Source organism: Octopus sinensis, unplaced genomic scaffold (genome assembly GCF_006345805.1).
Source record: "Octopus sinensis unplaced genomic scaffold, ASM634580v1 Contig10832, whole genome shotgun sequence".
In the NCBI taxonomy this organism is placed as follows: Eukaryota; Metazoa; Mollusca; class Cephalopoda; order Octopoda; family Octopodidae; genus Octopus; species Octopus sinensis.
In genome coordinates, this window is record NW_021832226.1 from 424038 (window position 1) to 568216 (window position 144179).

At 35.7% G+C, this 144179-nt stretch overlaps 5 protein-coding genes, 2 long non-coding RNA genes, 1 other non-coding gene and 1 pseudogene across 8 annotated transcripts; 6 read left to right on the forward strand and 3 right to left on the reverse strand.

Annotated features, from left to right (window-relative positions):
• Positions 1–22336: 22336 nt before the first annotated feature.
• Positions 22337–22903, forward strand: LOC115228609. Its single transcript, XM_029799166.1, has one exon. It carries the CDS (start codon positions 22337–22339, stop codon positions 22901–22903), a length of 567 nt encoding a protein of 188 aa, XP_029655026.1.
• Positions 22904–28101: 5198 nt separating this feature from the next.
• On the forward strand, positions 28102–29495 carry LOC115228610 (annotated as a pseudogene).
• Positions 29496–32861: 3366 nt separating this feature from the next.
• On the reverse strand, positions 32862–33309 carry LOC115228620. Its single transcript, XR_003883227.2, has 3 exons — positions 33236–33309; positions 33118–33204; positions 32862–33065 (listed from the first exon to the last, which is right to left on the reverse strand). It is a non-coding gene; the product is annotated as an uncharacterized LOC115228620 (long non-coding RNA).
• A 5264-nt stretch (positions 33310–38573) lies between these two features.
• LOC115228626 lies at positions 38574–38733 on the forward strand. The gene has a single exon (XR_003883232.1). It is a non-coding gene; the product is annotated as a U1 spliceosomal RNA (small nuclear RNA).
• Positions 38734–48113: 9380 nt separating this feature from the next.
• On the reverse strand, positions 48114–48492 carry LOC115228589. Its single transcript, XR_003883226.1, has 3 exons — positions 48404–48492; positions 48305–48373; positions 48114–48274 (listed from the first exon to the last, which is right to left on the reverse strand). It is a non-coding gene; the product is annotated as an uncharacterized LOC115228589 (long non-coding RNA).
• Positions 48493–60827: 12335 nt separating this feature from the next.
• On the forward strand, positions 60828–61877 carry LOC115228611 (PI-stichotoxin-She2b-like). The gene is made up of 3 exons (XM_029799167.1): positions 60828–60834; positions 60868–61022; positions 61729–61877. Exons 2-3 carry the CDS (start codon positions 60869–60871, stop codon positions 61875–61877), a joined length of 303 nt encoding a protein of 100 aa, XP_029655027.1. The 5' UTR covers positions 60828–60834; position 60868.
• Positions 61878–88021: 26144 nt separating this feature from the next.
• On the forward strand, positions 88022–88828 carry LOC115228612 (tetraspanin-1-like). The gene has a single exon (XM_029799169.1). The coding sequence runs from the start codon at positions 88022–88024 to the stop codon at positions 88826–88828; it is 807 nt and encodes a 268-aa protein (XP_029655029.1).
• Positions 88829–91309: 2481 nt separating this feature from the next.
• LOC115228613 (plant intracellular Ras-group-related LRR protein 9-like) lies at positions 91310–92204 on the reverse strand. The gene is made up of 2 exons (XM_029799170.1): positions 91953–92204; positions 91310–91465 (listed from the first exon to the last, which is right to left on the reverse strand). Exons 1-2 carry the CDS (start codon positions 92202–92204, stop codon positions 91310–91312), a joined length of 408 nt encoding a protein of 135 aa, XP_029655030.1.
• An 8790-nt stretch (positions 92205–100994) lies between these two features.
• LOC115228614 (arginine--tRNA ligase-like) lies at positions 100995–106217 on the forward strand. The gene is made up of 6 exons (XM_036498978.1): positions 100995–101189; positions 104386–104468; positions 104549–104730; positions 105604–105907; positions 106035–106092; positions 106131–106217. Exons 1-6 carry the CDS (start codon positions 100995–100997, stop codon positions 106215–106217), a joined length of 909 nt encoding a protein of 302 aa, XP_036354871.1.
• Positions 106218–144179: the final 37962 nt, after the last annotated feature.

The following is a 144179-nucleotide window of genomic DNA, read 5'->3' on the forward strand; positions in this document are numbered from 1 at the left end:
TATCACGCAAATAATAATTATTATTAATAAGCACACCGCAAAATAACGTTGGTAAAGTTATCTCGCTTGTGCCACCCTCTCCTGGATGCGAGGAACAGAGGGACTTGGAAGCGATTAACAAAACGCAAATAATCACCAAAATAATTAACTTCATTAAGAATCGAATTGAACAATTATATCATGAATTTATATTTTATCATTTTCAAACTATCCTATCACTAAATGCACGTTTAAAAATATAAAATACACTTCTAAAAGAGTTATAAACAGTCTGACCTCACTTTGGTCCAGACCCTGTAAACACCTTCGTTTCTTGACCAATTTTCTAAAATGAACGTTTTTCAATGGTAAAACAGATATTTTACAACTCTGACAGAATCATTTTAAAAATCTGTCCTTTCCAATCCGGGGTCTGACCTTATTGAAATTTATATTGATTTTCAATTTGACAGTGAGTTTCTTGATAAACATTACCATTCAACATGAGAGGCCAAAGTTTTGCAGGGTTTGGATTAAGAATTCGTGGTGTACTGAGCCAAATGCTTTCCTCACATCAATCCACATACAAGATAGCTTACTCGCATTTTGCTGGTTTTTGCTATACTCATCTTTTATTATTTTCCGTATCTCCTTGCATAGGGGTCCATGGACAGCAGTGAAGCTCTTTATAAAAAAAAGTTGTAAACTCCATCGCAGCCGCTTGCTTTCCAATTTAAGCAAAACTTTTCAAAAATGCCTTCCGAGTGGGCTACAGGTGGTACCGCCCAGAAAAACCTGACGGAAAGGCGTCCTTCACATGTGGAAATGCTATCGCACTCCCCCCTTGGCAAGCGTGTACTCTGGACAGCGTTAGTCCTGCGGTTGAGTTATATGTGCGCCTACTAAAACTCTGTAGGGAGACAAAGTGCAGTGTAAAGGATATGTCACTCTGCAACATGGCTGAGGCCAAGAAGATCCTTAGCTAGGAGCTGACATGATCTCAACATCATATCGGTGAACGCGCGCTCCTTGCCCGGTAAAAGAGACGCAGTTCCGAAAATGTTGGCCATCACGAGTGTGGACATTCTGTTGATCAACGAAACGAAAGTAAAGGCGGGTCTATAGGTAGTTGATGACTACAACTGCTGTCACATACCGTGGAAACCTGGGCAATATGTGGCACGGGAACTAAACTCTTTTATAAGCCGTACCTCCCTCTGCAAAGTTTAGGTTTATGTTTTTGTAGCCTATGTGAATTCCTTCAAGTGAGGATTCGCATATGTAACTTTACATTTTACCTAGGGGCAATGTATTCGAAAAACTTTACGGCGCGTTTCTGGCACGTACGGGAGTTCTTTGGAAAGCATCCGAAGGCGATGGTTGTTGGAGACCTGAATGCCAAGTACATAGAGCTTGATTTCAGAGTAACCAACGCGCATGGTTTGGCTCTGAAGACGCTGGTTGAAGACCTCGAGCTGGAAGTCAGATCTTCAAGTAAACCAAACCACATCGACTCGTAAGGAGGACGAGACGGGCTACGGCTTGCTCTCGTCAGCCCTGGAATGCTAAATTGGGTTAGTAAAACAATTTTATTGCCCGATATTGGGAGCGACCATCTGATATAATTCTTTATAAAGAAGTTAAAGAAGTTTGACACTTTTTGTACCTCATCTGTAGAGAAATTTGTAACATTACACGGTAAAGGAAAAAATTTAGGTGATGAGTGAAAATATCTCTTTTCAACAAAGTAAAGATATCCAGATTAGTCTTCTGATTTCATTTCTTTTTGCGTTAACGAAAGTACTGGCATATCTGGATTGTCAAGCCTAGCAATTTTTGTCAGATATTGCGCCGTGAATACTATTATGGAAGAATTATTGTGTTTGCCAGCATTAGCAACAACTAATAAAGGAGTCGATATTTTTAACACAGTTGTAAATTCGATCAGAGAGAAAGAGATAGATATTTCAAAAATAGTATCAATAACCACAAATGGTGCACCCAGTATGATTGGAAAGAATAATGGTTTTGTCAGCTTACTTACACAGCACGTCGGGCATCCAGTTCTTGGTCTTCATTGCATCATTCATCAACAGGTTATTCGTTTTTTTACAACCTTCAGGTTTTATGTGGAAAATCTGGATTCGAGTCATTCGGGTTTTTTGTAATATAACAACGTAGATGGTTGAGCCGTGGAAAAGTTCTTGAACTATTTTTCCAGTGTTTAGATGAAGAGCAAATATTTCTACAGAGTGAAAAAGTAATTGATAAGTATCCACAATTAATGGACCCTGGATGGATCCCTAAACTAGCATTTTTTGCAGATTTTACGTGCCATTTAAATGAATTGAACTTGAATTTGCAAGGTAGTAATAAATTATTATATGAAACGATTAATTCAATTCAGGCATTTGATGCCAAATTGGTTATTTTTAACCTTGACATACTTTCCAACAAATTTAAATATTTTAGAAATACTAAAAAATTCCGAAAATTAGATTTACTTGTTCATAAAAAATAGATTTACTTAAATAAGTTCTAGAATTTGTATCGTTAATTCAGTCAGTAATTCATGAATTTTCTTCGAGATTTGTTGAATTAAAACTATTTTCCTAAACATCCAAATTTATAATATATTCAGATTTAATTACATTCGATAAACTTAATTTGAAGATTCTAGAATGATAAATTTTAAAGATCTGGAAAAGCAGCTAATAGATCTACATTACAGTTCTATTTGGAAACAAAAATTTGTTAATCTAAGAAATACTTTAGAAATAATTGAAATGTTGATCACAGCAATAGTTGAACAAAAAATAAAGTAAAAGCAAGAGGAAAGTTTATCGAGCGTCGACCTTATTCAGAAAATTCACTACTTAATTAGCAAAGTTTATTTATTTAATAAAGGGTTAAAATGTCAATTAGTACTATTTCATTGTGTTTCAACAATATTTTTATCTTTAAATTTCCACATGTAACATGTGAAAAAAATTGCCAACAACTATTAGTAAAAATTAAAGCACTTACAATTAGAAAACCCATTGTTCCAGTTCCTATATAAATGTAGAGGGAAAGCTCATTTATATAATTTAATAAAACTGACGGACAAGTCTAAAATAAAATAAATACTAAAACCTTTGATATATCGGAATTATGGCTAGGACAACAAGTCTCTGGCAAAATTCGTATATCTTGTGAAGTCCCGTTATTATAACCACAACAGTTAAGCTAACGAATAAATATAAGATTTAATCACTTTTTTATGAAGATTGTCAATAAATTTAACGTTTTTATCGTAATCATCAATTAAAGCCTTGAAGAATAAACGAATTCCAATTTTTATTACAGGCTGAAAGCTCAACAACCCCGAAATAATTGCTAAGCAAAGAATCAGGACGGTTAAAAGACCGACAATAAACTAAAATTAGATAAAATCTATTAGAATACTAATATTTTAATGCATTTATTTTTTCTGGATATAGATATGAATCCACAAATTGAAATTAAAAAGATGAAAATTCCAGATAAGCAACCTATCCAAATAGGAAATGAATATAGAATGAGATTATTTTCAAAAGTGTTTAAAATTTTAAACTCTATTCCATATAGAGATGAAATTGCAATAAATCCAAATGAAAGTAACTATGAATAAAATAAGTTAGAAACATTTAAAACCAGCAATAATATAGATAAAAAAATTATAACTCCCTTCTTGAATGTCGCTGTTTCCATTATTTAATTGGTTATTTAAAATGAAAATCAGTATTATATTATTGTTTTCAAATAAAAATAAGATAGTTAATATAATTTAAAAATAAATAAAAATTATTTTTAATTGAAACTGCTCAGAAATGTGAAAAATTTGTAATTTTAAATTGTAATTGAAATAACTCGTTCAACAATAAGCCTTTTTCAAAACAAATTATGCATTTTTCAGATCAATGATAAAACTAATACGAGATATGAAAAACTCCAAGGTTAAACGTATAAATTGGCCAAAACAATCAAATATACGTTTTAATTCGTGGCCCATGGAAATTATCAATTCCGAGAGGGAGTTTCAAATCAAGCTTCACAGACTAGTTTTTTTTTAAGTTTTTTAATTAAAATAGCTGGAATTTAACCTGATTTAATTTTTGTTACTTAAATTAGGTTACTGCGAAATAAATCTTGTTGGTTGTACCTAAAAGAAGTGGGAGTATGTTCATTGAGCACAGACACAGAGTGAAGAATTACAACGAAACGACGCAGATTTAAATATGGACATCTGTAATTTCAACAAGTCATATTTGTGAAACTTTTCGACTTTTTTGAGGCAATCTTGCAAAGTGATCCTAACTTCCATACGACTAAATGTATTTCTCGATTTATCTTTAATAAAAATTTCAGAGTTGTTACAGGATTAGTTTTTTAATACAAAACAATGAATTTTCACTATAAAAATCAAAGAATATTAAAAACAGATATTTCGAGTTAATGATTTAAATCAAAAAATACACATTTCTATGATAAATTCAATCAAGATTCAATCAATCATTCTTGCCTTGAGTTAAGATTTGAGTTAACTTAGTCTTGTGTCAAGATTTGATTAAATCTTGACACAAATTTTCAAATATAGCAAATAAAGATTTAAGGCAAATTGGTTTAAACCCAAAATTTTGTTATCGTTTAGTTTCATGCTCAAATAATTACAAAAAATTGCAAGAATTGTTGTCAATTATCCAAATTTTTGACAATAATGTATTTTGAAACTGACAATCCTCATCCGTAGAGGAATTTGTAACTTTATACAGAAAATTGTGATAAACACAAAGCTGAGGTTGCGGAAGTTTTATTTCAAAAATCTATTCTATATGTCTTGGTGTTGTAAATATATAAAACTTTTATATACAAACATTCTCCTGGGTTACTGAAAATGTCTATTTATAACAGGGGTCGGCAAATCCTATTCTAACAAATTTTTCCAATTAAAAATTAAATAAATTTCTAAACGTATTAATAATTTTGTGTTGTAAATTTGAATGCCGAATTTTCCGAAAAGAATTAAACGTCTTCAAACCCGTAGGTTTAATCGAAATTGGATTCATTAATATTTCTTTATTAAAGATAATAGAAAATTTATATGCTTAATATGCTTCGAAAAAGTTGCTGTCCAAATACTTTATAACGTCAAGCGACATAATGAAACATGTCATTACAAAAAATTCTACAAGTTTACAAGAGAATCTACCTTTAAGAAAATTAAAAGTATGGAGCAAAAAAGATGACATCAAACCACAAATTACGAAATTTCAAAGATAATTGCAAAAAAATGAATTCATTTTCTGACGGAGAATTTATAAAAAAATGTTTAATGGGAGTGGCAGAAAATCTCTTCTCTACATAAAAACATTTTTGAATTTATCTGTTTATTTCAAAAACGGTGACAAAAGAAGTCGAAGAAATTTCATTCGATTCAAATCTTTTTTAAAAAACTTTTTTGGGAATTTCAAATATTTTTATATCGCATTGGATGCTAGTACTGACAGGGAATTCAAGGAATAATTAAAACATTCCAAATTTTTGAATAATTTGTCAAAGTAATTCCAATAACAGGTACTTAGAATGCATGTTTTACTCAAGATTGATTTTATTCTTCGCAAATGTACTTATTCCAATTCACTGTGGCAAACTGTTGACCATCTGGATACAAAATGTAGGCAAATGTAAAATTTGATTAACAAAAAATTGGTTACGTAAAACTTTGTTATAGGATCATACTAGGTGATTCATTATCTCCCTAAATGTTTGTTATGGTTATGGATTATCTAAGTCGAATCTTAAATGCAAAATTCTCCATACTGTTAATTAACAAAAGTGGCCCTTATTAACCAAAGAGCACTTACTCGACCAAAGTGGCCCTTAATAATTTGTTTTTTTGTAGATGATCGTAAACTCCTTACACATTTAGTGCTTAAGCAGATGTAATATGTCTATTTTATATATTAAAATATATTTAAAAATGATAAAATGTGAGTAGTCTACAAATACATGAGCATGAAATAAAGTTTTTTTTTTTTTTTGGTCAAAAAGTTAAATGTAATTAACAAATAGTTATTAACTAACTAAATTTCCGGCCTCGTAAATGGAAACACAGTTTCCACGTACTATGGCCAAGGAAATCCTTTCGAAAAGCCACTTGGACTCGCGTGGGTCTCCCCGTTTATGGGAGATCATGCGGCCAAGCTTTTTTAGAAAGGAAAGAGACTTTTCGCCGATGACGCCGGAAGTCTCGACGGCGATGGGAGTGAACAGATACCGTTCAGAGAGCTCCTTGTACTTTCCAATCTTCATCTTCTCGGTTTTGCGAGAGACTGAGCCAGGCTCGACAGCTGAAGAAGGAAGGTTGAGCTCCGAGAAAGTGTCTGAACACGTCGCATCCCATAACAGAGACTTGCCGAACTCAAACGGGAAAGTCGATAGGCCGTCGGGTCTTTTTCCGTCTCCCCTCGCAAGCCCGACGGGTTCGAGGATTGATGGAATCCCAGCGGCCGTGAGCCCCCTCTGAATAACGTCGTTAAGTGCTGCATGGCGTGGTGCGCGCCCTGCACTGCGACGACAGGAAAGGGGATGTAGACCAAAACGGTCAATGACAGCACCACAACGACATTTGTGTATTTCGCAGATTTCCAATCCAAGACGCAATGATAAACCAATTCGTAGGCAATCTTTGTCTAGTAAGTTACCGGTGGAAGGGACAGGGAGAGCATCCAGCCAGGCCCCACTCCCTGTGCAGCAGCCTGCGCGGAGACATGCAAGTCTGTGCTGATCGAAATTTTTGCGTAGATGTACGTCAAGAGCTTCACAAGAAATGGCATCCCATTGAGCTTGGATACACGGCGGGTCACTGGGTCTTTTGTTGTACAATGAATCCCACAGGTCCAAAGCGGCCACGTGATCAACTGACATTTTTCGTTCGGGTAGGTTTCTGAGAACAATGTCAGTGAGGACACGGGATGATGCCGTTGACGAAAGGAAAGCAGGAAGAGCGATAGACACGGGAGAACGGAGTCCAATCCCACCGCGGCTTACAGGCAGGGTGGATTGAATCCAACCCAGAGGGTCGAAACGTACGTTGCATAGCGACTCTGCTCCGGACTTCAGAATATTTTCAATAACGGAAAGGAGATTTTGTTCGTGAAAACACGGAGAGCTTCTTAATGTATATAGGAGCTTCGGAGTTGAAAAGTAATTACGGAGAAGAAAGAACCCGACATGAGCGTCGATGAGAGAGAGTCTTTGAATATGCATGACAGAACAGCTGCCTTGTCAATAAGAGTTTGAGACAAAGCCTCGCGACCAATTGGGGAGCCAAGGATGAGGAGGTTTTTTTTATCGGTGATCCGCACGCCTTTTAAAATATCTTCCAGAACGGCCATAGTTTCGACAAAAATTCCGTGTGGGATATTGAGATTTATAACTTCGGATTTGGCAGAGTTTATCTCAAGACCAATAGATGAAAGGGCAGGGATAATTACGCGAAGGTCCTCTAGGACAGAGCATGGTGGTCCACATATTGTGGCGTCATCAAGATACCAGATGTTTATAGGGAAAGGACAGAGTGGGCAATGGAGTTGACGCAGATTGCAAACAACAGAGGACCAAGAGGATCTCCCTGTTGTACACCGGTCGAAGATACGATAACGGAATCACCGAACAAGAGGAGACTTGGTTGAGAGTAAGATAGATGGACCAGACGATAAGCCGAGGGGGCAAGAGCATAGCAGGACTCCAACAGAAAATCTCTTCTGACTGAATTAAATGCGTTGGAGATGTCCAGTTTAACCAAAATAAATTCTTCTGGAGTCTCCATTAGTTCCCTTACAGCATGGGCGGCCGACTCACAACCTCCGCTGATTCCAACTCCCAATTGCGCGGGCAGGAATTTTTGGGCCAGCTCGGGGACTACTGCGTGGCAGACAAGCTTTCCGGCCAATCTGCGAAAAATATTGCCGACGGCGATCGGTCTAACACCATTATCTTTCTTCCCCAGGGCGGTGAGATTAGCAGAAAAGAAAATCGTCCGTGCAAAGTCAGGTAAATCACCCCCGATAAGGCGGTTGCATAGATCCGTAATAGAAGACAATAGTTGGCGACCAGCCTCAGCAGTTAGACTCTCCCTTTCTTGCGGTTGTTACTAACTTCGCAAGTAGAGCATTGAACAGAAGTGGGTTGGAAACAGAAAGACATAGAAAGAGAGCAAGATAGAAACAATTAAAAAATGGATGACAAAGAGAAATGGAAAAAGAGAGAGATTATTAGATAGATGACAATTACAAAAATGGATTATAGAATAAGAAATGAACAAATGAAAAGAAAGAAATGAACAAATGAAAAGAAAGAAATGAACAACAACAACAGCAACGTGCAACAATTTTAAATTATGAAATAAAGTAAGATTGAACATGATGTATGTCTGATTTTTCTGCAATACTAAAACACTTAAGAGACAGAATTTCTGTTTTGATCTATTAAAAAGATATTTCAAGAAACTGGTTTTCGAAGTTTACCTTAGTGTATTTTGCCTTAACTTTCTTACAATTTTCATTTATTTGAGATATTTTTTATATAAAAATAAAATATTTATTTCATAATAAATTTTGATTTTAGTATGGGCACTTCGCATTCTACACAGTGCAAAAATGCTGATTTGGCTGTTAATTCTTTTATCAATGAACTAAATGAATTAAATAATATCAGTAGACATCGACAATTATCGGTAAAGTATACAATTATATTTAAATGAATAGTTCAGACTCCGCCATAACGGAAAAGTTGATTCTGTGTTGGTTAAAGACAAGCTTGATCATTTGCTGCAGTTAGAAGAAAGTTATAAAAATATTTGCCATCGAAGATGTCCATTTATTCGGATCAAGACTTTATCTATGGAGGTTCCCCAACACAAATATTAAATTAAATTCATTTTTAATAACCAAAACTAGAAAATAAGAACTGAATATTCTGAATTTGTTCAAATCACAAAAAATTTTTTTAGTTCCTTAAAGCCAGAAATATTTGGTGATATGAAATTTTTTGTTGAATGCTTAGAGAAATGCTTACTTTGTAGAATAACAATTATCGAATGGTAATATTAATATCTGCATTGAAATAGCCTTCAAAAATTATCAAAATTTGAATTCATTAAAACCGATCCACTCAGTCAAATTTGTTCTATTTTGGAGAACAACATCAATGAAGAAGTATCCTACAAAATGCCTTTTCTACAAATTTTACACAAATCTGTCACGTTGTTCTAACAGTTATATTAAATTAGAGTTGATATGATCATTTTAAAGGACCTTATATATGGGCTGATTTACACGATGACTTTCAAACCTCTTGATGCCATTTTTTCCATCAATAGTGCTAGTGTTTTCCTTGAATATAATGAACAGTTGAATGGTTAAATTGTTTTTATATTTTCTAGAAAGTAAAATGTCATCTTTTTCACTTCGCTTGCATTCTATTAATAATTCTGATGCTTCTCCAAATCAACTAAAAGTCTTCTTTTTGGAATTCAGGGATTTAACACTTTCTAAAGTTTGTGAATTTATTAGCTTTAAGTTTGGGTTGTATTTTGAAGATATGGCTCATAATTTTGACATTGAATTCAAACATGTCGGCACATTTATCCCCCGGTTAAATGCTAATATCTTAAATTATTTTATTATTTAGAATATTAAATTTGGTCAAAAAACTAAAAATTGAGGCCCTCTATCTGGTGGCTGATACCAAAATGATTGGTGGATTCATCAACTCTGCATTTTATATTCCACAAGTTAATAATTCACATCTGTATATTTTATTTTCTTTCTTAAATGTTAGTTTTTATATTCCAATAATATTATAGAACAAATTTGCTCAAATTGATATAAACCTGGAGATTATAAGGGAAGCTTTAAATAATGATACTTCTTTAAATAATGAGGGAGTTCACAAAATTTTAGAAATTTGTTCTGAAAATGTTAAGTTTGTTTTTTTAGCTTAGAGCTATCTTATAATTTATGAAATTGAAGAAAACATTTATTTCGTGTGCAGAATTAAAAAAAATAAATCTTACCAAATCGATGGAAAACGTGATTTTTTTCATAAATATGTTATGGAAGTTGTAAAAACTGTTAATTTTACCAATTTTTTTATTGGAATTGCAGATTAATATTTATTTTTGTGTTGTTAAATGAATAAAGATTAAACGAACTTAAATTATTTCTGATGACAACTATTTTGAAACTATTGCATTGAAATAAATCTGAATGATTCACACATATACTTTAAACATACTTAATTTAAAAACTTTCATATTAATCCTAACCTTAGCGTGTATGAAATTTTTTATTGTGTACGGATGGTTAGTTTACAAAATGGAATAACCATATCTATGGACGCATCTACTCAAAATAATAGTGAAAATTGTAATGGAAGAGTGGATTTAAATGTTCATGGTCGTCCTTATTCCTCCGGAAATTCACTCACTGGACCTCCCCAGCAGATATCGACAAGTCTGCTACCTCTGAAAGCTTTGTGTGACTCTGTCAACTCTTCGAATCCTGGAGAATGGATGACTCAGCTCTTCGGGCTCGTCAAAGATCGGTTTAAGCGGATGCCTAGAGGAGGATGGCCTTTGACTGTGGATTACTTCAATCTGAAGTTTGGGAAGAAGAAATCAATATCTGAACTAAAGAGGCTTATTGCTTTATTTAGAAATAATGCTTCAGTAAGAGATAACGCTAGGAATGATGCCTCCAGCAACGATAAAGGTGGTACAAATTTAACCTTATATACTAAATGCTATGAAGAATTGTTGAGTCAGATAGAAGAAAATAGTTCACTACCTTTTGAAGAAAGAATGCCTACTCCGAAAGTCCCTGCTCAATATATTAATCATCTGGTTATCGATTTGATTAACAGGGCTTTGATCCAATATACATCAGATAATCCTCCAAAATCGATTAATGACATTTCTACTTTGATATATTCCTCACAATGTACTTATCATCGAATTACAATGAAAGAATTTTCACCATCAAACTGGGTGGACAATGTGAAAAGGAAGATTGAGTCTTTAACTGAAAATGAGTCTATCATTACAAAGTTTTTTACCTCAGCAGTAAGTGATGAGGAGAAGAAGAAAGCAACGGATATTCTTTGCTCTTTTAATTATAAAAAATTGAAAAGTGGTGAATTTGAAAGAATTTCGACAGCCATAAATGATAAAATTAAAAATCTCAATAAGAAAGTGAATATTTCTGATTCAAGAAGACAGTTCAGGAAGGATAACAGAAATTTTGAGTTGTATAGAAAATCCTTTTATAGAAGACTCAATTCTACCATCCAACATAATGTCTTGACACTGACCGTTGCTTGAAGTTTTGGACTAATGTATGGAAAAAAAGAGATATAAGTGAGTATCAATTGGGTGTGAATAGAAGAGTCACTGGTGCCGAATATCTCGAACCTGATGTTAATGACACCTCAATTTTAAAGATCATCGAATTTCTCTCCAACTGGAAAGCTCCTGGCTGCGATGGAGTTTACAACTTCTTCATCAAAAAATTGGACTCCCTGCATAAGTTTCTATTTGATGAGATCAGAAATATCATTATTGGAAGCAGTCAACCCCAGAGTTGGTTTTATACCGGAATAACTTATCTTATTCCGAAAAAGGATAATTCCACTGAAGCCAGTGATTTCAGACCAATTACCTGTATGCCGTGCCTTTATAAACTCGTCACAAAGTGTGTAAATGAGAAATTGCTGTACAGTCCGACCCCAAAATGGGCAGACCCCAGGGGTGGGGCACCCTCGGATTTTGGGGCACCCCCGCAATTTGGGGCACTTTATTCAAAAGTACATTTTGGCAGAAAAAAAATAAAAATCGATAAAAAATTATGGAATTTTTGGGGCACCATAAAATCATTTATAAGGAATTAAATAAAATTATAATAAATTAATTATTTTTTGTTTTATTTTCAATTTATTTTTATTGTTGTGGTTATGGATTACGAAACTAAATTGAAGATTGCTAAAGAAATTTTGAAGAAAAATTTATCTGAGAGGCAACTAATGAAAAAGTACAACACAAGTAAAGGAACAATATCAAGAATAAAACGAAATATTGTACTTTTCTTGCAACACGGCAATACTATTTCTGAGGAATATGACACATTTAAAGCCGATAAAGATAAATTTGATGATCAAGTCTTTGAAATATTTCAAAGACTACGCGTAGATAAAATTCCGATTTCAGGCCCTATTTTGAAAAAATTGCCTTAGTTACAGCTTCAAAATTGGATTTACTTCTTTTAAAGCTTCCAATGGGTGGCTTGATAGATTTAAATTGCGGCATGAACTTCAATTCAAGTCAATATGTGGTGAAAAAGCTTCATGTGATTTATCTTATGTGAAAAATTATTTTGAAAAATATGACCAGAAAGTATTAAAATATGGACCTGAGAATATATTTAATTGTGATGAACTGCGCTTTTTATAAAAAGAACTCCTCAAAAATCATTTGTGAACAAGGCGAACCGTGTTTTGGTTATAAACAAGGGAAAGAAAGACTCACTGTTCTTCTATGCTGCAGTTTAATCGGGGAAAAACTTAATCCATTGATTATTGGAAAATATAAAAAAACCTCGGTGTCTAAAAAATTTTGATGTTCAAGATTTGGTTAATGCGAAGACATGAACAATAATGTTTATGATACATATTCAGAAACCGAAAATAGTGAAAATGTCGTAGCAAAAACAAAAGATCTGCTTAACAATTTAGAAGAAAAAATTTCTAATGTTGCACCAAGTATGCTCCGAGATTTTTTTGATTTTCGGCTGAATTGACGAACAATATCAGACAAAACTCTACAAATAAAAGAAAATAACTGAATATTTTAGTAAAAATGTTTTTTGATGTTTATTAATGGTTTAATTTTTAAAAAAATAACAAACCCCTGTTTTTGGGGCACCCCGCATTTTGGGGCACTTGGTGCCCCATTTGGGGGTCGGACTGTATGTGGAAATATACAATCTAATCTCTGAGTGTCAACTTGGCACTAAGAGGCATTGTCAAGGTGCAAAGGAGCAAGCACTTATTAACTGTTGTGTGAACAGGTCACATGAGTATAAATTATTTTCTTCATGGGTAGACGTAAAAAAAGCCTTTGACTCAATCAATCACGAATTCCTTGCAGTGATTCTGAAAAACTCCGGGCTTCCTGAATGGATAACAAAGTTTGTAATGTCAATAATTCCAAATTGGAAGGTCTCCCTCAAATTAGGAAAGCAGCATCTAGGAATTGTTAAAATAGAACGTGGAATACTCCAAGGAGATTCCCTGTCTCCTCAGTTGTTTATTTTGACTTTGGATCCGTTGAGCAGATTGTTATCAGCTAAATACCCAAATTTATCAGTCAATACCGATCAAGAAAATTCAGTGTTTTTTTCTACGAACCATTTTTTGTTCATTGATGATTTGAAACTCCTCGCCAAAGATGAGGTCACACTCGGGTGTATGATGAAAGACGTGGATTTATTTTTTAAAGCTTCGGGTTTGGAAAAGAATTGTGAGAAGTCGGCAACAAATAGTTGTTTATTGAGAAATGATGCCAAATTGCTAGATGGACTGGATAGTTACCGTTATTTGGGTGTATTGGAAAATAAGTTTAGTCAGGTTGTTAAAGATGAAGTTTTGAAAAATTTACGGATTGAGGTTCAACAACGTATCGAAAGATTGTCGAATACGAAACTAAATTCGGTGAATTTGTTTAAGGCAATTAATGAACATGCTTTATCTTTGTACAATTATTGGTACTTTTGCATTTCATCCTGCACGAAAATAGTCACTAAATGAATTAATGAAAATGTTTGCAAATGTGAATTCACCTGAAAATAAAGAAAAAAGAATATATTATTTGGATTGCTTGTTTAAAGCAAGGTCTGCTGGAAGAACTTTAATTTGGATCGATGAATCCAATTTTAATTTATATTGTAAAAGAAAAGAAGGACGATCAAAAACTCGTTCTTTTGTCATTACTCCAAATTCGAGAGACTCTAACTTACATTGCATAAGTGCAATGTCTGCTCCAACATTGTTTAATTTTCAATGCAAAAGAGGTTCTTACAGAGGAGAAGATTGTAAAAAATGGATGAAAGAGTTAATTAATGAATGCAGGTCTTCAGGCGTACAAGATCCCACTTTTATAATTGACAATGCTCCTGTTCACAATCAATTGGAATCAGTTGTTGATCAAGAAGAAAATATTGAACTTTTACGATTGGCTCCATATTCCTACTTATTAAACCCAATTGAATTAGCCTGGAGTACTTTCAAAGCAGAAGTAAAAAAAATGCTAAGAGAAAAGATGCCAATAATTCTCAATTATAAAAAAACTTCGGATGGTTCTTCAATTTCTGAATATAGGCTAAAAATGTTGGAAGAAATCGCAGGAGAGGCAAAAAAGGTTTTAACACCACAAAAATTAATGGGATTTGTTAACCGGGTTGAAAGGTATTATCCCCGAGTTACTCGTGGTGAAGACCTTTTTGATTTTTAATTTAACAAATAAAATTTCAGCAAAGGAGAATTACAGATAGGATTTCAGCAATCCAAGTACAAATCGGCGGTAAAGGCAGGCCCAATGCAGTCGCAACGGTCATTAACGTATACGCCCCGCATAGTTGCAGAATCGTCAACGCTCCTGAAGAAATCGATGAATTCTATGAGGTACTGACCCGGACATACCTATCCTTACAATCGTCCACCTTCCTGCTCGTCGTCGGCGACTGGAACGCCAAGGCTGGTATCCGTCGAGGCACTGAAACTTTTATTGGACGGCACGGAAAGAGGATATAGAAACCTCCCAGGAGCCCTTGGCTAATTTCTGTAAACACTCGGGCTATTCCTATGCAACACGGCCTTTGATCACCCTGCTCGGCACAAGTCTACCTGGACTGGCAGGAGACGTGGTGAAGACGGGAACTATGTGCCGATCTACAACCAAATTGACTACATTGTGTGTCGCCAAAGAGACACATGGCTTCTACAAGACTCTCGTCTTATGGGCTCGGCTCGTCGTGACAGTGACCACAAGATAGTCATCGGCAGATTCAATCTGAAGAAATTATTTATGCCTTCAGCCGCTTGGAAGGTAATGTCAGCCAACATTCACTCGGCGGCAAATAAATATGTTGGAAAGCAGCCAAAAAATACGCACTCTATCGGGCTGTGTCACCCGGATGCTCTTGCCTTGTCAGTTGTGCAAAAGGAGCTTAAGCTGAGGACTGAGAACACCAAAGATATGGATACCAAACTCGCACTGAAAGGCCGGCGTGCTGCCATCCAAAAACAAATAAAGACCCTAAACCTCCAATATGGCGGGATATCCTGGCTTCCCGTCTTGGAGAACTGGAAACCCTCAAAGATAATGCACGCACGTTTATGGCTTTACGGTTGCTTAAGAGAAGAAAAACCGCCCCAAACTTCGACTCCAAACCGTAATGAGTTCAAATATCTGACCCGGGAGAACGGGGAGTCATTGCGGACTATTTTGAACAACGATTTAACGCTAACACCGAACAAATCTCGCCTTTCTCTGGCCCAGCACGACGACTGAAGAATACAATCTCCTTGAAGGAAGTTACAAAGGCTGTTAGCAGGCTCAAGAATAACCGAGCTGCGGGACCGGACAACATTAATGCGGAGCTGCTGAAATACGGGCCCGAATCTCTTCTATGCATCCTCAACGATATGTTTGCTACAAATGACTCACTCCCGCTGGGCTCTGGAGTTCTCATCCCTATTCAAAAGCCGAACAAACCTCTTGGTCCAGTAGAAAATCTCCGCCCAGTCATTTTGTTAAACTCCCTGAGGAAGGTCCTCTCGCTGATCGTGCTGGATCGTATTGGAGACAAAGTCAATGACTTTCTGTCACTGAGTCACAGTGGATTCAGAGAAGAACGTTCAACCGCAGATGTTCTTTGGGGCCACCGATGGCGGTGTGCAACCCACCAAAGATACAAAAGTGCCACGAGAATCCTGGGTATCGATATGTCAAGAGCTTTTGATTCCATCCATCGCGATCTCCTCATGAGGGTTCTACGGAGTTTCTTAGATGAAGATGCTATCAGAATGATACAGGTCTTATTGGCAAAAACGGACCTCACTGTTCGCCTTGGGACAACGTCGTCCAGATCCTTCCAACAAATGTGGGAACCCCCCAAGGAGACTCTCTCTCGCCTCTGTTATTTGTGATCTACCTTGAGGCTGCTTTACGAGAGCTGAGAGGTCTATATGACAAGTCAATAACTGAAGTGATTTACGCTGACGACGTCGACTTTGTGTCCACTGACAAATCCGCCATACTCAGACTATTGGAGATTGCACCGGATAAACTTGGAGAATGGTTCTTAATCATGAACACGGACAAGACTGACGTGGTCGATGTATCACGCTCGATACCCAAACCATGGAAAAATGGAGACTTTCGAAGAAGCTTGGCTCTCTGCTTGGAGACCGAGAAGACATCATGTGGAGAAAGCTACTGGCCGCTGTTGCTCTAAAATCTGTCATGAAAGATTGGCTACGATATTGTCCCGGGAACCCATCACTACGCTCTAGAATCTACAACGCTTTTGTCAAACCGGTACTACTGTACAACTCATCTACATGGGGCATCTCTGACACCGAACTAAAGAATCTTGACTCGTTTCACAGAAAATAGCTTCGCGTCCTAAATGGCCTGCATTGGCCGAAGAAAATTAACAACTCATCGCTCTACAAACTCAGTAACTCAGTGCCAGTCAGCCAGGACATCATAGATGGCCGCTGGAGGCTCTTCGGACACGTCCGAGAATGGACCCGTCCTCACCTGCTTACCAAGCCATGGAAGAGTACTTCCTCTCGGATAGCCCAAAGTTTCGCGGACGTCCCCGCACAACACTGCCGGTTGCGCTGGAACACGATCTGAAACACGTGGGCAAAACCTTGAAACAATGCGAGGACTTGGACGAACTGCGATGGCTTGCACAAAACCGCAGAGGATGCCAAACGATGGTTAAGAAGATTGTATCGTGTGTGGCACGTGTGGGGATATAACTCTTTCCTTTCCTTGTTTATGTTCCTAGGGGAAGTGCTAATAATAATAATATAGATCAGTCTATTGACAAAATCGAGTGATGCAAATTTTTGAGTGCAAGAAAAGTGGCAGTTTGGTATAGCATTTGTTGAAGATTTATGCGTGTTAATGGTTCCATAGCCTTTGATCTGTTTTCATTTATTTTCTGCCAGCAATTAATTATCGTTGTCTCTGACATCATTTTCCATGCCTCCCCGACAACTGTAATGACTTGTCTAAATTGACATTATTCAAATTCAAATCAGAAAGCTGTTCTTTTTCAAATAAGAGTAAAATCAATCAGTTTATTAAAATAGAGGGACTTGAAGGATTTTATTATTCCCATATCTAGGGGTTGAATTAAAGCGGTCGTATTTTGGGAAGAAAAAGTAAATAAACATTGGAATATTCTGATTTCTGTGACAGCTCGCATTATCCAGTATTAAGACAATTTTTCTCTTTTCATTGATCATATCTTGATTTACTTTCCATAACCATTTCCCAAAAATATCACTAGTCATCCACGAATTTTTTGATGCAGCATATAGTACTCCGTGATCCTCAGCGTTAAAATTTTTTAAACACCAGGAGATTTGAATTTTCCAATTAATAGAGGTTTTAACTTTTCACCAAGTGCATTACAACAAAGGAGAAGGGTAACTTTCTCTTTGCTCATTTTAATTCCATTGCATTTGTCATTAAATTGAACAAAAGATTTCGACGGCGTTCGCTTTATGTATAAAGCTGTTTCATCACAGTTAAAAATATTTTCACTTCCTACAGTTCCAAACAGTTGTCATAATCAGCAAAAAAATTGGAAACCGTAGAAAGGTCAGATGAATTCTTTTCTCCACTTATAGTTTTAAATAGCAACTCGTGTCTTTTCTTGAACCGGTCTAGCCATCCATTTGATGCCTTAAATGATTCATAATTTATCTTTTTAGAATAATTTTTTTGCAATCAGTTTAAGATAGTTCCAGAAATTGGAAGAAATTCATCTCTCAGACGTAGAAAAGTTTCAAAAACTAATCTATCTAATTCATTATTTGGATCATGTGATTCCTTGATTCTATCGGATTCAGTTAATCCCGCGTCAAAAAATAAACAAAATTGTTTAATGCGAGAAATAGTACCTGTAATTAATAATTAGTTAAAAAGATACCTTTGCTCGTTTTATACTTTTTAGCAAGATCTCTTTCTGAAAATTGACCATGTTTTATATCTTTAGCGATTTTATTTTTGTTTCATAATTAATCTTTGAATTCTTTTTACGAACCATACTAAAGTCAAAATAAACACGTGAAATAATAGTATTAATTAATAATTAATAATAAACTAACATTTTGTAATTAAATAAATTAAATAAGTGCCCCAAACCGGGGTCATCAAAAATAAATAATAGAATGAAAAATTTACTGTTTCAAAAACTGCCCCTAAAACGGGGGTGCCCCAGAACCCGAGGGTGCCCCCACCCATGGGGTCTGCCCCAAACCGGGGTCGTACTGTAATAATAAAATTTGTTCTGGTTCCCATAATATGATTACAATTAGTAATACACCCCTCGACATTAAAATCCGAACACTTAATTTTTAGCAAATTTTTAATCATTTTTAATAAAAGAATTTATTTGAGCTTCTTTATTTGTATTATTTTAATTATTTATATTTTAAATATATATTCGAAGATATAATTTTCAAATTAAAGCAGAAACGTGTTTTCTAGTGACAAAAAATTCCGAACGGATTTTGTTCAACTCTCAGAATACAATTTTTATTAGACAGAAATGAATATTTCAAAAAAGGACAAATTATATCTTTATATATAATCAAAATTTCTCCTATAAAATGATTTCGGACATCGTAAATATACCGAAGACAACTGTTTGGGACTTTGTTAAAAAATATCTAAAAACCGAGATTACGTGCAGAAAGGCTGGATCTGGAAGGCCACCCAAGTTCAGTCAAGATGAAATTAGGATTCTTTATTCGTTCGGTTTTTTTGTCATGAAATTTCCGTGTTTTTGCTTTATTCTTTAAAATTATATGTTTGAATATATATTTAAATATATAAATAGTTAAAATAATACAAATAAAGAAGCTCAAATAAATTCTTTTATTAAAAATGATTAAAAATTTGCTAAAAATTAAGTGTTCGGATTTTAATGTCGAGGGGTGTACAATATTTTGATAAAATGCAAACTTGAATTTCAAAATTGTAAATTTAAGTTTTGCAGATGACATTTGAAGTTTATAATTGACAAATTGAATTATTCAGATGACGTTTGAAGTTTATTATTGACAAATTGAATTATCCAGATGACATTTGAAATTTATAATTGACAAATTGATTTTTTCAGATGACATTTGAAATTATAATTGACAAATTGATTTTTTCAGATGACATTTGAAATTTTTTTTTGAATAAAAATAATATATACAACAACGAGGTTAGTATCAAAAATTTGATGGCTAACGTAATAGAGGCGACGACATTAACAGGTAAGTATAGAGGGAGGATGTTATATCCACGAATTCCGATAATTTCTGATGAATCACCATTTAGATTTAAAAGGCTGCAATTTCCTTTGAGGATGAGTTTTGCAATGACAATAAACAAGGCCCAGGGACAGTCATTAAAGGTAGTTGGGTTATTTTAGAGAGTGAGTGCTTTTCACATGGACAGCTGTATGTGGGATGCTCGAGGGTAGGCAGAAGAGAAAATTTATTCATATATGCCAAGGAAGGACGGACGACAAACATCTTTTATCAACAGGCGATAGAATATGGTTACATTAAACCAGGTAGTTTTATACATCTACATAAACTTATAGTTGTTTGATGAAACAGGCCCTCCGCAGGAGCTAGGTCGCGGTGAGAGAAGCGAGCTGCCGAGCTAGTAAAAAATATTAGGAAAAAAGAGGCATACAGAAAATAATTCTATCTTTACGAAAAACTTCTTTTCTTAGGTCGTCTTCCCTCCTTCGGTTATCTATTGAAAAAATTATTTTTGAATAATAAAAAGTTTAGGAAAAGAGGCATACCGAAAATAAATTCTATCTTTACGAAAAACTAACTAAATAGTTAAGATTTTTACGCAAATTCTTCTGATGGCGCTGTCAATTGGTGGTAAATTGTATTAATGATTGTGCTATGTGGTTTCAACTATCAAAGTGTTTTTCAAAATCTGTTAATTGCACACTCTATTCAAGGTCGTGCGTCAATTGGTGGTAAATTGTGTTAATGATTGTGCTAATGTGGTTTCAACTATCAAAGTGGTTTTTCAAAATCTGTTAATTGCACACTCTATTCAAAGTCGTGCAATCTGTAATTGCACATTCTGTCAAAGTCAAATATGATAATAGCTTTAATTTTGATTCATGTCGAGAATGGTATATGCATTTATTTTAAAGAGAAAAACATAGGATGAATTGAATTTCTTTCTCGCGAATAATTAGGAGTTCATCAGTGTTAATATTCTCGCTGTCGTTTTCATCAAAGATATTCTTAATACGTAAGATTTTTGCCTCGAAGGTTTAATGGACCTCATCATGAATGTCGAGGACATTAACGTTGTTCATTTTAATCAAATGCAGAAAATATTTTTGATTTTTTGGCGGGAAGGTTTCAAGGACCTCATCATGTAAATCGAGGACATCGTAGTTGTTCATTTTAACCAAAATGCAGAAATTTTTTTTTAATTTTTTTTGGGGAGAAGGTTTTAAGGACCCCATCATGTAAGTCGAGGACATTGTAGTTGTTCATTTTAACCAAACTGCAGAAAATTTTTTTTTATTTTTTTTGGGGGGGAGGTTTTAAGGACTTCATCATGTAAGTTGAGGACATTGTAGTTGTTCATTTTAACAAAATGCAGAAATTTTTTTTTAATTTTTTTTGGGGGGGAAGGTTTTAAGGACTTCATCATGTAAGTCGAGGACATTGTAGTTGTTCATTTTAACCAAAATGCAGAAAATTTTTTTTTAATTTTTTTGGGGGGGAAGGTTTTAGGACTTCATCATGTAAGTCGAGGACATTGTAGTTGTTCATTTTACCAAAATGCAGAAATTTTTTTTTAATTTTTTTTGGGGAGAAGGTTTTAAGGACCCCATCATGTAAGTCGAGGACATGTAGTTGTTCATTTTAACCAACTGCAAAAAATTTTTTTTAATTTTTTTTGGGGGGGAAGGTTTTAAGGACCTCATCATGTAAGTCGAGGACATCGTATTGCCAATTTGAAGTTGGTGTGCACACACAGACAGACAGACAGACAGGACAGACACACACCTACCATTTTATTATTAAGACTACAAGTAATCGGGAACGCGCGGGAACGCGCAAGCAATCCGTTCGGCTGGGTTAATTTAGTTAACTGACAATTGTTTTGTTATTTATAAACCTAAAGATTCAAAAAAAAACTACAAGTTAATTAATTAAAAGCTTCATGGGCGGGAAGCCGACGCAATCGAGAAAGAATTAGAGCGTACTATCGCAAGGGATATCCGCTCGAAAAACCATCTCGATTCGCGGGCGTCGCCTGTGATAGCAGACATGCGGGACCCGATCTCCTGAACGAAGCTGATTGCCTTACTGCCCAAGGAACCGGAAGTCTCAATTTGAAATTTATAATTAACAAATTAATTTTATAATTACGCATGTGCGCTGGCAGAAGAAAGGAAGTTGACGAAGTACGCTGTGCTTCCGAACGTCGTTGAGTTTGTCCCCCTAGCCTTTGAGACCTCCGGTGTGGTTGGAAAGAAGTAGAAAATCTGTTACGGGGTGGGAGGAAGAATCTCACAGAATACAAAGACCGGAGGGAGACGAGTGGCTTTTCCAGCGCATCTCGGTTGCAATTCTTCGCGGGAACTGCCTCTCTATCCGCAGTGCTCGTCGTCGGACTAACCCTCAAGTTCACGACATTAATTCTCTATTAATTAATTTGACTGATTTTAAAATTTTCAATTAATTTTTTCAGATGACATTTGAAATTTATAATTGACAAATTGATTTTTTCAGATGACATTTGAAGTTTGTAATTGTAAATTTGGGGTTCATTTTTGACAAATTGACTTGAAAATGGTATAGATCCAACAGGATGCTTAATTCGGATTATACGAGAAGACACAATGAAATTGTGAGATGCATCCACATGCACTTGTGCCGTAGATTTGGATTCAAAAAATCAAGAAGACTGAAAAATCACTCTGTCCAGAGTATTATGTGCAACACCTTGGCAGAAATACGAGTTGATACAACAATTCCAACAGAGTTGAAAATTCAATATAACAAACCCGACATTTTCTTCTACGACAAAAGAGAGAACCTAATATGGCTTATTGAAGTGGGTGTGACTTCAATAGATAACCTAAAGAGTGTGGAAGTAGAAAAACTGCACAAATACGACATTTTAGCTAGTGAATTACAACTGATTCACAAGGCTAAGGTGAAGATTGTGCCAATTGTCATTACGTGGGATGGAATCGTTTCAACAATCTACCGCAAGTACATGGAGCTCCTTGGGATTGAAGAACGTGTTCGGTCTTACATCCAGACTGTAACGCTGAAGGCCACTCTGGATAGCATGTTTGTCGAGTACAAACATGGCTTCAGTGAAATTCTGGACTCTGCAAATTCCGTAAATAGGGACTGGCGGAAATATAATTTCTCTATGAAGATCAGCAAGTCCCTTAAGAGGCCCAGAGACTGCACGCCCCAGGAGGAGATTGAGGATCATGGCGGGGAAGATCAAAGTGGAGTTATGGGAACTCGGGAAGCAAAAATTTGAAAGTCGTCTAATTATTAGTTTACCTTAACTACAATATTAATAATATCCTAATTTTAACTTTAGCTATTAATTAAGATTTATTCTTTTTTTTGACATTAAATCGTTGACCCTTCATATCCCGATATCTTCACGATTTGTTTATCGCAAAATTTTACGATCGAGTCACAGACACTAGAATCAAAGATTATCACTTTCAAAATACATTTTTGTCAAAAATTTGGATAATTAACAACAATTCTTGCATTTTTTTGTAATTATTTGAGCATGAAACTAAACGATAACAAGATTTTGGGTTTAAACGAATTTGCCTTAAATCTTTATTTGCTATATTTAAAAATTTGTGTCAAGATTCAATCACGTTTTGACACAAGACTAAGTTAACTCAAATCTTAACTCAAGGCAAGATTGATTGAATCTAGATTGAATGTATCGTAGAAATGTGTATTTTGAGATTTAAGTCATTAAATCAAAATATCTGTTTTTTTCGTTGTCAACCTTCACACCGTGTCTAAGCTCAATGAACATACTCCTCAGCTTCTTTTAAGCATAACCGACTGGATTTATTTCCTAGTTCCTACTTCAATGAATAACTGCATAAGAAAATCTGATTAGCCTAATTTAACTCGGAATTGATAATTTCTATGGTCCACGAATTAAAACGTAAATTTGATTGTTTTGACCAATTTATAAGTTTAACCTTGGAGTTTTTTTTATATCTCGTCTTAGTTTTTATAATTGGTCTGAAAAAGCATAATTTGTTTTGAAAAAAGTCGTATTGTAGGACGAGTCATTTTAATTTCATTTAAAAATTACAAATTTTTCACATTTCTGAGCAGTTTCTATTAAAAATAATTTTTATTTATTTTTTAAATTATATTAACTATCTTATTTTTATTTGAAAACAATAATATAATACTGATTTTGCATTTTAAATAACAAATTAAATAATGGAAACAGCGACATTCAAAAATGGAGTTATAATTTTTTTATCTATATTATTGCTGGTTTTAAATGTTTCTAACTTATTTTATTCATAGTTACTTTCATTGGGATTTATTGCAATCTCATCTCTATATGGAATAGAGTTTAAATTTTTAAACACTTATGAAAATAATCTCATTCTATATTCACTTCCTATTGCGATAGGTTGCTTATCTGGAATTTTCATCTTTTTGATTTCAATTAGTGGATTCATATCTATATCCAGAAAAAATAAATGCATTAAAATATTAGTATTCTAATAGATTTTATCTAATTTTAGCTTATTGTCGGTCTTTTAACCGTCCTGATTCTTTGCATAGCAATTATTTCGGCATTGTTAAGCTTTCAGCCTGTAATAAAAATGGGAATTCGTTCATTCTTCAAGGCTTTAATTGATGATTACGATAAAAACATCAAGTTTATTGACGATCTTCATAAAAAAGTGATTAAATCTTATATTTATCTAATTCTTTCTAGCTTAACTGTTGTGGTTATAATAACGGGACTTCACAAGATATACGAATATTACCAGAGACTTGTTGTCTTAGCCATAATTGCGATATATCAAAGGTTTTAGTATTTATTTTATTTTAGACTTGTCCGTCAGTTTTATTAAATAATATAAATGAGCTTTCCCTCTACATTTATATAGGAACTGGAATAATGGGTTTTCTAATTGTAAGTGCTTTAATTTTTACTAATAGTTGTTGGCAATTTTTTTCACATGTTACATGTGGAAATTTAAAGATAAAAATATCTTCGAAACACAATAAAATAGTACTAATTGACATTTTAACCCTTTATTAAATAAACTCATTAACTACTTAGTCTGCTAATTAAGTAGTGAATTTTCTGAATAAACTCGACGCTCGATAAACCTTCCTCTTGGTCATCTTCTCAGTTTCTGTAAACCTTTGAAAATTATGTCGAGGCTTATTTAAATCTGTCTGGCTGTAAAAAACTATTTTTTAAATTACTTTTTGTAAAAATAGTCTATATTTCATGTTAGAACAAATCGTAAAACTAACTTCATTTCGCTCTTATAGATCTAGAAGTTGTGTGGAGTTTAGATACTAAAAATCAATATGATGTACTTTGTTTTAATAATATCTTTGTGTTTATATATTCAGACTAATTTAACGGGCTAAGTATGAATTTTATTCTTTTTTAAAAACCATCTTTCTACGTAACAACTACAGCATTTAAATGGATTAAATAACTACTTATTATTTATGGTAGCCATCGGTGTCGATTCTCGTGTTTTAGATTTTAATTAACTGATTTTATTCATTTAATTTATATTTTATAATTATTCAAAATTCATCAATTAAAAATTCTAATGAATCAGGTAATTTAAGAAACAGAATAGTCAAGATAACACACAAAACTGAACATAGTGAAAATTTTTAGAAAATATCTGATTCACTAAAGATTAATTCTGGAATCTCAATAAAAGTTTTTTACGTTTAACGTTGCTATCCAGAGCGTATTTATATCTGAAACATTCTTCAATCATTGCCAAATTTGTTTTCTAGGAGATTTTTGGCGGAAGAATTGAAAAATTAATGTTGCAAGAACCATTTCCAAGTTTAAAATCAGAGATAAATCTTACGAGCATAATTGAACTGATCGTAATCTTTTTCCAGTTTTGTTACCGGATAAGTATAATTATTGCTTGTTTGCTTCGAAAATCTAATAATTTGTATCGAATTATTTTATTTATTACTTTAACCTCAATTAGACCAATATACTTGTTATATAGAGATAGCACATGTTCGTTTATAGCTTTAAATAGGTTCGAGCAAAAAAGTCATGGAACGCTTGCATATTTTGATTAAGTTTAATAATTCTCCTTGAAAATAATATTAAATACTGTAGTTTAAAAAAGAAATTAAAAATATAGGAAATTGTAGATTAATTGTTCAAAAAAAATATACTAACTTGAGTTATAATGAAATAATTAGCGATTTTTATGTAAAAGTTAATTTATTGAAGGAAAAAAGTCATGGAACGAAATCAAATTAATATTTAATTGTATTCCCTTTGCTGGCAGTACTGCTTCCAATCTTGTTTTGTAAGGATAAATAGGCTTCTGACATTTAAAAAGAGTAATATTTTCCCATTCTTCATAGCAAATTGTTTTCAATTCGTGAGTGTTTTTCGGGTTTTTTTAAACCAACTTTCATTTTTAACATTTTCCATAAATGTTCGATTGGATTGAGGTCTGGAGATTGACTTGGCCATTCCAAAACATTTATTTTGTAAGTCTTTGTCATGCTTGGATGTCCATTGTTATGTTAAATTTGATCTACCGACCGAACGAAACAGGCATATTTCCAAGATTTCGCAAAAAAACTGAGATCCATTCAAATCCTTTCCATAATTCTCCATTGATAAAATCCCTGCTCAAGTGTGTTTCAAGCTATCAGTAAGTTCATCGCCAAAAATTTCCTTATATATTGACTACTCATTTTGTGCTGTTCCTGTGGGATCACCTACTTGGATTATACGATGGAAAGTTACTCCATTGTAGGAGGCCATCTTGCTTAACTGGGCAAAATTTCTGCATGTATTTTTTGCATAATCTCAATATAATTCAAATTTAATCTATCCAAAAATAGATTAAAAATTCTCACACTCCTCTTTCTCTGACTTACTACGTGATAGGCATACAACTATTACGTGGACTTGATATCCGAAGACAAGTCCTCATTAATAGAACTTCTCGAACTTGCACCGGAGCAATTAAGAAAATAGTTCCTTTATGTAAACAAAGAAAAAAACTGAATAGTTCCTTTTTGTAAAAGTAACAAGATAAAGTGACAAAATCGATGAAAGATGACGCCATGTACAAAAACTCTCTTCTGAGAGACAGTGAGGATATTGCAAGGAAAAAAATGCTGGTATCTGCAGCAATGCACAAACTCTAGAAGGAATGGCTATCATATGGATCAGCGAGTGTTCAACTCCGGACAAGGCTTTACAATGCCTTGTGAGACCCGTGTTAATGTATAACTCCTCCACTTGGGGTTGCACAGATACGGAACTGACACGTCTTAACAGTTTTCACAGAGGACAATTGAGAAAACTGTTCAAAATGCAGTGGCCCTATAGAATATCCCGGGAGTCGTTATACAAAAAGTGTTCTACAAGGCCACTTTGTATTGACATTTCTGAATCCCGGTGGAAGTTATTTGGACAAATACTGCGAATGGACCACAGGGGACCCGCAAATACAGTGATGGAGGATTACTTCCAATGCGGCAAACCACGGTTCCGGGGACGCCTACGCACTACGTTACCTGTCGTTTTGAACGCGGATTTTGCCGAAATCAAATCCTGTCTCAAGACCGGTGAGGACTTGGACAGGCTGCGGCTCACAGCGCTTAACCGAGGAAAATGGAGGAGACTCGTCAATAACATTATTTTGGGTGTTGCACAGGTGGGACTATATGGCACTACAATAAGTGCATTAATAATAATAGTGTAGATTCAAGCTCTCAGAGAGACTCCTGATTTAATTAAAAATTATCTAATTAATATTAGTTTAAAATATTTCATAGAACAATATACTTTTATATTAAATAAAAATAAAATCGCATTCCAAATGATAAGCCCATTGTTATGTCGATATTCTTTTCCTACCAGTTTAATATGGAGATCTTCAAGTTCTCAAGTAGAACAAAGTCTAAGAGCCATGAAAGACCTCGAAGCTGCTAAAAAATCCTCAAAAGAAGGCGGTGGTTCCAAAAGAATTCAATCTCAGCTGAATAAAGTAAAAACATCTACAGAACATTTTAAAGGGAAAACTTACCGCCAGAATGAGAATTGAATTGTTATGCGACAAGAACTCTTTTGTAGAGTTTGACGGACTGGTTACTCATCAGTCAACAAACTTTGGTCTTGATAAACAAAAATTTTATGGAGATTCAGTTGTGACTGGCCACGGGACGGTCAATGGAAAGAAAATATTTTTATTTAGTCAGGTTAGTTAATAATAAGCTTATTTAAACCCTTTAAATTATGGTATTTTGTATGCCACGATATCACGCCACATATGACTTAAAGTGGCGTGTTTATTAAGATTTATATTCCTTTTATATACAAAATTTTATTTTATGTCTAGGATTTTACTGTTCTCGGAGGATCTCTCTCAGAAGTGCACTCAAATAAAATATGCAAAGTTTATTTTATAGTTCAATAAATAGATAATGGACATGGCTCTCAATGTAGGAGCCCCTGTCATTGGATTGAACGATTCTGGAGGAGCAAGAATTCAGGAAGGTTGCAGTTCGCTGACTGGATTTGCTGAGATATTTAAAGTAGTGATTATTTAATGAATCGTACAGAGAAATGTGATTAGTTCTGGTGTCATTCCCCAAATTTCTGTAATAATGGGCCCATGTGCTGGCGGAGCTGTATACTCTCCCGCCATTACTGACTTTGTTTTTATGACCAAAGAATCTTATATGTTTATTACCGGCCCCGACGTTGTCAAGGTTGTATTTGTAATATCTAAACAACAAAGACGGTTACAAACGAGGATGTCACCCAAGCACAGTTAGGAGGATATAAACCTCACACAACACTCTCCGGAGTAGCTCATTTTGCTTATGAGAATGACATACAATTGCTCCTCAACCTTAGAGAATTCCTTTCATTTTTACCATCAAGTAACCGTTCTGCAGTTCCAACAATTCCTTGCAACGATCCTTGGTTCCTTTCGTAACAGCGTAATTTTCTTACAGGGATAGAAGTGTTCCCTCTCTACGCTCTGCAGTTCCTTTGGAGTCTACAGCTGCTTATAATATGTTGGATATTATAGGAGATGTATGACTCATTAACATTTTATATTAGGTTGTTGATGACCGTAAAGTATTTGAGATTATGCCTAACTTTGCGAAGAATTTAGTTATTTGTTTCGCACGTATGAATGGAAAGACTGTGGGAATTGTTGGAAACCAGCCTAAAGTTGCTGCTGGTTGTTTTCAATTATTTATTATGACAGGATGTCTCGATATAAACGCTTCCGTTAAAGGAGCCAGATTTGTGAGATTTTGTGATGCCTTCAATATACCAATAATTTCGTTTGTGGATGTGCCGGGATTTCTACCTGGTTATTTGAAAAGATTGAGTCCTTAGGAGTCAAACAGGAACATGATGGAATTATTCGTCATGGGGCAAAATTAATTTACGCTTATGCAGAAGCAACTGTACCTAAAATTACAATAATTACTCGGAAGGTAAGTTTTTATCAAAAAATTATCGTCAGGCTTATGGGGGAGCTTATATCGTTATGAGTTCTAAAAGTCTCCGTGGAGACGTAAACTATATCTGGCCTTCTGGAGAAGTAGCAGTTTTAGGTGCAAAGGCAGCTGTTCAAATCGTTTTCCGGGGTTCTGCCGATCCAACTGCGCAGGAAGATGAATACACGAGGAAATTTAATAGTGCAATTCCCGTGGCAGAACGAGGCTACGTCGATGACGTAATAGATCCTGCGGACACCCGCAGAAGGATTATTTCTGATCTGGAAATGCTAAGCTCTAAGCAAGTACATACTCCATGGAAGAAGCATGGGAATATTCCTTTATGATAATTCTAAGTTTTTTCACTTTTCTGGTCATTTATTTATGTTTTTTATTGTTATTAACATCATTGTTTTATGTCAACGATTTGAAGAATCAAAAAGGGCAATTTAAAAGAGGATATCACCAGAAGAATAGCTTGAAACCATTTTAGCAAACAAAGTTCACTATATTGCTTGTGATAAAAATAAAAGCCATTATCAGATGAACTCATCAGAACTTAGCTCGATTGTTTTAGGATTATTAGCTTTTAAAGAAACAGATATAAATCTACGTAAGTGTTTTTTTAGAAAAAATAAGTTGATTAGTTCCACAATTTGGTCAGTAGCAAAAGCTTACTTTTCATTAGATATTCTCATTCCGTGCAATGTCCTATTTCCCGTAATCTCATTTTAATTTTTTTGTGAACAAGCATATTTGATTCATTATTGAACTGAATTTTTATTTCATCCGAATCGACGTATCAGCTTTGATTTTAAAGTTTTGCGTCGACAGTATTGACTTAACTAAATGTTCCTTCAACTTCCTTGCTTTTTTGATTCCACTTATTTGGCACAGATGAAGATTGATACACTCGACAATTTTATTGTATCTTCCATGTTTAGCATTTATTCAAAAACTATCAATATAAAGACGAATCACACAATTATAGTTCTTATTTAAAATGACAGAATATATATTTTTTCCTGAAAAATTTACTTTCCTCTAAGCGATAATCTTGGGTTCGATGCTCAAAATCATAAAAGGAAAATTACACCAGAAGATTAGTTCTATAAAGAGTTACGTATTTGATATTAAAGTGCGAGAACCGAATATCAAATAAGAATAGGAAAAATGTGTCAAGGTACTAAAAATAAGCACTAGTTGATAAAAGGGTGAATAAAGCAAGCAGATGTGGATTATGTGCTGCATGGAATAACGTTAAAAATTTTTGAGTCAGTATCTTTCTGGAGATTGAATCAAAGGCTTTCTGAAGATCGAATGAGCATACAATTGATTTGAGATGAGGTCTAGTTGCAAAACCTTTCATTATAAACTGGGTTAATGTGGTAAGATGTGTCGAAGTAGAGAAATTACTCCTGAAGCCATGTTGGATGTATGTAAGGGGGAGAATAGGGGTAATCAAATTGAGAATTAGTTTTTCAAGAATCTTTGCAATTAAACATAAAAGTGAAATGGGTCTATAGGAGGAGGGGACGTTCTTCGGTCGGCTCGGCTTGAGGATTGGGCGTATAAAAGAATTTTTCCATATATTTGGTATTTGATTTTGGTTAACAGAATAGTTGAAAATGTTTGTCATTGAATCAATTCCGATCGGACCAAGGTGCTTTAGCAAGGTTGTTGGAATCAAGTCTGGTCCACAGGATAGGGATGATTTTGTACTGGTAATCACCGCTGCAACTTCAGCAGGGGATATATAGGTGGGTGTGTTTGATTTCTTTGGTTCATTGTTTACATAATATGAGTTTATCTTAAGATGATTCTTGTGGCTGATTCCGGCGTAGAATTTCACGAGTTTACTCAATTCAGATTGACTTGTCTGTTCTGAGTCTGTGCAGTGGTTGGCAGGTCAGAACTTTTTGAGAGCGTTCCACATGCGTTGGGCAGATTTTTCTTTTCAAAGCGTTTTGATTTGTTTTTCCCATCTTCTTTGGGATGCTTTTAGTTTCTTAGCGATGGAATCGTTGAGGTTTTTTTATTTTTTTTCTTCCTTCGGGAATAGAAATTAGATTCTTTTTAAGAAAGTTTCTTTTCCTGGTAAGGATTTTTGTCTCCTGATCGAAATTTTCGTCGAAGTGATGGTAAGTGCATTTTGGAATAAATAGTTTTCTACCCAGCAAGATCGCCTCATTTAGGTACTTGACAGCTCCGTCGATTGATTTGAACAGTTTAGTATCAGAGTTTTGAAGTTAGCATATCCCTCCCAGTTTGCGCTCTTGTAATTATTATTATTATTATTAATTAAGCCAAAACAGAATCACCGTCTTAACCATTAACTAACGTGTTCAGGTGATTCCGACACTTCTCAACAGTCGAGCCATCTTTTCCCGATGTTCAGACCGTGACCCCACACACTTTCTGTATGTACGTGAAATGCTTGTGGTCCATCTCCACGATCCCTCCCACTTGCCTCTACGAGAGACTCCACTGTTCGATGGATAATTTTCCTTCCGGTATGGTCCTTCAGTAGGTTTAGATTTTTCTTGGATTTTCTCGATTTTTAGTTGGTTCGTTGCCGCCAGGTTACAGCCCCAAGCAGCACATGCATAGCCTATTGTTGGCTCGATATACTGCTTGTAAAGGGTCTCTACCCCTGGCGGACAAGTTCTCCCACAGTTCCAAAGAAAGGCTTTCACAAAATTGATTTTCTTTATACAGGTTGACACGATCGATTCAACATGAGGTGAGAAACAGAGGAAAGTATCAAAACGTTACACCCAATATCTTCTGTGTTTTCTTTTGTGGTATTGGGACTCCATTCAGCGTGACTTCAATAGTTTTCGTCCCCATCTTCCTGTTTTCGTGAATAGAGTGACTGCTGACTTTTCGGAACATGCATGTAGTCTGTTTTCATATAGCCATCCATATAAGTCGTCCAGTATTCTGAAAAAGACATAGCTTTGTTCGTACGGGGAAAGGCTTTCTTGATCCTGATGATGATTGGATTGTGATCTGAATGAGAATTGGCCAATTTATTAAGAAAATTAATTTTTTTCTTAGTGTCCGGTACTTAGTGTCCATTTCTCGGAACATCATTACGTTCAACAATCTTTGAAGCATGTGAAAGTTGAGAAATTACATAAATACAATTACTTGGCAAGCGAATTGAAGTTAATCAAAAATGCAAATGTGAACGTCACACTACTGATTCTCACATGGAATGGAATAGCATCCAAATTTTACAAGCATTACCAAAACTTCCTACAAGTCCAAGATTTAACTCGTGCTGTTGTTCAGACGATCGTGATAAAAAACACTGGAAAACATGCGTCTGGAATACAAACTTTTACCTACGGGAGGAAATCATGCAATCAATGAATAATGAACGAACAATCACGCAATCAATGAACGACTTGAACATTTCTTAAAAACAAAATAGTTGATACCGAATAGTTTAAGAATAAAATAAAAAAGTACATTTTCTTTAGTAGAGTCTCTTGAAATATTCAAATAAATTTACCCTTATTATGGGATCATCAAAATTCACCATTTTCCGCAATCGAATTGCATGAGAAAATTGGATTGATGATTCTGTGGATATGACTACTTTTTATAATTAAAAAAAAGACTTTTATAAATATAAAGTTAAATATTTTTTCGATCTTATAGTAATTTGTTATTATAACAAGAATTGTCGAAAATTGGATCAAATTCCATGATTCCAGTACCAGTAAGATTATCAACATTAATGCTTGCAATACATATGACGCTAACTCCATTAAAAATGCAACGAGATTTCAGATTCATCTAAAAAATTGACATTAGAAGGATACTTTGTTTGTTAGTTGATCAAAATGAGCAAATTTTATGAAATAGAGGTTTCTATTTTGTTGATCTTCCAAAAATGTTATTGTTATCCCGTAGCATGTAAATACCTTGAAAATTTTAATAATTGTGATAAAAAATAAAGATCTAAAGCATACTAACCAATGAAACGTTTCCAGCTTGACAGTCTTGAAAAAAATGACTTCTTTTCTCGTCTATTGTACAATCCTTAATCCCAATATATTTCATCTAAAAATAATCTTGAAATCACTATTCTAACATCAGTGTAAGAAGTTAACTTCCTGATCATTGGATCCAAGTTAAAAAGAGCGCGTTGTTGAGCTGCAATATCCATTACACACGCTATGCCGCAATAATTCTATAGACTTTAAGCATCCCAGCTTGTCAAATTAACGATGAAACCGCAAAAACCACTTACTCGTTTGTAATGTTTCCTTGACAAATTACCAAAAAGACGACAAAGCATAGAAATCAGATAATTGCTATTCAAGGTCTCGGATTATATTAAATTTTTCCATCCGAATAAATTCAAATAAAATTGATGTCATCAATTTTGTACTTGTTGGAAAAAATATTAATGACGAAATTAAAAGCCTAATAACGTATTATTCTCGAAATTTTTATTGAAAGAGAAAAACCATCTCTTTTTTATGGCTTCAATCTTTAGAGCAGAGAAACACTACATGAAGGAAAAGCCGTATATAAAAGAGTTGTCGTAGGAGAAGGCGAAAAGGATTCCGTTCTTGCGAGAATTGAAAGAGTGGAAAGCGTTACAGGGTGTAGGGTGGCCAAGAAAGAAAATGTTTTGATGTTGGGACCATAAGAGTTAGACTGATAGGATCAGAGAATGGCCAAATCAGAATTTAAGAAATGATTGAGAGAGAAATTAAACAGAACAATATGAGAAAAATAACTATTACAAATTGTGAGAAAAGATATGGAAAACGGACGAATTTGGTTTTCGGATCCAAATATTCTTTAATCTTTTGAAGGCGACAGCAGTTGATATTTTTCTGTAAAGAATGTTTTCGGTATCTTCCAGTAGTGTTTCCTGGTTCTATGTCTACCTCCATCTTTCCTTTCAATGGAAATGAATTCGGTTTTATAGATGTTAACGTTCAATCACCTCTTGCAAAAGATTTTTTTGGTTTTATGTGAGATTGTGTTTAGGAGCCCCGTATCATCAGATAGAACAGGGCTAGAATTGCTAGTTGTCGTTGTAAAGATACAACATTATCGTGCAATAAATCAAGTTTGTCAGGTACTAAACAGAAACTATCAATATTTTTTAATAAAAAAGCACAAAAGTGAACAAAGTTATAGGAATGTGATTAAAATAAAAGACAAATCATATCGAATTTTATTGATAAATTAAAAAAATATACTCAACTATCTTCTGGTAAAAACAAAGATAAACTTTCTTTATCGTATACAGTTGAAGATAATTAAACGTTGGCATACGTGAGATCTTTCTTAAATTAATTTTATTTATTAGGACCAAAAACACCGTCATAACCATAATTAACTATTTCAGGTGATCCCAGCCTCTTTTAGAAACCCTCGCATCTTTTCTCTGTTTTAAAACACAGAGACAGCCTTTTACAGCCCATTGTCTAAGAGGTCGAAGATCCCGAACATGGAATTTTCTCCTGAGGTCTCCACCGTTTTCATTCAAGATTTCTTCTAGTACCTTAAATTAATGGTTCAATGATTAAAACAACAACTAAAACATCACTCGAAAAATAATATTAAAAAATTAAAAATGTCAAATAAATAGATATTACATACTGAATAAATATTTACACAAATAAATATTGGTTGTTGTGAGTATTTTATTGAAGCAACATTTGCACATATTATAGTTTTTTTCATATATTTTTAGGATGCCAACAGCTAGAAAAAGTTCCAGACAGTTTTCAAATAGAGTAAATACTCGGACTGCACGAATAACAACACCTCAGAATAGTCTTAGAACACACCTACGCCGACGAAATGCTATTCAGATCATCACGAACAGTTAATTTGAAATTTCCCTTTAAAATTTAGATAGCATCAACTTTTCTGATATAAATCAAATTAATTTCGAATTAATCCCAGAGGAACTACCTGGAGTGGAGTTGAATGATCAACTGAATTTCTTTTTCACAAATTTTGTAATATTTAAGAATGCAAAATAATTTATTTAAATATGAAGATACTTTTCTAAAATTATAGAATATCGCATATTCGAATTTGACGAAAAAAGCCATTTTAAATAAACTCAAGATTATTACTTTGAAGAAATTAAAACCAAATTTAATGATTAAAAATCTAGACTTGTGTTCGATTTGTCTAAACAAGTATCGACTTCGTTCTTTAGTCATTGAACTCGAATGCAAGCATTACTTTCACAAGTTTTGCATTGTCAAATGGCTAATGGTTCTCAATTTCTTTTATCATTAAAGATGCATCACAGTCCAGAGTGTCCTGTCTGTCGAGACCATGTTAATCTTAGTGTTTGAAAAGTTATATTTTTTCTTTTAAAAGTTATATTTTTTCTTTTTTGGAGCAGTTGAATTTTTCCGCATGATTTTTTTAATTCAATAATTTAAATATGTTAATGATGAAAATATTTAATAGTTAAATGACAGGAGTCTCGGCCGAAGTCTCCGCCACGCCTCGCTAAATGACGTCGTGCTTAGAGACCTTCAAGGCTGCGGGCTTTCCGTCAACACTCGAGCCTGTCGGATTGGACCGTGGAGACGGCAAACGCCCGGACGGAATGACGGACGAAAGAGCCACGCGAGTTTTCGTGGCTATTGCAGAGGATATCCATCGCCATTTTCCGTGGCAACACGCATGCGGTACTTACCCCAGGAGGGCGCGTGCTTTGGCCCCTCGGAGATTCCTTTTATTAAAGTAAAAATTATTTTCCTATTCTGTGCATATAAAATTTTTGATTAAAAAAAGTTAAATGACAAGTTTGTTAAGTTGTATTAACGCATTTTCATTATTCTCAAAATAAAATTTGCCAGCACAGCTAAGGATTTGTTTGAATGCAACAATATTTAGCATTTTGCCGTTCCAAAGGTGTTTAAAAAACTACAGAATATAAGATTTTTAAAAAATTCAGACTTTAGCTCATTTGGGAGTAAATTACAATCATATGTTAGAGATGCTCACCGGAGCAATGTGGATTCAGAGCTAGCAGGTCCACTGCTGATGTTATATGGACACACAGATGGACTGCTCCCTTATCTCACAAACGGTGGTTTGAGATGCTCTGAATTGATATGTCCAAAGCATTCGACTCAGTTTACGGAATTAAACTTGTGGAAATGCAGTTTTAAATCAGGATATCCGAATCCTCCTAAAGCTTTTTCAAGACACTCAATTATCATCTAAACTTGGTGTCAAACTATTTTTACACATCATCGCTGTTTTCAGTTTTTTATTGTCTACCTAAAGGCAGCACTCCGAGATTTTAGGCATCTTGTTGACAATAAGGCAGCACTCTGAGATTTCAGGCATCTAGTTGACGAAATAATATACATAATAAAAATAATCCTTTATTGGTCCCATTTAGTTCGTTGTTAAATTTACTTAGTTTACTGTTAGTCTCACTTAGTTTTCTGCTAAACCCACATAGTTTGTTATTGATTTCACTTGATTTCTATTCCAATCAGTTTTGTGTTAATCCTATTTAGTATGGGGAATAATATAGAAAAATCAAAGAAATGAAAAACCTCAAGTTTGATAAATCAAGCGGCATTAACGATATAGGCTCACCAAATTAGCGATAAATTTCCATTTTGAAAACGAAAAAACATATTTTCTAAAATTACGTTAGTAAAAAAACATTTACGTGGAGAGGCCTCGTGCTCCTCAGACACAAGGCAAAATTGGATTGATGAGCCTGTGCAAATGGAGAAACTTTTAGCATTTGATTCGAGGGAATTATTAGAGTCACAAGAAAGTGCATTAGGAAATTTAATTATTGCTAGCAAAAAAATGATTGAAAAAAATTGAAATACGACGAAGAAAATATCAAGGTTGGAATAACTGTACTTTAAACTTGCAAACAAAAAAAGGCTTTACTTCTAAGAAACCAATTTGGAAAAGGAAGTAAAGAAAAAAACAATTGCATTCGATTTTCTTCGAATGTCTAAATAATCCCAAAGTCGATACCTGAATCTTCCCATTGGTTATCACATGAAATAATTGACCAAGAAATAATTCACCGAGAACCGAAGTGCTGCTATGTTTTATCCAGGACCGTAATTTATTTTTTGACAATGCTGAGCAATTACTGTAACTTAACCAAGAAAACAACATCCAGTTAGCAACAAAATCTGGTCGAATTTTAAATAGTGAATACATACGAAAACAACGAAATAGTGAAATGTGTACATCTGGATTTATGCGGGAAGTGTGAAGTTAAGTAATATAGGAAATTTTAAACTTATTTTGTTTAGTCAGTGAGTGCAAATAACTATGTGGAGATTCGTCTTTTCACGACAATGAATACAGATAAGAATTTGAGAATAACAAGCCGGACACGACAAAATGAGATAAATCGTTTTAAAGAAAATTGAGGTAGAAAAGCACCATACGTACGACATGTTTGCAAGTGAACTGAGAGTAATCCACAATGCCAAAGTAATTACAGTATCATTGGTACGAATATGAAACGGTTTTGTGAGAAAATTCTATAAACTGCGATTCAATCGGTTTCAGAGGACCTACACGAGCTTACATTCAGTCGGCGGTTATCCGGAAAACATTGTAGAATATGTGCGTAGAACATTAATTTGAAATGATCCCACCGGAAGAATGAAAAAAGTCTCGGTTTACAAATGAATTAACGGAGTAAGCTTTTCCATGTGAGTCCATTGAGTCGTACTTGAAAATCTCCACAGAAGATTACAGCCTTGTAAGAAAAATGAGTAGGCCCATCAAAGAGATTGGTTGTAACTAGAAGAAAAGGAAAATCAATTGAGAATGGACCCATTAATGGAAAAGGTTGGGTGCTAGCTAGGGTAGGTGCCTGAAAGAGAAATCAAGAGCCTAAGGGTCAGTTTAACGACAGCGTATTAAATGGCAGTTTCTGTGGAGCACGGAAACAGAGATTCCCTGAAAGAGCCACCTCCTCTCCCTCGGGTTGTTTGTTTTTTAGGAAATTCTCCTACCAATATCAATGAGGAATTAAGTCGCGGCTTTGCCGAAGATTCCTGAGGATTCGAAGGCAAAAGGGCAAACTCAAAAAATTCTCAAATGCACAGGTATTTCGTTTTATTTAACTCTTCAGCCTGAGCACCGGCGAAATAACAACACACTATTAATATATCTATTCGAAAAAACTATTTCTTTTTTTTAAAGTGGCACTATCGGTAAGTTGTATTCCGAATCATCAACTGTTGTTTCGTATTTGATATTTATGTACTAAAAAAATAATAATTTATTATAATAAATTTGTAATAGTTTTTTTCTAACATTTAAAAAAGCACTCATTTCATAATTAATTTTCTATTTGAAGAATAACAATTCATCCGTTAGGAATATTGAACATAATTTAAATGATTTATGTAATACATTTAAAAAAATGACATTTTTGCGCTTCACTTACCTGGTCGTGGATGTTTGTTATCACTCAGGCAAGCATCCCATCCTTTAGTCATCCATTGCACTTTGGATCGCTCTGGGGTGTGGTCGGTTCCAGTCGGGCTGTCCTACGGCGTATTTTTTTCGTGTGCTTTTTGTGCATTTTTTACTTAGGCTTTTCCTTTGAGTTTTTTTGCTCTATCGAATATTCCTTAAGTTTAAAGATTCCGTCCTAAGATTGGGATTCTACATGCTTGACACATTCTCCAACGGGAACCTACACATGTCGACCCAGGTTTCGCTTCTAATCGTCTTGAAGATCTTGAAATCCGGAAGTACGGTCACCTCTCTAGTCTTATTTTCACGCTCATCGCCGTTGAGACCTCTGGGGTTTTTGGCTCGAAGTCGCTTTGTTTCTTACGTGGTTTGTGGAGAAGAATCGCCAAAAGAAGGTACGACCTAAGAGAGTCCTTTTGTCTTCTTCAACACCTTTTCATTGCCGTAATCCGCGGCAACTGTTTTGCAATCCGTGAGGCTGGGAGGACGTCCTAACCTGCGTAGTCTTCTATGCCATTGACGACTGGTTTATATATTTCTAACAATTTTTTTCTATTTTTTTCGTTTAAAAATCTCTGTGATCCAAACAGATGTTTAGCTATCTTCTACTGGTTTAACTTACTTATAATCTGCGTCCTTACAAGCTCGAAATATCCAGTGAATTTGAAAGCGAATATAAACATGATTCCCACCTTATTAGTCACTAAATTTCAATTAATTAATATGGTCTATATTACAATGATTTTTCTAACTGAGAATGAGATAGAACTTTGTAAGATTAAAGGAATTATCCAGCATATATACTGACTGTTTGTTTAAAGAAACACTGTCATAAAACACAAATATGATTTCAACAATATGTTTTATTTTGCTAAGGAATTTAACAAAGGATGTTAATTAGTATTGAACTGGGTGTAAATTTGATACAGGCATGATAATCATATCATTGAAAAACATACGAATAAAAATGATTTAGTTTTCTTATATGCACAGATTTTAACTTTTCAGCTCTAAGTTTTATTTTAACATTTGAATAGTTGATTTTTTAATGGTTAGAGTTATGGTTAAGATTGGTCCCTCATCCTCAAAGGTAATTCGCTGATTAAACAACTTTTGACGGATTTTCAGGGATATCAAAATTAGTTCGGCATAACAAATAATGCTGTCTAAACCGAGATACGGGACCTTGTACCTCCTTCCCGTAATTGCAACATCTGGCTCAACTGCCAGTTTTTCCGGGAATAATATGTTTATCGAAGTGAACCCACAAGTAATTCCATCCTTCACAAACATATTTGTTAATACCTGTTAAATTCAGCTAAATTTGATTTAAACGCTGAAAAACAATATTTTCAACTTAATGGTCAATATTATTATTATTAAAGCAATCTCGCAGAATCAAAAAGTTAATTAAGATTCCACTTTTGCCATCCGACTCAGGATACGATCTGTTAGTCGTATCCACGCTCCCCTGTTACGTGCGAGGTGTCCCAGTTCGTCCAGATCATCGGCCGATTTCAGTTTCCTTCCAATCGACGTGAGATCATGGCCTAATGGTCATATGACGAAAATAAAATTAAATATCAAGTTATGAACTATTGATTTATGTTTTCCGATAGATATCGTTAACGATTATTTCCCAATCACCACTTTAACTATCACGAAATCTCTCAGAGAGCCCAGATTTTGGATTTCATAAAAAAGAGTGCAAGCTTTTTCACAAATAATTTGTTTGCGCGGAATGCCATCCTCTGTTCACTTTGAAGGCTCTGGACATAATTAGGAATTAATTAGTTAATTAGTTTCTTTTTATTAATGATGTATAGTCTTAAAAAGTGTCGCCAGAATCAAACCCGGATCTAGAACGGTCAATTGGCTGAAGAGCTATCTATCCATGAGGAGGTCATACATACGATGCGGAAACCGTTTGTCGGAATCTGTCGATCTCAAAAGAGAGGTACCTCAAGGCTCGGTCTTGAGCCCTTTACTTTTTAATATTTACGTTGAAAGTGTTCTTGAGAAAGCCTTTTCTTCTCGAATCTTGAATTAAACATTAAAAAGAGGGAAACAACGCAGAAGGTTAATCTGAGGGCCCTTTGTTGAACCTCCTCGATTCGTCTCCTCTTGGACCACGATAACTGCGGACCCCATGATTTGCAGACGTAGGCGATAGATGGTTCGAAGTACTGGCGGTAGATATTCGCCAGTACCGGGTGCAACCCGTTTTTCCATATGCCGGATAGAGTTCGGAGGATGTTCAATTTTTTTTGCATTTGCAAAGGAGGTTGTCTGCGTGTGGGGAGAAACAGAGGTGCATGTCGAGGGTTACCCCTAGGACCGTCTGACTCCTGTAGAAGAGTACGGACATGTTGTTCAGTTTTATTTCGACTGAAGTCCTTCCCAATCTTTTGTCGGAAGTGAAGAGGAACGTGGCGAACTTCGCCGCGTTTACCACGAGCCGGTTGTCCGTCAGCTATAGGTTCAGCCGATCCAAGCTAGCTTGGAGCCTTTCAGAGGCTTTCTGGATGTCCCGGTCCCGTGAGGCTAATACGATGTTGTCCGCGTATGAGAGGACAATGTCATTATTGTCAAGGGAGGGAGATCTTCCAGGAATAGGTTGAAAAGGCCCGGGGATAAGGGGGATCCCTAAGGTACTCCGTTGGGTAGAAGACGAGATTTGGACTTCAAACCATCAAGGCACACCCTTCCCCTTCGTCCACTTAGGAAGTTGAGCTTCAGAGGAAATTCGGATTGGGATATCTTCCTTAAGAGAAGCTTCCTCGAGACAGAGTCGAAGGCTTTGTGGATGTCGACGGAGCAGAGCACGGTCTTTTGATGACTCGGTTTGCTGGCAAAACCGGTACAGATGAAGTTTGACAAGGATTGAAGGTACGAAGACGTGGACTTCGCCTTCTTAAACCCATGTTGAAAAGGTCTTTTGGGTAAGAATTCTTCTATTCTGCCAAGAACCGAGCTTTCCAGGATTTTTGACATCGAACATAACAGAGAAATCGGCCTGAAAGATGCCGGGTCCCCTCTTGGTCTTCCAGACTCAGGATCGGCCTTATTAGGGCCTGTTTCCATATTGACGGAATCACATTGTTGTTGATTGAATAGTTGAAAATAAATGTTAGGAACCTGACTTCTTCGACACCAAAGTTTTTTAATAGAATGACCGGGATTTTATCCGGGCCGTGAGAATATGTCACATGGGCGACTATGTCGCTATGGGCAGCCAGTCTTTTACGTGTTTCTATGGAAACCGCAGAAAAGGTATTAAATATTGAATATAGCAATTTATATATGGAAGAGTGTAGATTAATCAATTATTCTAATTTAAAATTACATTTGAATTATCTTTTAAAAAGGCTTACCAAAAGTATATTATTTTAACAGCGTGGTTACTCACACTTTGTGATGTCTGGGTTTAAGGGTTACGTCAGAAATATTAACGAATACAATCAAATTAAGGAAGCGTTAATCGGGATATTCCCGGAGGATATGAATGCTCGAAGCAAACACCGGTTGGCCAAAAAGGCTTCCAATTTTTGTCAAAAATGTCTGAAGAATCGTCAGCAGAAACATCATTTAATTTCTAGTTTGGGTTAAGGTTAGATTTTGAATATTTATGTTGTCACTTTCCAACGTTAGGGTTTGGGTTAAGGTTAGGGTTAGATTTTGAATATTTATGTTGTCACTTTCCAACGTTAGGGTTTGGGTTAAGGTTAGGGTTAGATTTTGAATATTTATGTTGTCACTTGCCAACGTTAGGGTTTGGGTTAAGGTTAGAGTTAAAGTTGTTGCAAAAAATTTGATGTAAATTATAATTTGCTAACTTTCTTTTTATCCCCCGTTTACCCTTTTTGCTCCGAACGTCTCCTGTTTTCGCTCACGTCAAGAACTTTTGGATTTGGATGACGCGGTTACTCATCATTACAGTTACTACTGAACACTTTGTTCACTGACGTGGGACGTACACGTGCCGCACTTCCACTCCGCTTTGGTGGCCTTGGGGTTCGTTCTTGTGCAGATCTTGCTTTGCCTTGTTATCTCTCGTCGATGTCTGCTTCCGGCAATTTCGTTCGCTCTGTTCTTATCAACTCACTCGAACTTGATGAGCTTACGGAATACCCTGTGCTGTTCTCGCCTGGAGATCGCTCGGACTTGGCCTTCCGGAGATTCCTTCAATACAGAAGAGTTGGGATGTCATCTGGTGTGCACACACTGTTGGAGAGTCTTCGCACGCGAGTCGACCAGTTGGAACTGGCTTCTTTGAACTGTGCCTGTCAGCCTCACTCAGGAGACTGGCTAAACGCACTTCCGTTGGCGTCCAATGGTCTGCTTATGGAAGACGAAACTATACGTATCGGAGTGTGTCTTCGACTTGGACTTGAAATCTGCAACCTCACCGTTGTCGCTGTGGTTTTTTGATTCCTTCGAACGGTTTACACGCATTGCTGTAGGAGGAGTGCTGGCCGATTTCCCCGCCATGTCCTCCTCAATGAAGTGGTGAAAAGGGCTTTGGATTCTGCGGGATTCCCATCGACCCTTGAACCTATTGGGCTCTGCCGCAGTGACGGAAAGGTCCTGACGGGATGACTATATTCCCTTTAGAGGAGGAAGGTCTCTGTTTGGGATGTAACTTGCGTCGACTCCTTTTCAGATACTGTGCTCACAGGAACAGCCAGTACACCAGGCTACGCATGTGCGCTGGCAGAAGAAAGGAAGTTGACGAAGTACGCTGTGCTTCCGAACGTCGTTGAGTTTGTCCCCCTAGCCTTTGAGACCTCCGGGTGTGGTTGGAAAGAAGGTAGAAAATCTGTGTTACGGGTTGTGGGAGGAAGAATCTCACAGATACAAATGACCGGAGGGAGACGAGCTGGCTTTTCCAGCGCATCTCGGTTGCAATTCTTCGCGGGAACTGCCTCTCTATCCGCAGTGCTTCGTCGTCGGACTAACCTCAAGTTCACGACATTAATTCTCTATTAATTAATTTGACTGTATTAAAGTCCCTAATATAATTAAAAAAAAAAAAAAAAAAAATTTGCTAATGTTGCAATTTATATTATCAAAAATAAAAATAATTCACATTATAATTTGCTAATGTTGTAATTAATTTTACTATTTTAAAGCAAGCATGGTTCAAATATAAAACATCATTTTCTCAAAAATTTAAAGTTCAATCATTAGTTCGCATCGTTTGCCTTTTTATTAGTTGGCCTTTTAGTAAATATTTGCTATGTAGTTGCCATGGAAATACGTAAAGGCCAGGTTGCCCATAGGGGTCTGATCACCCACGTGACAGAATACGATGATTTTGTAGAGTGCAAGGTATCTTCCACCTTTTTACCGAGAGGAGAGGTTCCGCCCGTTTCTTTAGGCTTCTGTTAGAGGGGAGTGAATCAGATTTCCTGTGCTCCTTGTGTGCAGTTTTCGCATAGAATTTGATGAGGTTGTTCACGTCTTTTTGATCGTAATCTTCGGAAGATTTGGGAGCGTCCCCCCTGGCCACGTGCCGAATGGCTTTCCACACTTCTCCCGTTGAACGATTACGGTTCACGGTAGTAAGAATGCGTTTCCATTTCAGATAGGTGTGCCTGTGTTCACTAGTCTTCAATTCCTTGTTCAAATATCTGATGCGGGTAATTATGTCGGAAGACATTCAGTTTGACTTCTTGAGGCGATTTCTCTCCTTGGCCAGACCGGATCTCCTTCGGTTACAAGCTGCATGAGGTGGACGTTTTAATATAGCCATTGCTTTCCCTTTCAGAATAATCTTCGAGAAGAAGCCAATGGCCTTGTCAAGCTTTAGTCTTGTGGTCAATATCTCTTGGAACCATGGCCAGTTGGCCGCTTTGTAATTGTAAGGAATGGAAACTTTCCTGGTGACAATTTCTCTTTTGATCTTTACCGCGAATCGGGTTGTGGTCGCTTCTCATTTCATAGAGGACTGACCACTTCGTAGATGATGCGAGGGATGAAGAGCATAGAGTTAAATCGGGTGACGTAGGTTTGTCAGTCACTCTGAATGGGGTTCTTGTGTTCCTCGATGGGTCGTTCAGGATTGTTAAAGAGTCCAATTTGGAAAGTAAAGATTTCCCTCTCCTATCCGCCAACTGATTTGAAAGCCAAAAGGTGTGTTTCGCATTGAGGTCTCCGCATAAGATGACCCCGTCTATGCGTGCCAGATTGAAGAGAGTTGGAAGGCTATAGCTCCTTGGACAAAAGCCGGGAGGTGGAATGTACATGTTGACGAGCCATAAACGTCCCTTCGTTGTGCCAAGCGAGATTCCGATTAACTCGGAAACCTCGTCAGCCTCAATCGAAATTTAATAGATTAAAAGTTATATTTGTTAAATTTAAATATTTAAAGTTTTGGAAAAAATAATACTGTTGATCAGTCTCTGAGAGGATACTTAAAATGTGAAGATTACAAATTAATTCTTTCTTATTGACTGTGAATCCAACTTTTTTGATAAATAAATGCATTATTAAAAATAAAAATTTGATAGAAACCTTCAATCAATCAATCAACAACTTTATTTATGTAACAACGGATAGTATGTGGGGTAATAATTAATGAAACGGTAAGGCTTGCTCACCGACTTCTTCCGCGAAACAAAAAAGAAAGGAGGGACCCCAACCTCTCAGTATAGAATTACCTTTGCAGGTAAGTCCCAGTGACTGTTGTCCAGAATTTGTAGTTTTAGATGCTTTTTTCAACGATTTCCCCTACCGTAGGCGTTTTAGCCTCGAGCCATGGGGGAATCGGGCATTCCAGGCTTTGGGAGTAGGCGATTTTAAGTCCAGTCTCCGAGTATTCTCAAACTTCCCGATAGAAACCTTTTTAATTTTCACGCCCTTTAAGCGAGACAAGTTTCTTTAAGGAAGTGCTTCCCGATTCATTTTGAGTTCGCACCCCCATTTTTAAATCTAACAGAGAAATTTATTAAAAAATCATTTAAAAAATTATTTAGGTTCCTTGAGATTTGCATAACGAACAAAAGCAATTAGTTGACTGCAATTATCAACATCAGTGGACTCATCCAACTGGATTGAAATTTTAATGGAAGAATTCTTTATGTCCGAAACAACTTGATTAAGAATATCATCACTGATACAAATAATTCTATCCCGGATAGAATTGTTTTCACAATTTCCAATACATACGGTTTAATAAGAGTCTCGGCAATAGTTTGCGGCTTCTTCGATTTTGCTACTTCATATGGTACTTGGAATGATGCTAAAAGTAGCGGTTTGTCAATGAAGGTAAATCTATGCTTCGGAAGCGTTCCTTTAATATCGTATCTGACCCTTTTAGCCTTCAAACATTCGAAATCATTTCCTGAACGTTTTATTCCCCCATGCATAACCAAAAATGCTTGTTCAGCTTCGATGGTTTCAAATTAGAGTTAGAAAAGATTGCATCACAAAGGATGCACTGGGGTCGATCGATTCCATCAAATATTATTAAAGTTTAAGGCCACCTGCATGAACAAATTCTTCATCCTAGAGATACTGTATCCCTGACCTCTAAATTCTCAGAACAATAAACTTTAATTCTAATTTTCATTGATTTTTCGTAAATAATTGTTATCGGTTGAACCCGTTGACAACGGAACACCGAGATTTAAAGATTTGTGAGAAAAAAATTAAAAAACACAAATACTGCTTAATATTTCAATAACTACATTTTTTATTTCTTACCTATTCTTTCGCACATCTGTCTGGATAAAGATTTAGCACTAATCATTTCTACGAAATCAATTTTTACTATGTTCATGAATTTTATTTATATTTTATAAATTATTATTATTTTTTATTTTATTTAATTAAAAAAATACCTTTTTGTATAAAATCGTTAGTTTCTGCCTCTTGTTGGTTTATTTTTATATTGCTATTGCGACAATATTATTTGATCATATCTAACGTAGAAATGGAACATGATGAAGGAAATGAAATTTATGACCTTTTCCCGTATATGAATCGCATGTTGTCTGAAGACTTTGAACTTGGTACCAACATGATTGACGCTACTTTCGAAATCGAACTTGATTTTTCTACATTATACCAATTTGAAGAAGAATTATATTCTCCATATGCATTTTTTTCTGACATGGTGACATCAATGGTTGACCAAGATGTAGCATCCGCGTTTATTCATTTTAGGAATCAAAAAGAATTACAAAACAAAGAATTAATTCCTTACTTAGTAAGACTAAAAAATACAAATCAATTCTTAAATCTCTCAGGACTTTGAAGACAGAAAAAGATTACGATGTTTGTTCAATTTGCCTTGAAATGTACAAAAGAAATTCGAAAATTGTCCAATTCACTTGTTCTCATTTTTTCCATTTATCTTGTGCTAGGAAATGGATTTCAGTTTGATTATTTTTATACTATTTAGAACAATCTTACCTGTCCATATTGCAGAGCTGATTTGTAACTTGACATTTTTCTATTTTGAATTTGTTTCCTTCCATAGGAATTAAATAATCGATTAATTTTAAACTTAGTACTAGAAATGATAGTTAAGTGTAGCCAGCTCCTATGCTCTCACGCTAATGTCCCAGTGGCGTAAAGACTGATTAGTTTGGCTACCACACTTTCTTATGTGATAACGGATTTGGATGATCCTCACGACATTCTGAACTAAACAAGAACATCTGTCGGTCTCTCGGAAATGCTGGATTCAACTTTCAATTTAAACCTGTAGAAATCCTTGCCGATGAAAACAAAAGATATGATGGGATGATTACGTTTTTTAAAGGGGAAAGTTTCTATTTTTTGATATTTTTTTAAATAAACATTTTTTAATGAAATAAAATCAGGCACTAGTAGAGCTATATCGGAAATGGGGGGTCAATCCGACGAAGACGCACTGCGGATCGAGAGGCAGTTCCCGCGTAGAATCGAGAGCCAGTTCGCCTCCCTCCGGTCATGGGTCTTCAAGGTCTTCAATGCATACGCAACAACCTCTCGGCCTCCTTACCGACCACGCCAGTGGTCTCAAAAGCAAAAAGGACGAACTCTTACTCGCCAGAAAGGAATACGTAACACACGCCGATACGGACGGCTTTGTCCTCCAGGAGCAGATCATTAGACTCCAGTAGGAGAGCATATAACCAATCCTCAAAATGAGGCTGGAAAGCGCAATTTTCTTTGATACAAGAATTTTAAGAATCAATATCCATAATAATAAATAGTGGTAAATAAATTGAAGAAATAAAATGAAAATGCAATAAAATTTCGTTTTGGGCTCTCAGTTAAATTTCAACGAAAAAGCTTATAGTTAATTTCCGAAAACGCTATTAAAATTCAATACTTGGAACCTTAATGATAATATTTATGAATTAAGGATAATAAGCTAGGAAAACCCTATATATTATTGAATTACTGATTTGATTTGAATACTCATAAAAATTATCTAAATCTAATGAAGTTGTTAAATGAAATTGTATTAGTTAATGAATTATTGTCTTTTACAATATTTGGCCAATCCTATCAGATTCACATTTATTCGTTCAACGACATTTGTTTTAAGTACTAATATAACACGTGCGGAAACATTTGTTTGTTCACTCTCGTTATTTTCCAGAACATTATTATGTGGATTCCATGTTATTCTAATCACTTTAAACGAATTAGCTTCAACTAAACCCTACATTTGCTTCACATAATTATTTTTTACCTTGACTGTATCTATTTGAAATCCCATTGATATCGATGGTTGAAATTCCTCAATTACAAATTCTGCATTCTATTGATAAAATATTTATTTTCATATAACTTTTTGTTGACTTACTGCCATTGACCGAATGCAGTGAACAAATAAGCTACGTTCGGAAAGGTCAAAGTTTTGACCATTATGATACGAATAAAAGTATAAAACGATTGAGCTTTCTTCTATGTATAAACATTATTAACTATAATACGTTTTGTTTCCAAAATTCTATGTATTTCATTATCTTCAGAGATTTCCTCATCGGTTGTTACGTACAGCAAATTTTCTTTAGCTTTCCCTACAACTCTAAAGTCGATATAATTCATCTTCACGATAAGGAAAAAAATTGTTTTACATGCTCAAATAATATTCTAAAATAGTCGGAAAAGCTGTTGCTGCTTCGGTCTGCAAAAAATGTCAACTTCAATTGAGTTTCAGAATCTACTTAGTGGATAAATTTAGTTTACTCTCTAAAATTTGATCTCCACGAGGAGTTAAGTCGAAAACAGTTGTTCCATTATTATTTTGACTTCCTTAAATAATTAAAAATATAAAAACCGACAAAATGTTTTACTTTATCATAATCGCGAAATTCAATTTCGGTAGACCTACTTAGTTGTAATATTTTGTAAGAAACGTTGATTCCAACCGAATTATTTTTTAGCTAAAAATATTTTATTCTAGATTTTACTGTTATTATTTTTTCGACCCAATTATTAACAAGTATCGCTCCCATTGATAAAAATCCAGTATTCACAGAACATTCAATAGATGGAGTAACACCTTCTCCAGTGACTGATATAATACAGCGAGATATTTTGTAGTCAAATTTGATGATATCATAATACTTAAATTAGTTTTAATAATATTATTTACTCCAGTTTCTTCTCTTGGTCTAAATCTTAATTTAATGGCACATTCATTTCCGGGAGGTATAGGTCTCAAGACATCTCTAATTGAAAAAACTTCTTGTTCGTCAAATGCAGTTGTTGTCAGCTTAAAAAATCGTGTTTCAAAACAGACCTGCAATGTTTTCGACGATGTGTTTAGAAATACAAGTTTTTTGTAAGTAGCCGTGTTAATGCATTTTCTTCCAAAATCAATATGTCGATTTCCTTCTGTAGAAATTAAAAGTAACTCTGGTCGAATTACGGGGCATGATATTTCCAAATATAGTGTATATTTATCACTAATAAATATTTTAGAACAATTAACTTGTATGTCAAGTTGGTTTCATTTTGGTTTATTTCGTCCGAAATGAAACAAGGGACGTGCCAAGTTTTTACACTTTTTTCAAATTTGCTTAAAATATTATATGTTTCGTCTCTGACTTTTAACCAATTTAAGAATTAAAACTTTAATAATTTATTTGAAATTGGTTTATGATGATTGGATTCCACGTATTCTTCGGTATTATTCGACTAATTTTTTTAATTTGATAATACCTTTTTAGAAATTAGTCGGTTATTTGTTTCACTTTGATATATTTCAGAAATTTCATTTTTCTCTGGAATCGGTTTTAATTCTATGTTTATTGGACATCTCTATTGAAATATTTATTTGAATATACTTCGCCTACTTTCACTAAACCAACTAACGGATTGATATTAAATGGAAGATTTGTATCTTCTGGGATCATAAACTGAAATTTTCTATCTCCGACATTTGCTGGTTTGTCTAAACTAAAAATATAAACTGAAATACCATTTCCTATTTTTGGAAGACTGTGCAAGAACTCGTTGGTATCGACATGGTCATTTACAATACTCAATGTCAATATTGAAATATCAAAAAGAGCTGTTGGCTTAAATTGTATGAGATTGTGTGACAACTTCAACGGTGACTGAACTCCAACAGCTTTTATAAAAAGTTCAAAAGACCTTTATAAAGTAATAAAATAGTTGCACCTTCCATTCTCATTTTTATATATTATTTTTTCGTTATATAAACCAGCACGAGGAGCTGAAAAAATAAAATGTATTTCAATTGACTGTCCAGGAAGAACTGTTCCATAGCCATCATTAGGTTGAACTTCGACATACTAAATCAAAATCGATTAGTCGAAGGACCTCAGGTTTTTGTATGAAGCCATATTCAAGTGGTATAAGTGACTCGTTCCGTAAATGTGATGATCGCAGAACACTTTCTACATTCGTACAATATCCAAAGTCAATTTCATTATCATCCAAAGTCAGCTTATCATCGGTTATTATTGCATTAACATAAAATTCAATTTTATGTTTCTACTATAAATTTGATTTAATAAAACTTGATTCTTGACATTCACAATTACTGGAACTTGCATTATTGATAATTCGTTGTGAAAATATTTAGATGAGAGGTTCAATATAGATAGTCTCGAATGTTTAATAAAAATGAAACTTTGGCAATAATTTTACTTGAGCTATAAAAGATGATTTTGCTTGAATGTATCCCATAGCTGGTTTTACGCTTAAGAAATCTGCAAAGTCGTCCGGTACTTTGAAATTTATTTGCAACGACGTATTCGCCCTGTTCATTATTTAAAATGGATACCGGTTATTTAAAATTACCGAATCTTGATATAACTTATTGACTGTGCATATGTCAAATTGAAGAGTTGTATTTTTAATATAAACTGGCAAATCGGAAGCGTTTCCTTTAACCACGAAATCTATCTATCATTTATTAAAAAAATTATTTTACAGCGTATTGGTCATCTGGATAGTCCGTAAAAGAAATAGTGAATTCTTCTTCGTATTCTTTCGCAATATTTGGAGACCAGGTGATTAAAATTTCAATATACGAAAATGGCTTCAAGTTTCCAGTTTCATTTTCAAAAATTTCGAAAGTATCTTAAATAAAATTTATAAAAATACTTTCTAAATTGAGCTCTGTCATATTACAACTTTCTACAGCAGAACCATCTGAATTCGTTCCATCGTGGTTAACGTTTAAATCTTTTGAATTATTTAATGTCTGATTTTGTATAAACAGTGATTCGGCATTTATAGATTCTATATTCCTTTCTTTTCTTTCAATTTGAAAGTCGCTTGCTAATGCTCCCATATTTTTTAGTTTTATGGATTTAATTCGAGTTTCCCCTATTATTAAACTACCAAATTCTAATGTTCGATCAGTCACTGATGGCTAATAGTAATAATTTTCAAACATTCACCAAAAACGTCTTGGTCTTACATATTAACGGGATTTCAAAAATTCCATTAGTGCTACTGAAGGATATTTTTCCAGACAAATCTTCATTTATCTATAATGAATAGTCCATTTTTAAACGAATACTTTAGGTTTGAAAGACACACTGAACTCCCATTCCATTCCTGGTGATATTTTTCCTGGTATTTTAAAACTAAGTTGGAGGTTAAAAATAGATTTATGACTCAATATGAATAAAATCATTTAATCTTGTATCGCCAGTCACTTTTAAAAATCGGCATGAAGATATATTTGTTGACGTGTTTATTAAGGAAACTGTTTTTATATATTTTTCACCGACGTCAAAATCCTTTTAAAGTTTTACTAAAAGGAAAATACTAAAAATAATATTTCGTTTGGTTTGCTTGTAAACTCGACTTCATTCACACTGTTTAGTTCTTTATTTGTTTTTTTACTGTCGTTGTTCTTAAAATAATTAACAATAAAATTGCTTTAAATGTTTCAAATTTACGCGACTCAGCAATTTCTTCAAATTCCGACAATTTTCCCCATAGACCAGAAAATTCAGGAACTGAAATATTTTTTCCTAGATTTGTATCTAACATTGAAATGAATAAAATAAAACCATTGGAAATGTTAAAGCAATTATTTTGATTTTCAGAAAAACATTCATCGCTACTTAGATTACTAAACTGTTCAACTTCAGGAGCGTTCAGAATAGAAAGTCTAAGGGCGTGGATTTAATTGAAAAATTTCTCATACTTGTTAATGTATTTCGAATAATCATCGTGGAATTTAGTCTCGCGATTTTTCATTTCGATTTGATTCTATCTCAAATTATATCATTTGTACTTTATTTTTAACATCGTCTATTTTAGAAAAATCATGTATTTTAGTAAATAAATAAGGTTGTCGCTCCTTCATTCGATTCTGGTAATTACGTTCATTCGTCAGTTTTGTTGCAACGTTAACACAAGCAAGGTTTTGTTTTAACTTGAATTCTCTATGTATTAATACTTTTATATGGATTAAACCTGGCTTTTTTATTTCTTTTTTCTAGTTCTTTTTGTTTACATAATTCATATACAGGATTTTTTCCTTCAGAAATCATTTTTGAAATTAAAAGTTTATTTTTTTGATTGGTTTTTTCTTTCATATGATTTTTATATCGCTGAGTAAATTTCATATTTTCCTTTAAATTTTACTTTTATTTTTAACTTTCATTTGAGCTAAATTTGATTGAAGACTTTTAAAATTATTGATTCTCTGATCGAACTCTTTCTCGAGAATTTCTAATTCCGCTGTTCTAGCGTTAAATATTCTAAAAATTTATTCTAAGCTAAAAATCACTTTTTACAACTTTTCTGATAGTAAGGTTTGATAAAATTTTGGGATTCATGTCCATTTTTCTTAATGTTAGTACTTTTTTCAACTTTTGATCTTTTTAATAAAATTTGAGTAATGCTAACGGTTTTTTCATTTTATCATTTTTAAATGAAATTGTATTACTAAACACTGTTCTTGAAAAATCGTTATTTTTGGTAGTTTGATTATAACCAACATTTTTCTTTAAGAGTTCTTGATCCATCTGAGCTTTTTTTAATGTTATACTATTGGTTTGACCACAAAATATGAAATACTCATTAGCTTCTATTTCTTTTTTAAGATTTATTTCCATTTCCAAATGTTTATTTAGTTCTTTCATTATGCAGTTATATCTTTTTGAAAGGCGTTCCTTCCGAACCCTAAAATAAAAAAAATATCATACATGTCTTCAGATTCTAAACTTTCTTTTAATTCCAAAAAAGTCTGATCTCGTTGTGATTCTAATTCATTTATGTTGTTCTGACAATCATTTATTACATTACTAATTTTTGTAACTTTTTTATACATCATTACCTTAATTTTTCATGATTTTTATTGATTTCGACTATTAAATTGGAACTTTCTTTGACAATTTTTCTTATATCTTGATTTCCACTCATATTTATCACCATGGTCTTTATATTTTGTTTCCAAAGAAATGAATTAGTACTATTAAATATTATTTAATTTTCAATATAATATTTAAAAGGGAAATTCAGCATTTAAAAAATTATTGTTCAACAGTTTTTTGAAAAATTTTACATTAAGAATAATTTATAAGTTCAGTGAATTATAACAGGAGAGAAGATGAGTTTCTTCGAATAAGCGCGAGCTAGATGGAGAAAATGAGTAGCGGAAATTATCTCCCAAATAAGAGGAAGACCAGAATTTTATGAGAAAATACTAATCTGACTATTTCCATCTCCTACGTTCAGGCTAGTTAGCTCGACGTCGAATAGAAAGCTAGTCAATTCCTAGACATTTCAATATCTCTTTAATTGTTATGGACTCTGTCTGCAAGATAAAGTGTGAAAATTTTTAGAATTGACAACTCGTGACAGGTGTCAAGCCCTAATCGGAGTTGCACTCAGATTTTTATTACCACATTTCAAAAGAGCGGGAATGAAGGACGTCAAGGCACAAAGCTGAGCATAAAATAGCAAATGAGCGAAACTAAGATAATAGTCTTTGTTAGAGTTTAAACTAGCTTTGAAAAAGATTTTCGTAATTTCCCTCTTACAAAGAACGCTGAGAGCAAGAATTGAGAGACATACCGGTAGCGCCCATGCGCGGTCATAAAAATAGGTTTTGAGGATTTTTTTAAAGTTTTTTAAAAGATTGCTACATAAGAAGCCGTATACTGATGGTGAATTATTCAAGGAGGTAATTCAGATATTTGCAAATGAATGTTGTATTAGCACAATACAAGACATTTCTAGAAAATTAACGCTCGTTTTATAGACTCTAAAGGATTTCTACGCTGATACGACTCTTGATTATAATTCTGCATCCCGTACATAACCCTTATACACTGTAGTTCGTGACGGAAATAAAACTCTTAGTAATAACAGAAATAAATTGTAATAATCCCCGATAACGCGTATTTTATCGATTATAACACGCATATTTTTGCTATAAAATTTCTCGATTTTAACGTGAATCGAAAATAACACGAATGAAATTTTTGGCCAAAAACATCTGGAAAACCCAGTAATCGAATATAGTGCGCACCTAAAGTTTCCAGCAGACGAAAATCAGAAATTTAATATAGCAAAAATCTGAGTGTTATAATCAAGAAAATACGGTAGCTTTTCGTTAATAAGAGTGACATATTTAGCTTTCTATTTTAGTCGGACTTTTCTAACCTTTCACGTTTTGCCCTCAAAGATTAATTTCAGAAAATTGTACTCTGCATCATCTTTAACAAACATTCTGATATAGATCATTAGGTTAGCGTAATTATTTTAACGTTGATTATTATTTTAGGGCAATTCATGACGGCGCTCAGTATTTTGACTAGAGCAACCAAAATTCAATACATTTTTACAAAATAATTATTCAGCTTCGCCAGCGCATCGGCCTGGCCATTGTTCGGGGCAACGCACACTGCGTCCTCGCCGCTGGAACTTAACGATTTTCGGTGTTAGTTGTTTTTGTAAATAAAAAAAATTATTCAGCTATACAAAATATTAGAAATACACGTAAAAACTTTCATTTTGAAAGTTTTTTTATGTCAATTTTGTCAATTTTTGTGTCATTTTTTAAATTTCCGTCTAAAAATTAAAAAAATCTTTTTATCCTAACATGTATTAATATGTAACATGTATTAGAAAATTTGATTCAAAATTTTTGCATTAAAAATAAAACTAAATTATCCTGTAGTAGATAATGTAATGGTCACATAAAAAACTTTTTCTGAAAATAATAGTCGAAGGCAATTATTTGCTGAAATAAAACCACTTCTTAACTTTCCAATGATTTAAGGAAATATGGAATCAATATTCTCACTTTTTGATGCTCTTAGTGATATTGTGTCCAAGAACTTTTTATCTAGAAAGCTTACAATTTTTCCGAGAACACTCGATCTACAGGAAGATACATATATCGAGAAGAGAATGAACTCAAATAAAATTCTAAAAATTGCTAACGAAGATAAATTTGTTGGCTTTGGAAAAGTTTCAACTGCTTAAGTTCTTTATAAAATTTTGGCTAAAGACAAAAATTTTTTAACTGGGAACGTTAAATAGTATATGATTCTATATCATTCATGTTTCTATAAAAAAATTAGTGTCTAAAAATTATATATAAATTCTTTTGAGATTTAATTTTGGTCAACTTTCTTCTTTTTAGGATCAACTTTGTTGACTATTAGGAGGTTAATTTTTGATTTTTAGGCAACCTGTGATTTCCCTAATTATGAAACATGTCATTGTTTAACCCTCGGCTCGGTTTCACTCTCAGTTCGACAATATATATACGTACTTCCGCAAAAACAGAGACACGCATGTACATGAGTCTTCACTTGTGTCATTCAAACAGTTTTCAAGTTCCAAAGAAAACAAGAAGGTTAATTACAATATATTTCACAAAAATATATATCTCAAAATATATTTTAAAACCGGGAAAAGTTTGGATTTGTTATCCATAAAGATCTCCGTTTTACACAAAATTTTATATAATATTGATCTGTTGGTTACGATTCACCTCGACGTTAGATAAGAACACAACATTTAATGATTGACCTCGCATTATTCTAGAGACCAATTAATTAATTTTTCAAGAAACAATAATTAATAAATCTGCGTACTCCTTTTTATCTTCAATCGATGGGTACTCACCTTTCGTTATTTTATTTGCACTCTAGATTTGAAGGTATTCTACAGTTGGTAGAAAATTTTAGGACATATTAGAGGACCATTAAATTTCCCATAAAATTAAATAAATTAACAATTAGTATATTTATTAAAATAACTATTAATTCTTTCAACCAAATTGTTAAAATGATAGTTGGTTGCCAAAACCTAAAAAAGTTAAAAAAAACAAAATTTACCAGATCATTAAATCCATTTGCAATTAATGAAAGTCTTTCATTTTGTTCCTCACATTTAGACTGAATATTTAGCAATAAAAAACTTTTATCAATAAATAATTTTTGAATAATTCGTGCAATTCATTTTCTTTTAAAAACACATCTTAAATTATATTTAACTTTTATGTACTTTGGAGCTTGTCTTGGGAAATATAGCACTGATTTTCACATATCTTTTTAATATCGGCCAATAACGACAAATTGGCTAAAATAATTGTTATTAAAACAAACAAATGAGCTTATTAAATTGTGATTTAAATTCTGGATTCGTAATGCTATCGACAATGTTCAACAAGTCGTGAATATCTATGAATAGTTTAAATATTTGAAAACTCGTTAAATCTTCATAAGTAGATGAAGTAATTTTTATATTTTTATTAATTGTTTCGTCAATTTCAATAAGATTATCAGATAACTAGAATAAATTTGTTTTAGTGTTAAAAACTGTTTTTTCTGGAATTTTAACATATGAGTTGTCATCTTCTCCTGAAGAAAGTAAGATAAGATTATTTAATCGTTTTTCTAACGAAGTTAAACAATTAGATGCATTTTTGTTCATTATATTACTTAATATATTGATTGTACAAAACAACACAACAAACTAAATAAATAGTCAAGCTAAAAATTAATATAGAAAATAATATTTGATTTTTTAAATATTTTTTTATAGGTTTAATTATTTTACTACAAGGATTCAAATACAATTTTAGTATTTATTTTCGGGTCTCATAGGGGTTTAGAATAATGTTTTTTTATAGGTCTCTGGTAAGCTTTCTCGTTCGAATTTGTTTAAATAAATCTTTCGCCAAAAATCCCTGAACATTTGATAAATTATTTAGTAAAGAAATTTTTTTATAGAGTCAACCCTCTTTAGAATCAACAAAACGTCCACTTCGAAACAGCATGGAATTCAATATCGATTTTTGAATTTCTTAAGTCATCCATTTGATGCTTGAAATCCTTGAATATTACAAACTTTCGCCATTTTTAGAGACATGGACTTCAAAAGATATTCATGGATTGTAAATCCAAATGATCATTTTTTAACGAACCATTCAAATAGATCTCTATCGAATGGTTAAGACTTTGGCAAGTAAATTTTTTTCTTTTTTGATCATTTTGAAATGTAAGTATTCCTTCTGAATTTTGTTTATGGAGCCCAGAGAAACATTGAAATAAAGGGATAAATCACGCTGTTTGTAATGTCTATTTTTATAAATTCGATTATTTCCTTCTTTAGAAAAACAGACAGGTGTTTTCGATTTTCCACCATGCTAACAACTGTAGGACTATTCTTTGATTGTGAACACCAAAATATTTAAATAAATAATATTAATACTAAAAATATCAATTTATAACTGACACAATATTTGTCGTTTGTTGCTCTCTATTAGTGCTAGTTGATTAGAACTCGAAAACTTTTTTATATTGTTGTTATGCACATATGCATGTAGTTATTCTTTATTTTCTATGATGAATTGGGACCTGTACTGATAATAGTTGAGAATAAATGCTCAAATGAGAAATTTTTTGTGTTAATAATATTCCCAACTGAGGGTATTTAAAATTATGTTTAAAGTACTGTTTTATCTCAAAATGACAAATGTAAAGAATAACCTAATAATCAATTTTTACATCATAATGATCACAATATTTTACAAATACTTATTTCTTGGTTAATTAATGTTGACCGGTTCATAATGAGATACGGTTGATACGATGTTATTAAAAGATCGAATTAATATTCTGATTCAAAATAATTACAATAAATGCAAACGTTCCGAATTAATGATGACTTTAATTTTGAAAAAATGATGTTTTATATTTGAACCATGTTGTTAAAATAGTAAATTATTTACAACATTAGCAAATTATAATGTGAAATTTTTAATGTATAAATGCAACATTAGCAAATTACAAGTTTGTAACAATAACTCTAATCTTAACTTTAACTTAACTATATGATTTCAACGTTATTTATAAACATATTCATCATAAAAAGACAATAAAGAAAACAGACCATAATCCCTGATTACCTATAACCCTGACGCAACCCGATAAATGATAACTGACGCTGACCTAATGAATTAACCCTAACCCTAAAACCCTAATGATAATGACCCTAATGTAATAATGATAACTGACCCTAACCTAATATGATTAACGGCATTCACATTTAATCGATAACGCCACTTACGGTCGTTTAACGGCTCGTATTCATGGGCTCGTATTCAAGGTCACAATTAATTTCTACCAATATATAGGATTCAATGAAAGACTCGGTGTCAAGCTATATTGAACAAAATTCAACATACGGAAATGAAATCATATCCGTTATTTCTCGAATTAAATAAACCATACAAAACTATTATTCTTAATTACTGAATTCTTTTTTACTTTACTAGTAGTCATTATTAATTTTTAAATCAAAAATAGAATTGAAAACTCGTGATATTGTCATAGCAAAATATCAATTACAATCGATAACATGGATTTATTTTGATTAAATCGTTACTTATTTTATTTGTTGTGAAGATTTGAAAAATGCTAATCATACTTGTTTTTATTAGTTCTGTCAAAAATAACGACTATCATATTCATGTTGAGGTATTTTACGAATTCTTACAAGTTTTGTTTAGCAACAAAATAATTATAAATGGTTAAAAGTTACAAATTGTTCTAGTCGTTGTGGCTCCGGATTTCTTATTGAACAACTTAAATGCAAGTATTTTTTGTTCCTCATATTTCTAAGTGATAAAACTATATGTGACCGAATTCAAATGAGATACTCAGATTGTAGTCAAAAAGTAAAATTGTTAAATTATATTGTTTCAGAAATGCATCGGAGAAGAACAAGATTTTTTAGAAATGCAGTGCTCGCGATTTAATTCTGTTCGATTTTCAAACAAAAAATATAATTGGAAATCACTGATTTTGCAATCTGAACAATGCAGACTTTATTGCTTTCCATCTAACAAGCAATTCTACAGCCTTCTATCAGATAAAGTACTAGATAACACTCCATGTCGCAATCCACTACCTGGGCTTTGTATTAATGGAATTTGTCACGTATTAAATTACTAAAAAATTAATACAGCAATATGAATGTGACAATAATACTGAAATATGTCATCCATGTAATAAACATCCCTCAAAATGCAGAAGAATTGAAAAAAACATTTTAGTGAATGACCAAAAATCTAGTTGGAATTTTAAAATAAGTTAGAATATCGTGACGTTGTCTTTCTTCCGTTAGGTGCGTATGAAGTCTATGTTGAGATAAAAAATAGAATACCTTCATGTTTTCTTGGTTATCATAATTCAATTTTTAAAACATAAAAGCACTTAGAAAATTAGATGGAATTGTTGTCCTTAATTCAAACTGGACTGCCACTCAATTGGATGTTATACAGAATGGAAAAAAGTCATATATTCACTATAAATGTGGAGTCAATTCAGAAAACATAGAAGTCATTCACTCGCAAGCACCTTTAAAGAATAATTATTTTGTAATGGTTACAAATAGTAGTACAAAATAGATTAGATTGCCGGATCATTATCAAATAAAACACTTAATATTCATTATTCATATACTTATGATTTTGAAGATATTAACAATAATACTATTAAATATAAATGGAAATTCAAAAATATTGATGAGTGTTACAGTGGATGTCATGAAAGTAATTCTTTAAAAAATTCGATAGAAATCATAAAACTGGAATATTTTTGCCAAGATATATATTCGAAATCAATCGTGTTTGAAAGTTTGTGTGACATTAGAAAACGACCAGTTGGATTTAAAAAATGTCAAACAAATTGCAGTATCAAGTTTAGGCTTTAAATATATTTGTATAGATGGGAAATTTCAAATTGGTCAATATGTGCTTATTCATGTCCCTATCTTTACCGAAAAAGAACTATTAAATGTATTGATGCTCTTAACAAAACAATTTTTCCAAACAAAAAATGTGCACAAATTTACGGAAAATATATCAAATCGAAAGAAAGTTGTCTCAATAATTCTAAATATACATGTCCTCGTTTTGATATAACAAAGTGGTCCGAGGTAATTATTATATATTCTTATAATTTTTGAAAATCATATTGATTATTCGATTATAGTGTTTTAAGTGGAGAAATAACCAGGAAATAAAAATTGGTTTAGTAAAGTGTCTTTCAATAGAAATTGAAAAAAATAAAACTCATATTTTAGACAGAAATGAATGTTTTTCACCGAAACCTAAAACTATTCAAACTTGCAATTTTAGGCAGAATCAAGTAGAAACAGCTGGAATGACATCATGTGAATATTCAATTTTCGGGTGTTGTCCCGATGGTGTCAATCAAGCTAAAGGATTGAATTTTGAGGGATGTCCGTTTTTAAAAAGTAATATAAATTTAATTTTATTAAAGATTTTAGTATGTGCTTGATATTGCCTGAGAAAGGATCATGCTCGGGATATCAACTACGTTGGTACTACAATATTAAAACTGGAGATTGCAAAACATTTGTTTATGGCGGTTGCAAAGGAAATGAAAATAATTTTAAAACTCTTTTTTCGTGTAGAATGACCTGTGAGTATCCACTTTATCGAGGTTTAGACACTACTCAATAATTAATAGAACCATGCCAAATGGCGAACCCCAAAGTTAAAGAAAATCTAAAAAATAAATTTTCATCATTATTTTATTATGATATTCATATTTCGAAATGTAAACAATTAAAGCACGTCGATTTTTCACCACAAATTAATTTTAATGTTTTCACAAATTTAAATGAGTGTGAAAACAAATGTATTCATACGGAAAATAAAAGTAATAAAATGGTTAAAGATTATTTTTATTAGAATTTGATTGTGTTGAGAAACTTAATTACGGAAATTGTAATAGTTTCACGGAAAAATGGTATTTTGATATAAAAGAATTGTCGTGCAACAAAATCAATTATGGCGAGTGCAAAAAGCATGCAAATAACTTTGACACAGATTTTGAATGCCGGGAAGAATGCCTAACACCATCAGTATTAGGTTTGAAAAATTAGAAAGTATAATATAGGATTGTGTTATCAACCACCAAGGTATGGAAATGGAAATAAAAGTTTAAAAAGTTGGTATTTTGATACAAAAACTGTACAATGTACCAAATTTATTTATTCCGGAGCGGGTGGAAACCAAAACCGCTTTGATAGTCGTGGTGAATGTATACAAGTATGCGAAAAATCATTTCTTAATAATCATGGTATTTACTAATTTAACTATAAAAGGAAAGGAATGTTTTTCAGTTGCTGATTATGGAAATTGTAAAGGAAAAGTATTGCGATATTATCACAAGAATGGAATTTGTCATCCTTTTTACTATAGTGGTTGTGGAGGCAATAATAATAATTTCATAAATATTAACGAATGCAAAAAATATTGCATTGATATCTGATCAAATATCTTTCTCAGATTTATATGATTCTCATTTTAGATATTACATATCAAACTATACTAACTGTCCCATTCTTGTAATCGAAATCGTTTAAAAATTAATTACAGCACCTATAATCTGTTTTTATATTATTAACATCCTTAATTTTATTATCAGATAAGCTATTTACTGCTTGCAATTAAATAGCAAATTTAATTATGCTTTCTGAAAAATATATTCATGTCTTGAATAAGACTGGAAAGAGTTTCAGACATAAAGAAATGATATCAGTTGGCCCGACAGTGATTATAATTATTCACATAATGCTTATTTATATTTTTTAATATAGCGTAGAATAAACATTTTTAATAAAAGAAAATCAGAAACTAGCAGAGCTATATCAGACCTGGGGGTCAGCCGACGAAGACGCACTGCGAATTGAGAGGCAGTTCCCGCGTAGAATAGAGACCGAGACGCGCTGGAAGAGCCAGCTCACCTCACTCCGATCATGGGTCTTCAAGGCAATTTTATCGTCGAGCATTCGTAAAAACCTCTAGGCTCCTTACCGACCACCCCAGTGGTCTCAAAAGCAAGGGGGACAAACTCGTAAGCGCCTGAAAGGAGAGTGTATTTCGACATGCTGTCCAGGACAACATCGTCTCGGAAAAAGAATCTACACAGGTCACGTCTTAAACGAGTGACCTACCTCCCTTGAAAGGGAACGTCGGGACGTTTCCCGTCGTTCCGAAGGAGTCCAACAGGTTCCACTGTAGACGGGAATCCGGTGGAATCCAAAGCCCTCTTCATGACATCATTGAGAATTGCATGGCGCGGCCAGCACTCTTCTTGCATGACAACGCGTGTAACCCGTTTTTTGAGATTATCGAACCACACCGACAACAATGCGGTTGGCATATGTCCAATCCCAGTCGCAAACAAACGCAGATACAGACAGCTTCATCCTCCAGAAGACCATTAGACGCCAGTGGGAGAGCATTTAATTGATCCCCAGAATGAGGCTGACAGGCGCAGTTCAACGACGCCAACTGCATCTGGTCGGCTTGCGAGCGAAAACGTTCCACTAAATGAAAACACCTGATGGCATCCCAACTCTTCTGTATTGCATAGAGTTAGGGCTTTTTAAGAAAGTTTAAAAAAGTGTCATTTAGAGATATAAAAAATGCTTTTACTAATTTTTATCCCCAGGAAACAAATGAGTTATTTCTATAATTTCGGCCTGGATCATTTTTTGCAAATATGATTTGTCGGTTTGAGGAAACAATAAATCTCAAAACCCACTCGGAAGGCATTGCACACTTCAGCATCCGAGCTGACTCAAATGCTATTAGCAGCTTAGCGGACTTTGTCGGAGAAGGCGGTATCGACCGCTCGCAATGTGGCTTGCAGGCTTCACATGCCTCGCCACCCAAGCGGACTTGGGAGGTTTGGCCTGCTTTGACTGCTTGCCAGTGGGCCTGCACAGGCTTATGTTTGTTATTTTCATAGTTTCATTTTTTCGAAATAACAAGGCTTTTAAACGGAGCCTAAAAATATAATTAGTCGCATTACCAGTGTAGAAGCACCACTCATTGTGACAAAACAAAGTGAGGTATACAAGCTAACCTTCCAGAAATATTCATTTCTAAAAAATTACTTAAAAATGACATAAAAAGTAAACCTCTATTAAAATAGGACAAAATGGAAAATGCTTTATCTTATCCTAGCGAATGTCACAATATTTTATTTAAAATTCCAAAAGAAATAATTTCTCTTATAGAGGTTACTTTCATGAAGAGGAGTTATTTAAATTTCAAAATTGGAATTCGGCCTGCATAGGCCTGCTCGTTCTTTTCATAGCTTCGATTTTTTTGCCACTAAAGTCCAGGTATTCAGATTGGTTAGACAGGTCAAGTATCATTATACAAAATCATTTGCTTATTCCCCAATTTGTTTTAAAAGTATTTTTTATATTAGTACGTGTTTTATACTTAATCTTTGTTTTGTTAAATATGCTCTCAAAATATTTGATACATTATTACATGAGTTTTAGTCGCATTGTACAAACAAATACAGAAATCACTTTCAAAATGTAAATTTTATAGGTGTAGTCGGAAAAGATTTTTGATGTAATGTTGCAACAAGAGCTGGCATATCTCTAATTAACGATTAAAAAAATAATATTTGAAAAGATGACTCAGAAAAGAATAAAGATTATTCAAATAAACAATTCCTGTTTCTAAATTTATCCCAGTTATTTCTCAAAGACATGGCAATTATGAGATTAAAAGTATTCAAGTACGCTTTTTAATTCAGATTTGCATTTAATGTTAATCTTTAAGTTTGATTTTGTTCAGAAATGAGATAATATTATTCGTTAATATGCTAATTTCTCATCCAGATAGATTGAAGTTTTTTAAGTGCAATTGTTGATAATACTTTTCGTCTGGTAATATCTTCGGAATCGCCAAGAAGAGATCCGAGTTTTCGGACGTTTCGCCACTTCTCATCTATGCGAGTTGGCATACGTTCGACGGTGGTTATTTCGGTTTTCTCTTCATTGACTTTGAGTGACCATTTATCGAAAATTGTTCTTGCTTTCTCCATGATAATTTCTATTAATTTCCAATCCTCCGTAATAAAATCAAGATCATCCGCGTATATGAGTTCCACAACTTGGTTGTCCATATATCCAATTTCTGCTTTTAGGTCTCTCAGAGCTGCCTTAGGTCTCTCAGACCAAATTTCGACTAAGATGCGCCTACGATATGATGCATTTGTCCAACCTGTGCTCATGTACAACGCAGGTACTTGGGGAACATCAAAGAAAAACATGGAGCAACTTGACTCTTTCCACAGGGGTCAACTGAGAAAACTCCTCGGCTATTCGTGGCCGAAGAAAATATCAAATGATAAATTATACAAGTTAGCTAATTGTGGGCCTATAAGTCTAAATGTACTTTAAACCCGCTGGCGCCTGTTTGGACATATTTTACGAATGAAGAAAGAAACACCTTGCAATATGGCCATGGAAGAATTTTTCGGCCATACTGAATACTCTAAATATAGAGGACGTCCAAGAGACTGTCTTCCGGGAATACTTACGAAGGAATATGCTATGATCGGAGGCCGATTGATGGATGCAGACGATCTGGACGAAATCGGAAAGAGGGCAAGACGACGGAAGGGATGGAAGGGGCTAACGACAAGAATAGTTAAAAACATGGCACAAGCAAAACCATAAACTTTGTTTACTGGCAACGCGAACGTGAAATAACTAACTAATATGTTAACATACAGAGCTCCACACATATTCTCTTTTATCAAAACCAAATTACTGATTCCAATAATGCTTATAGCACCCCATAACATGATAGTTCATCTATCGAATTTTACTGTATTTGTCACATTCTTTGTTAAATATTTTTCCTTGCGATTTCTCCATAAAAAAGTTCTTCCATCACTATTGTACATATTAAATTTACTTTCATCACTTAAAATAACTTGCTCCCAAAATATTTTGAGAGCATATTCCATGTTTGGCATAGCGTCAATCATTGAAGTTTACGGTTTTTGGTAAGAAGTAGTCCTATTTCTTCAGATGTTCAATGACTAGCCATGTAGAGAGGTTACAAATGTTTGAATTAGAACGAATTTAAAAAAAATAAATTTATAAGAAAAAACATGTTCAGTTTTTATTTTTGTTCACTGTATATTGCATTATTTTTAAGTGGTCACTTTTTTTCTGCATTAAGTGTATTTATGCATCAAGTATTTCTCAATAGTGGCCAGATGAGTTTTTTCAGCACTTCGGCCTGAAGAAACGAAAAGCTTTTTTTGAAAACATTACTTCGGTTTTTTAAATCAGCAAGAAATCCAAAAAGCATGCGTTCACTTAGAAGAGAAATTGAGCTCAATCACAAACTTTTGCATCCAAAATAAAATTATTTTAGCCTTCTTTTTTAACTGCTCATTTGCTTGCCGTTGTTTCGGCGAATGAAAATCCATATTAGCATTTTCTCGGAAACCAATCGAGGTGAAGAGTCTTAATGAATTTAACGACGATGGAGAATTAGTTTTGGTTGACGGAACGTTGAATTCTAAGGAACTATTTAAACTTTTTTGCTGTTTGTGAGTTGACAGGATTTGATCGTAGAGCTTTGTGCGAAAGAGAGGGAACTCAAAAGAAATGTCAGGTCTTTGCCTTAATGAGCTATAAACTGATACTCTATTTTGTAATAACGGAGATTTTGATTGGAAAATTCATTCTTCCTATATTTAAATCAATAGCTATGACTGATTCTATGAACAAAGTTCATGAGAAAATGTGACTGGCAGTTCCTGTTCATGTAAAAATTGTCCAAATGTATATGCGAGTAATAACACGAATAGCATACGAGAGTTTGTTTTACATGTGATGGTGAAAAAGCTGATGATATGAAGATGAAATCACGGAAGAGGCCAGTGCTAGGAGCGACTCAAAAACAGCAAAAAATCCCAAATTGACTCGCAGAGATATTCACTTTGTGCTCGAAGATATTTAGCACTTTGCTTGCACGGAGATAATGTCCTGGGAACGTAGTTTTCCCTGTTAATGCCATAACACTTATTCCAACACTTGTAAGGATTTCAAATATCAGAAAAAGTTCTCCCGGACATTACAAAACACCTGAGTACAAATAAATTGTCAAAATCCTTTTCCCCCAAAATGATGAGGCTCTCCAAAAAGCTTCCACCTAAAAAACGTCGTGATACGAGCTGGCTTTTCAGCGGATATCGTTCGCGATATTACGTGGAAATTGCCTGTCCATCCGCTTGGCGACTCATCTAATTTAGTTAACTTCTGTTTTATTTTGACCTTAATTGAACTTCGGTTTAAAAAAATAAATAAAAAAAACCTAAAAAACTAACATATTAAGAATATCCTCAATGCCAATATATCATTATCGACTATGAATCAAAATTAAAGCTGTTATCAAATTTATCAAATTTGATTTTTCCTCAATATGAATGAATTAATTTTTTTTATTAAAACGGAAAAGCCGAAAAAAAGAGAAAGAAAGTTAATGAGACAACGTATACCTCTTCTCCGTTGTTTCTCTTTTTTTTTATTTCGAGATTAGAGAGGAAAAGATTCTCTCAAGAACACTTCCAACCGTTTCCGTCGCGTCTTCCATCTCTTGAGGGATGTGTTGGTCCAGCTGGAGTCCATTTGCCAATTTGATAGCATATTGTCTCGTCTTTTCGAGCTTAGCGATAATGCCATCCCTCTCAGCAGTAGGGTACCATCCCTCGAACCCGTAGGTAAGCAATGGTTCGACGCACGTTTTATAAACATATAAAAACGTTTCCGGACAAAGGTGGAAGTGAATTATGCTCCTGAGAATTTGAGCGCATTTCCTTCTCCTCGAGTCGATGTATCTGAAGTAAGAACCCTTGGATCCAACTTCAACCCCAAGGTATTTCAAGTTCTCCGTTACTGTAAACCCATAAAGGTTTCTCGACGGTTTTCGTTTAGTTCCCTGTTTTGCAATCCAAGTGGCGGTGCACTTTTCTTTTCCAAGCGTCAGTACTTTTGATATGCACCACTCTTCCACTCTTGTCACGTATCCTTTTAATTTCCTCCACGAGATGTCTTTTCTCCACGAAGCATCCGTTATTAGTATGTCGTCCGCGTAGATCATGAGACGACTGGTAGGATCTTTCGGTTTTGGAATATCAGCAACGTAAATATTAAAAAGCAGAGGGCTCAAGACCGAGCCTTAAGGTACCCCTCTTTTGAGATCGACAGATTCCGACAAACGGTTTCCGCATCGTATGTATGACCTCCTCATTGATAAATAGCTCTTCAGCCAATTGACCGTTCTAGACCCGGGTTTGCTTTTGGCGACACTTTCCAAGAGGTCAAGGTGCCATACGCTGTCAAAAGCTTTTGAGACATCGAGGCAGATAGCAATAGTCGCTGTATTGTTAGCAAAACGAAGCGAGATGACTTTCTCGAGTTCTCCGAAACAATCTCCACATGATCTTTTTCGTTGGAATCCCCACTGCTCCGCTGCAAGTGCAGCTGATTCCTCTACGAAGTTCGAAAGTCTTGTGAAGAAAATCCGTTCCATAATTTTAGAGACGGAGCTTATCGGCCTATAGTTCTCTCCATGGTCCTTTATTTTTCCAGGCTTTGGAATCATACGTACGATTGACTTTTTCCAAGAGTCCGGTACGTATCCAAGTCTCCAGCTTGCATTGTTTAATGCGGTCAAGTATCGTAGGAGAATAATTGGAGCATGTTTGAATACAGTAATTGGAATGTAGTCATGGCCGGGTGCATTGTTCTTGCAGCTCATAATTGCGGCATACGTTTCTTCCAACGTTATGTCTCTGCACAGTGGTCCCGTATAACTCAAATTAGCTCGCAGACTTCTCTGTGCCTCACATATAAATTCTTTCGGAACCATGTCGATCGGATCCACCTCTTGAACTTTTGTCAGTTGACTTCGCAAATGTGAGGGAACTTCATCGAGCGGGATAGCTATTCCTTCAGTTGTTTTTAGTTGGATCTCTTCTCCTTTATTCTCCATATTACTTAGTCTGTGGAAAACCTTCCAAAAATGAGGGTTTTTCTTATTCAGTTTCGAGCATTGACTCTTCCAAGCAAGGTCTGAATGTTTTTTTGCGACATCATTTATCTCTATTTTCACGGTACGAATCTTATCCCGAAGACGAATACGATCTATGGGGTCACTGCATCGTCTTAGCTTCTTTTCAAGGTTTCCTTTCCAATTTATAAGTTTTCCCAAAGATTCGTCTATCCGGGTTTTTCTGTTAGTATTTGACATGATGTATTTTCTGATTGAAGAATTTCGGAGAAAGTCCAGTATAGCTTCTCTGAGAATTTTATCAAGTTTTTCAATTTGTATATTCTAAGAGATGTTTTCTATTGGATACGGTATCAAATGCATTTTCATTGATATCTCGAAGTCAGACCAGATTGTCCGAGACGTATCATATCCGATGAAAAGATCTTCGCATATCGTAGATGATGTTCGCATACATAAAGATCACTACCAATGTTTATCTCAATTCTTGGTATGCTGCATTGATGAACAAGATCACCCGATACGAGGAAAACTCCAATACAATCCTCTCCATAACAAGAGAAATGGTTTGGTTCTCGTGAGGTCAAAACACTAAAGCCGCAGTTCTCCGATAATCTGAGGAGTATATGACCGTCCGAATTTGTATTAGCACATCCGTACGATGTGTGTTTTGCGTTAAGGTCTCCTATTAGAATTCCTCTATCATTGTTTTGGAAAAATTCTTCAATAAGATTTGGATAATTCTTCATTGCTTTGGAGTACATAGCTCCTACAGATATCCATCCAAGGGATGTTAGTAGTTTCAATGTAATCAGTTCGCACAAATTTTGTTCGACGATTTTTAAGTCCCTCACCATCAGATTGTCTTTATAATATATGGATGTCTCAGTGCCAGCCACTGCGTCAGGTCGCCATGGGATATCAATCGACTGAAAACCATGGATTTTGTGATGCTGCTTTCCCTTAAGCTTTGTTTCATTAACAACCAATATGTCCATGTTTACCTATCTAACCAAGTAGGTTAGCTCCGTAGCCCGTTTCCGAATTGACCGGGCGTTGATAAGCGTAAAAACGCTCATCTCGTCAAGTTTTGGTGACTGTCCTCCATAACGAGCGCACCAGTTCCAATAAATTTTTAAACGTTTTTTTAGTCGTCGTTTTCGATTTAAGATGGAGATCATCCAGTTTTGCTTTTAAATGTTCAATTGCACTTGTTTTTTCGTCTGCCACCAGTATGTTGCATGGTGGTTGTCCCGGGATTGATTTAGAAGTGTCCCCGAGTTTTAAAGATGCCATTCCTTTTTTGGGTTGAATCATATATTCGGTTGTGTTTACGCCTTGTTCCAACTTTAATTTTTGCGTAGATATAGTGAATGTCGCAGTTTTCGAAGTGTTTGACATGGATTCATAGATATCGTCAATCTGAACTTGAGCGTCCACGAATTTTGTACTTATACTAAAGTTCCATCCTTTCCAGGTATTTTGTACTTTAACTTTTTTTGTTTCCGACAAAGATTGGTATTGATGACAGCTGTCAATCTGGGCTCGCTTTCATTCTCGACTCGCGACATATTATAACTTAAATCATTATTCGTTCTCTATAAAAGGAAGAACGTTGATTCTACATTTTACCATTGGAGACTAATATAATTTTTTGAGAATATTAAAATTTAATACGACTGGGCATTACCCCAATATTCGTATCATTTTAAAATTCTCTCAAATATTTAAATCCCTCTGTTACATTATAATGAATTTTGTGAAGGTTCGTCATCGAAAGAAAATAATTTTTTTATATTTAAGATCTCTGAACAAATCGATTCTTATTGTATATTTTCAAAATCGTTATTTAACTAAATTAACACTAATTTAATTCATATGTATAAATAAAAATCTAATCTTCAAATTTTTGATAAAATGAATTGTTTTTTAGTTTAGTCCTCGAAAACTCAATGTCAGAATTTATCATTTTTATTAAATTTTCTAAGCATAAAACAATCAAAAACTACCAATAGAAGAAAACGATGTCTCATTTCGTATGAATCCAACAATGACTACTTTAACTGTACTTCCATAGAACGAATGTTCAAATTTTGAATCAATGTGTACTTCCTTGAACGTTAAATTATAAAATTACTATTGATCTCATTGTATTAGAATAAAATGGATTCCATCCGATACTGCAAACCATGATGTTGTAATTACCACCATCTACTGAGCAATATCCATAATAAATCCCTCCGGATAGTTCATCTGGGATACTATTGACAGTATCTTGATTTAGATTTGCTATATTTATTATAAGATTTTCTTTAAACCAGTTGGAATTCCCAATTCTTTAGAACCTCGACCAAATCCATGAACAACTGTACCACTAAACGAATATGGGAAATTCATAACGTGAATTTAATTTAATATGAAAAAAACAGTTAAGTTTAAGAAATAACTAAAAACTCGATAATAAAATCCGATTTGAAACTAAAATCAGTTTTTGAAAACAAAATCAGATTCCAGGTTACGACTTTTTTTTAATTAAATTAATATTATATGGATGGCTATATGAAAACAGACTACATGCATGTTCCGAAAAGTCAGCAGTCACCCTATTCACGAAAAAACAGAAGATGGGACGAAAACTATTGAGTCACGCTGAATGGAGTCCCATACCACAAAAGAAAACACAGAAGATATTGGGTGTAACGTTTGACACTTTCCTCTGTTTCTCACCTCATGTTGAATCGATCGTGTCAACTTGTATAAAGAAAATCAATCTTGTGAAAGCCTTTCTTTCGAACTGTGGGAGAACTTGTCCGCAGGGGTAGAGACCCTTTACAAGCAGTATATCGAGCCAACAATAGGCTATGCATGTGCTGCTGGGCTGTAACCTGGCGGCAACGAACCAACTAAAAATCGAGAAAATCCAAGAAAAATCCATAAACATACTGAAGGACCATACCGACATGAAAATTGTCCATCGAACACTGGAGTCTCTTGTAGAGGCAAGTGGGAGGGATCGTGGAGATGGACCACAAGCATTTACCGTACATACAGAAAGTGTGTGGGGTCACGGTCTGAACATCGTGAAAAGATGGCTAGACTGTTGAGAAGTGTCGGAATCACCTGAACACGTTAGTTAATGGTTAAGACGGTGATTCTGTTTTTGGCTTAAATAATAATAATAATAATAATATTAATCATCCCTACTGAGATTGCAAAATTTTCCAACAATTTTGACAATGTTAAACAAGGATAATGTAACAGAGGTATCTTTTTAATTGATGTGTTGATTGGTGTGTTTTATTGTAATTTTTGATTAGTGTGTTCGTGTATTAAAAACTTCCCCTCGCTCAGCAATAACAAAATAAAAACTAAACAGGAAAGAAGATACTACAAAATCGAAAAAAGACGCATGATTTTAGAATGCGAAATTTACACAGAGAGATTCGAACTGATTATTATTATTATTATATTATTTAAAGACCAATACGGGCAAGCCAGTTAATTATAGTTAATCCGTGATCGCCGATCCAAACGAGGGAGATCCTTCTGAAAGGTTCAATCCTTCCCGCAAGATCGGCCTGAGACGACGGTGTCCCAGGGTCTGAGAAGCTAAGAATCCTTTTTCGGAAGGCATTAAGTGCCTCCTGAGCGTTGCCATATCCGAAGGAATTTCCAACTGACATGGTGGACCCCGTAACGCCACGCTAAGCCCGGAAGGTAAGAGATCCCCATTTCCAACTGTGTATTTGACATTCTTTTCGTCAAGAATCTAAAAAAATTTCTAAATAACATGTTCAATTTGTCAAACAACTTAATTATTTAGTATTTAATTAGCAGCAGAGGATAAGATGGAATGGCAATTCCCACGCAAGATGGCTATTGATATGGCTTGGAAAAGCCATGTCCGTTCCCGATGATCATTTCTCCTCCTGCTTGCCAGATCCCCCAGTTTAATAAGGAATATCTAAATTGTATAAGCCTGATCAAATCTATAATCTGAATGAAACTGCAATTTACAATGCCGTTATCCGGGGGAACAGTTTGGCGATCCGTCAGGCATCTGGCCTTCCCTTCGATTAATCGATATTAATTGATAAAGCTTAGTTTATTCAAAAAAAAAATTTACAATGTTATGCCTTTTCCATTTGAACTTGTATAGAATGTTTTTATTATCGCAAATCAAAAAATAACACTTATTAATTTAATAAAAAGTCATAATAAAAAACAGAAAATTGAATTAAGCAAGCTATGCCTTTTCCTTGTCGGCAATTAGTTTCGTTTTAACACTTTCCTGAAGAGAGAAAACATCGACACTATCAGATGGAAGTTGCACATAACGAACTACAGATCCCCTGATGAAGCAATCCTTTATTCCAATCTATAAATTAAATATTCTATAGGAGTAGGACTAAATGTGGAAATCTAGAGGGCTCCATGACATCTACGTTAATTAGTTTTATGTTAAGAAATTGATCAACACTTTCTATTGTACCGGATATACTACTCTGTTATGGTTCTTTTAATACCTTAAATCATTTTTAACCTCAACTGCGACTTGTTTTCCCACGAGTGACTTGAAGAGTTTATAGAATATCTAATTTTATAGCATACACCACATAACCATTATAAACACAAGATTTTATTTTATAATTATTTATAAAATTTAGAGACGTATATATTTAATATTTCAAAAAATAAAGATAAATAATAATCCGTAAACATATTTTTAGACTTAATGATTTGAGTGATTAAATATTTCAATATTTAAAATTTATTTCAAATTAGAATGAAATCATGTTTGATAAATAAATTCTAATTACCAGATCTTGTGGACTGATTAAAAATGATTTTTAACGTCTTTCTTATTTATAATAAAAATTATATTCATTAATCTTAAGAATGCTGAGTTTTAATTTTTAACTTGTTATTGAGAAAGGTCTCAATCTTAACACTCGGGAGTAACCAAATAGAATTCAAACTACGTCGGGACCACATGATCTGATAAAAATGAAGTTTATAAGTATTTTCGGCATCCTGTCTATGTTGGATTTTTTTATTTCTCTTTCTCTGTTTAAGATTCTTATTATTGTTATAGATTACGTTGGTTAATCCGTTTTCGGCTGTTCTATTTTTTTGTTGGACGCTTTATTTTTCAAAAAACGGATTAATAACATGGAATTTGTAATTAAGCATTACACTTTTATATTCAACAAAGAGAAACTTCAAAAATCTCCTTCCCATCTTCAGTGTACATCTTCTAATGCGTGCAGTCTAGCCCCTTCTGCTGATCTTGATCGGCGAACATTAGAAATGTTATACTTCAAAGTTCTTTTAATAATAGTTGACTACAGAGATTTTCTACATAAATTGTTTTAGTAATTCTTGTATTCGGTCGCCAATCAGTCCCATTTTTTCACACAAGGAATGACATAAACTTTGAGGTGATTTGGCCCTAGCTCGCAATCTTCTCTGATGTGTTAATCAAATAAATTAAAATATTTAAATCATAAACTCAATCCGGAATTATTAATATCGTAATACTTCAAAATGCGCATATATTATATAAATATATTGACGAATTATTTATTTAAAGAAACGATGAACGAAGCCCATAGTCTTAGTAATTGGTCTCTAATGCCACTTTATGACACACATGGTAAAACTGATAAATATTAATGTCAAGAATTCACGTATCATGACGAACAGAAAGATATAGATAGTCAATCTTCAATTTATTTTAATTTCAAATTGATACAGCCATATTTAAATGTATACTCACATGGCGGTAAATGAATTGGGAAATAAAAATTCAGGTTTTGTTGACGAAAAAACATGTATTCTATATTTTTGGGAATGTAACCTTCCTTCAAAAACCGGAAATGATAATTATGTTAAAACTATGGATAATCTTCTTATGTACAGCTTAACTAACATTATGTTAGATTTTTGTTGGAACTTATCAAAAAGCAGGTAATGAATAACATGATTATTGTTTATTGTCAATACCCTAACACGTCAGCACATCTCCCTTCGTTTTATTGGTTACAGCAAGCTCATTCAAAAATAGAAAGAATGTTATTTTTGTTTTTTAATGACTAGGATCAAAAAGAAAATAGTTACTTTATATATAATCTATCCAAAAATAATGACAAGATTGTTGTTTTCGTGTTTAAAATTATTTATAAGGTTTTTTTTGTTAATTTATTTTTATTAAAGTTCGAAATTTCTTCAAAAAGTAAAGTTTTTAAATTCTTTTTCTGAATTATATAATTTTATTGGAAATGCAGAAGAACCAATCATACCACTTCAAATAAGAAAGTTTTGATATTTTGTAGAAAGTAATTTTTAGATTTATCCATTAAACTGTTTGAGTTCTAAATTTTATTTGAAAAATAAAATTCTTTAATAAGTTTTTTATTAAAAAAATCTAATCACATATATAAAATAAAAATTGAAATTTACACATTAAACTCGACTTTAATGATAGGAAAGTAGTTTGCTCAATAACAAAACTTTAGAGATTTTTATCGAAATCCTTTATGTCAGAAATACTATTTATATTTCATAAGATAATAATGTAGTTCGCGCGGAGTCAAATAAGTGTCAAACTAACTTACAATTATATAATTATTAAGATTAAAAAACAATCCCTTCTTAAGTGATAAAATGTATAACCGGATAGGAAAAGCCACTTCCGAATCAAGATTGCTCCAAAATGAGGTCCGTGCTTTTATCCTTCGTTTTTCAACCTATTTTCTACACGACTCATTAACTTTTGGAAATAAAAAAACTACGTTTTTATCCCAAACTGACGATCTGATTATTATTGTAAAGGATATATCTCTTCGTGTTTGTGACCGTGGTTCAGTCAGACGTCAATCGGACGTGAGCTTAGTTATCGATTACCGTGTAGTGTGCCTCTCATAAATCTTAGTTCACATATTTACAGACATGAGATTTAAAAGTGGACTCAAGTTATTCATTGAAGACGTCCCTATTCCATATTCGGATACCCAAAAGATCCTTGGCGTAATTTTCGACTATTTTAGGACGTACTAACCAAGGACCTTTGCAAATAAAATATTTAGGAGACAATTTTAATTACTCATAGACTATATCAAGAAAATATGCAAACAAGTAATGTCGCCAACTGTAAACTATGTTTTTTACATTGAAAATTTATTGTTTACCAGGATCGAGCAAATTGAATATTTCAGGTTGACAAGTGCAAACAAAGTCCATCTTCCCATCTTGTTTCCGAAAAACCGGGTTTAAACAACGGCCAAGTTCATCTACGTTTTCAAAGGAGAATGAAAACCGCCTCAGAGAATGGGTAAACTAGGCAGAGGAACTCAGGTCTGTCATTAAATAAATATACTTCGATTAATTTCTCTGCATACGCAAATTGGATATTTCAGGTTGACAAGTGCAAACAAAGTCCATCTTCCCATTTTTTTCGAAAAACCGGGTTTAAACAACGGCCAAGTTCATTTAAGTTTTCAAAAGAGAATGAAAACCGCCTCAGAGAATGGGTAAACTAGGCAGAGGAACTCAGGTCTGTCATAAAATAAATATACTTTGATTAATTTCTCTGCAGACGGAGTTTTTGCAAGCGAACAGAGCTGTAGGGTTGCTAGAAAAATATTATTAAAATTTGTTTTCAATTAAAATAAAATAATGTTTGATAAATAAATTCGCTTTAGTAGATCATCACTTCTTGTGGACTGACCTAAAAATGATTTTTAACGTTTTTTTTATTTTAACTACAAAATTAGAACGATTTTCATAACACTTCATTAATATTATCATTTATTTCCTTTTTATTAGGCTCTTCAACTATATTCATTTTTTGGCTTAGAAATTGTTATTTAACTATCTTAATTCTATTCGTAACAATTCTGGCATATTCTATCTTCAAAAATTTATTTGAAAATAATTATACTGAATATAAAAATGTTTCATTCTGATTAAATTTTTGTAGATTATAATGAGCTCAACTATTTTGGGGTTTGTTTTATCTGTCGGACTCTTTCTTATACTATATTGGCCAAAACATATATTTTTTGGAACATTTATGATCCAGCTGACCATGTTTCATTATTTAGAATTTGTATGTGGAAATATTGCAAAAGTTCGTGATTTCTCAACCGATTCGTTTCTTTTTGTTTACCGAGATTACTTTTTTGCCATGGGAATAGCAACTTGTGAATATTTTGTTTCAAGCTTCTTGTTTTCTGGTTGTTCATTTTTTGATTTTTCAAGACTTCAAAGAAAGATTTCGATTTTTATCGATTGTGGGAATATTTGTTTGCTTTTTTGCAGATTTAATGAGAAAAGTTTCAATCCTAACACTCGGAAGTTACTATAGTCATGCAGTAGAGGTCAGCCTACGTCGGGACCATGATCTGATAACAAATGGAATTTATAAGTATTTTCGGCATCCTGCTTATGTTGGATTTTTTTATTTTTCTGTTGGGACTCAGGTCCTTAAGATTGTTATTAATGTTTTAGATCACGTTGGTTAATCCTTTTTCAGTTGTTCTATTTTTTTGCTGGACGCTTTATTTTTTTAAGAAACGCATTGATAAGGAGGAAGCTCTTTTACTAACATTTTTTGGATCCAAATATCAGGTATATAAGAATACTACCTGGATTGGAATCCCATTTATTTAGAACAGCTTTGTTTTTGGATTTTAATTGAATTTAACAAAAAGGATTTCTATTCAAATTAAATTAATTTTCTAATTAAGAATTGCGTCTTTATATTCTGTTCGCCAGCGCTGTATTGTCCCCAGTGTGGGGCGCGAAATATTCAAAAAGGGAGACCATATAAATCTTTTTCCCATCTTCTCTGTAAATCCTCTAATAGGTGCAGTCCACTTTTTCTGACGTGTAAATGATTCTTGATCACAAGAGATATTCCTCATCATGGCGCAGGGCAAAACTGCAGTTGATAACTCCGTGGTTCTCGTTTTCAAACCCCCAAGCGCTAATTCCTTGGATATTTTTCTTGTTAGGCTAAAAAGCCTTTTTCTTCAATGTAAAAATTAGCGAATTTTCGAAAACGGAACTAATTAATAAATTCAATTAACAAAGAAAATAATTTATTATTAAAAGGTTTTAGCGTCATTTTAATTAAAAGATCTAAAGTTTACATATTTCATTTAAAGTTAACTGTCTAAAGTTTACATATTTCATCTAAAGTTAACTGTCTAAAGTTTACATATTTCATCTTTCAAAAAATGTTGTATCAGTATAGTCTCAATCCTTAGGTTACCCAAAAAATGACACTGAATACCAAAATCTTGTAAATGTACTACTCCAAAACCCATACAAAGTACAGTAAAACCTCTGGTGCTCGCCACCTCTGTTACTCGCCACCTCTATTGCTCGCCACATATTTTTCAAAAAATTAAAAATTTCTAGTAAATTTTGATAAATATTCTATTGCTCGCCATTTTCTAAATCTCGCCATTAATTTTAAAAAATATTTTTTTTGGTTAAACTATTTTTTATATAAAATATTTCAACCAGGCTGAATTTAACATGCGTAAGTGCTAAGATTGTCTTTTAATGGAAAACGTCGCATTCTTGCGTATATGGAGGAGAACAAAAGTCTCACGATGGACCGTATAGCAGTTGAGCAGTTGATCAGAAACAAGAAATTGATGCATTTACTTCTTTGATCTCTGCAAAGATTCAACAATATAATGCTGAAAACATTTATAACGCTGATGAAACTGGGATTTTTTACAAATCTATCCCTTCAAAAAGTGTTTGTCAGAAGGTTCGACATGGACATAAAATCCTTAAAGAACGGTTTAATTTTTATTTATTTTTTAGATTTTCTTTGTTGCTATGCTCAAATATGACTGGGACAGACAAAAAAATTCCACTTATGATTGGAAAGTTCCAGAAACCTCGCTGCTTTAAAAATTTTAAAGTCGAAAATTTTGTCGATTACTGTCATTCACCAAAAGCATGGATGACAAGTAAAATTTTTAACGAATGGCTTCTAACATAAGATAGGCATCTAAAAAAAACGAAAAATTCTTTTAGTTGTGGATCGATGCCCATCCCATAAACTTTACGCTGATTTACAGTCAATTGAAGTTCTTTCCCTACCTTCGAAGACTACAACAATTCTACAACCAATGAATCAAGGAATCATTAGATCCTTCAAAGACATTTTAATACTTAAATTTGAGTTTATGTTAGAAAAAATTGAAAATGGAGAAAATCCACTGGAAGCTCATAAAAAAATAACTTTAAAAGACGGTCTTCTTTTTACATATTTTGCCTGGAAAAAAGTAACAACCAAAAACAATTACAAATTGTTTCGGACATTCAAAATGGATCGAATGTGAAAATCAATTCGAAAGACCAACTGTTGAAATTGATAATTATGATCAAATTGTAAATATCTTGAAAATATTGGACCCGGTGGATAAAGATGATTTTATTAATCATGAATTTACCGAAATAGATGAAATTGAAGATTACCTTAATATTGCTGGAGATTCTTTTCCACACAAATATGACGATGAAGATACTCATAATGACGAATCTCATGTGACTTCAGAAGAGGCTTTGAAAATGTTGAAAAGAATAAGTCATTCTTTTATCAAAATGAAAATTTTGATATAATTCGTTGGAACTAATCGAAACCGTTATTAAAAATATGGCTGAATTAAAAAAAATTATTAAAGATTTTTTTAGTTAATTTTTTCCTTTTAATTTCTTTCGATTCTCTTTGTTTCTTTGCTCAAATATGACTTGGAAGGCTCACTTATGATCGGAAAGTATCGAAAACGGAGATGTTTTCAAAATTTCAATGTCAACAATTTATTGATTATTTCTATTGCTCGCCAATTCTATTGCTCGCCATTTTTTTTCTTCGGTCCCGAAAATGGCGAGCACCAGAGGTTTTACTGTACTTCTAAATCCAAAAAATACAAGCCTATAAAGAAGTGAATCAATTTAGGATAATTGATTATCGGTATTTTTAATTCCTAATTCACAGTCTTTATTTAAAGGACGATAATAACCAAAAACACAAATTAGTTATCTGCTTGGAAAATGAAATGGAGATGAAGACACTGACATTCGGTATTAACAAGAATGTTACTAGGGAATACTAAACGCTCTTGCGCCTTGCATGCGTACTGAACATGCAAATAAAGCGAGCTTTTACCCTTTCGCGCTATGGTAGATTTCTGTTCCACCTGAGCTCACCTTTGGACATCTGCGTTATTGTTTAGCAGATGTACCGTCCCAGCCAAACTCCCCAAATGACACTGTTTTCAGATCCGATCGACCCCGAACGGGCCTTACACTGCAAACTTTCCCATTAAGGAAGCACGGTATTACTGAATTAGTAGGAAGACGACTGAGGAAGTGGTCTTACATTGTCGCTGCGGAACAGCTCCCACCTATTACTATATCCCCAATGTCCTCCTACAATGCCAATCTAGAGTCCAAGCTCAACAGGGTCTTCTTTCCCCGCTGATTGTCACGGGCCCGTTATTCCGTCTGTAGTTTTGCTAGAGTGCTGATAGGGACAGTGGGAATCTTGTTAATCTATTCATGCGCGTCATCAATTAAATTACGAGGCATTTGGCTATCTTAAAAGAGTCATAGTTACTCCCGCCGTTTACCCGTGCTTAAGTGAATCTCTTCACGCTGACATTCAGGGCACTGGGCAGAAATCACACTGCGTTAAAACCGTTTACGGCTATCGCACTGCTTTGTTGTTATTACACAGTCAGATTCCCATTCTCCGTGCCAGTTTTACTTTGGTTGTTCATTGTCCTACCACTCAATGCTCAACAACCACTTACGCAGCAATCAAACGAACAGCAGTAAAGACTCAACCCATAGAGCCAATCCTTCTACCAAAGGTACAGATCTAGTTTGCCGACTTTCCTTACCAGTGTTTATCTATTGACCAGAGGCTGCTAACCTTGGAGACCTGCTGCAGTTATTGTACGGCCAAGTTACTGTTAAACTGTAACGTCGGGTGTACACTGGACGCAACAAAAACTGCAATGCTCTGCGGATATGATCAACAACTTCTCTTTCGCTGGCTAAATCATTTCACGAGAAACCGACCCTTTAGAAGAAAAAATAACTCTTCCCAGAACACCTGCCGTCCTAGACTGTTACAACAGCGTCGCCGTATAAACAGCCTTCTTAGGTTCGGGAATATTAACCCCAATCCTGTTCGCACACAGGCTACACTATCCATTTCAAATGACTTGACAACGTGCTTAAGACCAACTAACTCATGTACAACTCATGTTCACATAAAACCCTTCTCAACATAGGCCCTCAAAGTTCTCATTTGAGTAATTGCTACTACCACCAAGATCTGCACTAGCGAACAGCTCTACCAGCATTCACATGCTTAGCTTCCATGCTACCGCCACGTCTCTCCTACTCGTCGTAGCCTATCTTTTCTCACTAGCCAATGCTAGTCAAACTGCCACAACGGCCTAGTATAGGTCATTTTCAAGGCCAGTTAATTCGACAGGTGAGTTATTACACACTCCTTAGAGGATTCCGACTTCTATGGTCACCTTCCAGTTGTCATAATCAACTGACACTTTTCATGGTATCCTGTGTGCGTCTAGTCAGGCACCTTAACTAGACGTTTGGTTCATCCCACAGCGCCAGTCATGATTACCATAATTGGCCCACTTGGTACTCTAATTCTATATGTGCCTCCAATCAAGTGAGCCACATATCTCACGTGTTTAAAGTTTGAGAATAGTATGCACCCAATCTGAGCACAGATCTCTAATCATTCGCTTTAACATATGAAACTTTTTACGAACACCAGCTATCCTGAGAGAAATTTCGGAGAGAACCAGCTACTAGATGGCTCGATTAGTATTTCGCCCCTATACCCAGCTTCGACAATCGATTTGCACGTCAGAACCGCGATAGACATCCACCAGTGTTTCCACTGGCTTCATCTTAACCAGGTATAGTTCGCCATCTTTCGGGTCTTAATGCATTAGCTAACACTCCCTAATAAACCCTAGTTACAATTAGGAGTGTACGTTGCAGGTTTAACACCTTCACATCCAGTTACTTTCATTACGCCGCATGGAATAACTCCATTAGACTTGCTAATACAGTAATCTCCTTGGTCCGTGTTTCAAGACGGGTCAGATAGAACACCCATGCATGTTAATCATCCAAAAGCTTATTCTCAGTACTCACCAACAAGCTGCTAGAATCATTACCCTAACAATAAACAGCATACACAGCCATCAAAAGGGCACATTAAAACTAGCAACCAGTTAGAACACTCATTACAGCTGCTTTGCGTCCCAACTGTAACGCAAAGCGTCAAGGCTCTATCCGCTTCCTTCTAAGCGGTTTCATGCACTTTTAACCCTTTTCTCAAAGTTCTTTTCAACTTTCCCTCACGGTACTTGTTCGCTATCGAACTCGTGCATTTATTTAGTCTTAAGTGAAGTTTTCCACCCACTTTAGCTTGCACTCACAAGCAAGCCGATTCTAACGATGCTTGCAGGGATACGTACACAGTTATTACAGGCCTTTCACCTTCTCTGGGAAGTCCAGTTCGATAGAACTTGATACCGTATACATTTCCTAATAACACCGCAAACGCCACAGTTCGTAGTTTAACTACGATTCAGCGATGAAATATTCCCAATTCATCCGCCATTACTATAGTTCAGGCTGTAAATAACAGGAACAACCATCCCACACGGTATCCAAGCACACAAATAAAAAGGACTACCACCTGTTTGAGTCTATTAATGATATGCTTCACACTGATCCTTCTTAATAGTCGAACAACTACAGTAATGACGTTTGACATCTCAGTTAGGATATTTGATACCAACAAGGTGTAGAATCGAACAACTAGTAAGTACGTCTGACTCTCGTTCGTTATCGGAATAAACCAGACAAATCACTCCACCAACCAACAACGGCCATGCACCACTACCCACGAAACCAACAACGGCCAGTATCAAGAAAAAGCTATCAGTCTGTAAATCCAATTAGAAAAAAATAAAATAGTCATTTAAATGAAATGAGAATAGTGACCATTCTTTTCTATTGAAATAGCATTAATTCAGAATTATAAAAGGAATGAGCGTGTATTCAGAGTATGGTGAAAGTATATGAACAGAAATGGACTGACAAAAATGCCCCTCAACAAGGCTTTTAAAATTAAAAAAATGCCTGTAAGAAATGTCCAGGATGAAAAAATGGGGTCGAATATTCAAAAACTGACTTGTAATTTATTAAATGGAGATAAGAGAACCACAATCTGATTAGTCGACTTAGCAAAGGAGAAAGCAAGTACACATTTATTAGACAGCAATCTATAAATAAAAGAGTCCTCGATTAAATGAGAGGTGAATGTCATCGAGCAAATACTTCCCAGTCAGACTGGCCAGTTTATGAGCATACAAGCAGACGGAGGGGACAGTGGATTGCTGACAAAAAACAAACTGGAAAGACAGCATACGTCTGAGTAAGTCCGAACGACAAATACTGACACAAATCAGGGGACAAAACGTCCTCATTCACCAACACTTTATAGTAAGTCAACATCCCACCAGACTGTTCCCCAAAATCACAGGAAGACATTTAATAGTCAAATCTGGCATGACTCACAACACTGACCGATTACACCGCGTCACCACCGAGTCGACGACAGTTCCCACCAACCGGGACTTGACGGGGTACACCAAATTACTCACTCGCTTGTTGACTACGATGAAGGACAGTCTGGGGGGACAGTCCCGGCCTGTTGGGCACCACAGGAGATGGCCTCCCTCACTTGCGACACTTTCACCGACAGAACTTGTTCCAAAATTTCATCCCCGATTCCGTCACGGAAAATGACCACGGTGGAAGGGAGACGACCATTGACGGACTGCCAGGTACGGAGAAAGTCTGTCCTCTTAAATGACACACTCACTCAACACATGTCTGAATGCATGTTCGTCTATTTCCTTCCCAGTCTCGACAAACTCGACTTGGTTATGAAAGAGTGGGACTTTATGACCAAAGACAGACCCAAGTGAGGAGACAACAGCAGTGACACTCGGCAAGGACACGGCGTAGTGGTGGAAGGTGTCCATCCCCACCAACATGCAGTCCCCCTTCATCCCCCAGGCCACACTGGGGGGAAATGTGACAGGTGTGTGGAGACGACCACATTTAGCCAATACTTGTCGGGCGAGTGACTGCATGGAGAGATCCCCACTGAGCACTCTCCGAATAGTCCTTAGTCTGATCACTTGGCTGTTGACTGACCATCCCACCAATGAGTACCTCCCAGAGCTACACAGGTCTCCCATTTGACTTGACAGTACCCCCGGTCACTGAACTTGGGGAATACACACATGAGGATATCCGCGTAGGGACTGTCCTGCAGAGCACTCACATACTCCCCGATGGACACTCCGTCCACCCCGACCCTTAATTGGACATATCAAACATACAAGGACACTCTTTCGAGAACACACCCAAACTAAGTCCCCACATATTCACGGAGTTTGTCCATGAAGGTGAATATTGACTCGGCATGACTATCGGGGTATATTAACACATAGTGGAGAGGGGCACGTCCAGAGGAGTACTGCCATATCAACAGTTCCTTACAGTCCGCGGAGTCACACTCAGTCGTCGGCCCTTCACTACAATCGGCTTGGCTACTACTAGACTCCATTCCCTGAATACGTGCTGGAGATGTCGGCGGTGGAATGAGTTGAGGTATTCCAACCAGGATCCCTCACCCCTCCCTCTATGTTTGGCGGATGCCACCAAATAATAGCCCTCTTCCCCGTCCCGAATGCCCAAGGCCACTCCACTCCTACAGTCATCACATCAACACAACCCAGAGGAGTCGTAGAACTCGTTTCCACAACACAACAGTCCTGCTTCTTTCAAATGTCTACAATAAGTCACCGTTTAAGGAGAAGGGAGAGCAAGTACATTGTGAGAGGACTCCGATGGGGCACGGACTCCCCCGACAACATTCCCCCCTTCATCTAAGTATGTCAGCAAGTGATTACTCGCAACTCCCCCTCCCTTGAGAAGATATAGTTGAATCCGTCGTAAATATTGCATGAAATCGGGGCAAAGTCAGTGGACGGACCGACTTGGTAGGAATACAGTTTCCATTGGCCGATGGGGGAGACCATGAGACAGTTGGTCCACAGAAGAACAGACCTGCCCTTTTCGCCTGATGAATTGGGGTAACTGATCAGTAGGGCAACCAAAAATTGCACTTTTTAATAAAAAAAATTGCAAAAATGAATTTTAAAAATTGTAAAAAATTGCAAAAATAATTTTTTTTAATTGTAAACATTACATTATGCAAAAAATTAACGAAATTATTTATTGTAATAGGAAATCAAATATTCCTGAACATTTTCAGGTTTAAAGTTCCTCTCTTTACTAAGAATTTTCGTCAAAGAGATATTGCCCTTTCGATAGATGCTGAACTTGCGCTACATTTTCTGAGATGTGAATAACTTCTGGCGATAGATTCTTATTTGAGAATTCAAGAATACTTAGTATTCCTGATTTCTCAAGCTTTTTTGATATATAGGATTTTATGTCGCATGGATCTGATGTAAAGTCTAGGGTGTTTGATCACCATAAGCTGTTGCAATGGAGTAATCAAGCAATTCAGTATTTGAAATCATTTCAATTAATCCCAAATAATTTGAACTGATTTGGGTTAAGCTTGGAAACAACGTAGGATTATTCACTGATTTTTTCACTGCATCAACAAAAAATTTTGTGTCACACCGTACAACAGTTGAGCAATTGGAGCAAAATAAATTCCCTTCACTGTCAATAACAAACTCGGGGAATTTCTTTGCATAAAATGAAATTTTCTGTGACACTGTCCTTTTACCCATTACAACAAACAACTAAAACACGTTTTAATAATCTTTTACTTATAATTATATTATTTTTTAATAAAAAAATTTTTTTTTTAATTTAAAAAAATTGTAAAATGACTACAAAAATTGCAAAAAATTGCAAATTTAATCGAATAAAAATATAATTAATGTCTATTCATTACTTTATTATTTATCGAATTTTAATTAAATTATATTTAATTGCAAAAAATTGCAATTGGTTGCCCTACTGATCAGTATTCGGTGGCTACCATCAGCTAAAAACGCGCTCTTTAAAAGTACTAAGGGCAGGCAAAAAACAAACAAATCACAAAACTAAGAAGAACCCTTTGACAAAAAATATTGATAAGTTTGTAGGAAATTTCCACCACAGGTATACAGCCGGTCGATGACCTGGACAACAGGGACGGCCAAAACGTGTGCAATAGTCTACACTAAACAAGCCCGACCAACGTCGACATGTTGTCTTATCCGACACAACTCAATAGACTCGTCATCAGAAATAGGAGAGTGGACTAGAATAAGCCAAATAACCAACATTTCAATGTGCTGTCCAACGATGTCCTGGCAGTGTACATTTCCGATGGACTGGACTAAACATTAAGCAAGAGAACAACGATTGAGGAACTTAAATACATCTTCCACTCCATGGGGATATTATAAGAGAATATGCGGGGACAAATCACGTGAAGAAAACGGTGTCGCATGGACTGTGCGGAGTGGGGGGTGACCTGCATTACACAACCAACACACCTTGTCTCTCACCATGTCCCTCCACACCTTCTGACCCCTCATCCGCCCAACCAGTCTGTTCTTGTAGATGTGGATTATTAGTCGGTAGTCGTGACTGGTGGAGTAGGCCAGTCGACTGACATGTGACAACACACTACCCTTTGGCCACCCTTTCTCTCCCCGGACAGTTCACCAGTCTGCTCAGTCACTCACTACTCTCACCGAAAGTCCTCCAAATCAAGCACTTGGTCTGTTCGAATGCATTCGGTGATGTAATCAGTCGAGATGGTCTCCGAGTTGGCATGGAAGGGGCAGTTGGGGAGGTCGAGTCTGATGGAGTCGGGCAGTGAATTGGACACCAACTCCCCTCCATATGTCTCAATTAGTGCCCGCACGTGTGCCTTCTCTGGACATGGCCGCATGCAAAATCGCATTGGCACTCCGTTAACCACAAAAAGAACTTCATTGATGTAGTCGTCCATTATAAGATTGTTTATTTATTTAATAAATATTATTTAAATATTAGTTTAGTGATGGATTAATACAATAATTCTGACATTGAATTCCCCCAACACAAAGTGAAGCCATCAACAAATCTCTGCAGGTCTGTTCCTCCATTGACTCTGATCTGGCCAGCATTACCACCCGCTTCAATACCAACAGAAACGACGTGAGCAGTAGTCATTGACTTATAGTTTGCCACATGGCTGACTGGCTATATCTCTGCAATGGACGACCAGATGGTGGCCCATTCCCTTGTCATGACCGAATTAATGAATGTACACAATCTAATCATTCCAGTCTATGACAGTCGTCATGGCCGATACCCACTCCCTCAGACTGGACGAAATGAACACGCTCGCTCTCTCACTTTTATAGTCACAGTAGAAAACAATTAGTTCGTGTGGTTGACCAGTTGGATATATTTCTAACAAATAATTATATAAATATGAGTAATTATTCCAAGACCACTCCATGTGCTGTGTGTTGATCATCCACCAATAGAAATGTCGAGCCAGTCCGGAATGCCTCGAAGTGGTTCAATTTGAAGAGACAGACATTCCCCTCGACAGACTAAACTAGCCATCCAGGGAATACAGCCACGACGGCGTAGTCACTCGAATCCCCTCCATATGCACGGTCGTCATGTCCCCACACTTAATGGAAGGACAGTCAATGTACGACACCCTCCCCCAAAAACTCCGCGAATTCAACATCCCCGAAGGATTCCCCATTGACCCTGCCACTGAGGACAGAACACTCACCGCCCGTGGAATAAACGTGTCGGAACACACCAAAGCCACGGAAACGCAGGATTTCACCGCGGTGAGAGTATTGCAGGGCACTTTCCACCGGTTGAGACTGTCGACCACGACGGAGTGAAATATCCCTCAATAAAAAGAAAAGGAAATATCCACGTAAGTCACGTTTATATTAGATGTCTAATGTATCTTTGGAGTACTTGAACTCGCTCGGAGTCGATATCAAAGGCAAACACCCTGCTCGGGAAAACTAATTTGGACATGTTGGATCGATTTTGTAACTATGTAATCCCGAGTGGTCACAGACGACTTTGATGTTGGTTTTGATTGTGCTGATGCAAGGTATCTGCAGCCTCCTTGTACACAGACATTGTTCTCCACAAGCTGTCGACAACTTTTGAATAATATACGTCGTTTAAATAATCAATTTTATCGAATAATGCCTTGTGAACTACCCCGGGACATATCTGCAGTTATTTAATGCCACAATTGCTGTCTCATGTGGAGACCTCTGTTTCATTTCTTCTGAAGTGAGTATAGGCAAGAAAGCCCTATCAATCAATAGAAAAGCAGATTTGAAGTACGCAGTGTTATAAGCAGATGTTCAATCTTGACAAGTTTAACTGATATTATTCAATACTCACACGCTCTCTATGCTACAAACACCCACAATCACCAAAACTGTGCTCCTCCTATTCAATTCCGTGTTCCTCCTTCTTGGAGTGGTCCTCCTGTCTTCCGGAATTTGGTTTTTGGCAGATCCCCGTCATTTTCTGACTACTTTCGGCGCGGACGAAATACTCGTGACCTACAAATCCGACCCCTCCCTCGAAGACCTCAAAATGCTGTACACCCAATTCGCCTACGTCCTCATATCCGTGGGCCTCTTCATCACCGGAGTCTGTCTATTTGGCATCCTGGGGACACTCAAAGGCAACCGAGTGATCCTCCTCGTCTATTCGTTATTGCTGTTTGTCATTTTGATGTTTGTGGTCATCTCCACTATCCTCCTGGCCGTCTACGAGACCGAGGTGGTGGCTCAAATCAAACACTTTCTTCAAAATAGTCTCCAAGAACGCTACACGGGGGACTCCTCTCACTTTTTCACCAAGGCCTGGAACTTTTTACAGTCCAATTTAGAATGTTGTGGAGTAATGAACTACACTGACTTTAACCAAACTACAAACTGGACTGTCCGGTACTCCCCTCTCGCCATTTTGCCTGCGAGTTGTTGTTCCACGGAGGACAAGACCCTCCTTGCTGAATGCACCGAAAACCACAATTTGTACTCGGATGTGTCCAATGCTAATGTGGGATGTCTTGGGAAGTTGTTGAATTTGATCAAAAAATATGGAGGGGTCACTCTTGGGACAATCATAGCCATTTGTTGTGGACTGATCATCATGATGCTCTCCGCCTCCTATCTAACCATTAAAGCTTATTATAAAATTGAAGTATAAATAACTTTTACTGACTCTAATCAATGTTATTCTCACTATGCTTTCTACTGGTGTTCCACGTGCTTGGATTGTACAACTAGGGTACAAAGATCCCTACTTTTTGTTTTTGTAGGGAAATTAAATTGATTGTTGTGAGGGGGGATTATGGAAGGGGCAGATGCCTACGAGAGGATTAGACATGGGGCCCGTCTTGTTCAGATTTATACTGCTCTGGTATACTCCGGTCCTCCTGTCATTGAGACTATTTATTGGATGTCTATTAACGTTATATAGAGTTTTTATACAACTAGATCGGATGGTTTCAGTAGTATTGAACAGGCTATTGCCATCGATCTCAATTGACTTTTGTAAACTCGCGTCATCTAAATCATTAACACACCCTATAGTGCAGGGTTGTCAAACATGCATTCTATTTTATATTGTATTCTATTCTAATCTATTCGTGGAAAAAGTAGATAATCCCACATGCCTTTCTTGCGAGAAATCGAACAAACGGAAACGTGGAATTAATTGCTCGACCTGTGGGAATTTTTTCAATCTTTCTTGTATTTCCCCGTTAGGATTCCGAAAGCAGTCAGGTTACTTGCTGCGGAGAGTCTTGTCGGAGTGAGGGGTGTCGTAATTGTGACAATCGACGCAGACGGGACACTCACATGTCTGTCATTCTCTATATTTGTAGTACGACACGACAGTTAACATTATTTTTAAAACACTCCTCTCTCATATATATTAATCACACCAGTCATCCACCTCGGTCATGTCATCTACAATACAACAGTGGAATAACCAGTCCTGGGTTTGAGGAGTATTCTTCTTTGTATTCTGAGACTGTCCTACACATCACCACACTAACACTCACATTGGCTCGACTCAGTCCACCACGGGGGGGTTGAATCCTCCAACCATCCACGCACGGCGAAGGGGAAGGACGAGACAGGACAGGAGCAAGTCCGTCTGTGTCGATGGGGGACGACTAGACATCAGTCGACCAGTCACCTGAGCAAAGTCGCAGGCAGTGACCTCGAAATCTGAGGAGATGGTCGAGATGACTTTGTTGGCCTCGGATAGACTGACATCGAGGAGAGACACGTCATTGATAGAGATCAGTCTCATGTCCTTCCGGAGTCGTCCATCTCTGCCAATTACGCCGTGGTCGTCGATGTGGTCAATAAATATGCCCTCGTCCATTCCCTTGGCCACCCTCACTCCCACATGCTCGTCTCCACTCATCTGGAGACGAAAATTCTAAAATAAGCAAAGAATGGGACCATATATCCGCGGGGGATGGGGTCTTCGCTGACTACCAAAGACACAGCCTCGTTCTCCCCAAACAACTGGAATATCTCAGTCCGTGACAGATCGCAGGCCTTTAACCCGTTGATCTATCAATAAACAGGGGGGAGCACCAGCAATATCCTCTGACCAGCGCGGAGATGGGTGTGAATGTCGGCCGTGACTATGAAGGGACCCCCGTCAGTGTTGGAAAATGGGAGTGCAATAATGTCACGACCCCCGTGGACAGTTATGCCAAAACCGTGAGTGTCATCTCTGCGCAAATCAACCCTCTGAGAGTGAGGGAGGAGTGTGACCTTGAGAGGGTAGTGGGAGATGAGTCCTGCCTTTGTGACCAAATCAAGAAGGCCGGTGGAGGAGTAGTGAGGGAGTGACCCCCTGTGGACGACAAAGTGATATTGAGGGGCAGATGTGAGGACTTTGACAGCCTGTTGATGGAGAAGACCTTGCATGACAATTCCATTAACATTGAGTAGTTTATCCCCCACTTGGAGTGTGTGGTGATGTAGGGGAATGGATTGAACAAATATTCCCTGGAGGTATGGAGGAGGAGTACCCTATCATCCCCGACGTAGGGATCCGAGTCGACTCCCCCTGCAATGGCCATTCCGTGAGTGGAGGGGAGAGTGAAGTGGAGGAGAGGTGAGGGAGAGTGGGGGGAGTGTTGTGGAAGGAAGACGGAAGTGAGGACAGGGGACTGTGTGGAGTGGTCATAGTCAGTTTGGAAGACAACCATCGGGCGAGTCTGCATGTCGGACAGTCTGAGGGACTTGAGGGGACAGTGTGTGAGGGAAGTGGGCAGATTACGGAGTCTGCTGTGTGAGTGAGGATAACCTGTTCCCGGATATGTCGAGTACAGCCAGATGAGGGAGATTGCACACATGATTGGGAAGACTGTCGATTTGGTTGTCGCACAAATTGAGAATGGAGAGAGAGGTGGCGGAGAAGAGGGAGTGTGGGACATCAGTGATGTCATTCCTGCCCAAATGGAGTATTCGGAGACAGGGGAGTGTGCCCAGTGAGGGGGGAATTGTCTACTATGAGTAAACAAATCACCTGGATATGGTTGTTGGCCACATACAACTCAGCAAGATTAGAACAGTTGGCAATAGAGTGAGGTAGTGATTGTAGAGAGTTGTCATTCAAGTAAAGAGTGACTAATTGATCGAGTCGGCCTACCACTCACATTCACTCACAACCCATCGAGTGAGGCAGTCCACTCAGTTTGTTGAAGGACAAATCCAATTCTTTCAGACTCCCCAACTCCCCAATCGAGTCCGGCAGTGTCTCCAATAAGTTATCCCCCAATTCGAGAGTCTCCAATCCACACAACCTCCCAATCGACTACAAATAGACCACACAGTACTTCAGGCAGTCTCCTCAGACAGTTCTTCTCTGCCCACAGTGTGTGCAGTTTATGACACTCTCCAATCGACTCAGACTGCCACTCACCCTCAACCCATACCAGACACTGCAGAGTAGTCGTACTCCCACAGTCCAACAACTCCAAGTTCACCAGACACCCCAACGACGTCGGAAGTTCGGAGATTGGGTTAGACCGTATTTCCAACGACATCAAATTGACCAGCCCACCAATACTCTTCGGGATGTGGGTTACATAACAAAAGCTGAGATCCAGACAGTTCAGATTGGTTAAATGGCAAATGCACGTCGGGAATCTACTCTCACTTGATTATTTTACGTGGAGAATAAATTATTTGCTATTTTCAGAATCCGAAGATTCCTACACTCCTCCAATCTCCCCGGCAGGTCCTCCAAACCTATTCCATTACTCACTCCACCTACCATTCTTCGACAGATTCAGTTCCACCAGCAGTTCTAGTCGCATCACTCCACGGGGAAGCACGTAAATTCGGTTGTCGTACAACGACAGTCGCTTCAGCTTGCTCAGTTCAAACAACACTTCCGGGATCTCGTAAATGTCGTTCGATTCCAGGTCCAGTTCTTCCAAATTCTTCATTTTTTTGATTTGCCGAGGAATCTCCCTCAGTTTTGAACTGCATTTCGAGAATGTCGATATTTGCAAGCTTTGTCTCCCAAACGGTGCACAAAAGGTACTCATTCTTTTCAATTTATTTACATTTTCTTTTCCTCTATTTAAGTACACTTTAATTACCGGCCATTCTTATTGACTAATATATCCATTCTGGCGGAAATATTTACATTTTTAATTAGGAGGCACTCAATCAATTGCCATTGTTCAGTCAGTCTTTTCAATATCAAACGACGTGGAAATGCTACAAGAATTGCTACAAGATAACGCCTCAGTGGCTAAAGATACTTCAATGAGAGGAAACACGTAGTCTTTAGGATCCCAGGGTGTGTATCACGCACTTTCTCAAATACGACAACGTTTTTTGGGATACACACGACCCAAGGTGTTGTGGATCTTAGTAAGAATGCACATACTTAAGTGTACTCAGTCCACGTCCTACTGCCTGAGAGACATGTACAATCTCCTCTTATTGCTTGCCAACACCCGGACATGATTCTTTCTGAGTAGCACTTTTCCTACTTGGCTCGAATTCGATCAGGCTAACGTAGTAGTTTAGCAATGAGATGGCGTAAGGGATGAAATCAGTTTTGAGAGTTTTACATAACATTGCTGCCCTACTACGCACACCCTTCACCATACACTTTCTCGTTTCGGGTGTGATTGATGAGGCTGGGCTCTCAACCACACCAAGATACTTATACCCTTGGTGTTCCTCCAAGACTTTGACTAGGTCACCGCACACAGGGATGTTAGTCACCGACTTGTTCTAGTTGAGCTCCAGACCCACAACCTTCATAAACCCTTCCAAGGCTTTGCCCATTGAGTGGAGGATCTCTGAAGACCGGACGAACAGTTTAATGTAGTCTATTTTGCATGAAATTTTTATTTTTTATTTATTTTTTTTAAAAAACAACAAAAAAAAACTAGCTATTATGAACTGGCTCGCAGGATTGAAAGACAATTCCCGCGTAAAACAGCCAGCGAGATCCTCTGAATGAGGAATATAAATTCCCTCGGATCTCTGGAGCGGTGGGTGCACAAGCGGCCAAGTTTCTTGAGATGGGCAAGCGTCTTGGCCCCAAAAACACAGGAGGTTTCGACAGCAATTGCCCAAAAGCAAAATCGATCGAGTAAATCAACATACACCCCTCGACATTAAAATCCGAACACTTAATTTTTAGCAAATTTTTAATCATTTTTAATAAAAGAATTTATTTGAGCTTCTTTATTTGTATTATTTTAACTATTTATATATTTAAATATATATTCAAACATATAATTTTAAAGAATAAAGCAAAAAACGGAAATTTCATGACAAAAAAAACCGAACAAAATTTAATTAGTAGCTTGAATGCCTTCCTTTTCTGTTGTAAACTTCCAAACTACGATTTTTCATTGAGCTAACAAGTTTTCTGATGACTTCCATTGGGATATTTTCCCAAATTTCCGATATTTTTCGCTTTAGATCAATTTTTGTACTTGTTCTGCTTTCTGACGTATCACTTGAAAGAACGTTTTTAATGTGAGCCCAAATGTGTTCGATTGGGTTCATGTCAGGTGACTGAGGTGGCCAGTCGAGCAAATTAATATTTTGAGACGACATATATTCTTTAGTTGCCTTAGATGTGTGGCAAGGCGCATTATCTTGTTGGAATATATAGTCGCTCAATCCCATTTTATTCGCTGAATCTTCAAGATTATTTGCCAGAATATTAATATATCCCCAGAGTTCATTTTTCCATCAATAAAAACTAATTTCCCCATTCCAAAATACGAAAAACAGCCCCAAACAAGAACTTTCCCTCCACCAAACTTAAAACTAGGTATTATCTTCGCATATCTCAATTTATTTCCTTTTTTTCTGTATGATACATTCGTCTTGAATGGGAAAAAAGTTCAAAACTACATTCGTCGGAGAAAATAACTTTCCTCCATCCGCTGTCGGAAATTGCAAGAAATTTTTTAGATATTCCATATCTGAGAGCAATATTTTTTGAACTTAGAAATGGTCGTTTCTTTACAACTCGTCCATACAAACCTTTTGAGTTTAGAATTCTTGTTATTGTGCGTGCTGAGACTTTTTTTGTGTAATTTTTTCCATTTCTGAAGACAAGGTAGCTGCGGTTCGAAAATTATCAGTTGATAATGATAAAAGAATCCTAATTTCATCTGACTGAACTTGGGTGGCCTTCCAGATCCAGCCTTTCTGCACGTAATCCCGGTTTTTAGATATTTTTTAACAAACTCCCAAACAGTTGTCTCGGTATATTTACGATGTCCGAAATCATTTTATAGGAAAAATTTTGATTATATAAAGATATAATTTGTCCTTTTTTGAAATTATTCATTTCTGTCTAATAAAAATTGTATTCTGCGAGTTGAACAAAATACCGCTCGGAATTTTTTGTCACTAAAACACGTTTCTGCTTTGATTTTGAAAATTATATGTTCGAATATATATTTAAATATATAAATAGTTAAAATAATACAAATAAAGAAGCTCAAATAAATTCTTTTATTAAAAATGATTAAAAATTTGCTAAAAATTAAGTGTTCGGATTTTAATGTCGAGGGGTGTATTTCGATAGTTTTGCAAATTCGGCCTTCTCGGCCGACGAGCCGGGACGACAAGCCGTAGCATTTAAGGCACCCTTGGCGAAGGAGTCGGAACAGGTGACGTCCCAAACGAGCTGTTTCCCGGATTCAAAAGCGAACAGCGTACAGCCGTCCGGACGTTTTGCATCATCAAGAACAAGGCCCGTCGGTTCCAGAATACAAGGGAAACCAGCTCTTTCCAGAGCTTTCTGAATTAGACTGTGATTTCGGTGTGCCGAGGAAATCGGCCGGCGCTCATTCGACAAGACAGAGGATGTAGCCCAAAGGCGTCAACTTTATCCCCACAACGACATGGATGAGGACTGTAGACAGGGAGTCCAGGCGACTACAGATACCCAGACGGAGTGAATCCCTATCGAGGACAGTATCCAAAAGCGGAGAAGGGAGAACATTCAGCCAGGAGCCTGAGTATGGCTGACAGGCGGATCGGAAACAAGCCAGTCTGTGTTGGTCGAGGAGTGGTCCAAGTCAGTAGAAGAATGACTGCAGAGAATTTTGTCCCAGTCTCGCTGAGAAGAGACATCGGAAGGGACCTCAGAGAAATTGCCTTTCAAAAAGCGAGGGCTGAATCAATATCAGAGTCCAACGATGATTCAGTAGTTTTTTCCAGAATCTTGTGGACAAGAAGATATGATCCAAACGCCGAAGAAAGAAAGGCAGGAAGAGCCAAATCCATACTAGAACGGAGGCCCAGACCCCCGTGACTCACAGGAAGTTTAGCCTGACACCAGGCAATATCGTCGAAATGCACATTGAGAATTTTCTCCGCAGACCTCCGAACCAAGGAATCATAAGATTCCAGCATTTGGGTTGCATAAAAACAAGGTGAGCTCCTCAGGATATAAACAATTTTTGGGATCAAAAGATAGTTCTTGAGGATGTAAAATGAAGGATGAGGATCAATGACAGAAAGTTTTTCACAAAGAGATGCAATAAGATTTTTCTTGGCAAGGAGGATTCGAGTAGCTGAGTCGGTGAGAATCGGTGACCCCAGAATTTCCAGATCAGACAGAGGTGTCTGTCTCAACTCAGGAAGGAGTTTGCAAAAAAGAGAGAAGGAGTTCTTAAACAGGGATGGCTCAACAGAGAGATTGACAATCTCGGACTTGCTTGAATTAATAACCAGACCAATGTCGGATAAAGCCGGAATTAGTCTGGCTAAGTCCTTTAGCAAAACATCAGGCGGACCGCCCAGGGTGCAATCGTCGAGATACCAAAGATTAAGGGGCGATTCATTAACGCGGGCAATGGCATCCACTGCAAGAGCAAACAGTAATGGGCCCAAAGGATCCCCCTGTTGGACGCCACAGGACGAAGAAATGAAAGAACCACCGGCGATTAAAAGTGATGGAAGCGAGTACGAAAGCGATATAAAGGGAAGCAAGTGTGGAACACGGTCTTGACAGACCTCCAACATATGACCACGGTCCAGAGAATTGAAAGCATTAGTTACATCCAGTTTCAATAAGGCAAGGGGAATATTGGAACGAGTAGAACCGTGAATAAAACAACGACAGGCATGGACAGAAGACTCGCAACCGCCAGGAACACCCACACCCAACTGAATGGGCTGCAGTTGCTCGCCAATAGAAGGAATAACGGACTTGCAACAGACTTTCGCAAATAAACGGCGAAAGACATTTCCAACAGCAATAGGCCTGATACCGCCATCTTTCTTGCCCAAGGCCGTAAGATTCGCGGAAAAGAACAGAATTCTAGCATGGTCAGAAATTTTGCCGCTCAGGAATAAATTGCACAAGTTAGTGCAAGCATTCAAGAGGCGATTCCCGGTATCCCCATTGGCGGAAATTAAGTCTCTCAAATGAATAGGACGGAGACCGTCGATACCTCCACTACTGTTACCCCTAAAGGAGTTTAAGGCGTCCAAAAGTTGTTGGGAGAAACAGAAAAGGAAAAACAGGACGATTGGGCCACATCAAAAGTTACTGGTTTTCCAATAGGGTGCTTTTCCTTGAGAATGCGAACAACATCGGGGGTGATTGTACGGACAGAATCAGAAGATGACAAGAGACGAACAGCCGCGCTGACATCATGCGACATTAAGCAGGAGTTAATCCGAGACCGTAAACGTTTAGAACCGTCCTTCGACGAGGGCTTAGCGGTAGAAGGTAAATGAGAGGGAGACGGAGCGAAAGAGCCATTCATAAACTGACTCATATTCTTTTTCAAAAGAGAAACAAAGGAGGCACCGGCACCGGGGCGACGAACAGGGGAGCCCAACGCAAAAGTTGGGAAAAAAAAACAAAACGATTCCAATTATGAATGGATGGATCGGAATGGGCAGACTCAATTAAAGAAGAAAGGTTAGGGCCACCGAAATACGGGCTGATTTTGGGATTCGGATGGGAATGCGGAAAGAAACACGATAATCATGAACCAATTTAAGGACCGATTCAGAGTCCAATAAAAATGGATCTGAAGGATTGTCAAGAGAGGGAGGAGAGACGGAGTGGTGACCATCATTTAAATAAGAAGGAGGAAAGGAAGAGCAAGAAGAGCACACCCAACGAGAGAGGCCGGAAAGTGACTTCTTTGACAGCTTGATACAGGAAATATGAAACAAAGAAGAGCAAGAATCACACCGAATAGATTTTTTCCGATTATTAACGGATTTACAAACGCGCGCGCGTATATTATTTTGCATGAAATGTATTCCTTTTATACTGAATACTGAGAATGCCAATATGCTTATTATTGAAATTTCAATGTTCCAAAGTACTCAATTATTTCCAATGTAATAAAATGGAAATGCATTCCATAGCAACCACAATGATTTGCAAAGCAGTATCTCATTGACTGCTTGAATACTGAATAGGTTTTCTCCAATGAATAGTTCCAGTCCATTCTTGAATCTTCTATCAGTAGTGAAGAGGGTGAACTGGGATTTAGATGCAGACACACACAACATATTTGCAGATTGACAATCACATACACGGTTGAGGTGTGACTGGACCATTGCAACAGCCACAGAAGGAGATTTATCTCTTGCAGAGATAATCAGGTCGTCCGCATAGGATAGAACATAATGTCTGGGTCATTAGTAATAGGTAGGTCATGTAGAAATAGGTTAAAAAGGAGAGGAAATAAAGGGGAGCCTTGTGGGACACCATTGGGCAAAATACAAAATACTATTAGTCTGATCAATTTTTTTCAAATTTTGGGTAATATTCGGATATTTAAAAAATGTGAACTATTTTTTAATAATTTTAATAGAAAAAGCCTAATTGAATTATAAATTAACGTCTTTAGTTACTAATAACTAACTAATCTATATAATTCTCCTCCTTTTTGGACCGTTGCACTGGATCTGCGTATTCTCCTCCTCTAACACTTCATATGAACATGAGACACATCTTCCGGCAAATCTGGTGGACCTGTTGTTTCTCTAGCCCAGTGGTTCTCAACCTTTTTTGTCCGCGGACCCCTTGTGAGTAAATGAAAAATTTCGCGGACCCCCTACATATTTATTAAGTTTTTTGTCAAAAAAATTTTACTTATCTAAAAACAAAATTATTATTAAATCAATAGAGAAAATAGTGAGAAGGTTGATATTGTTTTTTCGAGGCAATTTTTTCAATAAGAGGCTCGGTTGTCGATAAGCAAACCTGATGTCATCTTCAATATTCAGTCTTGCGCGATGATTATTTTTTATATTGAGAAGTGCTGAGAAGCCATGTTCGCATAAATATGTTGTCGGGAATATAAGCAACAAATTTAATGCATTTGCGCTTACGGAAGGATAATGCTTACAATTTCGCACCAAAATCTTGATAAGCAAGTTTTTCATACAAATCTTTTGCTTTTGAATTATTGATCATGTCAATAAAAGCCTCTCGATATTTTCATCGACCAAACGTGGATCAACACTGAATGGTGTACGAATGAATTTCAAATCAATTTCGTTCAATTCTGGAAAGTATTTATTTACTTCTTGTTGAAGATATGTTAAATGTGCATAAATAAGTTCGGTTATTTTTTTGATTTCAAATGCATCTATATTTACAGATTGTTCTTCAAAAGATTCAAACATAGTAAAATTATTTAGCGAAATTTTGATGGCATGAAGTTTTTATTTGTTCTACCACCTGAAATAAATAATATAATATCAATAACTGACACTTATATTTTCTGACATTTCAGAAATTCGTCGATGAACAGTATCATTCGATAATGGTATTCCGAAATCATATTTTCAGCATGAGTGCCAATAAGAGTACGTACTATGTCTTTACAACAAGGAAGAATCAATTTTTCGGCAATATTATGAGGTTTCTTTTCTTTCGCTATACGTAATGAGATCATGTAAGATGCTAATAGCATGGAATTATCAGAAGGCAAAGTTTGTATGAAACGAGTCAATACTTGATTTTTCATCATTTTACGCAAAGAAATAAAATAATCCTTATTTTTGTGGATTAGATGGGGATGACATGTGCGCAAGTGTCTCACAAGAGATGGTTTCATGCTATTGTGGTGAAGAATTTCATGCACACAACACATTTTGGGCTTTCAAATCCATCTTTATCAATACAAATAAACCCATATTTTATATAATCAGGATTATATTTGCGTATCTTAATAACATTCGAGGAATTCATATCAATAGCGTGCTTAAAATTTTATTAACTTTTACAAAAAATAAATATTTGAGTTACATTCAGCTTTAAAGTAATTTAGCCTCCTCAGTATTATTGAATATTAAAATATATTAATTTATAATATATCTAAAGAGATATTATTAATTATGATTTATTCTATTATATATTAATTTAAAATTGTTATCATTAAATAGAAACATTTAAATAAAGTTTGAGAAAAATCTCGCGGACCCCAGGTTGAGAACCACTGCTCTAGCCAATTTTAGGAGGTGGTTGGTGGCCCTTGAAACTTGTTCCTCATGTTTTTCAATTTCCACTCCATGTTTATGTTCAACAAGCATGGCCTCCAATGTCTTCTTAATCGTCAGCGATTGTATATACGATCTAGTGGAAGCATCCAACTTCAGTTTTTCCATATAAGACTTATAGAATTTAGAAACTATCCCGTCCCATGTGAGGACAATGGGGATTATCGTTACCTTCGCACCGTGGATTTGAGATAATTCTCCAGCAAGAAGATCATATTTATGCAGTTTTTCTACTTCCACTTGCTTTAACATGGCGTGGGAAGTAATTCCGACTTCAATTAGAGTGATTTCGTTTTTCGTTTTATCAAGGACAAAGATATCTGGTCTATTGTTTTTTACATGAACATCTGTCTGCAAGGTGGTGTCCACTCTTATCTCCACTTTATGATTTGAGCTAACTGACTGGACTGTGTGTGACTTTAACCTTTTGGTTTTCCTGATTCCATATTGGCGGCAGAGATGCAAATGGATGCATCTTATAACTTCATTATGTCTTCTGGTAATCACTGTTCAGCATTCTGCTACATCTTGTAGCCATGTGATCAACAGATTTTTTAGCTTGATTACAATGATCGCACATTCCTCCGTTATCGTTGAAAAATATATTTCGATCCTGAATAATACAATACATTGCTTCTGATCTCGGACTGTTGTTTCCATTCACTAGCCATTCCGTAGACATATTGATGATTTTAATAGTATATTTCTTTTTCTTCATTATTTATTAAATATTATTCTCAAATCGCCATATTGGAAGAGAATTTGCTTAACTTGCTTTTGTTGTTTTTCTTTCGGGTAGTGGAATAGCACAAAATGAACTGATTCTTGTATATTCCTTCTTACGAAAGTTTCTTTTGGATCTCCTTTAGCAGGCTAAGCTTTATGTCCAAACGGGTCTGGATATTGTATTTCCAAACATAATCTTGGCACTCTCTTAGGAGATACAGAAGACATGATACAATGAAAATCACTAGCAACTTTCGCGCTTAAAAGATTAAGCAACATATGGTTGAGAGGTAAACAAATTTCTGCGTCTTTAAAAATCAAACTATACAATATGTTCGTAAAACTATAGTCTATTGTACAGCTCATCCTCTTGGGCACTCACAGTGCACGAAATGGAAAATCTGAATTCCTTCCACAGAATGCAGCTGAAATACATCCTAAGAATTTTTTTGCCAAAACCCATATCAAACAAACATTTCTACTCCAAGTAAAATGTACATCCGTTGGACGAAGAAATAAGAAGTAATAGATGGAGCATATTCGGTCACATCCTAAGAATGGACAGGAAAACTTCCGCAAATCTCGCAATGGAACACCACTACGCTCCTCATCCGGGAACGACCTTCCGAGGAAGACCACGAATTACTCTAGCAACCCTTTTGCATCAAGACCTAACTTTGAATGAAAAAGGGTTGAAATCTGCAGACGATCTTGAGCACCTGAGGGAATTATCGAGGAACAGAGGGACTTGGAAGCGATTAACAAAACGCATCCAGGAGATGGTAGCACAAGCGAGATAACTTTACTTACGTTATTTTGCGGTGTGCTTATTAATATTAATAATAAACAACATAATCTGTAGCCATGTAGATTTTCTTCGACATAAAACGATTCTTGTTAAAATTAAAATGGTTTTTTAAGATGTAGTTCTGAAAAGTAAAGTCTGTGAAGTTATCAAACACCTCTTTCTTCTGGAGGTGATTCTTATGTAGGACCGTCGTGGATTATGACGGACCGTCTGAGTACTTTCTTTTCTTTATTTGCCACAATATCCTTAATCGTCGTCATAATCCACTCAATACTTTACTTGTCCTCTAGGTTTCTGTTCCCCATCTGTTCTCCTTGAGCCGCCTCCTGTTGTTTAGAATCAATTAGATATTTTCAATCTAAGCACACAACTAAATGAATCCTTGTTCAAAATAGAGTTCACTTATGAAACCTCAATACACAAACATGTCAATTTTTATAATAAAAAACATGTAGGTTTCAAATTTTTGAGAAATTTATTTTTTAATAGTTATTGAACCTGATTCGGTTTCCTTTTTGTATTTCCGAAAAATTTAAAGCTAAAAAACTAAAAAAAAATAGTTTGTAATTTGAATAGCCAAACTACTCTTAATAAAAATATAAGAAATATTTTTTGTGAGAAGTCAAATAATTTTTAATAACATTTCCAAAAAATATATAATAGATTAAGAATATCAAAAATAAAAATATGAAAAAAAATCATCACAATATATTTTATGTTGTCAAAGAAATATTAAACTCACTGTGATGATCAGAGATTTTAAAAACAACGACATTTTGAATGACCAAATACATGTATTTTTCATAACGTAAAATTTAAACAGGGAATTTTAAAATCTTTTTTGGTGAGAAATAGATTTAAAAAGTTAAGAAAAAAATATGAAGAATTATTTTACGAAATAGAAGGAAATTCAACTTACACAATCCAATGGGGGCAAAATTGCTTATCAACTCCGAAAATAATTTTAAATCTACAAGAACCAATTAATCAAATAGTTAATTCTAACACGACAGAAAATGTTAATCTTAAAGAAACGACAGTTATATCTGATAAAACGTCAAATAATTTACTTCACACTGAAATCTCGACTCAAACAGACAATGAATTAATAAAAGAAAACGAAAAAACTGAACAGACTGAGAATAATCAAATAATTAAAAATAATAAATCAAAAATAAATCAAGACTGTCTTACTAATGCAATCAATTCATTTTTATCTCCATCTCATGAGAATCATGGAGATATATTTTTGGAAACTTTAAAATTAAAATATAATCAAAGTATTCAAAAATTCTGATTTTAGTAAAAAATAATCGTCAAAACTCAGGCGACTCAATGGAGTTATTATGGATAGAACAAGCAATAGAAAGTAGAAATAGAGTATAAACGTTTTAAGCAAACTTTAGTTTTTGGAAACCAAAAAAACTTTAATTACTTCGAATCAACCAAATAAAAATCCCCAAAATCTCCAAAAGAAAAAAAATAAAATCCCCAGTAAAGAAATGGAAAAATTTGAAGTTTATTAATCATTAAATTACAATTTAGAACAGAATAATTCAATTAGAAGAAAGTAGTAAAAATACATTTGCAAAATTATCGTCAAAACACCATGATTTGTCTGAACTAATCAACGAAGTATAATTAAATATAAATTATTAAATTTATTAGATAAAAATGATAAAGATTGAAATTAAAAAAGAAAAGGATGAACAAAAACAAAATTTGGAAATTCAGCCACAAATCGACCTTCAAGAATTATTTAATGAATACAACAAAATTAAGGAAGTGTCCAATACCGAAAATAAATTTACTGATCTCTCCAAGAAAGAAAACAGTGTTTTAAATCGTGCTACATATCATCTTAAAGATTATCTTAAAAATTATTAAAATTTCTGAATTATGGAAATTTTTTTTGACTTAAATAATTTCTCATTATTCCTATGTTGAAAAGAGAGACATCAGCCAAAGTAGTATTTAAAAAATTAAGAATTTAAAAAACCTTGTAAAAATTAATATTTTTAATAATAACTAAATTGACAGTCTTTTAGCGTTCAACGGTAAAAATTTAAATTAATAGGTCGTCGGCGTAATAAAAACTAATTTAAAGTTTTTGGGAGTTTTCTGAAAATTTTTAAATGGAAGACGATTTAATCTCACAGGCTATTAGGCTAGATGGAAGGGCCAGCGGCCTTTGATTATCTTATTTTTGAAAAGGATTGGCATTGATGACAGCTGTTATGTTTTCAGTCTCGGCTCGGTTTCATTCTCGGTTCGCGAAATATTAGTTTCCTAGACAGTCAAACGTAGTGCATAATTTTTCCTAAATTCGTATTAAATCTTATTAAATTTAACAATAAATTGAATTCAACCACTTATTAGGATGCACCAGTGTCCCTGACGTCCACCTTCTGACGCGTATCTTAAAAATTCTTTTAGCACAAAAATGATATACTGAATGGTTCAATTAAAAATTGCAAAAAACTTTTTAATTGAATATTCGACTACTTGAATAAAGTATAAATATCTATCTATATTTAAAGTTAAAATTTTGTTCGAATACAAGATAAAAAAATATTTGAAAATAAATAAAGGGATTAGAGAAAGCAAATTGGTTTAGACAGACAAATCTGGATCAAAATAACTTTGAATGAAAATATATTTTTTAAATATTTATAAATAATTAATGATATTGTTTAAAAAAATAAATTAAAAAAAATTAATCTGTTTGTCTGGTTATCCGAATGATAAAATTGAATCTAATTTTGCGGGTATTTAAAAGTAATTTATATTAATAAATAGCTTAGTAATGCAGTTCAGCATAATTTTAACTATAAGCCTGGATTCATTAAATCAGTAATCGCCGATCTAATACGTTTTAATGCCCCAGACCAGAATCCAAAGTATAAAAATATATTTTTTGTATAAAATTTAGAGGTCAAAAATACATGTTTAGTATTAGTCTATCAAAATTAGTAAAAAATGTATATAACGAGGACAACGAAAAATTAAGAGATGACGCAACAAGGCACATTTCAGTAATTAAAATAAATTAATTTAAGAACGAATTGGATAACGATTTTGATATAAAAAATTTATGTGGAAATTTACTTTTTCGAATGAAAAATTCTCAAAAATATTATTCCGTATATTTTTTTTCTTAGTGCACTTAGTGGGCCCTCAGTCGAATATCCCTTCCTTATACCCAAAAGAGACCTCAAAACATAAAATCTGAAACAATAGTTGTTGAATTCAGGTATTTCTAATATGAAAATAATTATTTTTAATATAAGTAATATTATGTATAAAATATTATATATTGTATATAAAATACAGTTCTCCAAATATTGCCAAACCTTTTCATGTGGGGCATCTGCGTTCAACAATAATCGGAAATTATGTGGCTAATATAAACCGTATTTTTGGTCATAAAGTATACAAAATAAACTATTTGGGAGATTGGGGAACACAAATAGGTCAGCCATATCGGAAAATTGTAGGATTACTAACTCTTGGCTGTAAACTATACGGGCCATCATATAACGAAACCGCCAATAGTTCGACATTAAATTCCCTCCTAAATGTAATCAATAGTCACTCAACAGACATATGTCCGGATTAATAAAGAGGCGGGTGTCGATCCGTCAGTATATAAAGGCGGATTAGAACATTTCTCTCAGTTAGAGAAAGGCGGCATCGAAGGGATAAAATATTGGAATTTCTTCAGAAAATGTTCTTTAAAAGAACATGAAAGACTTTATAAGGTATTTAAATATGTGTATTTTTTGGCATTTGGAATTGAATTTGATTTTATTGATTGGGAGTCGTGTCATCATTTGACGGGAAAAAATATTGTCGAAAGTCTATTTTATAGTGGAATGTCTAAAATTGATAAGTTCATATTTTTTAATAAATTATAGAGATAACCGCAGTTTGTTGGAAGTGGAGTCACCTGATAGTCCCTGTTATGTTCCTGTCCTCAAAAGTGATGGGTCGACATTATATATTACAAGGTTTATTGCACTGAAGTTATACTTAGAGATATTTCAGCATTTATATCACGAAAGAATAGTCTAAAGTTTGATCGAATTCACTACGTGGTCTAAATTGGTTTTTTAAATGTTTTAGGTCGAAAAAGCACAATCGAACCACTTTAATGATTTAAAATCAATTCTAATCAAATATTTTCAGTATAAAAACTTAAGGTTTTCAATTTAGAGTTTACTTTAGAGAGCAGAATGGATTTCACGTGACTTTTGGACGATACAAAGGTATGAGTACCAGAAAAGGGAGGTTTTTTGTCCTTGGTGACTTGTACGATGAAGCACGTTCTCAAATTGAGGAAAAACTATTGGAAACTCAGAGTTTTAACTTAAAATGTTTATTTTCAGCAACAAGAGCCACAAATTTAAAGCAAACAGCGGCAAGTTTGGCTTCATCAGCACTTATTTTGAACGAATTGAAATTCCCACGTGAAAAGGATGTCGAATTTGACTGGAAAAGAGTTTTGGACTTTGATATCAACTCGGGGATATCCTTACAATACTGTCATGCAAGACTGCATAGGTTTGATCCGAATGTAATGCTAAGTTTACTCCAAAATGTCAGACATAAAGTCACGTGTTCAAATTTTGACTTAGTGGTCTCTAATTTATCTCAGTCAGAGGCAATTGATTTAATATTGCACTTAATAACGTGATTGATTGTTGTTATTACTTTTATAGTTATGAAGATGTTCTCAAAATGTCGTACGAGACATTGGAGGCTTATTTGATAGTAAATTACCTGCTTAGATTGGGGTATTGTGTTTATTGTTTTGTAGAAGGCTGATAAATCGTGGGATTGGAGTCTTGAGGATTCAAGGGGTCGATATTCAGGAAGTTGTTGATGTAGATTTGTTAGAGAATGTTGTTTGTAGGCGCGTGTAGTGCTGTTTGAGCAGTGCCGACGAACTTTGGCACACGGAATGCTTGTTTTGGGAATTCAACCGCTGATTAATATTTGAAGATAATTTTCTTATTTTTGAATATTGTAAATTTTGAGAAATTTCTTTTAAAAAAATTATTTTTGATTTATTTTGTAGTTCGAGTATTATTCTCGCTTCGTTTACAGCGACCTAGCTCCTGAAGAGGGCCTGTTTCATCAAACAACTCTTAACGTTCTGAGGGTTTCTATTTCTGATTTTGCTCTTTAAATAATGCCAGCAATTTTCTATTATGTTAAGATCTGGCGATTGTGCAGGCCAATTGTTTAAAATATTCACTCCTTTTTCAAGCAAATAATTTTTTGTAGACCGTGAAGTATGACATGATGCACCATCTTGTTGGAAAATAAAGTTATCATCATATATCTCAGAAAGCCCTTGTTCCAAGATTCGTTGATATTCTACGGAATCTACATTTCCTTCGCACAATATCAAGGCACTTTTTCATCGTGTCTGATACCGCCCCAAACCATGATTGAAGGTGCGAATTTCTGAGTTTTCGTTGTGTAGTTCGAATTGAATCTATTTCCAGGAGGTCTCCTTACGAATTCTCGTGCTTTCGAAATTAATTCGATGCGGCACTCGTCAGTAAAAATGACCTTATTCCAATCGAATGAAATGTTTCTAGTGCAGAATATTTTCTCTTCTTGATATTATTAGTTGAAAGTCTAGGTTTTTTGGCTGCTATTCTTACCGACCTGGTTTGATGTAATTTTATTTTACGCCTGTTGATAAACAATGTTTGTTGGCCGTCTTGTATATGAATAAATGTTCTCTTCTCATTACCCTTGAACATCCAACATGCAGCTATCCATGGAAAAAGCACTCGTTCTCTAAAAATTTTCAAAATTTTGGGATATAAACATCCTCACCTTTATACTTACCTGTTGATATCGTCGCTTCTATTACGTTAGCAATCAAATTTTTGATAAATAGCCTCCTTTCGTTTTTCGAAATTTATGTGGCACAAGATTTTTTATTTTTTTGAGTTTTCCTTTTTGGATTTTATGGTATCTTCTTTCCTGTTTAGTTTTTATTTTGTTATTGCTGAGCGAGAGGAAGTTTTTGATACAAAAACAGACTAATCAAACATTCCAATAAAACACACCAATCAACACATCAATTAAAAAGATATCTATAACATTAATAGATTACAATAGGCATCTGCTAATTGCACACTTTGTCGAAGTTAAATTTGATAACAGCGTTATTTTGATTCATATTCGATAATGATATATTGGCATTTAATTAAAAAAAATCTGGAAGTTTTTAATAGACCTTATCATGCGTGTCGACGACATTCACGTTGTTCTTTTTAACCAAAATCCGGAAAATATTTTTTTAATTTTTTGGCGGAAGGATTAAAAGCCCTCATCACGTGAGTCGAGGACATGGCTGTTCATCATTTGGAAAAAAATTTTAACCAAAATGGAAAAAAATAAGAAAATATTTTCTTGGCGGGAAGGTTTTGAGGACTTCATCATGGAGGATATTCTTGATATGTTAGTTTTTTGGGTGAAAGATTTTTGGAGAACCTTGTTATTTTGGGGAAAAGAATTTTGACAATTTATCTATACTTTGCCAATTTGAAGTCGGTGTGTACACACAGACACACACCATATCATTTATTATTAAGATTTATTTTTCCAGATGTGGATTGTTGTATCCCCGTTGTATAAAAAACGTTATAAATAACGGATTTATTTGGTTGAGGATGCAACAAAATGTTGGATTGATGTAGATTTTTTATGTCCGAAATCCAAAGTTTTTTTCCACCTCAACTACCTTCCCAAATAGTTTTTTTCATTTAGGCTTGTTGCTCGCGCGTTTGAAAATATTTTCAAGGTTGTAGCCAATTTTCGCGTAATCATCACTCAGGCATAGACGGAGCGTGCATTTTGGCCGACCTCGAAATTAATTTTCGTCATTCAAGAAGTAATCTTCCATGATTTGATTGCAAAAAATTATTTCGTCAATTCTTAGTATTTGCAAAGTCTCCACCGTAATTTAGTAACTTTCTTGCTTATCCAGTTTTTTTACATAATTTGTAGAGACTATCGTTTTTGATATCTGTGGCCATTTGATAATTTGATAAACGATTTTTATGAAAAGCGTCTATAGTCTGTCAAGGTCCGTTTTCGATGTTCCTCATGTTTCCGAATTGTACAATACAATTAATTGTATTCCAAATTGTACGTTTCAAAATTCTGAATTGTACGTCTATAGTCTGTCAAGGTCCGTTTTCGATGCTCCACTGCCGAGTATTGGGAACCTTCTGGACAGTGAGTCCGTACGCACTGGAATTTGTTTACGTCTCGGTCTTCGCCAATGCGAGCCACATGTCTGCCGCTGTGGCGCGAAAATCTGTCCCTTTGAACTGCACGCTTTATCATGTAGACGCAGCGCTGGCCACATCCCGCGGCTCTTAACGACCTTATCAGGAGAGCCCTGGAAGTCGCCGGAATCCCCTCTCTGCTTGAACCCTCTGGGATCGATCGGGGAGACGGAAAAAGGCCTGACGGGATCACTGTGTTTCCCTTCAACAGGTGGAAGCCTCTTACCTGGGATGCCACGTGTGTGGACTCTTTCTCGCCTCAGAACCTGCTGATGTCCGCATCCGCCCCTGGATCTATTGTCACAACCGCGGAATGCAAAAAGATGCGGAAGTACTCCTCATTTACGGAGAAGTTCTAATTCCTTCCATTCGCGGTTGAGACTTCCGGTTCCTTGGGCGGTAAGGCAATCAGCTAAGTTCAGGAGATCGGGTCCCGCATGTCTGCTATCACAGGCGACGCCCGCGAATCAAGATGGTTTTTCGAGCGGATATCCCTTGCGATAGTACGCTCTAATTCTTTCTCGATCGTGTCGCCTTCCCGTCCACGAAGCTTTCAACACTTGACCGAATTCTTTTTTCGTAATAAACTAATCACACCCAAAAAAAATTAATTGTACGAATGCATTGTATAAGCGTATCCGAAAATTTAAAAAGATGTTCCGATACTCCACATTTTTTTTGATGCACAAGATGTCAACATTTTTCTGCGCTCAATGTACTCAGTATCCCCCAAAAGCGACACGAGCTTTTTACAGTGCGACCTCGAATTGGGGAAAACCAAGTAGCGAGGAAACCTTCTTTTTGGGGAAAACTTTGCTTTTGGAGAAATATTTTTGCCATACATATAAAATACGATGATTTTTAATGAAATAAACCCCCTACTGGAGAAAAATTTTATATTATTATAAACGATTCATTAATATAGTTGTATAACTTCTTTTGTGTTGCAGTTACACAGGATGTAAATCTGAAAGAAGTTGGCATTGAATATGATGCTTCGTGCAAAGCCTGGATGACAAAAAAATATTTTTAAAAATTGGTTATCTCGATATAACGAGGAAATGAGGGAGAAAAGAAGGAAAATAAAATTGTTAATTGACAATGCAACTTGTCATGCTGTTTCTCTCAAACTTTCAAATATTTTTTCCAAAAAATAAAGTTCATTAATTTAGCCATGTGACCAAAGGGATAATAAAGGCATTTAAGAATCATTTCAATAACTGGATTATGAAAACGATTATCTATTATAAAAATCCTGCAGCACAAATAGATGAAGCAATAAAGGGAATCACAATATTGGATTCTATTTCATGTTCGAAATTGGCATGGGACGAGATTACAGACATTTCAATACAACATTGCTTTGAAAAAGCTTTGGAATATGACTGTCGGGAAAAAGAGGACATCGGAGAAAGTCTGATTAATTCCGATATTGTGGAAAATGCGATTTTGGAGAGTTTATGGGATGATAACATTAGTGATGAAGAGGACTGCAGCGAACAATTCGAATTGATTTTCAGGGACCACCTCTTAGAACTGTTGTGGCTTTATTTACTACAATTTTTACATTCTCAGACGCAAATTTGATGTCATCAGCGTATATTAGTTCCACTAAATCATTATTTAAGTGATGAAATTTCTATCTAGAGTCTCTCAAAGCGGCTTACAAATAGATTACAAAGAGAACTCGTAGAGCACTAATCCTTGTAATGAATTTACAAGTCTCGTATCAGCCAGCAAAAAACGCGCAATCCTCAAAGAGTCCTCATCAACAATATCTTAAAGAGTCCGCAATAGCTTATTTTTACGGATACCGTCGAATGCTTTTGATAGATCAACCTTCAGAATCTGCATTATTTTCTTCTACTTCTGACATATGGCCGTAACCCACTGATGACTCCATACTATATCCGCGGTTGATCTTTCCGGTCTAAATCCCTTTGGCAGCAAATATTGATCAATTGATTTTAATATGCAATTCAATGTTATAATCGACAGAGTTTTCGGAACGTGATCAAAAACACGATTTGTCTGAGATTTTCAATTCCACCTGCAGGTTTGCCATGTTTTTTTGTGGAGGAAATAGAACTCAATTAGACAATGAGTCTTTAATATTTCATCGAATATAAAGTTTATCCTTTCTGAAAGCTTGGTCGGTGCGTATTTCAACAACTCTCGAACATATTATCATAACCAGCTTCTCTGTTATTATTCATTCGAAACATTGCTTAGTTTCAATCTGACAACTGTCAGTTTGTGGTCACTGTTATTTATCGTCCTGCGTAACTCTTAAAGTCGGAAAATAATTTCTTTAATGAGATAGGGCAAATAATATAGTCGATTTGACCGTATATACACATAACTGCCATCTTTGGATCTCCTGGTGCCGACCCAAGTAGTTTTATGCTTTTCAAAAGTAGTGTTGTATAGGTAAAAATCCGATGAATTACAAAATTCGATAAGTAAGTGTCTATATAGACTTCGTTATGTCTTCTCATGCCAGGTTTGGCATTCTAATCACCACAGATAAAAGTCATTGTAGAATTATTTACTCGGGTGAAAGTTTTGGCTAGGATTTTGGAAAATTCGTCCTATTTATCAAGTTTTTTGGAAATTCTGCACACATGTGGAGCATAAACGTTGATAACAATCATCATGAAAATTTTCGTGAATGATAAACGTAATTGGTTGACAGCAAAAAGGTCGTTGACTATCCATACTTTATGCAAGCAATTCATTAGGTTCAGGTTGGTAGCAAAACCAAGACCGTAGTGACGTTTGTTAGACGGGAGTAAGAGAATGCGGTGTTACCAATAGTTTCTTCAAATCCAAAAGCGTTTTTCGTCTCTTGAATGCAGCAAATATAAAATTTGTAGCGTGAAGATGCCTATTGCCAAACTTGAAGCTGAATCTTCCCCTGAAGCTATACGCTGCTTCTGCATTAGGATTAGTGTCACAAATCTGAAGATTCAGTGGATTAAAAAACCTGCGACGGGATGTTCCCGTTGCCAATGTTACGCACACATTTTCAGATTCACTAAGAGAATTTAGTGGAATTATAACGCTCGCACAAGACGGATGGCACATCATTCACTACTGACAATTGTAACCAACCTATTTAATCCCTTTCTCTCCAGAGACGAGCCCTAGACTTGATTAACATGGTCAACAATTTAAACTAAGCAAAGAGCATATAAGAAATCTAATGAGGACTAATATCAGTGAATTCAAAAACTTAAAAGATGGTGGACATATTTTTGCAGCAGCCCGTCTGCTGAAAAATAAAAAAACAAAAAACTCAGTTAAGGATACACGACTTTAAAGGGAAGAACTATGCTTGACCCTCAGGAACAAACAAAAATCACTGCACACCACTTTGAAAAGCAATTTAACACATTAGATGGATCCCTGGATAAAATTTCCACAATGTTATTGTTTTGAAGATTTTTATTTAAAAATCAAAAACGGAATAAGCAATATTGTAAGAGTGCAATGGGACAAACTGTCAAAAACATTCCAACTCTAAATAAATATCTGGGAATGTAGTCCCCAAAACTCGAAACATCATTTCTGAACAGATATGTGGTTATAAATGGTCCAAGAATCTAAAAACATTACGAACAAAAATGACCATAAGATTCATAAACATTATCGAATACAATGAAAATCTTCTGAATAAAATAATTTTATTTTCATAAGAATCCATTTTTTTACTCATTCCATACAAAATAGTTAAAGGTAAGCATGAAACACCAACAATGTAAGTCGAGAAAGTTTCCACAAAGACAATTAACCCTATAAAATATAAGTAATAGCCCCTAAAAATAACCTTTAATGTATAAAAAATGTTTCCCAAATAGTCCGTGAGCAGATGCCGTAAATTTTATGGTTGTAAGTTGTGTCTGATGGCCAGTGGCGACAAAAAATATTGCACAAATCATGAAATAAATACAGATAAATAGAAACTGCAAAAATTCTAAAATTGAATAAATTTAGTCAAAAACTTGTATGCGAAAACATTTCTTGCATAAGAGAAGAATAGAGTGAAAGAGAAACGAGGAACAACATCTGTGGAATATAAGACCTGATCCCCGAAATCATAAAGACGAGAATTAGAAAACAATACAAAAAAACCAAATAATGGTTATAAATGTTCGAATTTGAACAAATCTTGAAAAAAAATCTGATAGATGTGATTATGAATGATAATATATCAAAGCAGGCAATAAAATCATTCCAATGTTGCTTGATGAGTCAAAATAGTAACAGAGAAGACTGTAGATTATCAAAGAACAAGACGAAGCAATAACGATTATTTTATCAAATACGTTAGAAATAGTCCATATCTTTAAAATGAGATATATAAAGGTGATTCCAGCGCATATTACTCCACAAAAGAAAAATAAATCTGATATAAATAAATCTTCAAAGGGTTTTTCAGAAAAACAATAAAAATCATCAAATGGAGGCACCCGACATTTTGTGAATAATAGAGAAAAACAGAAAGTAATAGCAATGCAAAGAATCTTCCCAAGTAGCGACCAATTCCCATATAAATCAACATTCCAGTACAAAAAAACCAAGGTGAATATAACTGCTCCTGAAAAATAAAAATTTTCTCTAATGAGTAAAAAAAACGAAAAAGAATGGCCAATGGCCCCAAGCACGACGAGAAAAATCCAGAAACACGTATGATTATCACGAACCTTCAAAATCTCCAAAAAGTATTGAATAAGAATGAAAATACTCAACACAAATGTTGTCCAGTGTGTAATCAAGGACAACAAGCCACAGATAACCAACATGATAATTCCGACAGAAGTCGAACCTTCAAATAACACAAGAGAGAGCGCGGCAGAAGACAAAATGAAAATCGCAATTCCACAAATAACCTGGTAAAATTCAAACTTGTTCGATTGACTGATAACGACATTTCTCACGTTTTCCATGTAATGAATGAGGCCATTTTGGGATTTTAAAAGATCTTTTCCTTCCAAATAAACTGTTTCGGCACGATCAAAGAGTTCTTCGAGTCTACTAAGATTTGTTCCAAAGTTATAATGTTGTAGCAAATTGTGAATTTGGCGAGCATTTTCCATGAGAAAATCGACGTCTCCTAGCTATGAATAACCTAAATGAGAAATACAAGTTCGTTCTCTGAAAAACGTCTAGCTTTGTGGGACAAATCAAGAATTCCATGACCTACTGAACTGAAGGGGATTGGAATCCCCATTAGATAACTGAAAGTGGGGGCAAAGTCAACTTGATTAGCAGATCCGACACCCTATCTATGCAAAAAAAGAATACAGAGGCTGGGAGGGAAGATATGGGTACAGGACTGTAGATGAACAAAGCAGTCATACACTCTTCTAGTGACCCTCCACCATGTTCTCCAGATAGCCAATTTCCATGATCCCCCATTACAAAAAGGATGGTAGAATCATCCATTAATTCTATTATATTTCTAAAAATAATCACATATATTAACTAACGAAATGTATTCATTATATTCTGTAAGTTTATTCCCTACGTGTGTAGTGGCCACCCCCTTAGAATGACCTAGATGATCCAGGCCAATAAAGTGGCCAATCATGATGTCATTTTTTCCATCAGAAATGTCCTGGATCAGCTGGTTATAGGTTTTTTGGTCCAAATCATCCGAAATATCGAAGGAGTAATGAGCATTGACATGTGAGAATAATTCGTAGGGCAAGAGTTGAACCCACGTGCTGTCTCCACAAAAAGAAATAGAGGTAGAGGGGAATACAGATTTTAATTGACTCAGAATATTGTCTTCAGACATGAGCTGACTTGCAAAATTATTGCTCATGTCAAGGAATGATGGAATCGTCCCGGAAAGCAAGGCTCGAATTCGAACAGCAGTCGCAGTAGGGGGGTCGGCCATGAATGAATATAGTCTAGCATTGAATGGTTTATCGAGAATAGTTGATTCGAATATTTTCATTTTATTTACATGTGGGGATATGTTGCTTATATTCTGCACTGTCGAATCGAATCTCAAGGCGTCCAAGATTATAATTATTGCCTTCTGAAATTGGCCTTTCCTTGGTTCTCTAGGTAGTTCTGATCGAAAGGGGATCGACTCTTTTTTTGAGATAATTCCATTTGAGTAAATAATTATGGCGACAAATGAAAAAAACACTGATAAGAATACTGTTACAGTTCTCAATGACATGATTAAAATGATTAATGCTATTCTTTTTATGAGTTATTCATAAAATATCTAAAATTAATATTTTTAAACCATTTCTTTAAATATCTGAATTTATTGAACAACAAAAATATCTTATAAATAGGTCAACTCCATCAACTTACGTACGATACCTAATATATGGAAAAACTCCTAATTAGGCCAATTCTAAAGCCTGGGAAACCAAAGGATGCCCCCTCTTCATACCGCCCAATCTCAATAACTTGTATCTTATCGAAAGTACTGGAAAAGCTTGTATTAACGCGAATCTCTCCTGTTCTACAACTGCCAGAATTCCAGCACGGTTTTAGACCAGACCGTTCTACAACGACCCACTTGTGTTCTGTCTCCCAGTTTATTACTGATGGTTTCAACATGGGAACACACCTACGGACGGCCTTAGTATCCATCGATATACAAAAGGCTTTTGATTCTGTCCCGAGGAAACTCCTAACGCGGAAGATATTCGATTCGAACTTACATCAAACTGTGGTTGGAAAATTTCTTAACTGGCCGACGCGGAAGGGTCCGTATTGACAATACTACTTCAAGATCAAGACTACTGCCCAATGGTGTCCCGCACATAAATCACCAACAGTTAATTAAAGTAATTAATCAGATTTTCCCGATGTTGGACTCTGGACCCAACGCAAGTGCGGGACGTGCGGGGAACAGTTTTTGTGAGGAATTGAATCGGGGATGATGTGCTTCTGGTTGTTAAGGTCTTGGTCTTTTGGTAGGTAGTCCTGTTAGATACCTAAGAAGCCCTTTCCATCTTTCTTAATAAGGTGGTCAAGCGGAGTTGGGATAATATTGTTCAAGTTGGAAATTTTCGTCATGCTATCCACGGCTCGGCATAGTGTAGTCTCAATTTTAAGGCGATTAGACCCTGAGAGATTCATTCATTTCTAGACAAAGTTCATTCAGTTCAAAAATATAAGCGAATTTCTTAGTTAATTTCAACTAGAGATATTTTCTTGTTTCCGTGAAATTTTTTTTCCCAGAAAGTTCCGGATTTTGATTATTGAAATCAATAAATGTCGTGGATTTATAGAATAATAAAGAGGTAAGCCTACTTAGTTGGAACTCCACCTGCTCAGACACATTTTCGAGCGGAAATCTTGATTTGTCCGCTGTTGATCCTGGACACGCTTCGAGGCTGGCCGAAGATCACAAGATTCTCAAGTACAGTCATCTCTCGAATTTGCTTCTTTTTACTTCAATTGCTTTGGAGTCTCCAGGAACCTTCGGCCTCAAAACGCTTTACTTAGCTCGTCAGTCGACAGACATCAAGGACAAGAGACAATTCCAGAGAGTCATCTCGGTTCTTGGAACGTCTGTCGATCGCCGTGATCCACAGGAATGGCTTTGTTATTCGCGAGGCTGGTCAAACGTCTTGTGAGGCCATTAACTAATTTATAACTCTCGATTTTAATTTTCTTAATTATTCATCAATCAAATGTTTACATCTTCTTAACTCTATATCGCTCAGAACTTGAGCTCATTCACGGATATTGACTTTTATTACGAAAACCAGTTAAAAAACTCGAAAAAACCATTTAAAAAAAAATTGCAAGGATTGGTCAATTCACTAAATGCGGGGGAAAACAGAGCGCACGAAAATGATGGCAAATCGAGATGAGGTGGCCACTTTAATAAAAGTAGTTTGGACTGTTGTATGGCAGAGGTGGGGGATTAGGATGAGGAGCCCCGCAACAAGTGCATTCTTGTACGTGAAGGAGGGATCCCTCTACAGTGGCCTTGGCATACCCCGAAAAAGAGAAGAGTGAGTTTATGTGTGGCTTTAATGAGGAGAACAAGTATTGTGTGATGGGTAGTGTAGAATAAGCATGCAGCACGTATCGAGTGGGGATGTGTATTATCAGGATGGGGGACGGTTATGTGCAGTCGATGGACGAATCACACTGAGGAGACTGTTGAGCGGAGGACTTCCGGTGGTGGAGGGGGTTCACTATAGGTCAATGTTCTAGATTGTGTCATATTAAATGAGTTAGTGAGTTATTGCTCGAGAGAGTTGTCCCTTGACCTTGTGGAGAGTGTGGAGGATGGTAGTGAGGGTGTGTCCATCCAATTGGACAGTCAACTCCTTCTCCTCCCCATTGGCCATGGCCACCTAAACATGCAACAAGGAATGACAGTGAAATGGAGGAGACATGTGGGGGAGAGAATGGACGTTATATTGTGGGATGACACCTCCATGTCCACTCGCCAGTCAAAGTGCAGTAATCTATTACCACAAACTCACATTATCCCTCAACAATACTCTCAGTCTGTTGTCGGCACGTGTTCTGCAGTAGTCTGACCAGTTTAGGGTGGAGGGGTAGGTTTGTCTCCAATATCGAAGGGTCTCTCCTCACCATCCTCCTGAAGTTGTTCACCGCCTTCAACATCTGAGCCATCATTTTAGACTTTTACTTTGATGGTTTCTGGTTGTCCCATTTTGAAGATATGGGCGGTGTGGGTGATCAGTGTGGAGGGGGGTTCGACGTTGAGGAGTGAGTCTGTAAGGAGGGACATGAGGCATTCCTTCGAGGGGGCCTACGACTGTCCACTATGACCTAACATTCGATAGATTTGAAAGAGAATCCCAGTCCACGCTGTCCATTAACACGTCACCAATTATTATTTGATTTTTAAAATAATTAATTACACATCACACTAGCATTCTTTTATTTTATCCGAACTCTCCAGTGTATTGTAGTCCTTTAAATGCCAGAACTCTTTACTGTATTTGTAGAACGAGATGAGGAGACTGTCAATGAGGGAAACTTCATTCCTGCATATCCCTGCAATACATTTCCAAGAAGATCAGTGATCGCCACATCCTCTATAAAAATGAGTTTCCGATCTTTGCAGGTCTCGAAGATAGTCTTTGCAGCATCGAGGGACATGACCTAGAAAAACCCCATCAATATGGGGGAAGGTCTTAAAGGGATATTCCTAGCGGGTTATGACTCTTTTAATTATATTTCAAACAAATAAACCATTTACTGTTTTGTCGTATTGAATCACATTATTATAAAGCACTTTCGGAAAAGTCATAAGTTAATTAAGCTTTCCTTGTGCCACCATTGAAATTCTCCCGGTCATGCGTCTCCAGGCTCTCCGGTCAGTTGCGATCGTCCTGAGTGAGTCGAGATCATCGCCATTTTTCAGTTTTTATTAATTCCAGCTAGATCTTCATTTAGCGTGGTAGCCAGAGTGACCCTGGGTCTTCCACGGAAGTCTCCTTTGGAATGGCAAAGTAGTTTCCATCGCGACTCAATCGGCGGAGTGAGGCTGCAGATATTAATATGTGTCCAAAGAGTCGCCATGTGGGGTTTGCTCCAGGATGTCCATAGAGATCGGTCTCGAATTGCATCTTTTGTATAGGTGAATTTGCTATTTTCCTTGAGAATTGCATGTTTATCACTCTTCTCAGTTGGTTCCGATGAAATCGGTCAAATTGTTCATATCGGTCTTACTGATTCCCCACGTCGATCCATTGTACATTAGGACTGGGACAACAAACGTGTTTATATTTAAGTTTTGTCTTTGAATTTAGCTTCTTTAGGCGCCAGATGTTCATAAACTTATTGTATGTGGCAATTGATAGTATTTTTCTGTGCATAATGTCTTCAGAGTCCCCTAAGAGAGATCCGACTTTTTTTTGTCTTCTCCAGGGCTCATCATGAGTTCGTTCAGATCGAATAAATTTCGTATGTTCAGTTTTATTGTGGTTGATTGTTAGAAACCATTTGGAAAAAATATCTGGTAATGTTTCGATAATAAATCGAAGGGTTTCCATCATCAGATACGAAGTCGACATCATCAGCATATATTATTTCGTTGTATTTAGTGTTGTCCACAAGAGGCCGAAAGTCTCTGAGTGCTGCCTCTAGGTAGACGATAAAAGAACTGGGGACAGCGAATCGCCTTGTGGTATGCCCCGTGATGTGTAGAAATAGTTTGACACATTTTTACCAAGTTTGGTTGCTAATGAGTGTTCTGAAGAAGCATTAGGATTATTCTGATGTCGTCATGATTTAAGAAGGTCATAAGTATTTCCACAAGTTTAGTTCTGTGAACAGAGTCGAATGCTCTGGACATATCGATGCCGAGTATTTCAGTGCAATGTTTATATTTTTGGCATGTGGCAGCTGTCCATCTGTGAGTCCAGATCACATCAGCAGTGGACCTGCCAGTTCTAAAGCCACTTTGTCCCGGTGACAGAAAGTTTTCCACCTTGGTTCTTATCCTCTCTAATGCGATCAACGACAGTGTTTTCCGAAGCGTCGTTAGCAAAATAATAGGTCTTAGGCTGGATAGGGGTCCTTTTTGTTTTCCAGGTTTCTGTAGAGGAATTAACCATCCTTTGCCGAGGTCTAATGGGTTGTTCTGCTCAAATGCCTTGTTCAGGATATTTGCAGCGATTTCAGCAACTTCATTGGCGCATATTTTACTAGTTCAGGTGGGATATTGTCCGGTCCCCCAGACCTGCCGGTTTTCAGTTTCTTCATTATTGCCTCCAATATTTCGTAAGTGGTTAATGGGGAACTTAGTGCCCCTACAGTATATGGGTAGGGTTTGTATCCTGATTCATCCTCCCAGTTAAGCATTTTGTAGTAGTATTCAGATATAGCCTCTACCTTACTCTTGTTGTCAATGATAGCCGCTTCCGTGGTGTCCAGACAGTGATCGAATTTGCCTCTTTTTTTTGCTTAGCAGCCTCATTGCCATGAACATTTTCGTGTCGTCCTTTTTTTTGTTATGTGTTGAAATTGCTCTTCTGTTTCTTTGTACATTAGCAATTTCTGTGTTTTCTTGATATTTAGTATATCATGTTCCGTAATTTTCGGAGTTCTCTTATTTTTTTCGGGTTGCTGGAGTTTTGTATTTTTAACCTCAAGGTTTTCTGCCTTTCTGAGAGGGAGCAAATCTCGTTATCGTGAAATTTGTGTTTTTTTCGAGTGAGTCCAACAACATTTACAGCTGTCTTCTTCATTGCACTGGTCACTGCATCCCAAATCGCATTTGCAGGTTTTGTTGTGTCAATATTGTCGAGTTCTTCCTGTAGTTTGTCTGCATAGTTCTGTTTGAGTTTTTCATCACGGAATAATTCAAGATTATAGCTTTCTTGTTCATCATGCGTAAGTTTTTCAGTTTGTTGTATGTCTTGTACAGTCCGTGCTAGTGATTACTAGTTTGTGGTCACTATTTGTCTCCAGTCCCCCGTATGAACGTGAATCCACAAGTAGATGTTTATGGGCAGCTTTGCAGAGGATGTAGTCTATTTGATTGAATATAGGTATGTAATTTCCATTTGAGTCCTTTCTGGTTCCAGTCCATGTTGTTTTGTGCCTGGCTGGATGACGGAATGCCGTGTTGCATAAGAATAGGTCTAAATAGGTGCAGAATTGGATCAAGGCAGTTCCAGGCACATTTCTCCGGTTTCTTCCATGGGATCCTATGCATGTTTCTCCGGGCCTGGCTTTCCCTGCTCTGGCGTTCCAATCACCAGCAATGAAACACATATACGAGGATCTGAGTGTGTTGTATAAATTTGTGAGAGTGGAATAGAATTCATCAAGTTCATCCGGATTAGCAAGGGCTCTGACTCCAGTTGGCGCGCGTACACATTAATGATTGTGACGAGGGAGTTCGGTTTCGTTCCCCATTTGATTTGGAGTACCGCAATCCTGTCCGAGACGGACCACACCCGGGATATGTGTTCGTCCAGTTTTCTGTTGATTGCAAACCCAAGGCCGTAGTGACGACAGGTAGTTGGGAGGGTAATTAGTGTGTAATCGCCTAACTTCGAGCTTCCATGTTCAGTTATTTTCGTCTCTTGTAAGCAGCAGATGGACACCTTGCGTTGTTCCAAATCTCTTGTGAGTTGAAGTTGTTTATACATGGGATTGAGTCCTCTAACGTTTAGAGTGCCAATTGAGAACGGGCCAGCAGATATCAAGTGTGAGAAAGACATTGGTGCAATAGAGGCACGTCACCACCTCAACCAAAAAAAAAATCACATTGAATCACATTCTTGCTTACTTTACGAAACAAAAATTTGACATTTTTGTTTCGACCAATTTTGTGGATTTCCGAGATGAGGTTTTGGACATTGAAAAGCGTGTCGTCGTCAAACTTAACCAAATAACTCAAATTCCCATACACGGACAGAAAATGTCCGAGTTAGCCTAACATTTACTTTATGACTGCAATTTATTTTATGGACAGATTCACATAGCCTTCCCAGTACTCCCCAATTACAATATCCTTCTTGGTCTCTTTCTCCCGAATCGTCTTTTCACATTCTTACTTTGACCGATAAAAAACAGGAGTTGGGCATCGAGTGATTTGATACAGGCGCACCACATGTCGTTCTTATCATGTCTCGTTTGGCCTTGTTTAGAGGAGCTAAGTTGGAAGGAGAACATACCCGAGACGATGGCAATGATCATTGTGGGCACTTATGTAGGGTTATTTTCAAAATATACAAAATTAAGAATGATCAACAATTCCGACAATAATACAATTTGGAATGAATGTATGATTTGAAAACTATTATTTTTGTAGCCTTATACATCGTTTTTTATTGCTTGAGATTGTTTTTTATTAATCGCAAAGAACTAAATATTTAAGATGAGGATTATATTTGGAAGTGATCAATAAGTCATTTCACTATTTAGACAAGTTCGTACTGACAAGCGTATTGTCCATTCTCTAAACTTTATGATTGTGTATCCTGTTCATTTTGATTTTCCCCTCTCCACTAATCAGTTTTAATCCAACAATAGCCTCGCAAAACGTGAATAGTCGATATGAATTAAATATAGCTGGAGTTCTTAATATTTTAGACACTAAACCAATTGATTAAAAGAGGGGTAGTGCTCGCTAAGTTAATTGTTAAACCTAAATTTGAATCGTGTTAGATTAAATTATGAAAAAAGTCAAAGACAGAATCATTAAATGTTGTCGTCGGGAAAGTACCTTCGGTAATTTGCCAGCCGCCTCTGCTTCTGCATGCGTAGTGTGGACTCTTCTAAAATTATGTTGTGTGACCCTTTATGTTGAATTTTCTTTACTTTTGAACTGTCCTAGAGCAAAGTCAACTTGCAGTACCTGTCCCCTCAGTTTGACCCCATCCACTCCACACATAGCGTCCCATAGGTATCGGTGGTCCTCGAATTTCACAAAAGCAAATCCCGAGGTCTTCTCGGGTGGTATTCTACTGCGTAGTCTTATTTCCTCGAACGTGCCTTAATTTCATTATTTTGACGAACAGAATATAGTGTTGTTGAAAAAAACTTCGATTGTAAGCGCGAGAATTTGACCTTATTGATCTGAATTTGATTTTAATTATTTCTTACAAACTTTTTTATTATTGAAGATATTGGAATCTTAGAAATCCTTTTTGAGTCGAGAAAATTTATTAAATAGTTGATTAAATGTCAATCTTCGTAGTGATAAGAAAGTCATTAAATATATTTTTGTTTAAATTATTGGCATTTCTGGTCACTAAGACAAAGAATATAAAAAAGGGCTCCGGAAGAAAAGTGTATTTTGTGCTTTTTTACGATTTTGATTAGCTATTATTGTCTGGATAATCAAGCATTTTATCCTTAAAAATGATTCAAAGTAAACTGTATTGGGATACAAACGTATGATATTAAACGTAGACCAGATAAGAAAACTCCGGTCAAACAAAACAGAAATTATTTTGAAAACTCAGTCTGGAACACATGAAGCATGCCATCAAGAACCCACAAATTCAATCTGGACAAATGGAGGACTTCGAGTGGGTCATCCTTAGCCATGACGATGGCCATGTCGAAGATGATTACATAACTAGGTCATAAATGAAAAATAATTTTGCGGACATAAACAAATTCAAGGATATGGTCTCCCCGAATATTATTCAAATCATTACAAACATATTAAAATTAAAGAGGTATCCGTTTGATTACCACAACTATATTGAGGACTCCATATCCAGGGTTTTATACCAACACCGAATTGGTGTGGGACTAGAATAAGCTAGAAATGACTCATAAACATTAAGATTAACCATCCTAAGCGAAATTTTTAAATGGAAAATCCAACATTAATTACACTGTTAAACATATCATTAAGAAAAAGCCAAAAGACCCTGGATTTACCTAGGATAAGATTCATATATATTGTAAGAAAAATATTTCCGTCATATTATATTAAATAATTCAGTTTTCAAGAAGGTGGGGACATTCGTTGATAACACCTACCAATAGGTCCCCATATTTAGCATTAAGCAGACCAAACTGATATTTCAGCTCATCAATCTCAACTGTCAAGCCTAAAATACATTAAACAAAATCCTTCAACTTTCAATTTTCTTATCTTTGATTTCAATTTCTGCATCTGTTGTTGCTAAAAAATGAATTACCATAAATACGTCTTTTTTCTTCAAGCAATAAATTGACACGACCCACCCCATATTTTTCATTCTGGAAAACAAAATGATTTTTCAACTGATCAATCTCATTTGTCAAGCCTAAAATACATTAAACAAAATCCTTCAACTTTCCTGCATCTGTTGTTGCTAAATAATAAATACCATAAACACGTCTTTTTTCTTGAAGCAATACATTGACACGACCCAACTCCTTATATTTTTCATTAAGCAGACCAATCGGAGACACCCATTCATTCTTAGAGACACAATTGACACCCTCAATAATGGCAGAAAGAATGTGAAAGTTAGTATTGGCAGCACGATTTCAACTGTATTATTATTGTTTATACTAGCTCTTGTGACGTTATTCAGCCCCAGAGACATCCTTTCTGCATCCACTACATCTTTTTTATAATTTAATTTTATAGCTCGGCTTCCTAAAGAAGCTTGGACGCTTACACACATTAAAAAGCCACGACACACGTGAGACCCAGTGGCTTCTCCAGTTGATCTCCGTTGCTATCATGAAAGGCAACGTCAATATTGTTGGCGGGGTCCACTTCGGATGGATGGCTTTATTAACTTTAGTAAATTACAATTATTTTCATAAGATATATCGATTAAATTTAAATAAAAAATTCAAACGAGATCTCTAGAGTACACGTGATAATCCTAATCCTAGGAGCCTTATGACTAATATGTTGCTTCCTTCAATGAATGACAACTACGATTGTAAGCGTGAGAATTTAAGTAAAGTCGAACATTCGGGAATATTCTAGCAAATTGCTCAGAGATTCACAAATTAATCCAACAAACCCTCAATTATTTATTATTTGATGAATTTTTCTGTTTGTCTTGCATTATTTTCTGATCACTGTGGCTAATGGTGGACAACACTACCGGACGAGTCTCTCCTGGTATGACAGACCTTGGTTGCCACTGTGCTGATCCGCCTTTCGAGTTTTATTGCCGGATTTCTTTATATTCTTTTCCCGACATAGTTCTCGCTGATTTCCCCCTTAAAATAATGACACACAAAAGACTTGTCATAAATTAATATTTATTTTATACATGTGGTTATCCCTACAACCAATATATATAGAATTCTCCGTCCATAGGGGAGTAGAAAAGACTTGTCCCTCCAACTGAATACCCCCAAGGACAGTCCCCGAACAAGACTCGACAGCATACACAGTGCCTCCAATAGGCCCCACCACGAACAGGCTGGTGGCGTCCTCCTTCCACCCGAGGACAGGCGAACTGATCAAAGGGCCATTCAAGTGACAGACCCAGTGGAGTGTAGATCATAGTAGAGGGGGGTCCAGTGGTGGAGTATTGCCAGAGGTGGTCTCCAAACCGACAAATGGTCCCATCCACGAGGACATGGTGGGAGGAGAAGAGAGGACACCCCACACTAATTTTACTCACAATCTTGCCATTATTTTGAAATAAAGCACGTGACTGACTTTGAGACAGGATTAGACGAATCCAGTACGGATAGACAGTACACGTGTCTGTTGTGTGATCCAATAAAGACGATTGGCCAGTCAACTGGATATTTCATTTTGATTAGTCCATTCTCGATGAAATACACGAAATGGTCGTGGCAGCCGATGATTACCACTCCACCCACACACGCAGGGGATGCCTCCATTTGACCCTCCAACTGTACTCTTCATATTTCACTCCCATATGTGGCCACTCCAAACACCCAGCCAGAATGTGAGCCGAACACTACCAGTCCACTAGAAATGCCAGGCCACGTTACTGGGTGATGCCTGCTCCCCCATCCACACACTTGGCAGTGTCAAATCCCCACGCAATGGTCATCCCCCCACTCACCACATGTCCTCTCTTACTGCACTGCCTTATCACGTTGAATATCCGAGTCACATTTCCTCGCTCCCTCACTACCTCTCTCACTCCCGGAGGAGACTCCCCTTCAAACAGGAGAGATTTCAAGGGCGTGTTCTTCCCCAAAAGTGAAAAACTAAATGTTCCCACTTTTGAGGAGATCTTGAGAAGAAACGGGGGGACGACATTCGCTACGACTCACCCGGCGCGCCCTACAGGAAATGTGCGGGAACAAGGGAAGAACGTCAGGGAAAAATGATGACCCTCCTTAGAGAAGCCGGGATCACCCTATTAGTTATTTTTGGGTTTTAAACGTTTATCTTGGTTGAATAATAATAACAGTGTTCTACTGATTTCCCTTCCTCCAATCACACGGAAATATGTCGGAGTCATCTTTTCTCCCAGCTTACTCCACTCACCTGCATTATTGACACTTTCGCCAGAAAAACCGGGATTGCTGCTGAAGGTTTCATCAGGAGGTCTCTTCCTACCACGAGGAGTGACTCCCCTCCACTCAAGGCAAGTAACATGTTCACAATACTCGGTCGAATGTGAGTGGGGCTGATTGAAGCATCTTCATGTTCAATATTCATTTTTCCAAAAATGAAAAAGGCAAAGAATGCAAATAGAAATGATGTAATAAGAAAATTTTATTTATTCGTTTGATCAAAAATACTGGTCATCAGTGGAAGCTTAATGATTTGTGTTCTCGGTTAGAAGCTTATATTATAAAGAAACCTGGCAGATTTATCATTTGAGAAATTGCTATAATTCTCCTGAACATGGTTTATTAAAAATGAATTTATTAAATATTTTCTTTTTATTATCCCAGTAATTAGATTTTTAAAAATGCAATGTTTATCCCTTTATTTTTCAAAAATGGTATTTTCCATAAATATACGATTATAAATAATAGCAAATATTTTCTACAATTTAATGCCTAATAGAAAATTGTCCGAATTAATATTAAAAAAGAAATTTCAAAAAAGATTGATTTCATACAAGGTAACCTCAGACACAATAATAAAATAACAAAAAACTATTTTTCTTCAAAATTGTCATCACTTAATAAACATGGAGAAGAATCCCCAAGGACGACGTAATTCGGTGTACCTCCATCTTCCATGATGAAAGTTCCAGATTCTGAAAACTGACCCTCCAATGAAATAGGGCTGCGACCTCCTTTGTCACGAATAATAAAAGAACTCGTATTACAAGGTGCCATTGGTTTGCCGATCTTGTACGATCGTTTGATTTTTCTATTCATCTTGCGTTCTTTTGCTCGATGGAGTCGTTGGGTTGGAGACATTTTATTTTTTTTCGCATTTCCGGAACGTCGTCCCATTCACAACAATGACCGATTAACTAATTTATCAAAGTATTTTATTGAATTTTTATGAAATTAAAAATACGGAATTTATTAATTTTCTATTTATTTAAATTAACTAGCTTCATAACACATAAAAATATTGTTTAATTAAGTAATAGCGACTATTTTATTATGGAAATCACCAAGTCAAACTACTCTTTTTTTCCTTCCAGTGTGGAGTTCGTCCTACTAGCCTTTGAGACCAATGGAGTTATGGGAGAAACCAAAATGATTCACAAATAAGATCATCTTTTTGATTTCAGAAAGTAGATAAAAGAAAAGAGAGATTTAGAGGACCAGAGGATTTTCAGAAATTTTTGGAAGAGGTTCTTAAGGCCTTTCTATCTGTTGTCATAGTTGCTCTTGATATTTAGTCACGAGCCAATACCGAAAAAGTCTTACAGTAACTAAGGAAACGATGAAGATGAGATTACAATAAAATCCCTCATATCTGCCAAAAATAGGACTTCTAAAAATGTGCCCGTTATTAAAAATCGCAGATAACAGAATCCATAAAAATTATCTTAATTACAGTGGGACAAAAAAGTCATGGAAGCTTGCATATTTTGATTAAATTTTATAATTCTCCTCGAAAATAATATTAAATACTTTAGTTTAATAAGGAATTTAGGAATATAAGACATTGTATGTAGTTTTTCGTCTTTCTTGGGAGGTCTTACTGATTTAAATCAATAGCCGCATCAACGTCAAAATTTCCGGATATATTAAAAAATCTTTGATTATTTGTAAAGCTTGATAGCATTCTTTTTATTAAAAGTTAAAAATTTTTAGTTTATCAACGTGTTCATCTTCTGGCTGATATCAGAATTTTTCCGCTTAAAATATATTTTTGCGGCCCCGGCAAATATGAGCGACTTTACTGTATTTCTTTTATTAAGTTAATAAAATTATTTAGTATCAATATAAAATAATATTTGAAACAAACATGTTTCTATGGTAAAATAGAATCAGTGATGGAATTTGTGGGGGATTCTTTAAAATTACTTAGCAAACTTTTGGAATCCGAAGAACGTGTAAGTGAAGACGACTTGGACGAAAATAACACCAAATTTAATCCTTCACATATAGGAACAAATTCTAAGAAACAAAAAATAAAAGAAAGTTCACAATATTTCTATATTGATTAGTAGAGCCAGAAAACTCAAAAGAAATCTGGTCCATTGACGAGGTACCCGTAGGAGACGATTTAATTTATGAAGATGGTCGATCTCAGCCAATGTAGTTAAAATGATTGACATCTCAATTAGATATGAAATAATATATTCCCAGAGTGTCTCCAGTGAAGACATGTATTTGCAATTAGGCAATAAAACAACTGCTTCTTTCAGCTGTGAAAAAATGATAGTTTTGTATTTTATTTGTGGAGTTTAGATTCGAGTAGAACTATCAGTTGATAATATAAACGACATTAACATTGACTTGAAAAGTAGTTTCCTGGATATAAGAACTCCAAATGAGTATGATTATTATATATACTTATATAGGAGACTAGGATTACATTTGCCTCATCTTGTTGACGATAAATTAGCTCAGGCTAAGTGGAATAAAGACATTAAAGAATTAAGAATTCAAGTTCCAATTATTAGAGAACTGGATTCCATTAATTTTTAATAAAAATTAAATTTGTCTAATTAATGTCTTTTGTTATGAATTTGTTAGCTGTTTGTATGTCTTATATTTAAGGTTTTTAAACTTTAAACCAGCTTTTCTCAACCGTGGTCACCAGAAATTTTTCAGTGGTCTCCAGGAATTTTGAAAATAAAAATATATTAAAGTTAAAACTAATTGTGTAATTAAGTATAAAGCAAAAACATTGAAATTAACCTGATTTTATTAACGTGGTTTATCATTCTAGTTATGGTTAACAAGAATCGTCGTCTTTGGTCCAATTCCAACGTTCGATTTGGATTTACTAAATTCATTGCCTCAAATAATGAAATAAAGGCAAAATGCATGGTTTGCATAGAATTTTGGAAAACAATTCACTGAAACCTTCTTAACTTAAGTGTCACAAAGAGTCTGTACACCCAGAAAATTATTGCTCACATAAATATTTTAAACTTAAAAGAACGAAATTTGATTTACAGCCAAAGCTCGAATGGTTTAATAAAACTCAAGATAAACCGAGATTAGAAACATTCTATGCTGTATTTTTATTTTGTATCTTAAACAAATAGGTCAAAATGATTATTGCAAAAACAAAGCTCCACTTAATTCTATGGAAAAGTTAATTAAACCAGCGGCTCTTGAAATTGCTCGAATTTTATTTGGCCTAGATGCAGTTACCAAGCTTAAGGACATTCCATTATCCAACGATTCAACAGACGCTGTTTTCGGGCCCACGAGTCTTGCAGAAGGAAACGGATCGGAAGCAAAGAGGAGGAACCTGGAACCAAAATTATCATGATAAGATATTTCACTTTAATTAATTTACAAATTTGGATTTCTGAATAATATCAATTGTGGAGGTTAATCAAATAATAATGGCTTTTAAGAAAAAGTTATCACTATGGATAATGAAATTAAAAAAAGGAATAACATCAAGTTTGAAAATTTTCATGTTATTTTTATATAATAAATAGTCGAACATGTTTAAACCTGCCCCTGACGAGGCCAATTGAGCGCTAGTAGCTAAAAGCAAAAAAATTTATTTTATTTAAGGTGGTTCCCACAAAATTTTATAGTGCAAAAATGCTCCCCAGTCTAAAAAAACGTTGAGAACCGCTGCTTTAAACAAGACTTCAGACTTGATATTGTACTTGATCAACGAAATTTATTCATTATTAACTCATCGTCAAAATTCTAACTCAATGATAATTTAAAATTTTAAAATTGATATAGATACATTATTATTTATTTGCACATATTCAATTTTCCAAAATTAAAGACTATTACGTTAAAATTTCGCAATTCTATAGTTAGTTAACTAAATTGGCATCATTTAGTCCACTTTTAGGGAAGGCTTTAGCTCTCACAACCAGCACCGGGAATCAACAATTATAAACCTCCCCTGACTACTATACTTGCTTCAGTTTACATCAGAAAAGCTTTTGACCGAACTCCACGCCACGTATTAACGTCAAAAATCTGCACGTCCAATATCAACCCAAAACTGAAGATTTGGCTCACAAGTTTTTTCTGACAGGCTGAGCTGTACCGAATTTATGAGGGGGATATTGTGTGATCCTTTTGGATCTGCCGGCTCTCTAGTGTTCACCCAGGGACTATTGTAAAGCAATTCTTCTGTAGACACAGATCTGGTGACTCCATTAGAGCGCCCACGTTGACCAGATAAATAACTCTTATACAGTATAACCTCCATTTGGGGCAGACCTCTGGCTTGGGGAACCTCTATTTTTGGGGAAACCTCTTTTTGGGGTAGTTTGAAAAGGATATAATTTTTATGCGGTAATTTCCAAATTTAGAATTACCGGAACCTCTAAGTGGGGCACAGGATTTTTAATTTATATACATATTTGCTATTAAAATTAATTATATAAAATTTCATTGGAAGCCTCGTGTAATTTTTGTATTCTTGTTGTTATGGCTCGTAAGCTTAGTCTTGAGTTAAAGATCAAAATTGCCAGGGAATTAAGTGAAAATAAACATCTTACTGAACGAGATATTGTAGATAAGTACAAAATTAGTAAAGGTTTTTTATTAATGTAAGTTTTTAGGCGCTGTGTCACGTATTAAAAAAAATTATCTCAATTTTTTTAACTGGGGCTGTTCAAACAGATTTTCCCAGAAATATTCAACGCTCTCCTCATACTTTATCCAAAAAATTGGATATAAAATTGTTTTTGAGGCTTTCACCAAGACAAGGGAAGAATTTATTCCTGTGTCCGGTCCTCTTTTAAAAAATATTGCTTCCAAAGTAGCAAGGATGTTGAATTATTCGGCGTTCAAAGGGTCCAATGGCTGGTTGGAAAAATTTAAGAAAAGACATATGTTGTCATTTAAGACAATTAGTGGAGAGAAAAACTCTTCCGATGTTTCTTCGCTTGATATGTTTTTTTCCAAGTATGATGAATACGTAAAAGAATATGGTCTTCAAAATATTTTTAATTGCGACGAAACTGGGTTATATATTAAAAGGATACCTTCAAAATCATTTGTAAGTTCGGATGAAGATTGTTTCGGAATTAAAAGGAGTAAAGAAAAATTCACTATTCTTTTGTCGGTCAGTGCTTGTGGCGAAAAATTGAAGCCATTGTTAGTAGGAAAATATAAATCCCCACGTTGTATGAAAAACTTTAACCCTGAAGAACATGGAGTTTCATATTCATCATCTAAAAACAGTTGGATGACATCAGAAATATTTATTACATGGCTCACCATTACAAATGAACAAATGATTACGCAAAAGAGAAAAATTGTTTTGTTACTTGATAACGCAAGCTGTCACAAATATATCCATCTTTCCAACATTGAATTGTTTTTTCTCCCAAAAAATACAACCTCATTAATTCAACCGTTAGACATGGGTATTATTAAATCTTTCAAGTCCAATTATCTTAACGCTTTATTGGATTTTACTCTTTATTTTGAGGACGTTGAGTTACAAATTGTTAATTTAAAAAAAATAAATCTTCGTCATGTCATAATAATTGTTGGAAAAACATGGCAAAATTTAAATCCTGAAACAATAACGAATTGTTGGGAAACAATTAATAACTATCGGCAACAGATTCCTAGTTCAAATTTTTTAGTTAACAGTGAGAAAGAAAATTTGGACACGATAATTGCAGACGTAATTGCTGAAAATGAAGAAGAAAATAATGATGAGTCAATATATGACCAAACTGAATGCAACTGTTCACACTTGGACACGATAACAGCAATGAATAACCTTGAAGAGAATATTCACCGTTTGTTTCCCGATGCGTTAAAAGACTATTACAATTTCAGAAAAATATTGGGCATACATATGAAGAAATCTGCAACAGGAAACAAAATAACAGATTATTTTCGTGTAATAGAATAAAAATTTTTTTCTACTTGAAAAATACTCTAATTATCAATAAAATTAGTGGAAAACATGTTTAAATGTTCTTAAAAATACTTTATTTATTTATAAATTAATGAAAAATATGCTAAAACTATTAAAATTTATAAAAAATAAAAAGAAAATTTCAGACCTCCATTTTTGGGGAAACCTCTATTTTTGGGGCAATTTTTCAAAATTGATGCCCCAAATGGAGGTTATACTGTATTTGGTTAAGCTTCAAGAAAGGAACGGACACCACAAGAAAAGCAACGTTCCGCTAGCGTGCTATATTTACTCGCAAGATTCCGCTGTGGGCATCATCCTTTACTTTTCGACTATCAAAACAAACAGGATAAGGTCGTCAATCCGTCCTGTTCAATCTTCCATGACGGACGAGATATAGTAACGCACGTCGTCCTGGATTGCAAAAACTTCACCGCTATAAGAAGATCATATAAGATTAACTCCCTCCTTAATTTATGGTGTGACTCTAAAAGGTATGTCGGTTTTATTTTTGCCGCATTCCTTCCAATTTCAGAAGGGAATTGGGTTAAATAAACAATAAATGATGGGGGAAAATCACACTACCGCTAATTCCCAAACGGTGTACCACTCTTCTCAACACTCTTTAACCTCCTTTTAAGTGACATGCCTGAAAAAGATAACACCCTGCTTCTATCCTATGCAGACGACGTCATAGCGTTCAGACACAACCTAATCAGTCAAGCTTCTGCCAACCTCCAGCTTCATCTAGACAACCTTACCATTTGGCTAACTCATAATCACTTGAAACCCTCTCCTCTTAAATCCTCGGTAACCCTCTTCACGGTTGACAGCCGTCAGTTCAACATCGAACCAGACGTTCACCTACTAGAAACAAAACTTCCAGCAACAAAACGAATCCTCGGACTTATTTTCGATCAAACAATTAATTCGTATAAAATTAAACAACACGAGCCCTTGTTGGTCCTGGAACACGTCCATTTCAAACATTGACAAATTCCAGCGTCTACAAAACTCAGTCCTGAGAATAATAACTGGCTACCTGCACAAATCGACTACCTCCACTGGGAATCAAAAATACTCCCTGTCGATGCTCACCTCGAAATGCGCGGATTTCAATTTTTTTAAGTCATCGAAGATACCTCACACCCCATCCATCATATCAATTACTCTACCAATCGAAGACACGTCGTCACCACACTTACCGACCAACTAAAACCATTCTCAAAAATCCCAATAAAAGACGTTGGTCCTTTGATTTCCAAACAACTTTATTGCGTCAAGAGCTATCAGATCACTGAAAAACAACATCCTTCTTGACTCACCCCCTCCTTTCTATCGATTATCCAGACTCCGCTCTCGACACCACTCTCTCTGCCACAAAACATATGCACATAACTATTCTACTAATAACGTACTGCTTTACACAGTTGAGGAACTTTTCTCCTGCCCTGGCCCTCCCATTCCGGCTCCCCCGCTCGTAATCGGGGATCTGTGGGAACGTCCTGTTCTCGCTGCGCTCTTTCTTGTCGTTGCTAGCTTTCTTCAAGTTAGTGAAGTCGGAGGTAACTAACTATTATGTGGAAAAACGGGCTGCTATTACCTGTGCCAAGAATTCCCAAGTTTTCAATTAGTGGTAACTTGGTTTTCTATGTTCTTAAAAATGACGACAAGAGAAACAGCTACAATTTATATGAGGCTCACTCAATTCAATCTTCAGCTAGTTGATTTTGAATAACAATATTAGAGACAATTTCTTACTACACCCATCAACGTCCTGCTCAGCAATTCTAGAGTCTGCGAAAAAATTCCGCTCTTATGGGCGGGTTGGAGTAATTGCTTTAGTTTCATAGTAGACTTTCGGTACTTGTAGAAAATACCATTTAGGCCATATTTAATATTACCGAAAAATTAACATTAAAATCAATAATATGGCGCAAATACTCAGTTGAATATTTTTTTATTGCTCAAGAAAAACCAAAAACTCAAAAAACAAGGAAAGATCATTAACGGGGCGATAAAAACAAGGAACATAAGTCTCTCTTTCCATGCTAACTCCGATTATAATTACTCAAGAAAATTTTTCTTTAGGACCATCCGGATCGTGGGCACAGAGTCTTCAAGCCTTCCATCAAGTTGTACTTCGTGAGCCAATTTCGATGCAAAAAGTTTTATTTTTTCCAACTGTTCCTAAGGTAGTCACTTTCCTCCGTATAGCTCTTGTAGCCATATGTAGAGACTGGCTGTACACACATTCTGTACACTTAGATGTATATTTTTAAAAGAATCAAGTTTCATCTAAGTTGTAAATTTGATCATCACTGTATCTCTGTGAAAATTCACGAAATTTAGAAAGAAAAAACTCGATGTCAACGGGATCGTCTGTTTTCATTTCTCCGTGCAATTTTCGCGTTCCAAATTCGTGTCGTTGAGTCCTCCCTTGAACAGGAATAGCGTGGACCCATCGGGACGTTTTCCGTCACCACGGTCTAACCCAACCGGCTCCAAGACAAAAGAGAATCCAGCAGTGTTGAGCGCGCGTTTAACAATATCATTCAAGGCGGCATGTCTGGGTATTCGGCCGGCACTGAGGCGACAAGAGAGGGGGTGTAGCCCTTTCCTGTCAATGTATTTCATCCCAGTTCTTTTGAACTGAGGGGACGTCCGGGATTTTAAGCCCACGAGAAATCCGCATGTTGACACCTGCCGCGTATTCTAACAACTCGGGCTGTTCAGAGAAGGTGAATAGAACAGATTTGACGAAACTAGCGGAAGCAGACAACGAGGAAAAGTAACATAGGAAAGATAAATCTCCACATGAACGAATACCGATGCCCCCGTAACGAATAGGTAGATTAACCCGTCGCATGTCTGAAGGTTTGAATTTGATATTTACACGTAGCTCAAGAGCTTTGGAGACGATGTTGTCGAGACGAGATAAGTGATTTTGTTCGAGAAAGCAGGGCGATGAGCGCATGAGATGAGTTAGCTTCCGAATAAAGAAATAGTTCTTGAGCAAGAAAAGGCCCAAATGGGATTCAAGTTTGGGAATGCGGGAGATTAGAGTTTCCAATTCTTCGAGCCTGTTACATTAAGCCTTCTTAGCAGCTTTGCTATTGATTGGGGAACCCAGGATGATAAGGTCATCAAGCTGGCTGATGCACAGGTCTTCAATATGGTGAGATAAGTGGAAAAAATAAGTTTGAATTTTGAAGGGCTCGCAGACAAACATATCAGCTCGGATTTGGATCTATTCAAAGCGAGCCCAATGGACGCAAAACCAGAAATAACTTTTTCTACATCATTCTTGACGATCTCCAAAGCCCCACCAAGAGTAACATCATCGAGGTACCAAATGTTGACCTCAGAGTACAATTGGCAAGCAATGTGATCAACACTCAGTGAGAATAAAAGAGGCCCAAGAGAATCGCCTTGTTGAATACAAGTTTCGGACATAATAACATTGTCGGCAAACAAGAGACAGCTGGGGGAAGAGACGATCGGATATAAGGCAGGGAAACGACTTCGGACAGTTTCAAAGATATGATCGTGCCTAATCGAGTTGAACGCGTTTTTGACATCAACTTTAAAGAGGAATGGTATTTCATTACATTTTGCAGAAGTCAGCTGCCGTATGCCATGGGCGGGTGCTTCGCAAGCTCTTTTTACGCCCATGCCCAGTTGAATTGGCATAAGGTTAGCACTTGCTTCCGGAACCACTGATTGACAAATAATTTTAGCGGCAATTGGGCGAGGGAGCCTTTCAGCAGCATGAAGGGAAAAATAGCTGATCTCGAATTCTGAATTGTTGAAAAACTCGAAGTTTGTTTTAATTTGCTGCGAAACGGACAATCGGTCACCACGAAGAGGGCCGTTTGAAGAGCTGCCCAGACAGACGGGAACAAATGAAAGAAACTTGCACCAATCGCACCAAGAATTCGAGGCCAGAGCCCGCTCAATAACTAAAGCTAGGGAATTAGCCGATTTAGGAATGCGTGACGGGATAGACTTCGATTTCCGGAAATGAGACAAGAGTACAAGAAATTCAAGAGCCTTGGAACAAGACCGGTCCTTAGATATTTTGGGAGGAGTCGGGGCATCGATGTACAGGGGAATAGAAGAGCAGCAAAAACATTTCCAATTTGGGATGCTTGCCGAGCCGATCTTCGATAAGCCGACACAAAAGAGATGGAAGTAGAGTTGGCACGAAGAACAATACCTTCCCTTTTTCCGAGGACACGTAAGTCTGCAATTGCTGCAGGAAGACATAGGATTAGATAAGTCGAACCACAACCATGATTTCCTCTGCTGGAATGTTCCTGGACAACAAATCCGTCCTCATTGGTTTGTGTCTTCGCCTTGGGATTGAGAAAAGGATGCAAGTGAATACTGTAGATCAAAATACTCCTAAATATATCATTAAAATATTTATTTATATTATCACTATGGCTATATAATTTATTTTTGTTATAAAAATGATAAATTCGAACATTCAAAAAACGCCACTAGTACTTCTAATCGGACTAGACGGCTCAGGCAAGACAACACTCATGAAAAATCTTGTACCTTCAATCGAAAAAAAACCAACAGTAGTGTTATCAGAATATCAATTTACCTACAAAACCCGATTTATTACTGTAGTAGAAATTTCAGGTCAAGGAAGGTGTCCATTAATATTTGTATACTAGGTGTCGTTACTTGTGGAAAAATTTCATAGATGAGTGCAAAGGGGTCATTTTCCTCGTTGACTGTTCTCAAATGGACCGTTTGGAAGTGGCCTACCAAGAATTCAAAGACTTGGTTGAAAACTCGCAATCTGAAGAAATAAAACATGTTCCTTTCGTAGTGGCGGTAAATAGAGCTAACGAAGAAAAGCTGAGACAAATTAAATCTCTTTTTAGTAGTGAGGAATTAAAAGTTAAACCTACTATTTTTGTCGTCGACTGTGAAAATGGAAATGGAGTAGATTATGTATTTAATATAATTTTAAATTCAATAAAAAATGTTAATTAATTATATAAATATTCTTCACGTTTACTGCGAATGGTTTGTTGTGGTGTGCTCTATTATTTAATAGGCAAAAACTAAGAAAGTAGGAATTTGTGGCAAGTACGGAGTTCGCTATGGAGCTTCGTTAAGAAAGTCAATCAAAAAAATAGAGGAGTCTCAGCATGCGAGATATCCTTGTCCGTTCTGTGGCACAACCGCCGTAAAACGCAAGGCAGTTGGAATCTGGGGCTGTAAAAAGTGCAAACGCGTGATTGCTGGTGGTGCCTGGAGTCTTAGGTGACATATAATTAATTACTTATATTTAGCACTTCCTCCGCTGTCACAGTGCGGAGTACTATTAGAAGACTGAGGGAGGTCCGAACTGATTAATGATTCATTTTCTTGTTATTTTTGGTCCTTATTCTTTCTAATTTATTTCATATTTTTTATCAAACAATTAAACAGTTATGTGATAAATAATGATCTATCGTTTTATTTAATATATGTTAGAGAAGAATTATACTAGCTAGAAACGTTGTCTCTTTTTCGAAAACTAATGTTTTTACTTCTTATTGAACAAAGGAAGAAACTTCTTTGCTAACAAAATACAATTCTTCTCTTGACTATAAGCTGATTTTAGCTCTAACAACTTTGCCTAAAAACTAAATATTTTTCAATGGTGCCACAAACCGAGTTCGTACTGTATTATTGCATAGAAGAAAACAAAAGTCTGGTGATGGAGCGGATAGCCTGTATTTTTTATTTTATTTTTAGCGAAAAAATATCAACGATCTAAGACTTCAAAAACAAAAATTAAATTTTAATGATCCTACTTTCTCTAATAGGAAAAGATTATCTATTCTAAAATTTTCTGTTATTAACACTGAAATCTTAACATGAATGTAATGCATTTAACTTCTAGGTGGATTTCTGGATGATTAAGCAATTTTATTGAAAGCAAAGAATATTGCTAACATTCATGGAATTCAAAAGTTTACATAGTTGGCCAATCAAGTTCAAGAAACGTATCAATTTTAAGTAAAGTAGCTTAGATTAAAAATGGGTAACTACTGGAGTTAAAGAAAGAAATGGAAAAGTTCATATCATTGATCGTTACAAATATTCAAAAGTACACATTAGAAAATGTCTATAACACTGATGAAAGTGGAATTTTCTACACATCTATCCCTTCGAAAAATGTTTTTTCGTCGGTCCCAAAAATAACGAGCAAGAGAGGTCATTTTTTCAATGTGATTGTTTTTGACTGAATTTAACCAATCTTTCTATGTACGATTTATAGAATTTGATCGTCGCCCCATCTCATCATCAAACTCTAGTTAAAAAAGCAAGTTAGATAATAACACAAAGTTCACTATCACGTCTAAAGCAGGAAATGATTATCAATCCCAAGCGCTGTGTAAAAAAGAAACCAATGGGGCTTGCGGAACACAATAATTCATACGTCACAGTTTGAAAGTTCGATGTTTCATTCAGATGAAATTTAAAGGAGTAAGTTCGCAAAGGCTGGTGGTGGATAGACAATAATTGATCAAATTGACGCATAATAGGCAATCATGAGTTTTGAAACGTGAATTACACATGGTCTTACATCAAGGAGATTGTATTTGTACGGTTTTTCTACTTTCACCAACTTCTAAAAGTGTGGTAATCTACACTTCGATATTTAAAGAATTTATTCAAAATCATTTACGTTTAGCAGGATTAATATCAACGAATTTTTTACCTTCTCTACTAAACTATTAAAGATAAACGACCCGTGTCCTGCAGTTTGAACTCTCCTGCTTTCGAGAGCATTGTTATTGTAGAGGTGTTTGTAGATCGCAGTAATGTCCTTCGTCTCACGGATGTCATGCTTTGCATCTTCTTTCTCCTGAGAACTCACTTTTTCTTCGTGTCTTCTCATTTCCTCCAATCGACGTTTATACCCAGAGGTGACAAATGATTCCTTATTCTAAAAATGTACATAACTTAATAGATACCTTGTATTCTTGTGATTCTTTCTCAAGTTCTTTTTGGAACTTCCTTTCCATCCTCCGATCATCCTCGATCTTCCTTTCTGCAGCAACTTCCAAGATTCTATGCATGTATTTTACGGGACGGTTTTTTGGAGTTATTTTTGGAACATCCTTTTTTATTTGGTCGTATATTTCATCGTATTCGAACACACTGGGATTCTCTCTGAGAGCGTTTTCTATATTGAATTGAGACTAAGTGTGTTTGGCTAATTATTTCTTACTTCTCGTGATATAAAGTGATTTGTGGTTCTACTTATCTTCGGTTGTTTAGTTGATTCTTCCTCGTCAAATATTGAGACTTTTGATTTGTTTAGAGTCTTCTTTTTCGGGATTATCAATCCATATACTCTAATTAAATAACACCACAACAAGACAACCTCTGATCAGTCATTATCAGTAATTTATTTTTATTAATTTTATTTAAAATACAATTAATATTTAAATTATTTTGAACTTTTATTAAAATTAATGGATTGTAGATTTTATTTTCTTTGAAAGGAATGCTCTAGAAAGCTTATTTCAGCAGTCACTCTATTCACGAAAAATAGGAAGATGGGGACGAAAACTATTGATGCCACGTTGAACGGAATTCCAATACCACAAAAGAAAACACAGAAGATATTCGGAGTAACGTTTGATACTTTCCTCTGTTTTTCACCTCACGTAGAATCGATCGTATCAACCTGTATAAAGAAGATCAATTTTGTAAAGGCCTTCCTTTGGAACTGTGGGAGAACTTATCCGCCAGGGGTAGAGACCCTTTACAAGCAGTATATCGAGCCAACAATAGGCTATGCATGTGCTGCTTGGGGCTGTAACCTGGCGGCAACGAACCGGCTAAAAATCGAAAAAATTCAAGAAAGATCTATCAGTCTACTGAAGGACCATACCGATAGGGAAATTGAACAATAGAACACTGGAGTCTCTCGTAGATGCAAATGGGGGGGGATCGTGGAAATGGACCACAATTCATTCACCGTACATACAGAAAGTGTGTGGGGTCACGGTCGGAACATCGTGAAAAGATGGCTCGACTGTTGAGAAGTGTCGGAATCACCTGAACGTGTTAGTTAATGGTTAAGACGGTGATTTTGTTTGGCTTAAATAATAATAATTTGAGGTGATGCCAAATAAACTTGCCGAGTGGTTTCTTACTGTAAATGTGGAGAAAACAGAATTTATTGAACTTGTCAGACAAAGGTCTATGCTGGACGAACACTGGAGAAAATACGGCTGATTAAGAAACCTGGAAAGCCGACGAATCGAGCTATTAGCTACCGTCAAATAAGCCTTATCCCAACCATCTCAAGGCTAATGGAACAAATCATGGCAAACCGCGTCGATTTTCTGGCCGAAAAGAAAAACGTTCTGCCTACGCAGCAATGGGGTTTCCGCTCGGCAGTGACTGTTTCCTGACGTTGCAGTCCTCAGTCTTGAGAGCAATGCAATTTAAAGAAATTCTATCGAAGGTTTTCGACAGCGTATGGCATCAAAACCTGCTGGATAGGATCCAACTCTATAAACCACCGGAAGAGGTGTTTCTCTGGCTACAGTGCTTCCTCTCAAACCGTTACTCTTTCGTTTCCGAATCAGGCTATCGCTCCAGGAACATCACACTCTTCAGGGGGGTGCAATAAGAGTCTTGCCTCAGTCTACTTCTCTTCAATTTGGTAATGAGCAGTTTCCCTTAGCCCCCGACCCCCGGACAACTTTGATTTTAGATGCAGATGAAGTTCTCGTCCTTGACACCTCAAAGGACGCAAAGACCTCAAAAAGAAAGCTTTCCACCTATATTAAGGTGATAAAGGAGTGTTGCGCAAGCAAGCGGCTCTCGCTAGCCCACAAATCAACACGAAAAAGTCACCAGATCATAGTCCCGGACCCTAGCTGAAATTGACCGCCCCAGCTGTATACGCCACCTGGGGCTTAAAATTGACGCTAACCCGGGTTACTGTCTGCATGTCGAGAAAAAGAGAGCGAAAGCTATTGCAGCTCTCCGCCTCTTAAGAAGAATGCATCTGGACGCAAGGACGGGATAAAAGCGTGATACTACTCGAAAGATCTCTAGAAAATTAACAGTAAATGCGAAAAAATCGGGCGCTATGCTCTGAAGCTAGCTTATAGGCTTAACTCACGAGGTCCGGTCCCAAGCTGGACGGAGACCAAGTCCCTGGAGATACAGTAGGTCATTGTGAAATTTACCCGGTTTTTCCAAGACGATCTCAAGTGACCGACCTATTTATCGATTGGGATTGGTAACCGCCTAGCTTGCTCCAGACAGGAAATAGACGTTTCCTCAAAAGAGTTCGACTGCCTAGAGCAGTCGTCTCGTTGTATCGAACGTCAAAAATTTCTGTCACTGTCTTTGTTTTTACAATAAAATTCTGTCTGTCTGTCCCATCTTCCTGTTTATTCTTTTATGATACGGAGAATCCAAATTAACTGTTTGGGAAATTTTTTTTTTTTGGGAAATTAAAGTAGAATTTATCTTTCGTTGAATTTAAAACATTCACTTTATGTTTCGGGACTGTATTGATCTTCTGAGTATACTTTGGTATTTTCTACTACAGTATAGAATCCAAAATCTCTCAATATCTCGCGAACCAGCTAACGCATGCGATAAGTTAAAACAGACAATTCACCGTAGATGTGAGAAACGTTCGATTATATAAAAAACAACCTCTCTTATGTATTTTATCCACTCTTTTTTGTTATCCAAACTAATGCATTTTCATAAACTCCTTGTGATTCTTTAAATTTTTAAATTTTTGGTGGACCAGGCTTCTGGGAGCGTGGCGATTCTGATAAAGACATAATTCCCTTTTCTTTTTCTTAGATCAAGAATATTGTAATATAAGTAAAGTTTTCTTTCAATTTGATTTAAACTATGTAAATTTTTTTGATGTTAAATAATAAATTGTAATAAAAAGGTAGATGATTACTTAGTTCGGTAAAAAAATTTTTTGAACAGAGCGAAAACCTGAAGGCAGACCGAGAGGGAAAAACAAGCTTAGCTATGGTATGAGCTTTATCTCGATTAGGCATGAGCATTATCTCGAGTCATATGCCTTGAGTTGAGAATGAGAGAAGAGGCTTTTTCATTCTAGACTGGAACCCAAGGGTTTTTTCATCTCCTGTAAAGTCTAAAAGGTCATCGATATATTGATATCCAACTCCGAGATCCATAACAGCTCTTTGGAAATGTTTTGGGTCTTTAATATTGAGTTTTGCGACCACGGCACGAAATTCTAAAAACAGAAGTAGAGCCGCTGTTTTTTAGAAAACATGAGTTTGAGGGTTTCAGAATTAATAAATTTTCCATCATAAAGTATGTCGATTACTTGACCACTAATCTTGCCATCACCGCCTCCACGACTTGAAAGGAGACGAGTTAGGCTGAGTTTTTTCAGATGAATTTCAACAATTCGTGAAATAACATCCTCCAAGTGCTCATCCGTCAGTCTACTTTCAAAATGCACCAAATCATTTTTGACTTATTTTGTCCCAATAATTTATTATAGCTTTTTCTTCAAGCATCTTCCACGTATTGCCAACAATTGCAATTCCTTGTTTAAGTGAAATGTTTTTTCAATTTAGAAGGAGTGAACTATCATCCTTAAAAGTCAATTTATAATTCATTAGATAATCTTTATTAACTGATTTGGAAATCAATGTAATTAAATGTGATGAAGTTAGTTAGAGGACTTCCCCGCTTCGTAGATGGAGAAACAGTTTTCTCGTACGATGGCAAGGGAAATCCTCTGAAGGAGCCAGCCCGTCTCGCGTGTGTCATTTCTCTTCAGAGAGATCAGACGTCCGAGCTTATAGAGGAAAGTCAAAGACTTTTCCCCAATGACCCCTGAAGTCTCGACAGCAACAGGGGCGAATAGATATCGCTCCGAGAGTTCTCTATATTTCGCAATCTTAAGCTTTTCTGTTCTAAGGGACACCGAACCGGCTGCGACGGCTGACAAGGGAAGATTCATTAGATTATTATAATAATAAAATAAAGAAAACTGGGAAACTAAAGTCTCATTCAGTACAGTCTAGTTTATCGACTCGAAATGTCGAGATAAGAGTAGATACACCAATATTGACTGATACGCAAGTTCAGTTCAATAAGCCAGATATCTTTATCTATGACAGATTGAAGAACGAGATCACCATAATTGAGGTGGGGATTACATCGCAGGAGAGACTCAAACAAACCGAAGTTGAGAAACTGCATAAGTACGATTTGCTAAAGATGCTTTACGGGGCACCAGTCCGAATTATTCCGATTGTGCTGACGTGGGACGGGGTGGTTTCAACGTGTTACAAAGCCTATATGGAGAAGTTATCCGTTGAAGGCCCGACAAGAACGTACATTCAGGGACTTGTCATGAAGAAGACATTGGAGGCAATTGTGGTAGAACATAGGCATGGAATCCATACGTCTCAAGAGGAACTCATTACGGCAACCAGTCAGTTGGCTGAAGTGGCAAATCAATCTTGCGAGGACCCTTCGGATGAAGCAAACGGGAAAATCTTGTGTTCGGAGAATGAAAGTGCTGATGGTGCGTTGGTGGAAAGCTCTCCCAAGAGGAGATAAATTCCAGGAGACGAGGATTGTTGAGCTAACGTGATTATGAACACATTTTCCATTGAAACTTAGAATAACATTTGTTTAATAAAGTTTTTTTTTATAATAATAAGATTTAGAGGATTTTATAATTCTAGTGGTTGAATTCTCAACGTTGTATTTTTCGGTAAAAAAACAAAATAACTAAATAATTTACCCAACCTTTACTCATTTTGTACTTTTTAGCAGTTTCACGTTGCGATAAGAAATTTTCGGCCAAATCTTTAATAATTTTAGATTTTATATCTTTAATGAAAGAGTCTATACAAGAAATAAACTAATATGCTAATAAAAATAATTTGACAAAAATGCCTTAAAATTAAAAAAAATATAAGGGTGCCATAACAACTCCTCACAAAATGAGGGTGCTCCAAAAACGTGGTTTTTCTTGGCTGGGTTTTAGGACCAGCTCATAGGAAATACTATAAGCGAGTGAACATCTTCCATTAGAATTAGGGTCGATATCCTGTTTTCCGAATTTAAGATTTTTTCTGTTTCAGCCATGAAGCGGAAAGGTGGAAAGACAATTATTTGTGCATCGGTGTTTTAGCCTATTGAGCGAGTCCATAGGAGTCTCCAACATGATCTGCATGGGGTAGGATGCGAGCGTTTTTGAGATTTTAAGAAAATTAATTCTGTCGATGAGAGGTTTTAAACGTTCACAGCGCTCTTTTGTGTAATGACAAAGGGGATTATCAACATGAATATTTTTTAAGTTTATCGTAGAGAGCAGTCATAGTGTATCCAGGTAGCTTTGTAAGACTAATGTAGTATTGAGTTTATCTACATACCGGACTCGTTTTTTTCTTTTGACGTTGCCTTCAATCATAACGCGTTCGGCTTGTTGAAGAGAGTATGCTGTTGATTGAGAAAAGGACGAGATTCACTTTTTTGGATAAATTTCATAATTTCTGCAACGTCATTCATGACTCCTGTAGATCTCATAAAAGTCTGGTTGAAGGCTTTTTTGGATAAAGTCCCAAATTAAAATCGACAAGAGGTATTTTTGAGATGATTTCCCTTAAAAGACCATTTGGACCAACTAGCTAATCTTGACCGACAACGGTCGCAAATTCAGCAAGTCTCAGTTCTTCTGCTAGTGGAATCGACATGCAGTGAA

Coding starts and splice junctions, on each gene's coding strand:
- LOC115228609 (XM_029799166.1), top strand. CDS start 22,337: ATGTGCAACACCTTGGCAGAAATACGAGTTGATACAACAATTCCAACA.
- LOC115228611 (XM_029799167.1), top strand. CDS start 60,869: ATGTGCTTGATATTGCCTGAGAAAGGATCATGCTCGGGATATCAACTA. Junction 61,023..61,728: donor TTTTTCGTGTAGAATGACCT/GTGAGTATCCAC, acceptor AATGTTTTTCAG/TTGCTGATTATGGAAATTGT.
- LOC115228612 (XM_029799169.1), top strand. CDS start 88,022: ATGCTACAAACACCCACAATCACCAAAACTGTGCTCCTCCTATTCAAT.
- LOC115228613 (XM_029799170.1), bottom strand. CDS start 92,204: ATGAGTACCTTTTGTGCACCGTTTGGGAGACAAAGCTTGCAAATATCG. Junction 91,466..91,952: donor TGATGCGACTAGAACTGCTG/GTGGAACTGAAT, acceptor GTCTATTTGTAG/TCGATTGGGAGGTTGTGTGG.
- LOC115228614 (XM_036498978.1), top strand. CDS start 100,995: ATGGAACACCACTACGCTCCTCATCCGGGAACGACCTTCCGAGGAAGA. Junction 105,908..106,034: donor TTAATATTGCACTTAATAAC/GTGATTGATTGT, acceptor ATTGTTTTGTAG/AAGGCTGATAAATCGTGGGA. Junction 106,093..106,130: donor AAGGGGTCGATATTCAGGAA/GTTGTTGATGTA, acceptor TGTTGTTTGTAG/GCGCGTGTAGTGCTGTTTGA.